At 39.7% G+C, this 144,179-nt stretch overlaps 1 protein-coding gene across 2 annotated transcripts; it reads right to left on the bottom strand.

Annotated features, from left to right (window-relative positions):
• Positions 1-26,502: 26,502 nt before the first annotated feature.
• On the bottom strand, positions 26,503-111,860 carry LOC139724803 (uncharacterized). Of its 2 annotated transcripts, none has more exons than XM_071635924.1 (3): positions 111,358-111,860; positions 44,810-45,755; positions 26,503-26,823 (listed from the first exon to the last, which is right to left on the bottom strand). In XM_071635924.1, the coding sequence occupies exons 2-3, from the start codon at positions 45,717-45,719 to the stop codon at positions 26,657-26,659; spliced, it is 1,077 nt and encodes a 358-aa protein (XP_071492025.1). In that variant the 5' UTR covers positions 45,720-45,755; positions 111,358-111,860; the 3' UTR covers positions 26,503-26,656. The 2 variants fall into 2 exon arrangements, with proteins under 2 accessions (XP_071492025.1, XP_071492024.1); XM_071635923.1 differs by lacking the exon at positions 111,358-111,860 and adding an exon at positions 67,452-67,750.
• Positions 111,861-144,179: the final 32,319 nt, after the last annotated feature.

Here is a 144,179-nt window from a genome sequence, read left to right on the forward strand (position 1 = left end):
TTGGATGAAGACAAATGCAGACATTCTATCAAAACGTAAATTAGATCTTGCATAAGAGGTCCACCATCGAGGAATGCGCTCCCAGCGAGAGTTAACCCAGAATAAATGTGAACCCCACAGCCCTGCAGGGTGCCATTCTAGCCGACGAAGGACTTGGGGGAGCTGTCGTAGGGTGCGTACGCATAATATGTGTTCCATGTGCTGCCTTGAAAGGTTACAGGAACCCCCGCTTTGCGGTGCATCATGGGAGTTCATGACAGCGAGAGGATTTGCCATACGGCTCGGCTCGGGCTGGTGGCCAGAAGCGCATGACAGCTGTCCTTGAGATAACCCCATAACGTGACTTGGACTTGTCGTAGGAAACCGCTCACACGTGTGCCTACCAGGCGGCAATAAGAGACTATGGAGAGGACTCATTAGAGACGAGGGGACATCGAAAAAATAGTTTCCCCTGTCTCTGCCAAGTCTGTAGACCACAAAGAGCTATAGATTTGCCACGTGCAATTATTCCCAAGACCAAAGTGGCTAATCATGACAGATAAAGGGTGCTACAAAGTACCATCATGGGATGCACAAAATTCCAGTATCATTTGGAATGACAATCCCCCCTGTTCTTCCCCCCTTCCCCACCCCCTCAGCCTCGAGGATGAAGTTTGTATCTGTGAATTGCAAATAGTGATAGCTTCCTCATCTATTGTTGCAACTCATAATGAACCACTTAAGGGGCAATACAAGTTACTTGGTGCCATATGTTTATGTCACAAGCCCTTATACGAGACTCTTTACTATACCATTTTCCTGGTCCATCGCAACCGATTCAATGGAATCCTCTTTGAATGAGCACATTGGAAACTTTTATTTGAGATGCGCTATCACAAGTGGGGTGGACAGATTCTGATAAGAATCATGTTACTAAAATCAATTATTGAGCAGAGAAGTTAAATATCTTTTATTTTACAGAGCTGCAAGACTCTCCTTAATGCCAGTTTTCTGCATCGTAATAAATAATTTGAATAAATAAACATCAAATACACACTAAATCCATAAGACACACCAATCTCCTATACCAATTTCTTCAACCACAAAAATATTTACGTAAAAAACGAATTACTCTAATCTTGGTACAGCAATCTTAGAATGTGTGAGTGTGGGGGAAAGACTGAAAAAACAGAAACTCATGCACGCCTTGATCACTTTACAGTAGGTATGCTGTCTTATTCAAGCTTCCATGAGTCATGGACACCAAAAACAAGCAAGGGGTGTGGTTTATAGCACAATGGTTCAATATCGTTTGCACCTTCTCTGAAATCCCTTATCCCTTTTCACCCAAACTTCTCTACTTCATTCCATCTGCCCCCCTCCCCACCACCATCTACCTCAATATGCCCTTATATTTCTGATGAAAACTAAAACGGTTTATTCAGGGAGGGGGGAGGGGAGAGGAAAAATGCTTCAGGATCAACCAAAACTGGCACTGTAGGATGCCCTGGCCCCCTAAATCGCGTGCTTGCACACTGAAACAGTATCCGTAGCGCTCCAGCCATAGAGAATGGTGCACGCGTTGGGTTACATGTTGTTTGAGCTCCCTCTCTGGCCCGATCTATTCTCTCATCGCCGAAACGTTTGGGCGACTTCTCTCTTCTGGGGAGGGGCCATAGAGTCAAGAGGATGGATGGATGGCTGGCGATGCGGTTGAGACGCTATGGTGATGATGGGAGGAAGGGTGGACACTTGGGCAGCAGAGGGTTAACACCGTGTACCATGCAAGTCTGCTCTTGTGTGTGTTCGTGTTTGTGTGTGCGTGTGTGTGTTAACACTGTGTACAACGTATGGCACAAGTCTGCTCTTGTATGTGTTGTGTGTGTGTGTGTGTTAACAGTCTCTGTAAGGTGCAAGTCTGCTTTTGTGTGTGTTTGTGTGAGTGTGTGTTAACAGTGTGTATGGTGCAAGTCTGCTTTTGTGTGTGTTTGTGTTTGTGCTTGTGCTTGTGTTTGTGTGTGTGTGTGTGACAACTGTGTATGGCACAACTCTGCTCTTGTACGTGTGTTTGTGTGCATGCACATGTGCGTTTTTTTGTTAACACATTCAAAGTGATAGTGTCAACTTTATTTATATCACATGGCATCAGAAAAAAGGATTACTGCTGAAAAAAAAAAGAGAAAAAGAAGGTGTGTGCATGTGCATGTGTGTTGGTGTTTAAATACAATCATTGCATTACCTGATACTGGTAGAGAAACAAGTGAAGTCAAATCATACATACAGTGTAATATTGCAAATATACTCTTCGATAATACATTGCCAGTATTGATATTTATACACGACAACTACTACTTCTACTACCATGTATGACTGCAATGCTTCTCACAGCTTCAGATTCATCCATCACAGAGAGTTATTAACAAAGCATGATAAAAATTTTCCAATACAGATGCCATAAGTAAAGACTTACAACAGGACTGCAAATAGCTTTGAAAAGGCATACATACATACATTTTTTTTTTGGCATTCTTTTTTTTTTAAAATCATTTCTGTTATTCAACTACCACATGCAATCACACAGACGGACAGCGAAGTCAAATAGAGAATAAATTATGAATCTTATTTGCTTGGGATTAACCGGCGAAGTTGTCACGCTACGCCGGCTCTCATGCCTGTCACATTCCTCTGCAAGTCGCCATTGATATGGGTGGACAGGCAAAGAAAGAGGTATGGAAGGCACAGTGAGGGGGGACACAAATACACCAGGGGGGAGGGCTGAATCCTGGAATGTCTGGTTTGATCAGCGCTGCTTTTTTCTTCCTTTTTTTTTTCTTTCCCCCTTTCTACCTCCTATTTTTTCCCAGTAAAAGTCATCCATTCAAACAGGATATGAGACTGATTGATTCTCACTAACGATTAGCAGCAATCCCATTCCAATTCTCATGATTGACCTTTTCTCGTTGCTGATCTTTTTATTGTTATCATGTCCTCTCTTGAAATCATGCATTCTTTATTTTGTTTTGCATTCTCCTCTTATTTTTTCCCGGGGGAATACCTGGACCAATGGGCTATGAGAGTCTATACCATTAGGATTCCTGTCCAGTTGTATACTGCGACAAAAATTGGCCTTATGAGTAGCTGAACATCTGGTTATTTCAATTATGCCTCTGTCCTTCATTTAAAAGTTATACAGAAGAGAATTATATTCTCTTCATGGGTAATTTGGGCCTGGATCTCCCTGTTACTCATTATATAAAGGGAATAAAGAAAAAAGACCCAATTATCACTATCAGTTCAGTGCTGCCATTCTAATTTCTGGAGATTTTTCCTTTAGCGAATATATTCAAGGTTGCATAAAAACAAACAAACAAAAAAACATCTATCTTAATAAAAACACACGGTAACAAACCAACGAGGCCAAAAACAAAGAAATACACACAAATATATTTTAATCTACGGCACTGAGCCTTGGCAACAAATATGTTGCATTCTACAACACCTCAAGAACTTGTACAATAAATGAAAGCAGCAGAGATCATCTTGGTTGAGCTGTGGTGAACGATTTGGTCTTCAGATTTTACTGTCAGCGTGCACGCTCTGCTACTTTTTCTTTTCACAAATAGCACTTGGATCGTGTTTAGTAAGGTGATGAAAGATGAGACGGCCTTTAAGCTCACCGCGATAACAGGGGTTAAATAGTTGTCTACCTCTGCCATGATTATGGCTCTCGTCAAAATTTCCATCTGCGCGCCAACGGGTTTTAGACGCAACAATCGTCCCTGCTTCATTATGGCAAAATGAGAGTGGGTAATTTCCCCGCTATTCATTATAAAGCACCAGCCAGTAGTCTTTAAAGGACTTACTCCATCACTATGAGTGATACTTGGTCATTGCATGCAGAGCACAAATGCATTCCCCATTGTTAATTCAGCCAAAAGTGAGTCTTTTCAATTTCAACTGTGACTTCACCCCCCCCCAAAAAAAAAAAACACCAAACAAACAAACAAACAAGCAAACATACCAGCAAAACGAAGAAAATAAAAGGGAATGCAATCACGAGGCTTCTTCTGTGCCTCGCAATTGCATTTTCTTCATGTTTTCTCCTTAAACTATGACCTTCTTGTAGATTAGGGGATTTGGTGAATTCACGATTAAGAGTGCATGCAAGCTGAACTGGTAAAGGTCAGTATTCTGATTTAATTGCATGACCACACTGTTGACCCATACCATAGAATACGACATACAGCTTTGAAATATATTGATATGGTATTATTTCTTAAATGTCAAAGCGCAGGTATAAAGATATTGTTGTATATGTCACAAATATGGGGTGTGCTTTTTGCAGAAAGGAGCTACGAGAGCACGATTCTGCAAGGGCAGATAATCGTGGGACTTATACACGATGCTGTATGAGACGAGAAATGCAAACCTACATGTAGCATATTGCACTGGCAACTCTGAATGTATATGTAGCACCAGCAGCACACATCCACATTATCTATAGGCACATGTTGTATACAAGGTTCACTGTCACGAGAGACAATGCCACAAAATTGATTGGTTGGGAGAGATGCTTTGATGAGCAATTACATGCACACAAACAATGCTTCATAATAGACTCCATAAACGTGTTATTTTAAAGGGTATGGTCATACACAAATTCTCTTACCCGATCTTGAAAAGCCTATCTTCAAACCAATATAAAGTATATGAAATAAAAACAAAAAATTAAAAATGCTTTGCTCTGTTGTTATGGTGAATTTTTCCGCCCTATAAATGCAATGCAGTTTGGCTTGCTCTAACTAGTTTTGCTGGCACCAAGCGCGCTGAGATGCCAATCTACGACAATTTGTCAGAACGCAGGTTTCCTGGTTCTTTGCACCTCCCTTTAAACGCTACCCAAACTAATGACAAGTTGGCGTGCGGTATCTAGGCAAAAGCAAGTCTCCCCACCTACTCTGGCTCCATCTGCCATAAATTTCTTTTTTATTTCTTCTGATCGCCACAAATCTTGTCTCACTGCGACCCTCCCCTCCCCCTCCCCCCCCCCCCCCCTCCCCCCGAAATGAAGAAAGAATGAATGGTGCAGTCTCAAATATGGCATTTGCCATTCACGTCCATTCTTCTAGCCTGTATTAATTATTCAGCAGGGGTGGCCATTAATCACCATAGATGGAGGGAGAGATAGTTGACTTTTAATATGCTTACCCTATGATTCATTGTGTTGCCACTGCCCTTGTGTTGCACCACTATTCATCACTATTTCTTGTTCCTTTCTACTGTTATCTGAAGTTCTTAAAGCAATAGTGGGGGGGGGGGGGTGAGGAGACGATGTGAGTGTGGAGCGCTTTATAGATGGCCAAGCGAGGAAGGACTGGACTGCTTGTATCGTTAAAAATACATGAACTACCTCAGTGAGATGAATTTAATCACTCTTTTATTGGAAAACAACAAAAAAGGACAATGTCCTCATTAGTCTGAAATGGTGGAAGAAAAAAACATAACTGTCTCCACGATGCATCATACAACAGCAACAGGCATACTTTCCTGAACAATTCCTAAAGTACTACATTTGACCTGTGACAAAAAGTAGGTGGAAGATGTTTACAGCTGCAGTGCTACAGTAGCTCTTAGTTGTGTATTTCTTTTTCTATTCCCTAATTTAATCAAACATTTTTTTTTTCTAAAAAAAAACAAAACAGCAAAAATACAATCCAAGAATGTGTTAGTAACAATCCCACACAGTATAATGTAAAGGGGTGAAAAAAAATTGTTTATTTGTTGATGTTTTTGAGTAGGTTTTCTTTTTTTCTTCTTTTTCCGCGACATAGTGTTCATAATGCACTGTTGACTGATGCTGTTCGGACTGGCGTCTAATAATTTTGTACGAATTCCGCAGAAAATGTGCGGCTGTTTTGGAGGAGCGTGTGACTTCTCTCTTGAAACGTCGGAGGCACAACCTGAAGCATTTGCATCACAGAAGAGCAATTTGAAGTCTGCGCAGGCAAAGAAAGGAAAAGGGGAAGACGGGAAGAGGGATATGCAAATGAGACAGATTTGCGTATAAATTTGTGAATCCGAGAAGCTGTCTAGCAGGCGCAGCGGCCGGGTAGGGAATATCGGGTTGTGTATGTAAGTCAATGACCTGGTAAAGCGGCAGGTTACGTGTCTAGGGTTTTCTCCGCGTGCCGCTCGGCGCTTGTTCGTCATCCCTGTCCCCCCGTCTCTTGCAGCGTTCTCCTCCATGACGACATCCCATCTAGGTAACCCATCACCACCGGGAGAACTGCCCCATATTTTTTTACCCTCTCTCTCAATCTTGCCCGATCAACGGCCATCTTTTCACCGAGTTCAACGACTTCTCGTTCACGAGCTGTGAGCAAAGCGCAATTGGTCGCCACTCCCTGTGTGACATACTATCCGCTTTGATATGATAGATACTACTCTTCTTTCAGTTCTCCCTCCCAACCCCCCCCCCCCCCCCCAAATGATTCTCATTTCACGTATCTCCCACCCCATCCCCAAGTGAACCATTGCAAAAGCCCGTCATTCTGACACCGGTGTGATATACACCAGATAAAATATGCAGAGAGCAATGCATGGCTAGAGCTCAAGGTGTTATCACACAATGCCAATTCACACTACCCCTGACACCTGTTTGTGGGGACACTAATTCCGGTCAGGGCTCGCGGCCGGACACCCAATGCAAGCTCCCCATTCCCTGCCGCTCCCATCCCCCCATTTTCTTTTTTTTTGCGACCATATCCGCATGCGCATCCGTCGATAAACTAGGTCTCTGGCGATGCCCTTATTTGATTTGGCATTCACGGAGGCACTCCTCAAATGGACTCTAGCCACGGGCATGTACTGGTCATTAATTACCACCGAGTGCCAGGGTGTCTCCGTGCAATTATAAAGACCGTTTCTGAAATCCTAGATTGCTTTATCGCACTCCTGTGTCCGACGGCTCCAATCTCCCCCCTCATCCCCAGCTCGCGACGAGAAAACAAGATCTTGTGGCAGAATTACGTTTTTCTATCATGGTTCTCCCCCCATGACATAAAACTCACATAAACTCTCATTTTGCCTCTTCTTTACTTCCTTTTTTTTTTTCATGAACATTTCTTTTCCCCCCTTGTTTTTTAGCTGATTCCATCTTACTTGATGGATGTCAAGAGATATCACAGCTCCTGGGGAAAATCTGCCAAAACAGCACAATTTCATTACCCCATCCCCTCTCCCCTCTCTCACATGCTTTCTCTCCATCTCGTGGCTAGCCAATATCTCTGGTTACATCCTAACACACTCCCGGGATGCACGTTATCGGGTTGCCATGCATGTCTCGGAAATTTTTCGCAGTCTCCCCTGAAATGTTTATGCACGATGAGGACCGTTTTTCAAATGGGCATGTTAATCCTAAACAGCACATTACCGACCCGGCTGAAAGAAGTCCCCAGTGCCAGCTTATCCGGTTTACACGGGCCAATTAGCGGAACATTACAAGAAATCATTCTAGCAAGCGATCACAAAGTTATAACCAACTTTTGATCTATCCTTCAAAACATGCAAATAAAGGTGATAGTCAACTTGTAACATGAACGAAGAAGGCGAGGAGGGTTAAGGGAAAAAGAGGAAGAAGAAAAAAAAGAAGAAGAAGAAGAAGAAGAAAAATCACTCACGGTCTTTTCTGGCAAGAGTGTGTGACTACTGCAAACGAAGCCTCGTGGTGGAGGTTATTCGCGATCATGAACCCAGAAGCTATTTCTGCGTTCCAACACTCAATTTCTAGATCCCATATTCATGACGTGATCAATTTTATCTGGAAGGGAATCGATCGCGAGTTTGGGCATCAGTATGGTGCATTAAGACAGAAACTGAGAGGGAGAAGGGGAGGGAAAGAGAGAGAGAGAGAGCGAAAGAGAGGGCGAAAGAAGAGTAACAAAAAAAGAGTGTAAAAGGGTGGAGAACAGAGAAAACTTAGAAAACAGAGGGATCGACAGACAGACAGACAGACAGACAGACAGAGACAGAGTAACAAATAAGAGGAGCAAAACACATCACGAGGACAGACAGCAAATGGGTATGAAGGGACAATGCATCGTGACAAACAACCTGACAAAAGATAGAGGGATGGTGGCTCTACGGGGGAAGTTAAAAGCAGAACTGAGGGAAAAGTGTGATAAGTGAGATGCGAAAAAGGCTAAGTACATAACCCCTAGTAATTACATATGGGGAAAGACAGCGTGCAAAGACAGATAAAGAGACAGATAGAGGGAGTGAGCGAATGAGTGAGTGGAGGAGGAGGGAGGGAGCGAAGGTTAGAAAAAAAAAAGAAAGGCTAAAAATAAGGTGGGCGCAGCCGGAAAGTGTGCGCACAAGAGCTTTTCACCTTGGGGTATTGAAATTGCAATGGGAAAGAAGAAGACTCTTGGATTTGGAAAAACAAGAGAAGCGAAGAAGGTGTTCAAACTGGCCGGTTCTATCTAACACATCTGCTCATTCAGCAGGGGTAAAAATAGCGCCAGCGGTTTCTCGGTCTCTCCTTAAACATGGAGTACTGTTTTAGATGCATGCATTCCCAATTGCTATACCAGCTAATGCCAGGTAAAATATCAGGTGCTGTGAATTGAACACACAGATACAGTTTGTAAGCACCATGTAGGCCTACATGGAAGGCACCCTACTCCACTAATATCAGGTGAATCCAAAAGGAGAGACAGAAAGATACATTTCAAAACAGCAACAGATTGACATATACGCATGGAAAGAGAAAGTCACGTAAGGAAGGGACGGACATACCAAGAGAGACAGAGACACACAGACCGATAAACAGACAGCACACATTTTGGATACAATTGCAGCAAATTCCGACTCTGCATGTCAGGAATGGTTGTCTTTCACACCTTTAGACGCCGCCGCATGCCGACTCTCACAAAAGGCAGGCAAGCAGGCCTCAGTTTGGGCGCTTTTGTGGGGGTAACCCACTTTTAGCCATGACTGCCGCAGTGGAGAATTGAAGTGCAGGGCGGCGGGAGTGCACCACCACCCCCACCCCTTTCAACCATCCACTGGGCTGATAAATCATTTTCATTCACACTTCCTGACAGATCCAAACAAGCCCCCAAACACATTTATTTACACTTAGTCTCATAACCAGACACAGCTTTCCCTCCAATCCACAAAGCACATGAACTTGAACGCTTGTATATTTCCTCTTCTTTTGCCCCTATCTGGTCATCTTTTCAGCAATCTTCCTCTCCTCTCCCCTCCTTCCTTCTACCATACCTTCATCCTGAAAGTGACTGTGAATGGCATGTAATAGCTTGTCACTATGTTCATATCTACTGGTGCTTACCCCCCCCCCCCCCATCCTCTTTATCTTCTGGTAATTTTCCAACAAAAATCTGAAAAGGTGAACCTTGAAAACACATGTATAAAACCTTGTGTATCCTTCAACACATTTTAGTGAAATGACTATAATCCTGGAAATACCAAGGTACAAATAACGTTTGTCACCACCTGTTCATCACAATGAGGAAATCTATGAAATGAGGTCAAAATTGGGGGACTTTCCCCTGTTGGCTATCATTCCAAACAAGGGAATGGCATTTACCTATTTTTTTTTTTTGTTTCTTCGTTGCGCTATTTTTTTTTCTGCTGACCCACAATTCTCAGATGTATATCTTCTTTCCTAGAATGAGCGCTTGCCAGCAGAACATGTTCTGGCTCAGCAAATATTGTTCCGTTATTGAGTGGGCTTCTTGTATTTTTTTTTCTCTCTCTCCCCCCCCCCCCCCCCGAATCACACAGAAAATAAAATAACACATGATCACATCGACAACATGCTGGTGACATTTCACCATGCCACGATATTGCATCTCCACAGCAGGCGTTCACTTCATTCGATATAGCATAGCCGGGATGGACTTCCCTGTCAACTGTGATTCCAGCTTGTTGTAGGAGACAGCGGGGATTGTTTCAGACTGTGTGCTGAATTGCATGTGCTCGAGGTCGGACAATTTCTGCTCACATCCCAAATGGTGTCAATTCCTGATCTACTTCTCATTCCGTTGACAACGAGTTTCAATGTTTACAGGACGGGGCATGCCATAAGAACCAGCCCAAAACAAAGAAGTAACACGAGTGTCATTTTTTTTCTCTCTCTTTTATGACCTCTGTGTGCGAGATGTAACATGATGAATATTCTGAATGGTGATGCTCTTTAATAGCATTGTTAATGGCATAATATGCATAATATGGGCAGAAGTAACCAACATATAACTGCCATGCACAGAAAGATATCATCAAACAAAACAAAACAAAACAAAGATGAATGTATGCCTGTACTCTAGACTGGCACAAAATGTAGAACATCAATCACCAGATGGATTTTTAACTGGCATTGTTCTTTCTACTTGGTCAGATTTATTGGGATTCCACATATTCAATTCAATTCAATTCAATTCAATCATAGTTTATTTCCAATCATCGAAAATAAAAAAACATAGTACAAAGTATACATTTGATGAAATATTGTTCAAACGTTTGCATAAGATTCATGTAATATATATACGAGACAAATTATAGAACAACATATAACATGTACAATATCTAGGAAAACACTGTATAAATACTTCGTGGGCGAGCGGAAAATAAATTCGATTATGGAAAATAGTGATCCACTAAAAAGCATATCTAAAAAGCATATCTTGTGGCATCATGCTCAAACAGTGAGTATATGGACTTTACAGCTATGGATAAACTCGGAAATACTGCTTCTTCAAAGTGTATACAGGCTGACTGGTTTTTGATAACATTCTCTATTCTTCTCTGTCTTTTTTTTTTTTTTGCTGTTTATTAATTAATCATGCATTGTACCAATACATAAACTTCCTTCAAAAGAGAGAAAAGAATTTCCAAGTAATCACTTTCACAGAAATAGGCAGCGAAATTTCATTCTATCACTTCTTATCAGATACTGCGTGCTCCTTTCCTTTTTACTGCAGATGCCATATCAATATCGATAATGGAGGCTATATAGTACCCCACAGAAATACTGCATTCTAGCAAGCGGATTTATACGTGACTTCCTGGAGAGGGTTGAATATTGCTATGCCCTGCGGAATTGTTGGTTGCTGCAACTCACCGTCAGAAACCAAGAGCGCTAATGTGCTTCCTTTCAACCGCACACGCCATTTAATGTGCTACTCATATTCCCAACCTCGGGGAACTCTCTCGATATTTTGCTAGAAGTTTGCCGAAAGATGGCATTCCATACCAAAATATCACTATGTTAAATATCAGTCCTCAGAAGGCTAGTATTTGTCAGTTATGAATTCACTAGATTCAACTCAATTCAATTTAATTCAACAAATTCTTTTTCAAAAAACAAAAAAAACAAAATAAGATTTAATTGATTGAGCACACTATACTCTACACTATACTTTGCACGCTCTACTCCATTAATGCCAATCTGTTTTTTGTTTTTGCTTTTTTGAACTGTACTGCATCTAATGTGACTTCACGTCATTGTCGCGTATGCTGTTAAATAATGTAGCTGTACACTTAACCAACAAGATTCCAGGGCTGGAAAATACTTGAATAACTTGTTTTTGTGTGTGAAGATTACTTAACCCATTGAGGACAGGCTGATTCTGCTACAACACGCATTTCCATATACACCAGGCCGAGGATACTCGGGATTCATCTCCAACGGGTTAAGGGTGTAGAGCACTTTACAAAATACATCTTTTCTTTTCTTTTCTTTTCTCTTTTTACGGTCTCAGAATCACAGAGATGGATTCTTGGCAATCATTATCGAAGCAAAATACTTAAGGATTGATACTCAAATGGGTGAGGTTAGAATAGACTCACCGTTTGTCTCTTTTTGAGAACATTAGTATGTCTGGCAGATCCAAAACTCTTAACCGCAGTCCTTGCATTTTATATGCAGTTTGCAAGCTACATTTTTGAGAGATGAGGTTTTGTTGCACCAACAGTGATATGCTGTTACAATACTATATAGCCGTACATATATACCCAAAAGATCCCAGTGCTACAAATACTTGAATAACTTGTTCTTTTGTGTGTGAAAATTACTCAAGTGTATAGAGAAGTCTGAAAAAAAAAATTTTTTTTTTTTTTCAACTGTCTCACAATCACAAAAATGGCTTCTCAGCTGTCTTTGTCAGGGAAAAATATATACGGATTTATACTGAATGGGCTAGGTTAGAATAGACTCACCATTCGTCTCTTTTCGAGAACATTAGTATGTTTGGCAGAGCCAAAGCTTTTAACCGCATAATCCCTGCATTTTATATGCAGTTCGCACGCAACGCTCTGTGCATTATGTGTCTGATTGTACAGAAGCAGAAGCGTAGGGAACATTTCAGATACATAGATACGGCTGACAGACAGACATGGGCATTATCGTGAAAGGCACTGTGCATCAGCCTCTGCAGCTCATTCACCACCTGTCCGTGGAAAATAGATCGATCGTGATTAACAACTAGAGCGTGATTGTCGCCGAGTGCACACAATTCGGTCTGCTCGTCGTCGTCGGGGGCCCCCCACGACACGTAGCTTGTCCTCAGCTTCCTGCAGCAGTTGATGATCTTTGCAGACCAGTCAGTCCCCCCGAAAACCACGGATGGAGAAAATCTGTTTTCCACTCCCCTTCCTGCAGACAGTATGCATCTAAAAATCTTGGGGTATTTTTTTTTTCTTTCTACATGTTAACATTACTCACTGTAACAACTCCACCCCCCACCCCTCTACGCGATAAGAGAGGGGAAAAGGAAAAGAAAATAATGAAACACAAAATGAAATACAAAATCAGAGTTCAAGGGCAGGTAAATGGGATAGAGCCTTAGATGCGTAGGATGATCGGCTACATAACTGGCGCTTGTGGCAACTTGACAATGTTGGCCTGGAAAACGTGCTTAGTCCCGTCCCTAGGCAGACACCGCTATAGCATCAGCAGTATGGTGTGTGAACCTCTAATATCTTCTTATCTTGTTCCGGGCCATTTGCTACCAGCCAGTCATCAAACGCTCATCAACATAACTATCTCATTTTTCTCATCGAATGGAGTAAATTTCTTTGAAGAAAACCATTTCGGAAGAAAGATGATATGTTGAGTACAAATTCATCAATAATCATTTAGTTTATGACTCCTTCTTTTCATATAGAATGGAAAACATGGTAAAAGCATTTCATCATAAATACTCTTTGAATATTATTAACACTGTTACACATATTTTTTTAAAAAATAATAAATATGACAGTACTTCTTCTCCTACTAGATATATGGCCACGTAATCATGAAGTATTAAGTTATTATGTAAGATATATTAGGACTTGTAATCAGTCAGTATCTAAATTGTGATTTATCATTACAAAAATCATACATGTTCTTTCAATAAAAAAAGGAAAAAATAATGTGGTCACACTGTCTGAAAGTGTTGTGTTCAACATACATGTATATTGCTTGGTTTGTTTCTGTCACAAATCCTAATACTTACAATACAAGTGAAGAATGATCACATTCACAAAAAATAAAATGAATAAATAAATAAAAGGAAAGAAATATATCAATGCCCTGACGTATAATCGAAGAATGTCCCTGAGACTACTGACTACTGTGTGCCTCATATTTTTGCAAATATGCTGTTTTGTAGAATTGGACTTGCAGGACAATCGTGCAAGTGATGGTTGATTCCATTGTTTAGAACTTGTAGTTTCTTGCTTATGAATGGAAACAATTCAGTCAGTTTAAAAAAAAAAAGGTATGTTGAGAATAGAGGCCAGCTTCTTGTAGAAATGCTTTGGTTGACCACAAACTTGTCAGAAATGCTATGAATATTGCATATAAGCGATAATGGAGTTGCCACCCTTTAATGTCCGACAGCTCTGACTGGGCAGTTTATTGGAGAACCCACCTCATCGCTAGGCAACAACCAGAGGGAACCAATGGGGGTTGGGGGTTGGTAGTGGTAAGGGGGGGGGGGAGGGTGTGTCAATAATGCACAGCAGAACACATGAACAAACCGAAATGTTGTGATGCACAGAAGGCATCGTAACAGGGTCTGCCACTGAGCATTACTTAACAGCAGCTGTGGAATACATCCACTCTTCCTTTGCCTCCTCTCTTTCTTTTTGTCCCTTCTCTCTCTCTCTCTCCTTCTGTCACCCTCCCTTCCTTCTTTTTTTCCCCCATCTTTATCTCTATCTTTTTCTCTAACTTGCTAAAGTTCTCCTTGGAACATCAGCAGGGAGTTTAAATCTGATCAGACGCACGGCAGTGCGGGGAGAAAAGGCAAAACTCGAGAGATGTGCGAGGGAAAAACAAAAACAGAATCAAAGGGTGAGCGAAGATAGAGTTAGATGGAGGGAGAAGAAAAACAACAACAGCAAAGACAAAGAGAGAGAGAAGGAGACATGTTAGTCATTGGGAATTGGACAGGGAAAGGGAAGGACATATGAGAGGGGTAGAACGGAAGAGGTCTCCACTGAATAAGAAAGGGATAGATAAGGAATGGAAGGAGGGGCAGAAAAAGGACATCGAGATGGGAAGATCGAAGAGCTGTATAGTCACTCAGCCTGACAATTGGCCTATATCGAAGTACATCATGTGAGCTTCACTAAAACTGCATGATTCACTCTTCCTACTTGGGCATCCCAACCCTTAGTCTTGTCTTCTTCTTTTTTTTTGCTTCTTCTTTTTCATCTGCTCCCCTAAAACCATCAGATATCCACTACCGCCCTCCCAATCACACCCCGCGCAAGGGGTGACGAGTTGCGAGGAAGGTGCAGAAGAAATGTGCGAGCCCACGTCTGAGCGCCCGAATGAAATCAAAGTCACATGACCCATGCATCCATCAAACCGTTCCCATGGGGGGCCCTATCAAATGGATTCACCGATAATTTGTGCAGTTTTTGCTCACATTTTTTTTCGCCGATCCATTCCCGACCATGCCGCGATTCACTGCTACGATAACAGGCAGCCGTCTCTTGTGGGAATCTTTCTTTTTTTGGCAACGGGGGATTATTGACTGCATCTTCTGCAACTCACCTACGGCTATCCTCCACCGGATGTCATATCAGAGACATTCTCTTTGGGCTTGTCGTCTGTTCCGTCTCTCTCTCTCTCAATCTAGAAATTATGTACTCTCCTTGCTCTTGTGTAATCTCTTGTTGAATAACCATACAAAAATGTTGTCAATTTTCAGGTTTTTGTACCGAAAAAACAACAGCAAACAAACCAGTGTTCCCTGATTCCCTATCGAGGCTTACTTGCTGAGAATCCCCTCAGACACTCCCATGCGTGGGATTTCGTAAAATCACTCGTTGTGGCTGTTGTGTTTGTCATGTAACTCTTCATCTGTCAGCATCTGATAGAGCTGCAGAAAAGCGAAGCATACATATTCATGAAATGCGAAAGCGAGTGATATTCCTAATGCTTTGCCTATCCTAGATGAATCCGTTTGGCAGGAATACGAAGATATGATTCATAGCTGCACATTTCAACAAACTTAGATGACTTGACCAAGATCCCTGGCAAGATGAACTGACATCTGAAGTTTTGAATTATCAGTGAATTTGTTTTGCGAGGGAACAGTGTAGCAAATGGTCTTGATGGATTTCTATGACCATTTATAATTCTGATGAATGCTGTAGTTCTTTTTTTTTTAATATTTCCTTCGATAAGGAAAAGATGTAACTATTTGCAAAAGGGTTACAACACGCACAGTTAACTTTGCCTAATCCAACAAGGAAGGGCACAGATTCACATTCTCTTTTGTTTATAAACATGATCAGTTCCATCCGCAGGTCTCCTGGGCTGCAGGTAAACAGGCTTAATCCACCTACACAAATGCCCAGCGTGATGATGCCCTCCAGGCTTCTGCTACGAGAACATGATTCTTGGGGCAGACCTGAGAAATATCATGTACTCGTCTAGGTGACTGCATGTGTTTCAGCATAGTGTGCATATTCTGTCGTGGCAGGATGGTCTGTGTTCAAGAGCCAACGGCTGACTATTAAAGTGATCCTGATGTGTCCTGCAGCGAGCTGAACAGGCCCGACGAAAGAGCCAGAAATCTGCGCGGGTTCAAAGGGTACCAGTGTCTCTCTACCATTGCTGTCAAGGTTTGCCTTTTTCTTTTCTTTTTTTTTTTTTTCCAGCTTGGCATGTGCAAGTCTGGAAACACTTATGGCATGGTCTGTTTGCTGTTTACACAATTAAAAAAGAAAGAAAGAAAAAATGTGGAACAAAAGGAAGATGCATAGAATACAAGCAGAGAAAGGGAGAGAGATATCTAGACACAGAGAGTGCGAGTGCATTGGCCAGATACTCCCCGTGAAACAAAAAGGGGCTGTCCAAGTAATGCTCCCCTCTCCATCTTTTGGTTCACTGCAGTAAATCCAGTGGAATCAACCAAACAATAGATTTTTCAATTTTTTTCCCCTTTTTTTCTACAGTTAAATGTGGACACATATAATGAGAAATCTCAAGTCTCTTTATGTTTGTTTGTGGTTTTTTGTGAATGATATTAGTCGCGACAACAAATGCACAATAGACAACCATAATGGCACTGCTTCACAACTTTTTTGTTGGTTTGTATGTACCCAATACTATCCAGTCATTGTTTTTGGTCAATCGTTCACAATGTTATGGCCCTGATGACACTATGAGATTACCATTGTTAAACATCACAGAATCTCTGGAACGATCCTTTCTGTGGGATTGCAACTGTACCTACTAGTATATTATATTAATGAAAGCAAATCTAGTGATGTCCATTATGTGAAAATAGTATTATGTAACATTTACAACTTCAGTGACTTTCTGTTTTTAAGTCCATTTTTTTAACTGAAGTTTTGACTACTGTAGTTGTTTTATTCTGTCCATTAAAGCACACATGAACATGAATTCAAACTCCACTTAATAAACATCAAAATGCCTTTACACTTTGTGAAAATAGTATTATGCAAAACTTTGAAGTTCCATAACTTTTGGCCCAAGTCAATCAAAGTTTTTACTATTGACTGTCCAATCACATACTATTCATAAAAATCTGCGTTAACATGGGAGTATATTTTCGCTTTAACAGCAAAACATCTCGCTCGCATTTCTCTCGAATCTGAAGGGGCGATTAGGACTGGGAGGTTTTTGTAACCGTAGAAGAAGGAATGTGTTGCGCTGTTTTGAGCACTGGATCCCATCTGGTCGATGATGGATCCACTGGTTTCCTGCCATGGATTTTAACTGCTGTAGTTGGTTAAAAACATTTAAAGCCATTTCTTTTCTTTTTTTTTACGTTATCTTGCTTTTCAGTGGTTTTTCCTAGCTTTCCAGTAATGGCAGCAGGTAACATGCCTGTGCAAATGTTTAGAAACAACTCTACTGTAACATTTCCCTATGATCTAGATGCCAGTTTGATTTTAGGTATATGTGCCAATGTTACGTGGCTATTGTAGGATCAGTGCAAGGCATATTAACCCGCTGAGAACGGTCTGATTTTGCTATAACATGCACTTCCCACAGAAACCTACCCCCAAGTATACTTGGGACTCGTCCTACGATCTTTCTCTCACTATTTCTAACTATCTTTGTCTGTCTGTCTGTCTGTCTGTCTTTCTGTTTTTCTCTCTGCGTATGTATCTGTCTCTGTCCTGTTCTCCCTTGCTCTCTCTCACTCCATCTCCCTTTTCTTCTCTTGTCTGAGAGATGTCTCTTCCCCTGTTGGTCTCGGCAGTGGAACGGGTCCCTTTAGAGGTGATGAAGGCAAGATATGTTACCAGGACTGCATTGAGCTGATAGCCTGTTTACCCAAATACTTTTCTCTCTCCCTCCTCTTGTTCTGTTCGGAGCACTGCCAGCCAGCACAGCCAGCCAGCCAGCCAGCCAGGGCCCGTAAGAGACTGATACCGGGCCAAAGGTTGGTGGTGAGCCATGACCCATCTCCGAGGAGCCTTCTTGGATTTCATCCCGGGGCCTGGCCTGGCAGAAAGATGATGATGAACTGACTGACTGACTTGACTAAAACAAGGGGGAGGGGAAGGAGCGCAGGGGAGGGGAAGATACTATGTATGTAGCCAGTGAATTGGTTAGCTGGCTGGTACACCTTGGCAGCTATTAGGTCTGGTAGGAAGTTTGGGCAAGAGGGAAAAAAAAAGGAACAGGGGGTAGGTATGGCTATTTTTTTTTTTTTTTTTTTTGGGGGGGGGGCATGCCAATGAGATATAGAAAGAAAGATATAGAGGAAGATTTCTGGTAGCATGTGAAGGAGGATGATAAAAGAGAAAGGTGGATAATGGGAAGGCCAACTACAGATAGCTGTAAACTAATGAGTACTCCATCATGCTGCATGGCTCAATCCATCATTCCAAACTTGCTTGCTTCATGGTCTTTGTATAGTGTCACCATACACATGAAAAGATAGAATCAACAGAGAGGCTGGAAGTGTATAATCTCAATCCAATGCCTCATCAAGAAGCATCCGATCATGGCGCATGTATACTTTATAAACCCAATAGGCCAATAAACTGACAACCAAGTGTAGTAAACACCCACACACAGACACTTTTTTGTGTGTGTGTAGTAAACACACACACACAGACACACACACACACACACACACACACACACACACATACAAGGATACCCTCACATGCATGCAGTGACGAAAACCTTTCGGCTGACATCGTAGATTCCGAGTAATAAGAGTTCATCTGGTCGATAACTTTCCTCCAAATCTGGACGTTTCCTTCATTAGGTATTCTGAGGAAGATGGATGACGGTTTCACTCTGGAATTGCAAATGAATAAAGTTTGCGTCACGTCTCAGGACATTGGCTCAACAAGTGGCCTTTTTGCTTTCCTCTGGTCCTCTACAGAAAGAACGGCTGCTGCCCAAAATATTTGGTTTGCTTCCTGGCAGAAAAGGAACACTTGTTCATTCACAGGTGCCTCTAAAAATCATTGGTGAGATTGACTTGGATGTTACTGTCGCTTTTCTCGTCACCAGTATTAGCCTTTGCATCGAGATGGCAATATTGTTTTCAAATGTATTTCTACAGAATATGAAGTGTTCTCATGGTGATCACAACTAGTTTAACTCAATGAGGATCATAATATAAAGAGCCATATAAGAATTATAACACATAGAAAGAACAATAGATTAGAATAGTAACCATGATAATGAAAATAATGTTCCCCCCACCCAACGAAGACAAAAAAAACCAACAACAAATAAATAATAGAGAAACTCTTTCAGTGCTTAGGATGAGTGTTTCATACTCTGTAATGTACACGGCCTTGCTGCAATAGTAAATTAGTAATACCATGGCAGACCCAGCAACAGCTGAACAGCTTCGACACTATGTAGTACACACTTCTGCACTGATGTACTTTATAACATCTTTTACGGAAGTGTTTCAGAAGTGCTCTTATTTGACTGAACCTATACATCATCATTGGTTCTGAAGAAAGTCCTTCTAATGCACTACCATAGTGATTGCATTGACTATACTCATATGATGAGTGTTCTAGCTTTGCAGGTGTGGGCATATAGCTGCTTTATAAAATCAGATCATTGTATTTTTTTTTTTCTGGGGGGGGGGGGAGGGGTGGGTGTGGATGGGATCTCTATTCATTCCTTTGCTGTTTCCTTCAACCCAGATAATGCATGGCAGGCCCGACAGCCACAGCAGATAATACATACGCACTCTCTTTGACCAATTACCCAAACTGTATCTCGTTTCAACGTTCGGAGGGCAGAATATTCCGCACCCTCAAATCCCTATTACGTATACGCACATCGTTTGCTGAGCAGAATATGTAATCTACTATGATATCATGAAGTGGGTCAGGGAGTGACATCTCCCGCAGCACTATATTATATCGGGAGAGGGATGGGGCACGCTCAGCCCCAGATATCGGATTCATTCATTACCCCTCATCGCCCTTCATTTCCGTGTCAAACATCTGCTGGTACACTCATGTTTGTAGAACAGAATTAGTGTCTTTAAAACGAAAGAGAACAACGCACATGAAAAACAAACAAACAATCAAACCTATGAATGAAGGAGAATTATCAAAACTAAATCACCTAATTCTGTCTGTATCACATGACCTTCAAGGGCCATTACAGCTCTGAAGCTATGATGTACACCTAAGTGAATTTTTCTCATACCGAGGCTCTGTATCATTGGTACACCCCCCTCCCATTCCTTCATCTTATTCTTTTGTTCACTTTTGTTTTAGTTTGTTTCATATCATAGGGGGCATAAACGGCATTGCAATCCATATGTTTCAATCATTTTCTGTCGGTACTGAGTTGCAAATCACCATATGTGCTAGCTTCACAGATATTCAAAAAGACTGGAACAGATTTCGTAAAAAAGAAAGAGAGAAGAAAAGAAGTGATAAAAGAAGAGCACCGATTTCTTTTTTTTTTCAAAGGTTCTGCCAAATTCACATGACCTTATAGCAATCAACAACCAAAAGCTGCTCGATCCCTCAAGCATCTCCTCATAAAGATCGCATTATATGTGATGCTCTCTTCCGAATACGCTTCAGAATGGAGTGTTCCTGGCATACTTCCATGTGCAGATGTCAAGACCTAAAATAACTTCCTGAACTATGTTGTTTAAGTTGCACCAGGAGTGACATAGGTTATCATTTCAACTCAGGCAAATCAATATCATTAATATCACATTTCAAAGAGCATTGCCAAAGAGATAAGACTAGAACTTGACCTTATCGCCGGAGTCAAGAGAATTAAAGATAAGACCAATCAACCGACAGCCTGGAAGGGGGGGGGGGGGGGGGGGGGGGTAAGAGAGAGAGACACACACCAAAGATTTAGCTTATATAACAAAAAATACCCACAAGTCACGGTTTACACAGCTACATCTGTAAACTGCTGAAGACTTATGAAGGTACAATTAAATGTAATGCATGATCACAGAACAAAAGATCATAAAGAATAAAAAGAATACAATGCATATCAAGATATCATTCTTTCTTTTTTTCTCAAGTTCACATTGTTTTTGTCCTGGTGAAGGATGTATATTTCAAACTACTCATTTCCAATCAAACCGCCATAATTATAAATTGTATTTTGTGCAAATCCCAATGTTACTGGCCAATGAGGACAGACGGGGATCCTTGTAAAATATAGAATTATACTCATACAGGAATCGGCAACATTCAGAGTGTGAGAACCTTGGTTATGTTCAACTCTCTCCTTATCTGTCGTGACCCTGTTACAACCTCCACTGCACGCAACTATTGCTGGGGTCAGCATCACCAACGACAAATCAATTTCCCATTACATTTACTCCTCCATGGCCCCCTCCCATCATGGTAAAAGACAGATGGCGCCACCACGGATGATGATTTGTGTGTCAGGATGCAAGTGATGAGCCAGGTATGTGCACAAGGTGCAGAAGTGATTTGTTTTCAAGCACTTCTTAAAGTTGGTTAGGGACGAAATGAATTGGAATTATCTCCCGATTGCATTTAGATATAATACTAGAAATTCACACCAGAAGAGGGGGTATCAAGTGAAGTGTAAAATGTGCCAAAGCTGGGAAATTATCCAGCATAAGTCGTACGGAGGTACCAAGTATAATCAGTTATATTATATGACGATGTAGCAAGCACGGCTGTAATCTATTCCTTTACCACATAAACCTTAATCCAATGAATCAGTGACGACAGAATGATTTGCCCTGCGTTGCCTATTCCATCGGAAGTTAACAGCGAAGAGAATCGTAGCATCCAAAGCAACGTTCGTTACTGCTCATATGAGGATGTTGAAAAAACTGCAGCGCTCGGTTAGCCCCTTTAAAAAGGCATCTCTCTCTCTCATCTTTCTCTGCATCATCATCAAATCTTAGTTGGTCCCTCAACTGCATCCTCCCTCTGTCCCTCTCGCGATGCTCTGGCCGGGGGCCATGTCGGAGGTAGCATTACGCGGGCCGCTTGCCTCTGTTTGACTGTATTGGGAGTCTGGTCCCGCGGCTTAGTTTCGGATAATGAGAAATGTATCGCCCCCGATTGCGCTTGCACCATAAGCACAGGAGGGAACAACAACAACAAAAGAGGAGGGAGAGAGAGGCCCTGGAAAAAGAAAACTTATACCAAAGTAATCATCTTCGCAAAATTAAGAGATTAATATGATGGCAACATTGCACATACACACACACACATACACACATACAGACAGATCTTCATCTATGGGTCATTAGAAAACCGTATCATGCAGCTTCACCCTAGTTGGCAGCATGAATTGACATACTGAGGTAACTCACATATTGGACACTTTTGTTCAGCATTTGAGAGTTGCCTATGTACCGTTTATCATCCTCACCATCATCATTATTACTCATCTATTGAAGATATTAAAAGACTGTAAGTCTCTTAGCCAGAAACAACAATCTCAGCCCCCCCCCCTCACTCTCACTGCATATGAAGAATAATATGCATGTTTTCAAGAGCTGAATATATTAATGCCATCAACATTCATCTGACACACAAACACAAGACACAAATGGCAACATTGCATGGAAATCTTGCATCTATCAAAAGCCGCTATTGATTTATGGAGCGTCAAAGAGTTAGGGAAACATTTTCTGTCTCCGGCGAAATGACTAATTTCATCTTGCTTGACCCGACTTTGCTATTGATAAAATAACATCTGAATTTAACACACACGGCCATGAAATGCATACATTCCAGGGAAAAACAAAACAAAACAAAGAGGAAAGAAAACTACAGAAAAAATAGGCTGAATATAACAAAAGCGGCTATCAAAGCAAAATCATCTATGTAAAAAAAGATGACGTAAAAAGCAAGAATAGTGGGTGAAGAAGAATATCAGCAAATGGGTCCACCATGTTGATCGTGCAGTGTGCCCTGGAATCATGCTCCTTTACTTGAGCTCGAGGTACAGCGTGTACATGTATGATAATGCAGGCAAGCACACATGCGTGAGGCAAATTGCTCTGCAAATAGAGCATCACACGCCCTCACTCTGCATCATCGGGATAGTCACATTCGAACTAGGGCATTACAGCACATCCATGAATCATCCATCCTCCTTCTTATTCTCTCTCTTAAAAGTCATTGAGATAGAGAGAGAGATTGGGGCAGATAGAGAGAGACAGATAGTGACAGAAACAGATAGAGATGGAAAGAGAAGAAGACACAGGTAGACAGAAATAGAAGGGAGAGAGAGAGAGAGAGGGAGAGAGGGACAGACAAGGAATGAATTGTGTGTATTCCTTTATTATCACTTCAGAAGGGAGTTGCAATGGTGCACAAGATGGAGCAGCACATTATTGGGGATGCCCCCCATCCCCCCCCCCCCCCCAAAAAAAAAGAAGAAAGGTGGGAGGGGAATGTTTAAGAAGATCAATATTAAAGGGCAAATCTAGCAATAAATATATCTTTACAGAATATAGTAAATCTATCACACATAAAACAGCAGCTCTACTTACACAGGACAACCTTTGTGAAATCACACATCCTGTAAAGAAACAGAAGACTGTTCAAATGCCCAACATCATTTCACAAAAATAAAGAGAAAACCAAAACAACTACAAAAACACTGACACACCAACACATGCACACCCACACATAGATGAACACAAGCTCCAGGACTTAATCAGTCTGGAACATTACATGATCCCATTCAGATGAGGTTTGGATGTTGCCCTGCAAGCCAAATGGTATTGCAATGGGATATACATTTTACAAATCATGTATACATCGCGGACTTTGTGGCTTGTAAAGATGCAAATGGACTGAGAAGAAAGTTCCCTAAATTAACCTCTAAAGGAAAGAAAGAAGAAAATCTATACGTGTATGAAAATAAGGAATAAAAAGAATCCGTTTCCTGTAATATCGACACATCTACCTATGTTGATCGCACAGATATACAACAGCGCACTATGCAAAACCTTCCTTAAACACACCACTGTGAATTACCATCCTCATCTCCACTTCGCATTATGCTTCCATCAATTTCTCTGTCTTCAGGTATAAGACTATAATCCCTCCGTTCTAGCTAGTCGGCTGAAGGAAGGGGGGAACGAAAAGTCTTGTTTGCAGACTATTCAGCCCTCATGCCACTTAAGTCTCTGGAATGAAATGCATGTTCTGGTTCATGAATCTTAACTGGTTTCTCACTCCACATTAGGCCCCGGGGGTGATGGGAGCGTGGAAGGAGGGCGAGGTGAGGATTATTAGAGAGGCTGAGACTCTGTATTGGAAGCTAATGTCGGGGGCCAATCCCCTCACTTTGAAATATTGCTAGTTTGTGGGGCTTCGTTTTCTTCACATTGGCTGCAGAGCGATTATATCTACACACGCAGCGATGCGCTTGCAAGTAACATGGGCATCATCACCCGCCCAGGACTCCAATAGGTTTGACAGTTGAAATTTGGAAACAAACCGCAACGTGTTTGGAAGGACAACACATTCTGTTTCGATCAAGGGAGTGCACTGCCAAAGCAGCGATGGATGATACAGCGTAGAAGCTGGAAAGAGGAAATCAGTTTCCAGTGCAGAAGACTGTAATTGAATTGGGGATGGGGGGAGGGGGGAGGTGGATTAGCAGTGGTAAGGAAGGGGGCAGAGGATGTTGGAGGAGAGGTTAGATAGCAGCTCAATCGAAGGGTTACATTTGACGGAATCGGTCGCGGAGACAAAATGACAGGATCATTTATGCCAAGCATTGTCACACTTGGTATATCACTCGTTTCATACTCATACCGACGTGATTCACCGACCAACGTGGTTGCACAATACATTTTCCAGCATGACAAAGTAAATTGGGGCAATGCACTGAAAGGAGCAGTCAATTTTGCCAGCCAGGTGCATGGTTGGCAAGACACTATGTCAAGTGTAATTGTGTCACATGCCTAGATGTGTCAAATATAAGTGCAGTATCAAAGAAGCTTGCATTCATCCGTCCCCTTGGGATTTTGCCAGATCAGGAGAGTCATTTAAGGATAACCCATTTTCTATTCATATCCAGACTCATTCTTTCATGTTAAGTGAAGGGGGAGGGGAAAGTGTAGGAGGGGAAAAGTGCAGTGCTTTTCTTTAAAAAAAGGAAAAAAGAAAAAATGATTAGAAATTGTTGATTTCAGGCTAATGCATAACATCAATATGTTCTAGTAAAGCTGATCAATGCCCCAAGGAAAATACTTTTTCCCTCTTTTTATTTCTCTGTCATTTATAACTCCCCCCCCCCCTCTCCCACATCCTCCCTTTGAGTCCATATGGAACCAAGGAACTAGAGGACTAAGGTACAGACATTTACTATAGTCTTGGGTTTCCCCCTTCCCATTTTTTTTCTACAGGAAAAGAATGAGTGAGCATTAGTCTTCATCTAAAAAATAAAGAAAGAAAAAGTCTGGAGCTGTACACTTAGCACATAGGGTGGGGCTAGCATAATATATGTGTTTGCCTTTTCCCCGGCAGTACATGAATCTAGGCCAGCCATTGTGCGCTGGCGATAAGCGCCACACAATGGTTCCCCCTTTCGAAGAAACACTGGAGAATGCATGCGTCTTGCATTCGCCTTCCGCCGTTGCGAGAACAATTTTTTGGGTGAGACTCATTGAGATGCGCTGCAAAGCGAACAACTTCCGAGGTTGGCACACAAGTTTAAAAGGCTATGATGGCAAGATGGAATTGGGATCTTAAAACAAAAAGACAAGAATATTGGTCATCTCTTTTCAGCTAGGTGTTCACACAAGCCCCGTGGAAGAAACAGCAAAACAACAGATGGGTAATCCATGGTCCATAGGAGCCCCGTCTAGCAGGGACCCGTCTCCGTCAATTTCGCAGCGCTCCCTTCTTCTGTCGATCCCTTTCTTCGCTGCCTCACTCTATCACTCTGCACCAATAAATTGGGTATCTATCAGAATATGGGTCACTCATTTTTCTTTTTTTTCCCTCCCAGCGTATTGTCTGGCTTTCCGTATAAACAGAATGATCAATGTTCCCCTTGGCGTGACGCACTCGCCCAAAGAGCACACATGAATAACAACTGCACACGCACAGTGACATGCACGCACTCCTGTACACACACACATACACACACACACACATACACACACACACATTTCTGCTGGCATGAATGCAGGACCCCATCATTGAGCATTCTGCTCCGGTTTCCAGATACATTTCCATTTCCCCCCCTTTTTTTTTCTCTCTCTCTCTCCTTGACAATTCAACATAATATTCGGCCTTGATATGGGAGCCCGCTAACCCAGCCCTCCTGCGACCATCACCTCCGCTTGAGCCTGGCAGCCCAGCAGGCTCTGTGTTCGGCTGACAAGTAAGTCGGCTGAAAATTACCAATTTGCGCCCAATTTAGGTCTGCAGCAGGGCAATGTACTTTTCTCACCCGGTCTGCGATGGACACACTTTCTATGAAACCAACAGATATGACATGCATGCGTGTATGTGTGTATTTGTGTGTGTGTATGTGTGGGTGTGTATGTGCGTTTATCCTGGTACTCATATATCCAGTTCACATGATCATATCAGTTGATGTTGTTTGTTAGTTCCATTCATTTCTTTTCTTTTACATCAGATCTCAGAGTGGAAGAGAAGGTAAAAAGAATGTGAAGGTCCAAACACCATCATTGGATCAACTCAAGTGAATATATTCTTTTAAAGGTTTGCTCACACTTACCATTTGGAAGTCAGGGGTCCCCTTCTTCATCGATCCCAGTGCAGCGTCCAGCGACGGTGACCTGTGGTTCAACAGCTTGCATGCCCTGTCATGGCCCGATGTGATTGCTTTACACACTTGTTCTGCAAGCATGAAATATAAAGCAACAGAGAAATAGAAAGACAGATAAACAAATATATAGCCTCATAAACTGGAATTGACATGACGTGCAGTTGATACTACATATTTTTATTTCTTTTTTTACTGTGAGTCTTACAGATGATTACGAGAGATGCGTGACATGTGTGTGTGTGTTTGTGTGTGTGTGTATGCATCTACATATGAAACATCCATAAAGAGTTTAAATGCAAAAGCAGATATATTAATTTTCATCAACTTTAGATATTTGAGATTAAATCTGCTTAAAAAAAAGAAGGAAAATGATTGAAATATATGTGATTTTTTTATATCTTCAAAAATATGTTTTTGTAATGCAATGAGAGAAATATCATGGAATAGATTTAAATTCTATTAAATTATCTGATGACGGCCTTACTTTTGAAAACTTAGTGATTATCTGTTTTTGCATTTTAACTCTTCATATATATGTCAATATACATGCATGTAAATAGATCTCAATAGACACAAAATACAGATGTGTGTGTAGGTGGGTGTGTATGTAAAGACAAGACATTACAAAGAAAGGTTTCATCACAAGAATGGGCCATATTCTCCTAGTATTTTCTTTCTTTTTTTAGCAGCTTTATTCACAAACATCTCACCATCTCATCTCACCTCACCAGCAAATAATGAATTCAAAACATAAAAGACAAGGAAATATTAGTGAACAAACAAGTAAACAAGAAATCTAGACAAACAATTTCATCCAACTCTTAAAAAGATGCCTATCAGGAACTATCTCCTTGTACATAGCGCAATGATGGCACAGTGGTGTTCAATAACCCCTAACTGTAAACTGCTTGAGCAGTTTATGCACAGTGTAGATTGAGACTGATTATGTAGATCTCGCTGCATCTCGAGTCAAAATTGATGGTGGTGTCCCGTTTGGCGATCAGCTAAATGTACAGCTGCGGGCTGCTGGGGATACAAAGTGTTTTGGGATGCGCGTCTAGCGGAGCTTAAAGGACAACCCCCTTCCTTGGGAGGCGTGCTGATAGCATAACAACATACTGTAATCTTCGTTTACATCTGTGCCTGGCGATGCCACTCGCTTAGATGTTTAAAACCGATGACACTACCCTTGAACTTTTACACAACAGGACACAGAAAGATTACAGATCAAATGTGCGGGCACAGAACTTCGAGACTTGGGGCTGTGAGTGTTGTAGCAGACAGCCCACCACTGTGGCCATGAGCAAGCTACAATGTACGAATGCTTGCTTTTGGTATTCTGATCTCACAGAAAAATAACCTACCCACAACCCCGCCCCCTTCATGTAAATCTACATGGTAACCAAAAACAAACAAACAAACAAAGAAGTAACATCAACTATTCAAAGAAAAAGTAAAACTAGAAATATCGCTATGGCAACTGGTATGCCTCCGCCATAGTGCATGATTCTCCCAATAGGTGTATAGTACAATGTCTTCACAATGTGTGATGACAGTTTCACATAACTGGCAAAATATTGAAATGACAGGTTTGTCAGAAATGTCTTCAATGTTCACTTTCCTTGAAGTACATTGTGTAGGTTTGCTATAATTGTCTATTACAGAGTGCAGGTACATGTATTTGGGGAATTGAGGATTCTTACTTGACTTTTGACCAACCCTTTTATAAGTTTATGCATTGAGCAATTTTCAAGGTATGAAGAAAAAATGTAATTACAGTACTCTCTAAAAAAAATTGAGTGAAAATATTCACTCTTAAAGGAGTGAATACAAAAAAGAGTGAATTTAGAGTGAAAATTGGAGTGAATTTCGAGTGAAAATGTTCATTTTCACTCCTTTTGGAGTGACCTCAGGGATCACTCGAAGATTTAGGAGTGATCCCTGAGGTCACTCCAAAACGAGTGAAAATGAACATTTTCACTCAAAATTCACTCCAATTTTTTGCCCCATCATATGTCATCCTTGGACCAAGTTTGGTGAAAGTTGCTTCATCCAGTTTTGAGTTATCACATAAACAGATAAATTTTTGGATTTGACCTTGATCTTTGACCTTTGACCTCTGTCCAATTTCGCTCAAAAACTACTCAAGTAATTGTCCCATCATACATCATCCTCGGACAAAGTTTGGTGAAATTTGCTAGATCCAGTTTTGAGTTATCGCATAAACAGATACAATTTCATAATTTGACCTTGACCTTTGACCTTTGGCCTTCAGCAGATGTCACCCAAAATCTTATCGAGTAATTGCCCCATCATACTTTATACTTGGACCAAGTTTGGTAAAATTCCAGTCAATATTACTCAAGTTATCGCGTAAACGAATGCGGACGGACATACAGACGCGGATGGACATACGGACGGACGGACGGACGGACGGAGGGACAACCCGAAAACATAATGCCTCCGGCACCACTTCGTGGCGGAGGCATAAAAAAAGGAAATAAAAGAAATAGAAATGGGAGAATGAGGAAAGTCCTAAGATAATAAAGACTAGATGTCAATAAGCTCTCAAGAGTGGCATCTTGAAAAGTAGCCTTCTTGCGTGGCCCCATGTTTCACACAATCATGTAGATAATTCCCCTCAACATTCTTTGAAACAAAGTATCTTTTATTCAGAATCACTAACACAAGTTTTACATACAAAATAAAACAAACATCTCCATGATGACCAATACAGATAATACCGGCATTTACTAAGCAGCTCTGATTCACAACAAAATATACACACTTAGGTATAGTCATTACCTTTTAAGGTATTGTTCATTATTGGGAGCAGAGCTTTAAAAATGTTCGAGGTATCACATTTGATGCATATGTGTGTGTGTAGGTCAGTTGTCTCACAAAACATCCCACCATACATTGTATATAAATTTTGCAGTAAAGCCTTAAATATATGGAGACATTGATCACTATTTTTCTCAATAAACCATAACTGCAAGACGCTTTTTATAGTCTAGAAACAATTTTATTATAACTCTTGTTCACATTTTGTATATTTAACAATACTTAACGTCGCTTATATTGATCAAAAATTTTTAAATTGGTTGTTTCTATACCTAACTCACATTTTAGAACTATTTTGATGCACTAAAGCTGGGTTTTTGTTTCATCGGCAAATGATAAAAAATAAGCCTGTTCTCAATAGAAAAGCAAAATCAAAGAAACAAAGAAACAGAATTATACACACAAAAAATCCTTCCCAACAAGTCTGTGAAGTAAACTACTATTAAAGTGACATGCACAAAAAACAACAACAACCGATGAGGCATGGAATAGGTATATTGATGGCAACAATTAGGGATGAAGAATGGAATGATAGGGACCCCTAGAAAGGGAAGCTAAAGAAATGCTGCAAAAGAAATAAGCCTTTCGTCTATCATCCTAAAAGCTGTCGGTGTGCCACTACTGAGAAAACTCAGCAGAGCATCGCCGAGTTGTCCCTTTCCTTCGCAGAGGCGTGAAAGGCGTGAGGAATTAGCCCGGGCTTGCAATAAACGATTCGGCTGAATAATTAGAGCATGCACTTGCTGCAAAGCCGCTTTGCCGGATTACCCACCGAAGCATTGTAATGCTTTGATATTTTGTGCCCTAATTACGATGAGCTCACAGCCATATTCTTGACGCAATCCCCGCGTGCGCGCACGCACACACACACAATTCCCTTTTCCTGCAACCAAAGATGTCTCTTTTCTTATTCCTTCCTCTTAATCCTTCTTTCTCTCACTCTCTCTATTTCTCTCTGCACTAGGAAGAGCACATTGTGAAGTAGGACAGATTCAAGAGAAGAGCAAATAGTCCAGCTGAATTTTTTTCTCCTTTTTTTAAAACTTTTTTTTTGTCATGATGGTGAGGGAGGGGGATCCTCAGAGAAGTGGCCCAAGCAGGGTGATAAAACAGTTTAACTCCCAATTGCTGAATTTTTTATTCCTTAATTACTGATTTGGGAATAAAGACAATAATTGCTCGATGACGAGATAATGCAATTACGGCCTGAGCCAAACCAGGTTAGCTTCGATCAGCTGGCACCTTTCACAGCCTAATTATCATCGACGATTGAGAGATTTAATCTAATGGAAGGGCGGGCTGTTTGAAATAGGAGGAAAGGGAAGAAAAGTAGAGCCTTCGTCATCAGGGCTTTTTTTAGGAGGACGCGGAATGGGAGTTGGCGGGAGAGGATTAAGGGCGAAGGCAATAAGTGGCCCGGCGGTGGCACGGTCTCATCATTGGGGCTTCGATGAGAGAGATGAGGACTAGAGCCAGTATCAAGATTCAAATCTCAAGGGCAGAGTTGATTAAGGCTTTGTCATTACCCAAGCCTTTCAATTAGTGTAATAGATCTGAGGAGCTGCAGTGCTTGCCACGTAAGAAGGGGGTGGATGGGGGTGGGGCGATCTTTCTCACTCTCTCTCTCGCTCACTCTATGCGCACGAGTCGATCGAAAGCTGATGCAGCTGCAAGTGGAAACCCACTTGGGCCTGCCCTGAATGTCGTTGAACGTGCGGCAGGAACGGACTCACTTTTCCCGAAAAGAAAGAAAGAGCAAAAAAAAAAAAAAAAAGACGAAGAAGACATCCTCAAGTCTTGGAGGAATGAGGATGGATAGATTCAAAGAGAGTCATACATGAAAAATTCATCATGACACGGAACGAAATGCTGTCCTTACTCTCATGCTTGGCTGCAATGCCACTGCGGTATTTCAAAGAGAACTGATAAGTACCGGAAAGATGTGGTGTAACCTGTATCACCTACAAGAATCCATTCCAAAGTGAGCAATGCAAATGAGGAATGAAGCACATATCACACAGCTGAAAAGGTCAATCGATGTCATCTCTAGATCACTGTGCAATGTGCACAGCACAATATCAGTGACTCGCTACAACAAAAGGATCCTGAAGTTGGGGGAGGACAACTTTCTGAAAATGACATGACCTTATTCCCTTACTCTTCCGCTTTAATTTCATATACAACACGATTCATAATAGTACTCGGTTGCAGAGATATAGATGATTTTATTAGCGATTATACGTTATTTCATATTATTTATGTCGAGTGGTTAATGAAATCAGCCTTTCAAGAAAACTGCCTCCAAAGTTTTCCTTCTGACGCTTTCAGGATCAAGGAGAGACAAGACAGTTTTCACCTCTTGACAATAGAAGGCATGCTCCTAGCAACCTCTGCGATGTTCATTCAAGCTTAGTGCCAGCGTTCTATGCACAACCAATCAGCAATCAGGATGCCACGCACTGACCAATAAGATCACTCCCTCGTTGTTAGGGGCGAAGTCTAGCTGCGGCGCTGAGTCCAAATCTTCAGACAAGTTCCTGTTCAGTTGAAAGTCGGAAAATCACGGCCCAGCAAAATGCTAATTTCTTGCCTTTCCTTCAATCATTCAGCTTCAACATTTCGGCACATGATGGACGATACATTAGACTACAAAATTATGCCCAAAACAGAATTTTGATTGTTTTGACAAATTTTGATGATCTGCCTTCAAACTTGATCTTCTTGGCTCTGCCGTCAGCAACTTTCGGATCCTTTTGTTGTGGCGGGCCACGTATATGCTATGACTTAGATCTCTTGACCCATTGAGGACGGACTAATTTTGCTACAACACACATTTCCCATAGACCCCTGCCCGAGTATACTCGGGACTCGTCCTCAACGGGTTAAACATTTAAAACAAGACTGATGTTATACGGAAAGGTGGATGGGCCAGACATCAGAGGCCATTCTTGTGTTCTTCTCCCATCTCTCCTCCTCTTCCTCCTCCTTCTTCTCCTTTTCCATTCTCTTATTGCCTAAGGGTCATAAGCCAGCCATGCATATAATACTGCAACATGGGAATACACCTGTAGATCCTTTGCAATTATAAGATCTTCCACGTTGCACATCGCCTCAAAACGGGGTCGCTCCACTTTGCAAATAGAGCAGGAAAAATGAAGGTTTTCAGAAATAATTACAGCAATTCGGCTGTATGGAAACATTTTCACTGTGCACGCACATGATTTTCTTTTTTTATTTCAAACAGGCATGCATACAGTGTAGATGCGCATGCACTTGTGGGCTGTCCGTATACAGTTCAATTCCAGTCCACATAATAAATGGAATGAACTAGGTTATACAACATGGCATAGAGAGTTGTGGAATTTCAGTCACTACATGTATGATATCATGCATCTGAGGTATTGATAGCAATCACACAAATATACATTAGACGAGGTGAAGATGTCATCTCCTTACAAAACTCCCACAGGTTTCTATGCAAAACAGTATCATAAGTAACACTGGTGCTGCGGTATTTTTGTATGTTGCTAAATTCGAGGCCCAACAATGATTTGCGAAATTCGCAAAGATTGAACCCTAGTGACAATAACAGCTTTTACAGTAGTACTATTTCAAGTCCCAAGTGCTATATTGCTTCGGGGTTGTGCCTGTCAGGTTATCCATTTGATTCAATGATGGCTGATTGTACTAATGACTCCTGCCTACTAGAATCTGTGTCACAATGTCATTGGGCATTGTGACTTGTCATTCCCAGGACTGTTAACATAAGGGTACATGTACCTACAGTATGTTGAGGTTCTGTAATGATAAGGTGTACAATGCCTTTCATGTTAGACTACATGATTGGAGTACACATTTGGGAAGGACTTAACTTTGCCACGTGACTTGGTGTCCCCACCCCCACCACCCACCCCCACCTAGCAAGACCCAAGAAAAAGTTCACCTTGTCACTGCTGTTACATAGCCACTACCCAGTATAAAAGCAGGAGGTGACAGGTTCATTTCCCAGCTTGGTTCCTTCTTTTTAACTCGTTGATTTTGCTACAACACGCATTTCCTCACTGATACTTGCCAGAGTACTGTATACTCGGGACTTGTCTTTAATGGGTTAATACTCTTCCTAACGAGCCATCTCACCGTAGAGACAGAGAGCTACAGCAAATCATTTTTCATAGGTATTGTAACTCTAAGTCTATATGAAGCCACAATTTTACAAATCATGCATATTTTTTCCTTTTTTTATCGGTCGTGTCAAATTATCTTAGTATTAGTGGAATTCTGTTCTTCATATACTTTTTGTGTGTGCATTTCATAACACACTGAAACTGTAATTATCAAATATAACTACTATGCAAAAATAGATCCCAAGACTTCCCAGTATCATCCTTGTCACTTTCAGTGTAAAATTCTGACGAATTGACTGATTCATTGTATGCCTTTTAAATGACAGTGACTCAATGCGCATACCGCTGGTGATATCATTTGTAGTCATACTGATGGAATGGAATAAATGAAGAGGCTTATTTTTGTTGTATGCATCCATCTGTCTGTCTGTCTGTCTGTCTGTTTGTGTCTGTGTATCTGTCTTTCAAACATACTTTCTTTCAAACATACTTTCTCTTTATTTACAGTATGTCCCAAGAATAAAAAAAAGAAAATACAATCAGATTTCCGCATTGATTACTTTCAAAATGATAAAACAATCTGAATGCTATTTCAGGGAATAAAACTATAACTTCCTACCTACATTTTGCAGAATAATTTCAGAATGAATTTTACAAAATTGCTAATTTTGTAAAATACTTTTGAACTTTTGACAAACTCACAAAAATGTCAATATCACTTGAATAACAATGTGAATTTTTCCTCAAGTTTTGGGACAAAAAATGTGTTTTGCAATGTCCCTTCAGAGCTTCAAGACATGTCTCTGTAAAATAATGGACACAAGCATTTCTGATTACGCTCCTTTTCCTAACCCAATTTCCTAACAAACATCTGCCCAGCTGTTTTCAAGTTCATGCTCTATCGGCAAAATTTCTCGTCTTCTTTCTCTTCCTCCTCCTTTCTTATTTTCCTTCTTTGTCCTATCCTCATCTCCTAAACTCCATCTGATGCTGATGTAACAATGTAGAGAATGGTGGAGTTACATACTGTGTAATATTACAGTGGGGGTTTCCAACTATTCTCCAGGAATATGAGATAATAGGATAATGAATAGTACTGCTTGAAATAGTACTATGCAATTTCTTCTTCTTCTTCTTCTTCTTTATTATCATTATCATCATTATTGTTAATATTATTATTATCATTATTATCATTATTATTCTTATCATTATTATCATTATTATTATTATCATTATTATCATTATCATTACCATCATCATTATCATCATCATCATTATTATCATTATTATTGTTATTATTATTATTATTATCATTAATATTAAATTATTATCATTATTATTATTATTATTATTATTATTATTATTATTATTATTATTATTATTATTATTATTATTATTATTATTATTATTATTATTATTGTTATTATCATCATCATTATTATTGTTATTATTATCATTGCTATGGTACCATACTGGAAAAAACACAGTGTCTCAGAGTGTGTTCATGTGTTCACAATGCATTTCACATTGTGTTTCACACTGTGGAACACTGTGTTCTTTCGAGCAGGGTATCATCATCATTACTCTTGCTATCATCATTAGCATTATTACTATCATCATCATTATTGCTCTCATTTATATTACGATTATTATCATCATCATCTCCATTATCACCATTTGCATTTCAAATTGAAAACTGGAGGGTAACTAACAAAAGTTATTATTGTTTATTGTCGCTACTCCAAATTACAAGTAAGTCCAGTTGACTAGATTTACAGATATTGTTCATGTGATACTTTACCTGGATGACTGAGAACATTCACAGACAAATTGCTTTAGTATTGTTCTTCTCTGCTTCTTTGTTATCATAATTAATTGATAATCTCATACAATAAACAGTATTGATAGGTGACTTTATCTTTGTATCACAGTTAGAGCAGAACTTGGCAGCCGGCTTTCTTACAAGCTTTATGTGGCCCTTTAAACACAATGTTGTATTATACACATAATTGGAGCTGGGCTCAGCTGGTCTCCACAAAGATACAGAAAGAAAGAGATAGAGAGAGAGAAAGAAAGAGAGACAGAGAGAGACAGACAGACACAGAAAGAGAGAGAGAGAAAGAGAGATGAGGATAGTCGGTGTTTCACACATTCTGTTTTCTTTTTCCACGACCCATTTTTTTTTTCCTCCACCAATAATATTCCACTTTTTCCCTGAACAAAAAAAGTCAGATGTATTAGATGACTAGCCTTTTTATACCCTCTCTCTCTGCGATTTGGGAGAAAAGTAGGACCTTCATTGTGGTCTGACGCTAACAATAGCTAATCTAGGTTATGTTCTGAAACATTTTCCTCCTAAAAAACACTGCAGCTCCCTGCAAACCTGTATGTTGTGTTTTATCATACGTGTACCTTCAGGGAGGGTTTTTCTTTTCTTTCTTGCTTTTTTTTTTCTCCCACATTTTCATGATGACCTAGCCACAACAGAGACTATTAAGAAATGCAGTATTCCTCATTTTTTTCCCCCTCTAATCAAATCTGATTCTGTTATTGAAATAGCACAGTGTTACACATTTTGAAAACCTAGCTGTGCTCCCCTTCTCCCCCCCCCCCCGACATAAAAAACAAGGAAAAGAAAAGAAAAGAAAACAAACAACAACAGCTGCCACGGCAACAGCTTACAAAAGCAAAAACACCGCCAATGTCAATGCAGCAGGGAAAAATGTTTCTTTGAATTCACGAGAACTGGGGCAGGTCAAATACATGATGAAAGAAACGGTTTGTTGCCAGCACATTGATACAATGTTGTATCTACACAATGTATTATCATAGCTGGAATAACTTTCTTTATCATTTTTTTTTATCTTTTGGAGTTCAACAGCACAGTCTTCACATAATAGTTCCTTTTTTACTTCACAGATATCTCACTCATTCTACAACTGTTAACCTGTCGAGGACGAGTCCCATGGAAATGCGTATTGTAGCAAAATTAGCCCGTCCTCAGCGGGTTAATGTTCACTGGTTGATTTGTTTCTTTTGCTTTGCCCCTTTTGCTTTTGCCCCCCCCCCCCCCCCCCCCCCCCCGTGTGTGTGTGTGTGTGTGTGTGTGTGTGTGTATGTGTGTTTCTCTCTCTCTCTTTCTCTCTCTCTCTCTCTATTGGAAAATAGATCTTATCATTTAAAACACTATGCAAACAAAAACAGGGACTCTCAATGTTTCAGCTACTGGTCCCATTTTGCTTTGAAAATAACGGCTGCATGACTAGACTATGGGCACATTTCATAACAAGCCATTTGATCAAAAGAGTGTGTTATGTATACCGTACTCCCCCCACCCCCATGCAATAATTTTCCCTTCATATGCAACAATGCTTATCTTCAATCAGGCCACCTTGTCCTACATTTCTCCATATTTTCAGATGCGGTTTAGTTTAGAGGTGCTGTGGCTGGGACAATTAGACTGAATAAGTCACGACCGCGTTGGCACCAAAGATCGTGCCTTTTCCCCTTTCTAGTACGTCTGACAGAGGTGCCAAGGTGCCACTTTAAAACTTTGATTCATCTTGATGGATGCATGTTAATAGGCCTAAGTTATCAGGATACATTCAAACGTACAGGAGAAGAAACCGTTACCCGGTATGGGAGGTGAAACCAGCAGCTTGTATCAGGGGTATATATATCTATACATTGGATATAATTCTCACCCGTGTCATTGCCTCCTAAAAAAGCTGACTTTTGTTTGGTATATCACGAAAAATAACAGTATGTGGAGAAGAAAGAAGACTCCCACCAACACCCCCCCCCCTGTTCAGACGCAAGCCAGTTAATACCAAAACTCGATAAAGAAACGACGTATAAAGAATCATCGTAGAGCCGACAGACCATTTAGACGCTAATTTCGACCATTCCGGAAAAACGTCGTACAGATGTGCAGTTTCTCACTGCGCATGTTGTTATGGTCATGAGTGACAGGTACAAGGTCACCTTTCGTTGCTCGCTCCCATTAAGCCCCGCCCAGTTATACTGTTCTATGGTCGCCATACCTTCAGACGCACAATGGACATGATGGAATGCTGATTCGTTATCGAGTTCTAATTCGAAACGATGCTCTGACCGTCGTTTCGCTATACGTCGTTTCGGTATACGTCATTTTGTTATACATTGTTTCGTTAGTCGGCGTTCAGACGTATAAATTCATCGTATAGCTATACCGTTCTAGTATAAATTTTTTGCGTCTGAACACCCTGTGAATAATGGATTATACCGTTTCTGGTGTGCTTGCCTAAACAAAATATATTATGTCCTCTTTCAACTCAACTGAAAATGGGATATTGTTTTGCAACACTAATGGTACCGTCTTCACAAACCATTAAACTCGGTTCAGGCTTTCAATGATACATTGTTTGAATTAAAACATAAATGGGCAATTCCACGGTAACTGACGTTACACGTAAGGATTTTCATGAAATTGTTTACCTTGTAGTTTTGTGAATGAAAGCACCTTGGGCTTGCAATTAGCATTGATGAATAAGTTCATGAGAATGAAGAAATAGGTGGAAAGTTTTTCTCTCAAACTGCATTTCTTATCACATAGCAAGTGAAAATGTGTCGGTAACTGACGTTACGGAAAAAGGACATGGGAAATTATGGTGTAGATGTAAATGGAAATATCTCATGTCCCTGACTTTTAGCCTTTATGTGTTTAATATGGCAATACACCTAGGTTCTTAGGAACAGGTGTGCAAAATAATGTGCACTTTAGTTGTCTCCTTTTACCACCATGCCAATTTCAGTGAAGGCATGACGGTAACTGACGTTACGTAACTGACGTTACGCTTACATTTGCCATAGGGTTTACACATGCAAAATCATGATTGGGAATAGCTATGTGATATTTCATAATTCTGACCATTCAGAATGATTTGGTTGATATGGAGTCATACCTTGGTTCATCAGTCATAAATACACAATGAAATGAAACAGTAGTCCATTTTCTTTGTGTTCTATGAAAACTTAAAGGTAAACATGTCAGTAACTGACGTTACGTAACTGACGTTACACATACTTTGCCATGGGGTTTACAGAGAACTAATTTATTTAACGGGTTATTATACTGCTGCAATGTACCAGTGACAATCCCAGGCAACTACAGCAACAAATTAAATCAAAATCTAAAGACACAAATGATATTGGGTGGGCCCTTAGGGGCACCCCCCCCCCCCCCCATGCCATAGCACAGTTGGGTAAAAATAATGTAAATGCACAAGAGGATATTTCTTGACATTTGTCTGAAGATTTAATTTTTATTCAACATTTATGATTACACAGAGCCATTAATAGATTAAGCAGTTCCAAGTATAAATATATTGACATGACTAAGGGCTTTTTTGTTTGTTTGTTTGTTTGTTTGTTTTTTAATGAACAGGAAAGTTTTTATCTACATAGAGTGCTCCACCCATAATACCTTGTAGTACTACACAAAACATGGATACTTTTGTGCTTGAAAAAAATATCAAAATATCTTCCAGGTCATGAGGAAAAAACATGTATCAACTCATAAATATGCATAAATATGTGTTAAATCAATTGTGATATATTTCTCCTTCTTTTCTTTATTTTACTCCTGATGATCTCCATCAATTGATTTAAATGAAAAGTGTCGCACTTTTAATATTTCTCTGTGAAGAAGAAAAATAAATGCTTTTTTGGTCAAAAGAGCATTATTGTTTTATTCCTAGCTTGAAGTAATTTAACTGTTTTTCTTTTCCTTTTCAATGATATATCACGGCTTGCAAATACATTCGAGATACCAAGAAATCGGACTTTGCAACGAAAGAATACTAAAATCAATATAAAAAACTCTTCCTGTTCATAATTATTATGTGTTGTATTACAAAATGTCCCTGCATGAATAGAATAAAGTAATCAACAAATACACACTGTATGAAATTTTTTTTTTCAAACCCTATAATCCTCTCTCACTTTGAGTAACATCAGTGTTAAGTTTCAAACAATAATGAGTACATGCCTTACGTACCAATGTTAACTACACCACACATTTAAGTGCAAGAGAAGAAATATCTGTTTGTGCATTTGCCTTGAGGTAGAAACTTGACTAAGCTTCCTGAAAAAAAAAAGAAAAATGCCAGCAAAAGCAGACATTGGTGAAGATTGTTAAACTGTTGGTATACAGCTGTGTAGAAGTTTTTTTTTTTTTTTAGAAAATGTGGTTAACATGCAATCATGTCACTGATTAGGCCTACAAACTTTGGTAGCTTTATCATCGCGTAGGACTGGGAATGTACTAATTTGAGTGCATATACTGCATGTGGCAAACTAAACTTCCAGATGATTTAACCTTAAACTTGTGCTGAATCAAAAATCGAAAGCTCAAGCCCCCCCCCCCCCCTAAAAAAAAAGAGATAATCATGGTAAATGAATGAATAAATGAATTTAGAAATAAAATTTTAAAAAAAATATCCATGGACATACCATAGTAATGACATCATTTCCTATGAAAGGGATTGCTGCTCTTTGTTGTACGTTGACTTCCCAGATGTATTGAAATGGCCAAAAGTAAAAAAAATTGCCTCAGTTATAATTACTGTCATGGTAACTGACGTTACATACTCGTGTATGACGTTTCGGTAACTGACGTTACACATTTTGTAGTGTTCATTTTGACTCTCCAGTATGCCAAGTATCCTTATTTCTGGTATTAAAATAAAGGCATATGGGCATACATTAGAAATCCCAAGTTACATCATACAGCTCACTTCCTTTGATGAATAAACTTAAAAATTCCTTGTTTTTGGTAACTGACGTTACATCCATCATTATCAAAGTAATTAATAGTTTTTATCAAATTCTTTAAAGTTACCAGCTTTTTTTTCTATTGTGTGGTAAAAGACTTCTCTGGTAACTGCATACATATGAAAGATTGTTGTTTAGAGTACTAATAAAGTGGATATACAGAGAGTAAGTTATGCGACAATACACTCTTTTCACCATTGAGTTATAGGCATATTTTGGCAGCCATTTTGAAAATCAAAATGGCCGCTTTTATTGAAAAACATAATGATTCTTAAAACTTCAACTCAAGTACTGTCTGAAAATGTATGGTGTTTGAAACAAATATCATTTTGAATTTTTGGCACCTGTGTCCTAGTTACCGTGGAATTGCCCAAATGATGATGCATAGAACACAGCAAAACTATGAACCTGCACAATGACAGAAAATGCTCTGACAATCTCTTTCTCAAACACAGACACACACATACACACAGACACAAACATATAGACATTTCATATACAAATACTAAAAATGAAGGAATAATTCCAAGGCTCTGATATCATATCTTATGACAACTGTTTTGATGTATTGTCCGGTACTCCTGCCCAACCGTTCCCAGCGCTTCCGACCATGGAAGTAAACAGGGTATACATGTGTAGGGTGCTGCAACATGAGAAAAATGTTTTTGAAAGCTCGCTACCTCTGCGAAGCTTGACGAGTAACAACCCCAGACAGGATCCTCCAGCTCCTATGTGGCATCCGAAGCTCAATGCAAGATTTATTGTCTGTCATCCGCACAAATGTCAGGTATACATCAAGCAAGACACACAGGGGGGGTCAGGTCAATCACATTGTAGCAATCCATGTATGACAATGCACCTTGCGTACAGGAATTCGCATGCTGACCGTGGTGTTACTGGCTCATAGCTTTCAGTGAGCATTCTCGGCATATATTTACACCAGATTAAGCATGCCAGTACTAAAGAAAATAATTCAAGTTCTGATGGAATGGATCACATTTTCATATTTGCATGCTTAATTACTTGAACGTACGATATTGATTAATTCTACACTGCAAAATTATTGCAGACCTTGATTTTGGTTCAAAGTCAAATGTACTGCACTGATATTGGAAAAAAAAATTCCAATTAAATATCAACGTATTGCCTTCTAATGGGTTTTGTTTGTTTGTTCACCCATTGAGGACGGACTGATTTTGCTACAACACGCATTTCCCATTAGACACCTGCCGGAGTATGCTCGGGACTCGTCCTCAACGCGTTAAGGTTTGAATGTTTATCTTTTCAAGTCAAATCTTCAAATATGATGCATTCCAAGAAATGATGTGAACATTCTGATATAATCATAGATGTGCAAAGAGCTGAGTTTTGAATTATTATTTTTCTCCTCGTGGTGATGAAATATTAGCTTGTGAATCATGGGAGTGCAACCCATGCACATTTGCCAAACTTGAGCAGGTAATGATGACAGCTTTCCATTTTAATTTTCCATGGTTATTTGTCTTGCATGAATATTTCATCTTTAACTTAATACTTTTAAGACAAAATGTGCTGAATAAAAATAGATAAACATGCATTCTGATTTGTTCAATTCCTATTTCACTCTTCTGGCACGTACTGATTAAATGAGCACACTGCGATATCATCACCAGGCATGCATATCAAAAGCAAAAACATACTAGACTAGGTTATCACATTACATTGATTGATTGAAAAGGGTGTGCTTGTCCAAAAAAATCTACAGTTCCTTCACTACAAGTTCTTGAAATACAAATTTCATCAGCAGACAAGAGTAGCCATGCTGATATATCCTCCAGGATTAGTGCTATCAATTAAGTCCTGTGTGGTGAGCTGCTGGGTCATACGTTTTAACAGCACATACAATTATTAAAATTATGTAGTGGGAAAGGTATCAATGCTCTCACCAGTTTACAAGGGCTATCAAATTTCATGAACACAATTTAATCTGGACATGAATCATTTCAACAACAAAAACAAAATTCCCCTGCGCTATGTAGACACACTTCCGTATGGATAAATGGATAAAGAGAAATTTGAGAGATGAACAGAAGGGGGGGGGGAGGGGGGGGGGGCAGAAAACATACACAACACAAAAACAGACAGACAGACAGACACACTTACACACACATTTACACACACACATACACACACACACACTATTCAAAGCACATATGGTGTAAGCGCCATTTCCCAATTGCAACATTTATACTTTAATACAATGTATATTGTTATTTCATTTTACCAACATATATACAATTTCTTTTACTGAGAGTCCGCATCTATTGGGGGCCCAATAATGATTTCATACTTTTTGATCATTTCTAGCTCAAATTGCTGCACACTCTCAGCTCCTTCTAGATATACCTATCAGCGCTGACAAGGTTAATGGCCCGATCAGTAGATTTTAAGAAAGCATCACTGTTCCACTCAACATTTCTCTCTCTAGGCAGTGGGACCAGCTAAAGGAATGGATGGCATTTTGGTTGAATACAATTTTATTTTGAATCATTTGTTCCTCAGGGATCTGCTTAACAAGATCAGATTTCTCGTCACTATTCAACCTGAAAGTTCCGATTCAAATGAATTGACACGTGCTTGCAAGCATCATTCATTCATCCATTCATAATCATTCTGAAATCTTTATCCACATCAGGCCTTAGAACTACCCATGCGTGGTGCCATTTTTATTCTGCATCTATTGATTAGAAAAATGTCTTTTCTCTTCTCCAACACATGTACTTCCTTTTACTGAAATCGCATGCAATAATTATGCATTGTATACCTCAAATAAATGTTGTAGTGATTGTAACTGAATGTTGGATAACTATGAGATACCCAGAATCTTGAACTACTATCCTAATATCATTATTACAAAAAACTATCCTAATACCATTATTACAAAAACAAACAAACAAAACTGATAATGATCAATATTAAGAGTTTGTTCCTTTCTTTTTCTTGTATGTAGTCTTTAGGCAACTGTTACATTGATAAGTCTTTCTTTTTTTTTCTTATGCATGTTTCCATTCGTTTTTCCTGAACAATTGCACTGGTAGCTGAGATTACTTTTGAGTCTACCTTGGATGATTTAATAGATTTTCTCATTAATGACTATTTATCTCGGCTCGACATGATCCCATAAACAATAAATAGATGTACCCTCGTCTGACCTTTTGTTCTACATTTGATATCATACCAAGTCATGACACAAGGATTTTGTGTGATATTTCATCAGAAACTGATAAAAGCCAATAACCATTAAAAAAAGAAACAAGAATGTTTTAGCTCCTCGCCCATTCTCTTGATTCCAGTCATAAATCTTGATACAAGTAGAAATGCTTGAATGTTCAACATTTGTCGGCTTTGATCCGTAGCTATGCCCTGTCCATGGAGGGGGGGGGGGGGGGGGGGGGGACACTTGCTCGGCAAATTAATGACGCTGACAAGGAAATGTCAATAGGGTGAGAGCAATCAACTGCCTAGCCTAGCGGTTCTGTTTCCCTGCAGAATAGAAACGGGTGCAGGTCGCGACCTGTCCCGGGCGTTGTTGCCTGTGTACACCTTTCTGTCAATCTATATCCGTATTCTACTTCTCAGCCCCTCTCTTCCAAAGCTTTGATTCAAGAGCAGTGGACAAAATCAAAGCAGGCAAAGAAAGAAATTGAGATCGGTGACTATCTCACATTCTAACGAGAACTGATCACGTGCACTGCTAAGATTATGTCTATTATTTATTATTATTTCTTTTCTTTTCATAATGACAACAAAAAAATGAATTCAGAGGGTACTTTCTCCTATGAACTCTCTATGCTGAGAACAATGAATTATGATGGAGGAGAAGCTTGGCCTCATGACCAGACTTTATGGAGAAGTGATGATGGGTAAACCCACGACAAACAAATGGACGGAGTTTCACGAAGCAACTCATTGTGTATCATAGATCTGCTATCAACCTGTCCTGTACTGTACTATTCTCAACTAGCTTTTTTAAAGGTTGACTACGGGGCAGAGATGAAACAATTTGTATGACATCCCGAATACAATGGTTCCAATGACATTGGGCAGGATTCTACTTATTCTGATGGTGTTTGTAAAAGTGACACACCTGTTTATACCTCGAGAAGGATGTGATCGTGATGGGCTGTGCAAGCTCTCAATTCAAGGCACCATCGATAAGGATGAATATATCATATCATCCGTTTCTTCAAAGAATATCATATTGGTATTGGTATGGATGGAGATGAGATGCACTTACCAAGTTCCACCCATTTGGGTGCATTGGGCCATCTAGTGACTGGGTTGGCTGCCTCGAGTTCAGGTTTATTCCTTTCCGCCTCCGCGTGTCTCTCCGTTCTTGCTTTGGCCTCGGCCCCGGCCATGTCCCTCACAGGCTGTGGCCGCTTCGCCCACATGGGCCGGTTGTCTTCAGACTTTATCCAAGAGGGCAGGGAAGCATGAGATCTGATGGGCAAGACTCCACCGGAAGACTTTGGCACCACCTTGGGGACCAGCGGCTCGAGGTGGTGCGAGTCACACTTGGGATTGCTGGCGTCTACGGATGGCGGCGGCGAGTACGCGGCGCCGTAGTTGGCACTGTGATTGTGATGGTGGTGGTGCGATTGTAGTTGAGGTTGTGCTAGTTGTTGGTGATGTTGGCGGTGGCAATGGCATGCCTCACAGTTTGTTAGTTGCGATGGAGAGCTACAGGGAGGTGAAGTCCGCGATGGTGAGATGTGAGTTGGCGATGCATGAGTCGGTGATGCGTGAGACGTGGACACACTACTCGGAGATGCGTGCGAAGGGGAGACGCATGGCGGCGAGACCCTGGGTGGTGACACTAGTGGAGGGGAGACTCTCAGTGGCGATGTGTGGAGGGGAGATGTGCAGGGTGGTGAGCTCTGCGCAGGCCGGTCCATGTTGTGGGACCCCACTAGCTGATCTGGGCTCTGCTGCGGGACATCCACCACACTGGTGCTGCTGCTGCTACTGCTGCAGCTACTGCTGCAGATCTGCTGAGCACTGTTCTCCGCATGCTCCGCCTCGCTGTGGCGATGCGAGCATCCATGCGCTGGCTCGTGTGCGTACACCTGAATCGGACGGGGCACTTGCACGCAGGGCCGCTTGATGTGCGTCGACAAGGCTTCCTTGCTCTGACGCTTGGACATGGTGATTATGCGCACTCCTCCTCCAACCGTGGCAAACTGTCAAGGGACAAGGGAGAAGGATATTGACAGGATTAGTCATCAAAAAAGGGACAGAACCTACACATCTTGAGAGAATACGCGATTGTAATCTTGTTTGAACATGCCAAGAGGTCAGATTGGGTGTGACATATCCCCAATAGAAACATGGGCAGATAACTCTCATCTGCCACGGAGAGGGAAACGCACTCGGTTTCGCAGATAAACTCCTGCCAATTCAAAGGACGGAGACAAGAGTGGGCCCCAAGCGCACTCTTCAAGGTGACAAAATTTAAACTTATTCAATGTCTGTCTCCCTCAGCCTAACAATGCATTTAAATGCTGCAATGCATTATCGTAACAAGCCACATTTCCTTTGCACAAGGTGAGATACGATTTGGAGTCAAAATGCTCAAAGACCTTTCTTGGGGGGAAGGGGGTCAGGAGGTGTTATTTTCCTAGATACAGAAGCATTTCAAGGAAGCAAGAAGCTAACGTACGAGAGGGGAAAGAAAGCTTGATGTTGGATCACAACTTTTATTGACTAAGTGAAACAAATACAAAACTTTTGTTAAGAAAATACAATATTACATCCCCAAATGTCATACATGATATCAAAGCATCGCTGATATTGAAGCATCATACACGATATCCAAGCCTCATTTGAAAGTACATGTATGAAGACCCTTCTGCACAAGGGCAGCAACACCGGTTGGTGTACGCTCGATTGTGTTTTTAATATTTGTTTTTTTTTTTACAGAAAGACAGTGAAGCCAAAACTGCCAAAACTTGGGTCAGAATGAGATATCAGCAAAATATCAGCATTTGTATTCCAACAAATTCTATGACACTGATGATCCCACTGGCTACAGAAATTCAGAAACGAATGAACAAACACACAAACAAGCAGATAGAATCAACAGATGGATATAGAATAAATATGAGAGGGTTGTAAAATCACACATTTCACTCAACACTTGGGTTGGAGAACTGATCCAACAGTAAAACTGATGACACTTTATCCGCCTACATTGTATGTGTACATTCCTCCCACCATCCTAGCTTCACATTGCTTGGTGTTATTGGAGTTCATATGTATATTGATATGATGTATGCAACTATAAATAATCCACAAATTACCTTATAGCAAAAGATGCAATAAGCCTTGCAAACTTAAACTTAAGTTATGCAAAATTTTCATGGGGTAATAGTCATCTTCTTATTCATTTCTCTCTTTTTTTTAACCTTTTCTCCTAGGGCACTTGTGAATAAAAACTATGGAAATACGAGGTGCTTTTTACATGTGTAAGAAAAGCAGGGGGAAAAAGAATGAGTAGCGATAGTGTTGTAAAATGTTGGATAAATGAAGACACTTGAAGAGTAGGCCTCATTGTATGGATCCTCCTTTCTAAGAAAACGCCACGACAGCGACAGCTAAATATTTGCGAAAATATGGTTTCACGTCAAGTACTTTTCCTGGCTGGTGTCAAGGTTGATATACAGTTTAGGCTTCACGTCTGTCATGCTGAAGAGAATAACGATGAGAATAATGATTGTCTGTTTGTGTTTTGCTCTTTCTTTGCCCTCCTCCCTTTCAGACACAAGCAAGCATCCCTTTCTTCCGACGACGATGACGTTTTGCTCCACCACTACAGATTCCATTCAAGCTCATCACAAAACACACTCGGCATTATAAATAGATGCGGGGCCCAGCCATTCAGACGTTTACCTCGGCATGCCATGCAAGGGGAAATGTTCCATTAAATTGTATCATGGAACCACTTTGTTGATACAACAGGCCACTATTCATCACTGACAACGGGCGACGTGGCCTACAGAAAGGGAGGTTTGTGTAAGCAATAAGTGTTGATGATCGTGGGGATTAACAGAGCATGGAGACGGGGTGAAAAGACTGAATGGCGTATTGGTAGCCACGCAAGCGTGAAATTCAGCCGAGTCCTACTTCTTGTTTTCGCTTCCCCCCCCCCCCCCCCCATCCCTTCCCGTCCCCTCTATTCCTCCTCCATCTCCATTCCATGAGGACCAATTTGGGAGATATGATGGCAACCCTACCTTTTGAAGTGAAGTATTATCATTCAACCATATTACCTCATAAAGATTTAAGTGCAGATGAATCTTTTACAAACAGTCTCGGTTTGTCAATAAAGGTTAAATCCACAGCAATGATAAGACACCACCAAACAAACAGCACACACATCACTGCTCAGCAAAGGTATGAAATGGTGAATTCTTTACATATTGGTGTGTTCTCTGAATGATTATGATATCTTTCAGAGGACAATAAATTTACCCAACAAGTGTCACATTGTAATTATGAATTGAGTTCCCACATGGATATAATTTTAGGCTACCTATGTATCCTCCCTACTTACAAAGCAAAACATTAAAGAAAACATACAACCACCTCCCTTCTGAACATTTCCATCTGTCTCTGTCTGTCTGTCTGTCTGTCTGACAGTGTCTATCTCCATCTCTTCTTCTATCTGTCCTTCTTTCTGATGGTAGCATTACAACATCATCAGTAATGCTCACTGCTCGAGTAATAATGTATGTTAATACCTGTTTGTTGTTACATGACGGGAGCAACTGTCAATGGCAAGTCTGCAATTTGTGGACCCACTAAAGGCAAAGGCACTTATTATTGTCTCTTCTGCAGGCAATCTCCCTGTCAATGCTTTTAGTACGCCATTAATGTTCTCTGGCATGTGCAACCAAGTATCAAAATAGAAGTTGTGCTTCACAGGTCTAGTTTAGATGTGAATATATTATGTTTCTTTTCTTTTTTGTACGCCAGTACATTTTTCTCTATTACATTTCCCCTCTCCCATTGTTCCTTGTACCTAAGCTCATTGGTTCTTTATACTGAAGCTTTCATTTTCTTATCTCAGCATCTACAATGTATTTGTGATGGTTTTTAAATCAAAGTTTTACGTGTAACATATGCACTGCATGGAATGTGTTTCATCATTGCTTATTTCAAAATGCTCTGGCTCAAATTAAAAAAAAAAAAAGAGAAAGAAAAATGAACAAAGAAACAAAGACTATAGGCAAAATTCAAGAGTGTCCGACAATCAAACCACAGAGTGCAAAACAGACTTCACTACTGCTTTGAAACCACAAGCTCAACTTACCCCCACCTTCTTTTACCGCCTCCCTATACCAATTTCATCCCACAATCCCCCATCCCTCATCCCCCAGTGCTCCCATCTCCCCCCCCCCCCCCACTACCACCACCACCAATATCCCGTCATCCTGCGTTTGAGCAAAGTATGCATCTCTTTTTTCTTCTTCTTCTTTTTTTGTAACTTGAGCTCATGGGCACGGTCAAAGGCAAGCTGGACAGGGGAGAAATGAAAACATTCTCCTTACCACTGCAGGTCACTTCAGGACACTGAGATGACAAAGGCTAAGGCAAAGGCAGGAGGAGCGAGAGTGGAGGGGAGAGAGTGGTTTTAAAGAGGGGGAAAGTGGACACAAGTCTCGTGGAATAAAGAGTGTATGAGCTTGGAGGGCAAAGAGACAAGGGACGGCCAAACAAAATAGGCACAGAGAGAGAGAAGGAGGGGGAGAGATATTATAGAAAGACAGAGGTTGAGGTACATACAACTACACTTTGTTAATATGGTGTATATGAGGCAAAGCATAGAGTTGGGATGATATACATACAAATTGTATAACTGTACAAACCCTCAGATCATTCTACATACTTAAAAGCACACTACATTCTTTCATTTACCAGTCGCTCATAGGATAGCTTGCTGTTTTCAACCAAAAAAAAAAAAGCTGTTTTTAACAAAAACAGACATGCTGTGCAAAAAAGCAAAAGAAACTCATCAATTAGACAGTCATAGGCTCTATGGTGTTGATAAAATAAACTACAATCACTACACATACACGTATAGACACACGTATAGACACACACACACAACATACACACACAATCAGACCAAAAAAAAAAAAAAAAATAACAAGGCTACACCTGAATAGTTTAAAGATTAAATCAGCATTGGAAGTCAAACATGTGGAAAACTACGCATGACAAACTATAATTGTCCAAGGTGCGGTCTAACTTTTTTGGATTTGTCATCTGTGAAATAGAGCTACTATGGGAATAATTTTTACTTTGCTCTCACGATATAAATGACCGACAAAGTTCGCTAGGCACTAAATGGGGCCTGCAACTAAGTACAGAAATGTACATACATGGGCAGAGTCGAATCAGCAAAACCACATTCATGATATGAATACACGATGGACAATATTCATTATTGAATTTATATTACTATCGAGGCTGTATCCAGTACAACATCACACGCTACAGTAACAATCTTTTATCAAATCAGCCCCATTCATATACATTTGGTTTTTGTTTAATATATACCGCTGGTTTGTCGTTGATATTGCACTGAGACATACTGCCTGTTGCATTTGCTTCGAAGATATGGGTCACGCAAACCACAGTGACTGACCACAATGGAATGCATCGACCATGTTCCCGACTGCCTGCACACATAGGACATCTGCTCCAGTATTCATTTGACCACTGAATGACCTATTGCAAATGATTTTTCTTCTTTTCTGGTTCATCTACCCCCCCCCCCTCTTGCTTCCATATCCCACTCCCTCCCTATACAAAATAGGACACAATGTAATGTCAGCCATCTATATCGCAGTGACAGTTATGAGCTTGGTGTGAATGCTATCGGAGGCATTTTAATAATTTGGTTCAATTGAGTCAGTTTGAGGCGAAGAAAAGTATTTTGGCAGGCCATTACGCGATAACCATCTACATGGAGGATCTGGGAAGAGAAGAGGGTGGAGGGGGGGGGGGGGAGGGATAGGGGTTGACAGAGTAGGAGAAACAATTCTATTATGAGTTATGTTAGTTTGCGTGCTGTTACACCTACAGAAAATACAGCTGTCCGATTTCTCCTTAAAATCACTGCACCATAATGTAAAACTAAAAACAACCCTGGTATGAAACTTTCACGAATTGGAGCCGATGGCCTGTTTCGCGGCATAACACGTTCGCGAATTGCCACTGGTATTCGATGTGCTGTGTAGTCAAAAAAATTTGCATGCATTTTACTTTCATCTTAGCTCCTCACGAAAATTTCTGGTTTTACAGCACCCAGGCAGTGGTCTAATCATGTGTGTCCTTTAAAATGCACTTATAATTTCAGAGAAAAAGAAAATTATTTGTGATATGATCCCATACAAAGATACATCTGGTCTTGAAGAAGTCATGTTCTAATTTCTGCTTAAAGAGGAAATCCAGCCCAAAAAATTAATAAATTTCAAAAAAGAAAGAGAAAAATATTCCCCACAGAACGATATAAAAATGACAAAAATCGGACAAGAAATAAAGAAAATAAGACATTTTGAAATTATATTTTTTCAGAAAACATTTCTTGATCAGTCCTTATGAATATTCAAATCAGCAAGTTGACAATGTCATGCTCTCACAATTTCTTATTCTTTTCATACACAGAAATGACAAAAATCTCATATCTCAGCTGTACAAATATAAAACTTGTCTCAAAACCATCCAGAATAAAAAAAAGAACAGATATTAACTCTGATATATCTTGTTATGGGAACATGCTTTTATTTGCATTAGCTAAAATAAGCATTTTTCCAAATTTCATATATAACATAAATGAAAAATTGTGAGGGTATGTCATCATCAACTTCCTCATTTAATTATTCATAAGGATTGGTCAAAAAATGTTTTCTGAAAAAAAATTTGAAATTTGAAAATGTCATACCTTTCTTGTTTCTAATCTGATTTTTGTCACTTTTGTATCATTCTGTACGGAATGTCTTAAAAACATTCCCTACAGAATGATACAAGAAATTTATTAGTAGGGTGAATTTCTTCTTTAATATTCGCTAAAGATATTACAAAAGTCACATTTCTATGATTTATGATAATTCATTATATCTATTATAATCTTCCCCTTAATAGTCATCATTACTCAATCATTTCCTAACTGAAAAATGAATGCACCTGCATGAGAAAAACACCCCTTCCTTTTTAGCACGCCTTCACTCTATTTGGCAGGCTCTCCATTTCAAATAACTGATGACTTCACACTACCAAATGACTTTCGCAGAAAACCCACACCCAAACAAATCCTTCAGTCGGTTAAAATTTCCAGATGCTGAAAACTAGACGTATGACCTAAAATAGTACCTGGTCAAATGTGTGAAATATTACATCAATGAGTTCAGCAGCAGCCACAGATTATGCACTGAGCAACTGCAACAACAATATGCCTCCAGCGACACTTAGTGGCAGAGGCATAGAAATAGAAAAAAAGAAAATACATTTCAATGTTGTATTAACCACAGCATTAAGTTAAAGGCTAGGCACCCTATTACACAAAAACAAAACAAAATGCAATGTACTACAATACTGCATTGTTTTTTTCTAATTTTTTCCTATCATTTCCTTCACATAAAGAAATAACATTCAAATAAGGTATAGACTGTGATTGTTTATGTAGACATTTTCATAAAGTCGAACCTGTCTGTAGTGGCCACCTAAGGAAGACAAAAAGAGTGGCTGTTGTACACAGATGATCACTACAGACAGGTTCTCCGACATTTCATGTATACCACAGACAAACCATTTATTTTATTTGGTATGCGAATAGGTACGCACATTTTTCATATGTTGCACGATGTCATTATTGATCGCATTATTGCACACTAGCATGAATGCAGCAAGCAAAATTTTCAGGAGTGCATTACTGCATCTGAATGGCTGGTGAATGTTTAGTGGTGGTGATCACTGTATGACCGGCACAACCGGCACGGTTAGCTATATCAGATAAACACACAGGTACAGTGTATCAGCTCAGTTCAACTGTGGCTCAGTATATCCGTGGCCACTGTTTATATAGTTGAAAAACTACTGCTGGATACGAAAGTGGTAGCTGTTGGCTGCGTTTCGAAGACACATGCCCGCCTTGCGCAGCGTTTTAAGCATGGCTTTTCTTTCAAGGGATTTTACAGTGGCCGCATACAGCAGGTGGCTGCTATAGACAGGTGGCTGCTAAGGTAGGTTTGATATATATATAAATATGTCTGTGTGTCTTTGTGTGTGTGTGTGTGTATGCACACTATCCATCTCAAATATCTACAGCAGTGTAATTGGCAGGACTGTTTTAAGAGTGTATACACTATCTCAAGTGAGTTAAAGCAGCTGTTTCACTAATACAAACTACAGTTGAACCTCTCGTATCCGGACAAGTCCGGACCGGGGCTCATCCGGATAAGGGATTTGGCCGGATACGGGAGACTCATACACATGTACTGATGTAGCCCATTGTAGTACCACATGTAGTAATGTGTATACTGCAACCTTTTCATTGCTACATTTTTCATTGCTACAAGCAAGATGGAATTTTATGAAATTCTCTTTATATTTTCGTTATATTGTTGTACGCATGTGACATCGTACACTGCAGTAGTCTCCTCATCCAGCGGTTACTGCACAAAAACTTCAAAAAATCATAACTTTTGAACGGATTGTCCGATTTTCCTCAAACTTTCACTGATGTGTTCTACTAATATTGCTACATTCTCTCAATCCTTATGTTTATGAAGGTGAACTTGTCCTTTAAAATGCATTTGCTTCTCTAATGTGTATAATAGAGAATTAAGTTTTGGGGTAAACCCTACTTTTTTGAATTTGGGCCAAGGAGCCAGTTTTGCAGGTCTTTATGGCTCAGAGCTACTTAATCCCTGTGCCTTCTCTTACCTTGTTAAAGGTCAACACATTCTCGCTGCGAGTCTTTTTAACACCCCTCGGGGCTAACTTATCACACATATGATTGAGGGGGGAAAAATATCTGTATTAATAGCCGCATGACAAACACTTCCTGGAGTATAGCAAGCAAGCGACGCAAACAAAATAGCAGTTTCAATTCAAGTTGTCCCAGATAGTATCTATTCTCAGCCAACCTGCCCCGCGGGCGCGACTTTACAGATACGACAGCGTTTTTGCACCTCGCATTCCTGCAAAGTGTTAGTAGCTATGTATATGGTGAACCCCACTGCAACGCACAGCGTCCCAATACATCATTATCATCAGCTTCATTAGAGAGGCACAGATATGTTGCAGTCACAAAAGGAAAAGAGTGACAGAAAGGAAGGGAGAATTCAACTTTAAACAGGCATTCGAGATAATTTCTACTACTTCATATCATGTAGTACATAAATCGATGGTGCCATGGATAGAACTGTGGAATTCATTAAGGTCCTTGAGCAGATAAACAAATATCCTGAAAAACCTAAAACATAATACACTGAAAAAGAATGGTGACATACATGCAGGAGGCTCATACCCCTTTCAGTAACCCTCTTGGCTCGCACCAGGAGCGGACCAGGAGCGGACCAAGTCGAAAATTTTGAGTTTATGAATGGGTGGGGGCTGAAGTGGCCCGCGCCAGGTGTGGACTATTTTGGCGCTGCTGCAGCTAACACCAGGCACGGACCAGGCGCGGGCCTGGCGCTGATCGAAGAGTTTATGAAAAATAGCAGCACCAGGCGCGGGCCAAAATTCCTTTCACGGTCAAAGTCACAGCTTACGCTGTTCCATTCATAAGCGCGCAACACGCACATCAAATATTGCGCGAAAATGCACTTCCGCTCTGTCCATGAAGTTTCAGTTACCATGGCAGTTATCCCTTAAATACTTGACTGAGTTTATGAATGGGTCATCGTAAAAGTAGCGCAGCTCTGCTATAGTTACTGAACGCAATTTTTAATGCTTGGCGCGGGCTAATTTAGCTCAGACCAGGAGTGGGCCAAAAATGCATGAGTTACTGACAGCGGTATCAGTAGTCAAGTAATGTAGTGATGTAATGCCATTACAATACCACTCGCTTAACAAGTTCACCTGAGTGGAATCTATGCATGCTTTCTTCTTTTGCTCTACTTTCTTGATCATCCAATGCTGTCTGCTCACATGAAGCTGCTATGTCTGTTCATAGTGATTTGTTATGAATTTTGAAAATAACAGTTGTACTCATCAGCGCAATCGCTACGAATTCTGAAACTCCATATCCAGTATATTTATAGATGTTCAACTTCAAACATCTAAAAATCACCCAGAGGTCTCCTTTAAGAAACAAAAAACTTAATGAAAATGCAACATGACAAGACAAAACAAGGAGGAGAAATAAAGTCTCTGATGGCTCCATTTGGATGGAGACATAATCTTTAGAAGGAACTCGGAAGAAGATGGTGGAAAAGTGGGAGGAGAAGGTAGAATAGACAGAGGAGTTAGAAGAGGAAGGATGAATTTATCAAGAGGGGAAGAACAATAAAAATACACACATACACACATACACACACACACACACACAAAGGAAAACATTGATGGTAGAGGAGGTGATCAAAGCAGGGAAGGGAGAAAGGAGGCTAAGCTGTGGTCGAATTCTACCATTCAGAGCAGAGAAAAGAAGTTAACTCAATATTGAAAGTTTCTACAGGCAGGCTAAGGATTATTTGGCCCTCGTCAAACCTTGTGTGGCACTGTGTATACCACATCTCTCTTTCCTGGTGTATACCAGAAAGCATCTACCGTGGCAAACTAGGAAATGAATGTGCATCACATAAAAGCTGGGAGTTAGAGAGAGAGTATAATTGTAAAGGGAAAATGTCAAGAGAGGGAAAAGAAGGGGAGAGAGAGGGAGAGAGAGGGGAAGGAGAGAAAGAAATACAGAGGGGGGGGGGGGGAGAGTGGGACAGAAAGGAAAATAGGGGGATGTGCAAAGTGTGAATGAGAGACTGGCAAAAAAAAGGAGATGGAAAAAATAAATTGCTGCCACAAAGTACAAGTCCAAATATGGTGAGATTTGGTGGTGGGTTCAAGGTCGTGGGTAACTAACATTCTGGTTCATTTTTGCAGCAAGCTGCTAAATATTGATTCTACCATCAGACGGTCCGGGAGGGGTTCTTCTCGCACGCTTCGACACAAACAGCGAGTTAATTAAAGCCAAATATTGGACCCTCTCGCTCATATTTTTTCCTCGAGTTCAAGGCTGGCATGGTATTCCGCAGCTTCCCCCTCTCCATTTCTCTCCCTCTCTCTCTCTCTTACAACATGAATCCTCTTGTCCTGGCAGAAATTCCCAGAACTCCCCGCCAGCTCCCGGGGAGGAAAACAGCAGATTTGATGGTGGGAGCTGACAACGGCATATCTGTCGCACCTCGGCCCTGCCGCGCCGAACACTGGGCCCATCTCTCACGCACGAGATCGAGAACCATCGCATACCAGATCGCTGGCTCTAAGCACTAGATCAACAACTGGTAATGGAATATCTTTCATCGAAAGTAGTCCTGTAACTGTTTTCTCTGCCTCTGCGTCTCCTTAGCACCCTTTAACTTTATTCCCCCACCCCCCCCCCCCCCTCTCCCCTCAACCCCAACACTACACCTTCCTGCCGACAGCGCTTCAATTTTCCCGGTCTTCCCTCACCCTAGTCTCTTCATTTCAAGAGCTATTATATTCGCAGCCCAATCTGTCAAGCTCCAAAGTCTGTACAAATCAAGGGCGGTGCTCTGTCGCAAGGTTATTGCCGGAGGCCCTTCTTTTTTTTTTCGCTCTCTCTCTCTTCTACTTCTTCTTTCTTTCTTCATCTGGCCCTTGATTACACAAGGATATATCTAATGCATGCGTCTTGTTGATTCTAGCCTCTGACAATTCATAGCTCCTATCATGCCCTTTGCATCCCAAACACCAGCGTGTCTTGATTTTCATCAAACGTAAAGAGAGAGGGAGTTGAGCAAGCAGAATATAGCACAGGGGAAGAGGGTGGAAAAAAGGGAGAGGGGTAGGAAAGAGAAAGACCTTAGGAAGGGAAAGGAGGTACTTTTCTGAGACAAAAAGAAAGATGACGCCCCTGAACTTCTTCCTCTCGTTACGCTTCCTATCCTCTTCCCCCCCCCCCCTCCCACACACATCTCCCTTCGTCTCATATCTTCCAGCTCGTCAATAGATTCACAGCTGTGCGCAACTTATCACACAAAGTAATCTTGCTGAATGTTGGACTTAGTGTCGTGCTATAGCGACACAAGTGCACGTAACCTATCCGGATTATTTGTTCAGTGCACTTTTATTTTGATTGGCCACCCCTAATAAAATGGGTAAAACCGGTGTCTAAGAATCATTTGTGGTGGTGAGGTGTCATTTCTGTTCATGGGTTGAGAGACAGGATGGGGGAGAGAGGATTAGCAAGAAAGAAAGACTAGGAATGTACATTGAAAGATTTGAAGGGGGTGATGCACAGACGCTGTATTTGTTCGAGAACAATTTTGAGATGAGTCTGTTCATATTTTCGTTCAGTTTGCCTCATCAATCGACCTGTGATAAATCAATGTCAATCATTACTACATAGAAGCCATCGGTAAAGGTAAACACGAAGAGTCACGCGATGCTTCCCATGCCTAACTACCTCAATATGCGTGTATCATTGCAGATACGGCGTTTTCTTAATGTTGCCTTTAAAACATTTGGCATATGAACCATCCCTGTAATGATCAAGACAAGTAGTTCCACGATTCATCAGCACTGTGTTTCAAGAAATGGCGACAAACCTAGATGCCTTTTGATGAACATGCACATGTAGACCGGAAGCACTGGAGTGATACTACGGTGAAAAGGGTAATCAGATATTCCATGTGATAATATCATGCTAGCCATTACGACAGTGAGCATTATGACTGGACTTGCCCTTCCAGTGACCTCTGATGGGGGGTACACTTTGCAGCATGCTTGAAGAGGAAACGGAAATAATTGATATAGCAAAAGACCATCAGGGTGCTGCCATGAGGACATACCGCGGCTGCGCTGAGGACACATCATTGTTAAGCCATGGCACATCTTTATTATGAACAAGCAGTCGTTGTTCGCCGCGGCCTTGTGACGATGTGCCGCCGGTATTGTGGGAGAATATGCGCACGGCCAGAAGGATGATCCCTGAGCAGCAGGGCCTTGCACAAGGTGGATGAAATATATAAGACTCACTGACAAACTATGATGCCCCAGCCATTCCAGTGATAATATCTCGATGGTAAATTTAGGCACGCAGTGCATGGGGCCGCGAGTGCCAAACCAAGCGAGTCACACTTTCAATCGTCCTCATATCCTCTTGTTAGTTCCATACATGTGGCATGACACAAATATGCCAGTGCACAATGAGAATCAATGCCATACATGTATGTATATCCAACATCCCCATCCTTTCCCTGAATGGATTAGTCATTGTGGCAAAGCAACCTATACAATTATTTCCTCTTCTGAAATCCAATCACTGCGATCAAGAGTTGTTCTTTAGAAGTTTGACTTGTTTCGTAGCCCAAGCACACTTTGGGGTTTTTGAAGAGAAAAACAAAATGCGACAAACAGAATAGGAAAGTCTCTTTTTCTTGCATTTAATTTCCAAATGGAAATGTCAATTAAAACATATTTAAATATACTTGTGCTACTCCACTACCAAAGTGCAAGATTTGTATTCTTTTAAAGTCACATTTCAGATTTTGTCTTATTTCCATTTATAATTGTCAGTTCCACTGCATATGACCCATTTTCTTGGTGACAGTTTTATCACACACAGTCTTTAACAAGCATAATTTTGATAAATTGCTGTTGATTTACTGACCTACCAGAATGAGACTGTACAGAGATAAGCCCCGTAGCCGACCAATTCACCGCAAAATACAGCCATTTTTCTCACAAACTGTAAATTCACTGCCACAACTAAAATATATATATGTTGCAGCTTTAAGTTTTAGACACAGCCGATGCCATTTTACAACACATCACGTGGAAAAGTGGGGGAAAAAAATAATACAGCCCATTGTGGATGAAAAACTGCGGCACATATGGCAAACAGTTCATCGGATCCCACTACCGACACATTCTGGATGCGCTACTTATTAAAGAGAAATTACACACTGCATGGCTGAAGTTACTAGAATACATGGAAGGCGGGTGCAATTATTTTCATTCTGTTGTAGGCCTATATGTATAAAAAGATAAATATATACTTTATACACAGACACACACACACACACATACACACACACACACAAAAAAAAACACACATTTGTGAAGAGGCATGCTACCCACCAAAATCACATTATTGTGTGCTCTTAGGCAAACACATCTATAGTCAAGATACTGAATCAGTTAACTCAACACATACAAACAAGGAAAAGCATCTACTGGAACAAAATACATAATTAGGGAATGATTGTTTTTTCTTTGGGGGGGGGGATTACAATTTGCTTGCATCATACCATTCCATTCAGGTCGCAAAAGGAAGAAGTCCAGCCAGCAAACTATATATCACTTTTTTTTCCATTTTCCTCAAGTTAAGCCTGTTGCTTGACCCACATTTTGTGGTGACCTCTCTTTGTTAACGGTGTATAGCAGCCAACACCGGTGCTAGGGAGGAAGTACAAGTACGTTACCGACAGGCTCTAGTCCTAACTAGCTCCGAGTTCTCTCTGCATGCATGCCAACTTCCCTCACGGCCATTTCAAGTTCCTTTCCAGATGGGACTGGTTATTAAAGGCCCATCGCAGCAGCTAGTCCCAATCACGGGTTTGCCAGTTTGACGTGAGAAGGGATCGTGAAATTATCACGCAGGCAAGCTCCAACTGTTTCCCTTCAACGTCATTCAACAAGATATTACGCTGTCATTCATGCACGGAACAAGGTTCTGCCAAAGTTTAACTACTACGGACTGTAAAATGTAATAACTATTCAAAAATTTGACAGCATGCATGATAGACCTATGCATGAAACTGTAAACTGAACAATACTCATTAAAACAGAATAATGTATTATTAGCAACACAAAAACCTTTTAAACATACATTTATTCCTTAAACCCAGAAGATTTACATAAAGAAATTGCTGGTTGATCACATTTCAGATTTCCAAGATCCCTGGTTGCACCTTTAGCGTTTGCCTTCTGAGGCGGTTAGAGACTGTGACAGACACAGTTGTTGACATCATCCATTACAGAGCAAATACGAACTTGACGCTGAACGCTGTTAACCCGAGAACAATCATACGCTCGGCTAAATATGCTACCCAAGCATGCGCAAATGTCACAGCACACCAAAGTCAACTAGGGAGATATCGAATGTACATACACAACACACACACACACACACACACACACACATACCTTACCCATACACATCTAAACCCACATGAACTTGTATCCCACACAACCGCCAGGTGTAAATGGAGGAACAATATTATACACGGCATAAGGAGATAAAAACACACAAACGCTATTTTAGCAATTTCCTCTCGGAAAGGATAGGCAGATGGTACCATGTAGCTATACAATTACATTTATACCTAAATTTGTGTCTTCGTGTCTAACAGAAGGCAGGGTGAAGCCGTGAAAGATTATAAAGGTTGATAATCGCTGAAGAATTGCATGAACTGTATCTACTCAGGAGATGAAGAATACACACACTCACACACATACTTTATATACAGACAAACAAACTACGAATACAAAAACAAGTAAACAAGCAAATTGCATTTATAACGACATCATCAATCCCTGCAAATATCACGCACTAATCAACTCAAATGGAAATATCATGTGACATGGTGTGAAATCCCTCCATACAGCAACTCTCCCCTTGATTTGACTCAACCTCGAAACACGACACAAACAAATCTACTCTGCAGGAATTTTTTCTGCCTTGCAATTCGATAAAGCAATGTGGGGTAAATGGCATTGATATGTAACACCATACCTAATCATCGGCTGTATAACACATTTTTTTTTTTTCATGAATACTAGCCTAATTTAAAGAAAGGTAGGAAATGAAAGAAAGAATGATATCAAATATTATGATACTATATGGCATAATATCATACTTTTGTACCCTAATCTCATTAAGTACCATACTTACAATGAACATGATATCCCCATCACACACACATAAACATACATACAGACATACAATTGCCTTGAAAAACAGTATATTCCACCAATCAAAAGAAAGAGAGAAAGAAAGAGAAAGAAAGAAAGAAAGAAAGAAAGAAAGGAAGAAAGAGAAATACGAAATTCCACTGGTGAGTTCTCGCCTGACTCACTTATGAGTCAACTTACAAGGAGAATTGCCTCGGGAGAAGTTAGGTCCTCATTTCCAATGTCGCCTAATTTGCACATAATCTCATTGGTAAACGAATACCAACATCAACACAGAACACTGCAAGGTGTGAATATCGAGCTCATGCTCATTTGCTTGGAAGGAGAAAAGTGTTTCTTCTATCTTTGTCAAAAATGTCTTCTTCTATCTTCGTCAAAAAAAAAAAATCTTCTTTTTTTCCTCTGTACCTTAAGAAGGGGGGGGGGGGGGGAATCTAGTCTCCGACGGTGGGAAAACCACCAAAATACAAACTGTCTCCCGACACTTTATGGATTGGAAAATATGGGCCAACAAGCACTAGAGGTACTCATTCTGGTTAGCAGCTGATTAACTGTTTCCCCTAATGGAAAGCAGATACAGCCATAAATGTCACTTCTCACACCAACGATAACGGTGTCAGACGCTCACATCTAAATAGAGCTCAGCATTTTTTTTTTTTTCAGCCACGTGTGATTAATAGGGAGCATGGCCTCTGCACAGATCCAATCTAGGAAGGGAGCAGAAGAATGTAAATGAACAGATAGGGAAATAAATGAATAAATGAATAAGAAAATAGATAAATGGATATATATATATATATATAAATATTTGGGAAATAATGGTTTACATACCCTAGTTTTGCTTCATTTAGTTTTGCTTGAGAGTAGTGCGAAGAGCTCGCCAGAATGCCGAATGTTTTGAAAAGCAACAACATACGGACGGCTTGCCCAAATTATGGACCGATGAAAACAAAAGAAATCAAAGGAAGGAAAAACACAATGGAAAATAACAAATAATCAAAAGGAGATATGTTTGTCAGTGAGTTGATTGCCAGGAGTTATTTCTTGTGCAGTCTTTACCCTTTAGACTTGTGAGGTAGTGATGCATTCTCTACTTATCTTTACGGACAATATTTTACAGGTCCTCACTGCACAATCCAAAATCATCAGCGGCATGAAACTTTTGCGAACTGGAGCCGACAGCCTTTTTCGAAGCATGAAACTGTCGCGCATTTGCAGACCATGAGAAACTACATCTACCTCAAGATCTAAATACGATATAAATATCTAGTACTCAGTATTTGGGGCTTTCATTGAATGAAGCATCATGACAGTATGTGAGAGTATTTACTTTGATGTTTATTGAACACAGGTGCATTAAATCTAAAAGTGTAGCTGAATTATATTTGATCATGTGCTCGGTCTACAATATTACAGCAGCGGTACAAGTCAACTTCATGCTTGAATGGTGTGCAGCATTGTACCAGTTGGCATTCAATGCCTTGTGAACAATGAAGACAAAAAAAAAAATGTGTACATTTTACTTTCACGAATCTTGACTCCTAGCAAAAGTAAAATGCACAAGAAAATTTCTGGTTTTACAATACTCACATTTAATGCATTATATACCTTGCAAGAATATATAGGCTATTCCTGATTATCAAAATCATTCTGACTAGCTTCTCCCAATTGAAATGCATTTGCAATCATTTATAGGTGGAAAACATATTTTGGTAAATCGGTCTATGTGAATACATTTTTTATTAAAAAACTGGCTTATTTGTCCAAAGAATTTTTCTTTTCTTTTCAAAGAATCACTCAATGTGAGCGTGCATAGGAATCAAATCCTTTATCCTGCTATCAAAAAAGAAAGCTGTGGTTGAAGAATTGCAACAACAACTTGAATGATCTCTTAATGTCTGCAAGAATGACTTAACTCCATATTTTATACTGTGAAGAAAGAAAAAACTCAGCAAAATAGTAAAGGGTCAAAGTACACCGTAGGTATCCATCAAATTCATTTTTTTCTTCCGTTTCTGTTTTCTCCTGAGTGCAACTATTGATACAACCTCTTTCTCACATCTTCCTGTGTGCATGTGTGCTTGATTGCAGCACTGCAAGTAAGCAAGTAATGACTGAAGATATCTCTCCTTTGCTTTGGCAGTATCGAGCAAACAGGAAAGTAAAGAAAAAAGTGCAAGCACTACTGGACATGTTTGTCTTTTTTTCTCCCCGCAACGACATCAGTGAGCATCCAGTTGTGAGGGAGTCTTGTTGCGTGTTGCTTCCAGGAATCGACAGATAAACTTTCATCGTAATTTTCGAGTGATAGAGCATCGCACATGATTGGTGGCGATTAAACAGATTGCATGAAACGTCCGATATGGGAGCTACAAAGGAATCTAATCCCGAAACAGCGGCGACAAATTGGCAAATTCTTCCTAGATGTATCTTCTGTAAACGTTTCTCCTTTTTCACTTTGGGATAGACACTTCTCACCCGCTTTGTATCACAAGAGCTCTGCAAATTAATCATCTCAAATTAAAGCCTCTATACGTATTATTCTCTTTCTCGGCCGCTATTTCTTTTTCTTCTGTTTTTTTGCATGCCTTTTCCTTTTGTCTTTCCCCTTTTCTCACTCAGTCCCTGTGCCTCTCCCACTATGTGCAATCGCAACTGCAAAATGTAATCAATTTAATGTGGGGCAGTACAGGCAATGGTCACAAAGCATGAAGCGAAGCTTGACTAATCGTAATACACGCTTTCGGTACTGTATTTCTCTTCCTTTCTCGTTCTCTTTCCCTCTCTTACGGAGCCTCAAAGAACCGCAGCGCGAAACCACTAAGTGGGAGGCAGAACATTCGCATCATGACGCGAAGAAGTGAAACCTGTGGGGGGGGGGGGGTGGTGGTGAGGGGATGGTAGGTCCCTTCCCCCCCCCCCCCCCCACCAAAGTTGTGCATAGTAACATGATGGGAAAACGTCATGTGTCGGATGACCGGGTTTTTGCGCATGTATGGGTGTGTGTGTGTGTGTGTGTGTGTGTGTGTGTGCGTGTGTGTGGGCACCTTTGTGTGTGTGTGTGTGTGTGAACAGGTCCCGAGCCAGTATTTGCAAGTTTGTATTCCGAATCATATCACCGTTCTGATCCACATCATTTTCTCTCCTTTATCCTTCTCTCTCGTTCCCTCTCTCACACGATTATTTATTTCAATCTCTGTTTGTCTGTTTCTCCATTTGCAATCTTTTTTTTTTTCTTTTCTTTTTTTTTGGCTTATTTGTTTGTTTGTTTGGTTGGTTTCCTAGTGAAACATCCAGTCTCCCACTTGGGTGTCAGGATTGATATATGGTCAAGATTATGCATGGCAAGATTATCGGTGACTGTAGGCAAAGATGCCGCCAACCGAAGTCAGCAATCTCGCGTCACTTCAAGTCTGCATATGTATGTATTTATATACATATAGACGGAGAAGAACGGAGACGTCTTCTTACAGTTGTTTGTTTGCATTCGTTGGCAAATGTTGTGCAGGGAACACCCCCTCTCATGAGAGATGTTAGTCATTTGAGGACTAAGTAATGCTGAGCGATGGTCGTGGCATTCATGTCGATTTACAGGATTTGTGTCGGCCCAGGAATAAGCTCCACATGTATATATACATATCGTCATATTTTTTTGTTTGTTTCATTGTTTGTTTATTTGTTTATTTTTCCTTCTAGGAACAACATGGGTACAAATGTTTACATCTATCCCCCTGAAGCAGTGGCTAAGTATAGTTGTTTTTAAAATTGGTCAATGCTTTGACAGTAAGAAGAGTATGTGACTTGCGTCCATATTGCCTTGATAAAGTCAAAGCCATCTACATGGGGATAAAACTGCCAAATCCGATGATCTCGCTAGAAAAACAAGGAACTTTGATGCAGTTCAGAAATCTGGTTTCTTCAATGTCAAACTACCTTCCTAGCTGTGTAAAACTCTGAGAATTTCTGACTGTTGTGTTTCTAATGATAATGCATTGTGTTTGTATGTCTGATCTCTAGAATTCAATACTTCACTGCATTCCAGAAAGATTTTTCTAGAACTATAACCTTTTTGTTTTCCAAAGCCGATTTCTTACCATCTTAGTAACAAGTTTGGAGGATTTTGGTGTTTGTTTGTTTTTTTTCAAACCTAAATGAAATGATGTAAATAATGTACTGTAAGAAAGCCTGGAACCTGGATAATGGACAACATTGGAGTCAGAATAGTGATGTGAAGTGACATTAATAATCAAGCTCTCAAAATTACTGGTCACAGATCATCTTTGTGGAGGTTGACAATTTTCAACATTGGTGAGGTCAACCATATCTGCAGGTCTGCACTATAAGTCTTTTTAAACACAGACAAGTTGTACATGGCCTGACATAACATTGCAGAACATACATTTTTCTGATTGCGGTATTTCTGAATTCTCCAGAATCTATATGTTTAAGCTTCCTGATGGTGTATAACTTATCACACCTTATTTCAAAAACGTCAATCACAGAAACAGCAAAGGAGCCAATCTACCAGATTAATGCACAGAATCAGCCCTAATGCATGCAGTAGTTGGGCATTTTATTACAATCCAGGCCAATCTACTGCACTGCTTCATACACAAACAAGAGGTTAGGCCTAAATCTTGAAGGTTACATATTCCAAAACATTCTGAAACTCTGAATTTTTAGATATAAATTCAACACGATTTCAATGTCTTGATTTTCGACACAATTTGGACAAAATTCAACACAAACAATTTCTTGATTTTTTTTCAGCCAAATCATATCTGTTTTGCAATTTCATGTGCCTCAACATCTGCAACTTCAAGGTCTTGTCTACCTTTGGGAGCAGTGATTTAAAAAAAATGTTCAAGATATCACATATGATGCATGTGTACATGTGTAAGTTAGTTGTATCACAAAACATCCTACCACATAAAATTTTGGATATAAAGCCTAGAATATAATGAGATATCACTGTTTTTCTCAATAAACCATAAATGTAGACAGTTTAGGCCAGAAACATTTTTATTATAACCATTGTTCACATTTTGTATATTTTATCATACTGCTTAACATTGATTATAGGCCCTACTGATTCAAACTTTTACATTGGTTGTTTCTATCTCTAACTCACATTTCAGAACTATTTTGGAGCACGAATGCTGGGTTTTTGTTTCATATGCAAATGGTAAAATTATGCCTTTAATCTGTGTATTGTTGCGATGGGGTGTGCATGATCATATGGATTCTGTACTAGCCACTGGCCCCATTGACTATTTTGAGTGAAGATCCCTGCCGCTGTTTTGTTGATGCTGCATGTATGGTGTCTTTCTTTCCCACAAGTATAATGTGACGTACTCGTGTGAGTGTCACATCGGCTCCCTGTGTGTGTACAGAGAGAGGGTAATGGGAGACACGATTACGTTATTTGTAGGCATTCCAACGACCTCTTCGACAGGTGCATTTGCAATGGCATTCTTTATAGTCACTTGCAATATAGACATTGCTGCGTATTGCAGTCTTGTCTTATACGTTAAATTGCTCACAAAATGACTCGATTGACAGATACTCTACTATCAAATCATGCATAAAATCATAGACTACATAATCAAGTACATACAGCAGAAGCAGATGACTGAAGTCATCAAATTGCTCACAAAATGACTCGAGTGACAGATACTCTACTGTTAAATGGGTAAATGATACACATAATCGTAGACTACAAAAATAATGCCTGCCGTTCTCTTGCAGTGATTGTCCCATGCTTACAGTCTCACAATATATATTGCACTGTGAGGAATTGTATCCGTAAGCACACATACGTGAAGTGCATTCACATTTATGTCGCACCAGCTCATTAGACCCATGTAAGACAGAACCTTGCTGTGACACCGTGGGTAAAAAAAAAAAATGCACAGCAGGCATGCGTATGACGTGAAAAGTCTTACTATTTTTGGCAGGCAGAAACACTTAAAACTTTCCTGTCTAGAATTACCCACTGGGTAATGCAGACATGCACTGCCAACCTACATGCATCATGAAAGGAAAAATGAAAAAAAAAAGAATAGAGGCAAAGAAGAAAAAAAAATGTACTTGTGAAAGCAGATGAGATGCCTGAAGGAGACAAACGCGCTCCCCACACTGATTAATTTCTTGGGCTGTTCTGCTTAACAGAAATTGACTATGCCACCTGAATTTTGAATCCCTTTATCAATACTCTCGATCTTCACATATTCAAAATATTTTGAGAGCGTATTTCCCTGCCTTCAGTAATTATTTCCAAACCCATGTTTCCCATGCATTATACATACGGTAAACATATGCAACATAATGTACTATCTCCCTATATGATCAACTACTTATAAATATTTGAATTTATCTCTTAAAATTACTATCTAACTTTCTATATCTCTACAGATGTTTGTGTCTTTATATATCTATCTGCATATACATGTACCTACATATAATCACACAATACACAGTATGGAAGGAGAATGAATATATGGTATCTGCCAGAAAGACAGCATCGTTGCTAACAAAATGCAACAGAAGACACTGAGTGAACCAGATATTTCTACAAATCCTATTTCCAGCAAACACATTTCATGACATATTGAAAGAAAGAAAAAAGATAACAACATGTATGTAATGGACAAATGCCAGTAGAACGGGTATCTGTCAAATAAAAAAAAAAATGAAAGGAAAAACAGACAACTTACACTTGGCACAACTGGGATGGACGTCGACCAGTATAAAGACGCAAGGTGTAGGGACATCCGACGCTGAAAATATATATAATCACCGTACACTGCACTTCAGCCCCAATGGGTAAATTGAAAGTAACCACCACAGATGTCAGAAACACAATTAATCGGCGCTACTTTTACTTGCTGCTCCTTGACAAACAGACTGGCACTGGCGCTAGCTACCACTGGCTGTCACTTTTGCGTCTCACAACTAACGGCAATCCACTGCAAAGTAGTCTCCTGTCCATTGTACAGGACAACAAGCAACTATGCCCACATCTGATACGACACAAGCCGCGGTTGCAGCCGACACGGAGGGACGGCGAGAGAGAGAGACGGGCAGAGATGGGGCAGAGAGAGAGAGGGAGAGAAGGGGAGAGAGAGGGCGAGAGAGGGAGAGACAAGCAAAGAGGCAGGAAGGGAGAAGAGGAGGGGAGAGAGTGGGGGAGAGAGAGACTCTGCCTAGGTAATACAATTCCACTCCGCATTCAACCGACGAGCTCTGCGAGCCTGTCAGCTACCCACATAGCCGGAGCAGAAACACAAAACAAAGCCAGCCCCAGCGCAGTCCATTTGACTAATGGGGAAACAAGGTGAACCACTTTTAATGCTCCCCACCCCCCCTCTTTCTTCACTCCGCTGTAGTGCAAGGTCACATGCTGTTGGGTAGCAGCGTAAGAGGAGTCCGCAGACTGGTCGGCCGAGAGAACGAGACGGCGAAAAGGGAGAGTGAAAAGAGGAGGGAAGAGACAGCCGCACCAGATGATGGCGTTGTGCTTGGCAAACACGGAGGGATGGTACAAAGTAGCATGGGGAAAAAAAAAAAAAAAAACGGAACAAGCAGTTATTTGGCCGGGTTACTAGTACCCTTCTTGCCTGGCTCTCGGTGCTAGTCGCTGTGCAGTGATGTCAGCGTGTTTGCGGATCACCTATGAGTAACTCGCTGACAATGGGGCGTGCGATGAGATGCGCGGGTTATAAGCTTCTAGAGAGTGAAACATGGTGGGGATGAAATCTGCTGTGTGGGTACCAGAAATATCTAGAGATGTCCAGTCACTATTCCAAAATGAAGTCCATTCAACATTTCACCACAATGGACCACACTGTCTGTCATTGCCTTTAGAGGAAGGGTCTGTATGCTAATCAATGGGCAATTTGACAATTCTTGGGTTCAAAAAAAAAGAAGAAAATGGAATGACAGTAACTTACAGGATATATACTATGCATATACACTTTTACCAGAATATATGTCTGTTGCCCTTTAGATATTTTTCACTCTACTGCAGATTGAATAGATTTGAAAAAAAAAATACAAACAGTAACTGAATTGATAAGAGTAGTTGTGGAAGAGTGGTTGAAATAATAGTAAAAGAAGTGCAATATTCAGGCACTAGTATTGGTTGCAGTACCAGTAGTAGTATAGCAAGTAAGTAGTAGAAGTACTTGTAGTAGTGGAAGTAGAAGTGTGATAGTTGCAGTAGTAGTAGTAACAATCGTCAACAGTGGTGAAATTTGTAATGGTAACAGCAGTGATGTCCATAGCAGCAGGCAACCACGTAAGTAATGATAATTTAAGCTGCAATAGTAAGAAGTGTATTTGTTAAAGTGGTATAATGTCATCAGGACAGAAAATACAACTTTTCTTTTTTTCAAACTACAGAACAGCAATATATTACTGATATCTTTGAACACTATATTTTCCCTCTAAACACATCTTACTAATGATATAGAAAGTGGCGCATTAGTCATAACAATGACAGCAGACAGGCAAACAAACAAAAATATGCCTTTTGAACTGGTTATCTATCATATTCAGAGTCATCATGGGTTTTCCTTTGTCTTTACTCTGTATTAGTGTCTCTTATAGGCTACAAAAGCTCTTCAAAGCAACAAAGACATACGATTGTCATGCATACCAAAGTCTATCTTTGTAGATATACATGTACACTGTAGGTTGAGGGTTGTACTTTATACACTTTTGCTTCATCTCAGGCTCTTCCTGGATAGACTAAACATCAAGGAAGATGTTCACCTTGCATAATCATCATAATGTTCGTCCATGACATGGTGTGTGTTGGCATACTTTATTGCTTTGTTCATTTATGTATTTTGTTTGGCAGATTGGTTTGGTAGGTCATGAACAGACACTGCTCCTTCTGGTGCAACTTTGAAGGCACGTACATTGCACAAGTGGGTTTTCTCCGAGTTTACGAGTACAACGTAGTTGTAGTTGCTTTGATAGCAACTTCGGACGAAAGTCAGAAATGTGAACTAAACACAAGCCTTTTTGCCATCAATGTGAATGCCTCCATACTTTTGCATTTATTTATTTATTTATTAATTATTATTATTATTATTATTATTATCATTTTTTTTTGGGGGGGGGGGGTCTTCCACTGTCAATTCATCTGTTCAATTCATTAATTTATCAATCCACCAAGGACTCTGTATAGGCAAAGAAAATGCCCATCCACGCGAGTCAGAGAAATGTACCAACTTTCTGGATAACAAACCCTTATCTACATGTATTGAGATGCTGATCGTGCTATTTACACTGTAGTAAGACTTTTATGTCCACACTGGCAAAAAATCAAGAGATTTGAATCGTGTGATGCAAATCTCCAGATTCATATCTCGCTAATTCGCGTCAGCATGAATCCTACTACAGAGTGACTGGATTTGTTCAAGATCTAGTGTTCTTCTGACAGAACAGAATCAAACTTCTCTCCCCTCCCCCCCCTTTTTTTTTAACTCTCCTGAGACAAGGCTGGCCAAGAGGTCAGGATGGTCCATGGGTATTTCATTCATCATTTCAGTAGACCAACCCTCACCCTTACTACTCGATTACCTGCTCTCATCCTTCTTCTCAGCCCTGGCCTCTCCCAGACCCACACCCTCCCCCGTGGCTTTCTCAAATCTCTTGCAGTGACCTGGCAATGTGGGACTCATTACAGGGGGCTTCAATGTTGAAAAGATAACGGCAAAAAAAAACAAAGAAAAAGAAACAAAACAGAACAACCAAACGTCACCTTGCCCTTTGCTTCCCTTCGCTCTCCTCCCCTCTTCTCTCCCTCTCTCTCTCTCCTTTCTCTCTTTCTTCCATCTGACATGCATCTTACGAACAAATTCGCCCACAATAGTCCCAGGTATATGATTATCTGTCAGCAATAATTTCGAATACAATCACAGGGTACAATATGGGAGAAGTTGGGAAAGGAGGCAGGGGAGGGAAAAACTGGCAAGAATATCACCATCCTTCTTTTCTTCAACATCCAGTCCTATTGTCTTTGTTGTCATTCTCTACTGTTGGAAACTCCTACACTCATGTTTCTTTCTTTGAAAAGACAAAACAAACTAGCAATTTAAAGCACTCGGAGAGCACAGACCTCCGCCAAGCCAGCAAACTCATTTCCATCCTTACACGCATGCAATTTCCCAAAATAGAAGCCTTTTGTTTACGTCATTGCACGGTGCCTTGCCCGAGCAGAGCACGCGATTTAGTGTGCGTATGTAAGCCTCCAGTATGCACAGCTTGAACCTAAAGTTCATCAACCTTATGTGCCAAAAGATGAAAAATCCTTCAAAAATCCATGAAAATTCGCGGATCACTACCAAAATTGAATGAGATGTTGCTTTTGTCAAATTCGACTTTTTATGCAAGTTTCATTTTAATCCGTAAACAACTTTTTGAGTTATTTTGCAAGCAGTCAAACCAACGCTGATGATCAATTAACTTTCTCCTTCCTTAGCGGAGATAATAAACAAACGAACAAACAAACAAACAAAAATCTTTGTACCTTCTACACCATCTAAACCACACAGTGCCAATATTCTGAACAAACTATGACTGGTCAATTGGACTTAATCCGTTGACGACTAGTCCCAACCCCCAAGTGTACTCAAGCAGGTGTATATATTGGAAAAAAATCAGATCCACTCTAAAACTTCATCAATTACCTACTAAAGAAAGAGAGAGAAAATCCCTGCAGAACAGTGCAAAATTGATTAAAATCAGATGAGAAATAAGGAAGTTATGACATTCTAAAATTTCACAATCTTTTTGGAAAACACTTCTTGACCAGTTGTTATGAATATTCAAATCAGCAAGTTGATGATGTCATGCTCTCACAATTTCTTATTCATTTCATATACAGAAATGACAAATAAATCTCATATTTCAGCTGTATAGATATAAAACTTATACCTTAAAACCACCCAAAATAAAAAAAGAACAAATGTTACCTCTGACGTATTTTGGTAAGGGAATATGTTTTTACCTGTATTAGCTATTAGACAATAAAAAATTTTCCAAATTTAATTTATAACATACCACATGTCCATGAAAAATTGTGAGGGCATGACATCATCAACTCGCTCACTTGAATATTCATATGGACTGGTCAAGAAGTATTTTTAAAAAATGTGAAATTTCAAAATGTCATATATCATAATCATTTCTTATCTGATTTTTGTCATTTTTGGAACTATTTTTTTTTCCTCTTTCGTTTGGAGTTTATTACAAGGGTTTCCCTAGTATCATGTCAAATACACTCAAAGGTCCTGCTACACATCCAGCTGCCAGATTTCATCTCTGACTTAAATAATGACTTTACTATATCTGTCCCAAACCATTTACCAGTGACTTTGCTCCATCATACAACTGTACTGTAAGTTTTCACGTTAGATTAAAATTTCTTGACTGATTTGTCCCTATCATGAACACTTGTCAGGTTTTGACTTTGACATTTAGACTTTAAATGGATATGTCACTCTGGTAAATTAAAAAAATTATAGCTTATCACGACATGGGGAGGGGGGGGGGAGACATGCATTTTGAGTACAGGTACACTATGTACATTGTATGTTTCATACTCAAATACTCAACAGACACAGATAAGAATTGTAGTGAGGAGGATGGGAGGGGCACACCTAAAACTAGCAACTATGTAAATGAGTATCTTTGTAGCCTTCCTATCTTATCCCTCCCCCTCAAACATCGTACAGCATTGCTCTGTGTGTGTGTGTGTGTGTGTGTGTGTGTGTGTGTGTGTGTGTGTGTGTGCACGTGCGTGGGTGTGTGTGTGTGTGTGTGTGTGTGTGTGTGTGTGTGTGTGCACGTGCGTGGGTGTGTGTGTGTGTGTGTGTGTGTGTGTGTGCTAGGTGGGAGATAGATTGAGAGATGGTTGAAGGGAAGAACGTTTATGCTCCAAAAAGGCCTGCGACTGGTGATTTAATCCTGGACGGAAACATGGCGGGGAGCGTTTTTCTCTCCGCACGCCCTCGTGGGGACATGCCTCTGCATGCCATTCCATTCCTCAAAGTATTCTGTTTCCAACGCACGGCAAACTGGCTGAGTGAGTCCTGAGCTCTCGCTGCTGCTGACTACGACTGACCAGCAGTGGGAGGTGGATGGATACCTCCTTTCTTGTCAGGACTCCTGGTGACCTGGATAATGCTAGCCTTTGTGCAAGACTTTACGCTGTTGCTGACCCCACACCACCATCCTCAATTGTGATGAGGAGGATGGGAGGGCTTGTGAGTTCAAGTTCTTGCTGGAAGAGACTGTGTTTTAAGCTTATATTGTAAGCAAATGGTTTGATTGTATTTATTTTTGTAATAGCTATTTTAATATGTATATTTTTTTCCTGATTCCACTGTTCTGTCATTTTCTACACTTGGTTATTACTGATCTAGGTTGGGCGTATTGCTCTTTCAAACTTTATTTTATTTTATTTTTAAATTCATGAAATGTGATTTCATATTTATAAAATTTAATTGTACAAGACCTTGCTGTAAAACAACATTCACCTGATGATCTTGTTATCCTGTCAAAATATGTTGAAATAAATAAATAAATAGATAAATAAATACATACATATTCAAATAAATAAATAAATAAATGAAGTTTGTTTGCTTGTTTGTTTATACGTGCTATTATCACAATGGGTCTTGAGAGGGCTAATTCTTTTGTATTTTATTTGTTTTGTTCAAATTACCATCCTAATGAGTCTGGAGAAGGGCTTTTTCTTTGATTTGTTTGTATTATCATCACAATGCTTATCACAAAGGTTATTCCTTGTGTTTGTTTTTGTGTGTGTAAGAATTTCAAACATTCTTAAACTTTGAAGTTAAGACAGAAGGTACTGAGGATATCAAAATTGAATTTCTCGCTTTTTTTCGGGGGGTGGGGAGGGGGCGGTGGGGAATAAATGTCATTTTTTTTTTTTCGACATCTGCTTCTTTATCATGATAAGATGCCATCAGGTCACATACTACATTGCTGGTGGTGGGAAATGAATATAGGCAGCAGTGAAAAGCACATGACCTCTCTCCTCATTGTGTGCATCTCGCACCATGGAGGGGCCATCTGAAGATGGTCTCTGGCATTAAAAGGCTACATACAAAACTATCAGACTTTTTTTTCAAGATGATAAAAACCAGAACGTTTGTTTACAATATATACAACATCTGCATTCTAGTTGTGCAGTAGAGCAAACTTTGATAATACCATAGTTCGATATTATTTGTGCTTTTTTCTATCATGGATTACCAACAGGCTGTTTTGATGCAGTTATTCAGCATAACAATGAATGAAATCATTCATAGTAATTCATACAAAGCTGAAACAGCCAGATGCATCAAGTCAATTTACTATCAAAGGATGCAAACTTTACACAACCCCTTCATGCAGCCCCAATTTATTGTTGGGGACTTTGTTTGACCCATTTCTCTTGTACTTGTTTTCCCTATTTAACACAAAATGTAACAAAGGTACCACGGCCAAATATGCAAGTATTTCTACCATAAAGGTTGCAGGGTAATGCGCACATTGTCTGGTAAGATTGGCAGTGGCACCAACACCCTTTACAAATTTGATGGTGCCCATGCCCTTTCTGTCCCTGAAATGATATCACACACAATGTGATGTCTGGGTCGATTCCATTAGTGGGGGGATGCGATCACTGGCGTTCAGGCTTATACACATTTGGGTTAATACTGTATGCCCACTGTGTAATTAGTTTCAAACTTGTGTCTACGTAAATTATATTGTCTTCTGATGGTTGGCTGGTTTGGGTTTCAAAACTCAATGACAAAAAAAAGGTAATAAGTCATTAAGTCCCATGTTATGAAAGGGTGGCCTTGATGTGATGACCCCAATGCTATGAAGCATGCATTACAATTTGTAAGATTACATTACAAATACAGACTGACGGAGAGACACGATGACAGCATTATACCCTCAGCCCCGAGAAGCGTCCAAAATGAAAAGATAATACTAATATGCACTGTACATAACCCCACAAATTTTAGCTACACAGAAACCTTTGTGCTATTCTCGTATACTACATATATTTCATATTATAATACATTGATGTATATCATATACACGATGTTTCATTTCATTTTTCTTGGGCTAAGATGAGGGGAAGAGGAGAGAATTGATAATGTGGGATGGGGCTTTAGCATCATCTTGGAGGGCACATGGTTTAATCTACTCACTGAAGGCTAACATCAAGGCCATGCGTTATGAATATTTCATTCTATTTTGTCAGTATATCCCAAGTGAGTTACACGGTTAATGACAATGAATCCACACCTAACGGAAAGCCCTGCGGCAAAGGATGCGCAGACAAGTTTCCCACCTTTTGCCAACACAGGTTTAGTCTCGGGTATACAAGACCAGATGTTGTTTAATACGGTAGAATCGGAATAGGAAAATAACATGAATAATGATGATTTTAACAGTTGTAGTAGTAGTCCTAGTAGCACTACCACCACTGTCACTGCCAGTGATGACAATAATGACTATGAATCAAAAAATATTTCTCATCTCAATGGAGAAATATAAGAACATCATTGCCACAGTCCCTTGTCTTATTAACTCTCCTAGGATGATCAATATCAAAATCCCATTGACATGAATGCACCAACAAAGTTTGTCAAATGGCCATGACAAATCTGCAGGATTTTTGGCAAAAACAAACAAACAAACAAACAAACAAACAAACAGGCTGGTGTTTCTGGCAGCTTTTTTTTTTTGGGGGGGGGGGGCAGTCTGAGAAAAAAAAAAAGGTGTTTCTTTCTTCCTTTCTGGTGTTTTTTTTTTTCCTAAATATATTACTGCAGGTGCATGCTGTCAGTGGAAGTGTGTATATTGTAAATGTAAAGTGTTCTCGTGTATGATAGGAAAGGACTGGTACATGAATGGTGACACTAGAGTATATAGCCAACAGAATTCTGCAGCCTGCAGCAGCCTTGAAATGAGACTATCCTATGCCTGTGACCTACATGTACATTATCCCTAGCAGCACTTGTGGAAGAGGAGGGAGGGTGGAAGGACACTGTAATTACGCAAGAAAGAAAGACCTTGATTGTACTTCCTAATGAGACACATGCACAAAAAGGCAGCTTTGAAATAAGAATGAGAGAAAAAAAAAATACACGGCATTACCGGTTGGGGAAAGCAATGAACAGAGAGCTTGGTGGATAGGTTCAACAGAAAGAATGAGAGGAAGACGATTTGTGATTGTCGTATATTGAAAGTGTTCAATCTTTTTCGTAATTTTTTCACCACTCTCTTTGCTACCCAACTCTGGAATACAATTTCCAAACTACCGCCTGGGGCTGGAGGGTGGAAGCAAATTCATCTTTATATGCAATGTGTAAAGTTATATGAGCATGTTCATGAATTATTACAAAAAAAAATGTTATAGAATATAAACCTGTTGGAAACTGGCTACAGGAACTCATGAAGAATACCATATATGCCAGTAACTCAGCGGTTTGGCAAATTTGTGGAAGAACAAATATCAAATACATTGCATTCAAAGCAGATGGTGGATTGTTAAATGTTCAACTGCTGATGTGGCCCAACTAACCACTTCTTCGCTTTAAATATATTTTTCTTACAACAATCATGGAGAATGGAGAAAGGGAGAAAATGTGGTCCATATGATTAGCAGGTTGTGCTTTACAATTTTCTTTTAAAGATACAAACGTCCCCATCATACACACTCAACCAACTAATATTAGTTCCTCTCCCTTATGAATGTATCATCTGCCTGATATCTTCCCTACTCCTCTTCAAGCAAATAAACATACCACAAGAATGGCAAACCCAAGCAAATTCTTTGTGTACATTATACTGTAAGAGTGGAGAAACATTGCAACAACAAGTCCTCAGCCCCCCCCCCCCCCCCAATTTCCATGTGAGGCTTTTTGGCGCTTAACACACAATTGTATGGACTAATTTTATAAAATAAGTCAGTTCACACAAACTTTTAATGAGCCATAAACACATACAGCATTTTGCACCACATACAATTGTACATTTGTACATCATTGTCGGATTGTCAGATGATGTCTGTATATATCCCATTTCCCCCACAGAAGACTTACATCATTTCTATATTTGTGTGGATTAGTTATCAGTACACTCAAGACTATTGCACAGCAGTACAGAATGCTTTAACATCTAAAGAAGATAAGGGTCCATTACTGCTAAGGGGGGGGGGGGGGGGGATGAGTTTAAATGAGCACAGCTGTCAAACGAAATTTTCTCCACACATATATGGAAATTGCAGTTTTTAGAGGGTCTTTGCAGGTGCCACATTATCAGAATGCAAACCAGCACTGCCATATTTTGGCATGCGCACAATTGCATATGTGGCATTTCATGTAACACCCTGTCCAATCTCATCACCTTCAAAAATAATGATCGCTTGACCGAAATTTGAACTTGTTGTTTACCGAAATGTAATCAATACCTGAACTAATATGTTTCCCAAGTAATTTTCCTCTGAACACTTCTCAACCCACACAGAATGTACGTACAGAGGTAGCGTGGGCAGGACAGACAGACTTGTCAACCAAAATACACACACACACATACACACAGGTTCACTCATTCTTTTCTGTCTCCATCATCCTCCCGCCCCCAAACAATACTACAAACATACACACATACAAACATACATGCATTGTACAAACACGCGCACACAGACACATACACTTTACACAGCACCTTGGCACAATTGTGACTCAAACTATGTTTGGAATGCAAACAAATTCCTGGCAAATTACCCAGCATCTCGACATGATACAAGTTTCTGCCTGACTTTATTGTGATGATCTCAAAACCGTGTGCTACACGTTCCAGATGCCCCCATCCCTTTTGAACGCATGACTTGTCTGTAAATGGATGAACTGATGGCAATAAGCACACAGCGAGAGGGAGAGAAAACTGAATTTGAAAAAGACATGGGGAAAGTAATAAGGGGAAGACATGCACAGCCAAGAACCATAATAAGTAACCAACCGAACGGAATGCCCGCCCTTTCCCAATGAATCAAAGTATTGTGAGAGCCACATTACTGCGCCCATAAGCTCTACCCAGCAGCTCTCCGCAAAAGTGAAAGTGCAGAGCATAAAAGATGTTGGTGGAGTATGTGTGTCACCAAGCACTCATTTCCTCTTTTCTTATTTTTTTTTTTCATTTGAAGTACACACTCACAAATTTTGCTTCCCTTATCTTGCATTATTTCCGCTACAAGACACCGGCGATGCCATGTTTCAACTACGACGTCAATGATCACCCTCCAACTCCCCTTCCTCTCCCCTCTTCTTCTGCATCTTCTTATGTGCCCTCCTTTGGAAATGTATCTTTTAGGTGACAAACTGTACATGTAGATGTACATATGTGTAGCATGCTCCTCCCCCTCCCCCTCCTCCCCCCCCCCATCCCCCATCCCCCCTCTCATATCATCAACTATGCTATTTCACAACATCCATGCATCGCTACAAACTAGGCTGCACATACATGCAGTCTTTTATACATCATGTGCTCACCATGGCTTTGGTCTAAAGCAATCTGACTGAGGGGCGGGCATTGAGTGCTCAATAACACCCATGATGCAGTGGACTGCCCTGGCTTCCCGCTCGTTATTGGATCGCAATTTCTGCGGAGGCGCATCAGATGTCAGACTTGTGTGTTGTGGGTATTGACCCTCCCTTGTTCAATTGTATGTACAGCCCGCCAACTGACAGCGCAACATATTAGCAGCACTGTAGCGAAGGAGCCAATTTTCGGTGCCATCGCCGTATCGTCAATTTTACGCGGAAAATGCGACGTGACAACTGCATCAAAACGGTGCGAGGAAAGGGTTGCTATCCGACTACTTTTTCCCACTCACAGGAATTGCGCAAGGTGGGCAGAAAAATGAGCGAGATCTGTGGACACAAACTCACAAATTTGGCGTTCTGTGCAGCCCCCTCCCTAGTCCCCGTGCTACAACTGCCATGGATAGTTCGAAACAAATGTCAGAATAGATCAAGTAATATCTCCTGATCTCTTTTGTGTACAGATTACAATGGCTCTCCAAAAAGACTGTGGAATCGTTTCATCCGATGCAGGTTGCTTAATTCTGAATGCTGTGAAATAGCTAGGCAGTACTCAGCTGAGTGAAAGAGGCATGAAGAGTGTTGAGAGAATTCATGTAATGCATAAATAGCACAGTTAACATTAAGGGGGGAGGGGGGAGAAAAAAGGAAACATGTGACATCAGCTTCACATTTACTTCATGCCCATCACAATCCGAGACTCTCAAATCTATCGATCAGTTTCAGGGAAGGTTTAGTCTGTCCTAGTGATCCCACACAAGCCAAAGAAGGTCACACAAAAAAGAAGTGCACACACAAAAAAAGAAGTGCACATACTTGGTTTTTTTTACCCATCACAAGTATAGGCAAGAAAGATTGTTGACTTGCCCGACGATAACATTAGTTAACAAGAGCGCAAGAATTCCCACACGGTGACATCGAGACGGAAAAATCATTCCCCTGTCACCGATTGCAAAAGCACTTTATATAGGCCGCCTGTGTTCCCCAAAAAACTCAATCGAAAATTTGTCAGCAGTGAATGCTCTTATCACGCTGATCAATGAAGCACTGTCGATGTGACGATCCAGCTGGAAAGACGTGTCGAGACCTCAGTATCAGAAATAAAAGTGCATCTACATGCAGACACACAAAAGTGGATGACACATGCACAGAGACGCTGAATAAACATGCACAGACATATTATAAGTAGATCTTCCCCAGACACTGAAATACTGATTTTCCTTCCAATAGAACCATCACCGTATTTGTCTCTATCTCTCCCAATCTGAATACTCCCCACATCCAAGAATTATACAATTATCTACATTTCTGTATCTTCCTTGATAACAGAAATATATATAACAGTAACACATTGGTACAGCTTATTACTCATTCAGGATGTACATGAATTCTAGGTATATAAAAATCTTTTATATTCCCCCGCATATACATCTCTCCTTTTTGTGCTGTTGTTGTTTTCTTACAGGTCTTCTCTCCCTTTACGCGCAACAAGCTATTTTCAGCTCATACCAAACAACCACTACCCACATACTTGACTCATTTTTACACTCCATCAACAAGCACTTATTTGCTGGAAAAAAAAAAAAGATGGAAAAAAAAAGGTGTTCCCCATCCCCCCTCATCCCCCCCCCCACCCATCACCACCAAAAACACTCTGTGCCAAGAAAGGTCGAACACACCTTCCTGCCTTGATGAGCTTGTGGTTTCTCGCATTAACCAATCTGGAGCAATCGAGTTTGCCCAATACAAGCCGTCATTATCTCAATATATGTATTCTGAGGAACGCTGTGTTGACTCACTCATGTCTTGGATGGAAATCCCCTTGCAATGGCTGGCTGCAGCAGATCACCCGCGCTGTACTCTGTGGACTCCCAGGACTCGAGTCAGAAGCATTCTTAACCCCTTGAGGACAGACTGATTGTGCTACAACACGCATTTGCCATAGACACCTGCCCAAGTATACTCGTGACTCGTCCTCAATGGGTTAAATGCAATTCTTCATCAAACATCGCGGGGATGGTTTCCCTGCACGCTGTGCATCATCACAACCAAAGGTATAACGATTATAAGAGGCAGTCTCACCACTGAGAACCAAATTACAGGCAAATTTTAAATGACAGCAATAACAAGAAGTTATCCACACAGTGAGCTCTTTCTGAAAGCAGTTAAGCTATATAATTTGAAATCAATAAATATCTGGGCAAACTGCCATTCATAGTAAATACAATCTTAAAGAGAACTGTGCTTTAAAACCCAACTAACAATACCAGTATTTTATATGCTACAGAGAATGTTCATTTGTCTGTCATGCCATATTGTTTGATTTTTAAAACTCTTGGGTTCTTTAAAAAAACTAGAAATGTCGCTATGGCGACTGATGCCTCCGCCATAATCCATGTTTCTCCAAATAGGCGTATAGTACAATGTCTTCACAATGTGAGAAATATTGAACGACTGGTTTGTCAGAAATGTCTTGAACTGGGTTTGCTATAATTTTCTAAGAGTGCAGGTAGACATATTTGGGGAACTGAGAACTTTTACTTGAATTCTGACAGAACTTTTTATAAGTTTACGCATTGAGTAATTTCCAAGGTATGAAGAAAGAGTGTAATGACGGTACAAAATAGATCTTTTTTTTTGGGGGGGGGGGGGCATTGAAACTTGGCCTTTGACCCTTAACCTTTGACCTTTGACCTTCTGGCTGGAAATTTCCCAGAGAATCTCCATTAGGTAATGCATGTATTAAGTTTTGAAACTAATAATGCAAGCATTGCATATACTAGTATTATATGAGGGAAATAGTAAAATTTTGAGGAGTTGACCTTGACCTTTGACCCCTATTGACCCATGACCCCTAAATTCCCTAGATAATCCCTGCCAGTCAGTACATGCATATGTACCAAGTTCCACGAAGATACATTGAACCATTTGCGAGAAAAGTGATATTGCAACATTTTCACCTAACCTTTGACCTTTTGACCTTTGACCCAATGACATGAAACTCTCTCAGGAGAATCTTTACGCAGTAGTACATGTCCAAACCAAGTTTCAAGAAAATACCCTAGGGCATTGCATAGATATGGGGGAAATTGCAACATTTGTAGCATTTAGCCTTGACCTTTTGACCTTTGACCTCTTGCCAATATCACTAAAATCTACTCAACTAATTGTCCCATCATACATCATCCTTGGACCAAGTTTGGTGAAAGCTGCTTCATCCAGTTTTGAGTGTTCACGCAAACAGATAAATTTAAAGGACAAGTTCACCTTTATAAACATAAGGATTGAGAGAATGTAGCAATGTTAGTAGAACACATCATTGAAAGTTTGAGGAAAATCAGACAATCCGTTCAAAAGTTATGAATTTTAAAAATTTTTGTGCAGCAACCGCTGGATGAGAAGACTACTGCAGTGTATGAATAACTTGCGTACAACAATATAAGGAAAATATAAAGAGAATTTCACAAAATTCCATCTTTTGAAAAAAGTACACATTCCCCTGACTCATTACCGACAAATGTTATGGGCAATATTATTCCCCCTGCCTTTAGAAAGAGGCAAGTCAAGGGCTCTTTTATTATGCGAAAAAAGTGAAAATATGTTGAATTTTCTTTTACATTTTCTTTATACTGTTGTACGCATATGACTCACAAGCTGTAGTAGTCTCCTCATCCAGCGGTTCCAACACAAAAATTTTAAAAATTCATAACTTTTGCATCGATTGTCCAATTTTCCTCAAACTTTCACTGATGTGTTCTACTAATATTGTTGCATTCTCTCAATCCTTATGTTTATGAAGGTGAACTTGTCCTTTAAGGATTTGACCTTGATCTTTGACCTTTGACCTCAGTCCGATTTCACTGAAAAAATAATCAAGTAATTGTCCTATCACACATCATCCTCCAACAAAGTTTGGTGAAATTTGCTCCATCTAGTCTTGAGTTATCGCGTAAACAGATACAATTTCATGATTTGACCTTGACCTTTGACCTTTGACCTTTAGCCGATTTCACCCAAAATCTAATCAAATAATTGCCCCATCATACTTCATACTTGGACCAAGTTTGGTAAAATTCCAGTACGTATTACTTAAGTTATCGCGTAAACGAAAGCGGACGGACGGACGGACGGACGTACGGACGGATGGGCAACCCGAAAACATAATGCCTCCGGCACCACTTCGAGGCGGAGGCATAAAAATCTAAAGAAAGCAGTGCTTGTAAAGAAATCATTACTTCAGGTGGACTTTTATTACGCATTGTGTTCAATCAAATTCTGACAAACAAAAGCAGTTTTGGAATTTCAAAATTTGGAACGTTCTTACAGAACTGTAATCAAACCAGTCAAATCCTCAAGTTAGTTTGCAATTATTGAATATCAAAAATAGCAATCAGCCTAAAGAGAACAAATCATTATCCTTCACGTTAAACCACTTAAAAGTCTACATTATACAGTACGTTCTTTGGGTAAGGCAAAAGTGTTTCTAATACTTATTTAAACAACACTTATTTCATGTCAACAACAAAGCAGCTTAAAGTCAAGTCTATTTGAAGAGACAATGAAATTACCTTCTGTCTGGATTTCATGATTAAAGGACAAGTTCACCTTCATAAACATAAGGATTGAGAGAATGCAACAATGTTAGTAGAACACATCAGTGAAAGTTTGAGGAAAATTGGACAATCGATGCAAAAGTTATGAATTTTTAAAATTTTTGTGTTGGAACCGCTGGATGAGGAGACTACTACAGCTTGTGAGTCATATGCGTACAACAGTATAAAGAAAATATAAAGAAAATTCAACATATTTTCACTTTGTTCACATAATAAAAGAGCACTTGACTTGGCTCTTTCTACAGGCAGGGGGAATAATATTACCCATAACATTTGTCGGTAACGAGTCGGGGGAATGTGAACTTTTTTCATAAGATGAAATTTTGTGAAATTCTCTTTATATTTTCCTTATATTATTGTACGCATGTGACATCTAAGTTATTCACACACTGCAGTAGTCTTCTCATCCAGCGGTTACTGCACAAAAACTTCAAAAATTCATAACTTTTGAACGGATTGTCCGATTTTCCTCAAACTTTCAATGATGTGTTCTACTAATATTGCTACATTCTCTCAATCCTTATGTTTATGAAGGTGAACTTGTCCTTTAAGGTACTTAAGGTACTTATTCAGTTGTTGAGGTACGTGTTCATCATCAGTTTTACTCTTAACCCGTTGAAGACAAACTGGTTTTGCTAGAACACGCATTTCCCATAGACACCTGCCCGAGTACACTCAGGATTTGTCTTCAACAGTTTGAATATTCCATCACTGAGTAATCAAGACATCTTCTGCTGCAGTCTACGCTTCGATGGGAGAATATCAGATGGGTCTTAATCTATAGTAGTTCCCTAGACATAGATAAAAACCATGAGAACTTGCTTTAATACCATTTATTTCATTGGTATCAGGAGATGAAAAACAAGCACTCAAATCTCCCAACTCTATGTAGCATTTATCCTGCAAAACATGATAAAATCATTCGAGATACTCAAGCACTGGTATTCCAGTACCACATTGATCTAATATCTTTCGTAATCTCATTGCCGTCAGTTGCAGACACAAGCTGCATGCTCAGTATGCATGGCCTATTACGACTGTAGATTTGCAAACATATACTCTTAATTGATTAAGTAATCTACTTGAGAAGAAACGTACATATGATATAATGCACCTTCAGCTTCAGCACTAAGTGCCACTTCTAGGAAGCTTACCAACAATGTTTTCAGGGACCCCTACAATGTACTTCCATTTTACTTGGAGCACATATGGCAAACACATTTAAGTGTCTGCTGAAAGAAAAGCACACAAAAGACAACAAAATGCTTTCGTCTCCCCCCCCCCAATTATTTCACTTTCTTATTTTACAGTGCCTTTCTGTATATCGTAGAACAGAGTAGAAAGCACATTGCACACATATTCAAGAACATGATATGCTGTATCGAATATTACTGCTGCTTAAAATCTAGCAAATCTCACTGCCTTAACCCATTGAGGGTGGCATATTTTGCTTTAACACGCATTCCCATCAGACACTTGCCTGAGCATACTCAGGAATAGTTTTCAACAGGTTAAGACAGAGCTACACTGCACAAATAGTTGGAATGAAAACAAGAAAATCTCTCAGGTATGCATTTACAATGAAAGGCAAAATAGCATCTAGCCTATTAAAGCATTATATAATCGCATCCAGCACGATTAGGCATCAAATCATTAAATGCAGCTGTTTACAATGTCACTGCAAAAACTTTTCTCTAGAAATATTATGTATATCTACAAGTTACTAATAGTTAGTTGCAGATATTTCAATCGGCTATGTGATCTCTCTGATTCTCATTCAGTACAGTCAAAAATTAGGGCAAGATGAGTGAAAATGGGGCGAAAAGGTATTTTGATGTATGGAAGGGGGGATATTTTGACGAGCACATCTTTCATGAAATCTTGTGAAAATTCAGTTGATGTCCTTTTTTCTCCCACCACAAAGCTAAAAGGTGATGCGTGGCACAGTAGAGTGTTTATCTACCTGAGATATAAAACAAGTGTCACTTATCTGTAGCAGTCCCCCCAAAACAAACAAACAAACACACAAACAGCATTCAATCTTGGTTCATAATCTAGTCAAGAATATCAATGTCTTCAGTCCAAGATGTCACAAAATCTCCCTTCTTACTGTTGTACCCACCCCCTCCCCCCCCCCCCCCCACACTGTCATGATCCAAATTAGAAGTGACTAATGACTTCAGGAATTAACTCTTCTTTCATACCACTTTGTATTAACTCTTTAGCAACTGAAGATTCTGTACATAATGGCTTATGGCTCTCTAAAACATACAGCAATATTACTCTTTATTTTGACAACTTTCTAGATTATGTAAAATAGCTAACTGCTGTTTATTTTTGTTTATTATTAAGTTATGTTTATTTGAAAGCCTATTCAGACTTTACCGAGACAATTGTGGGTCACAGAAGTAATTCTGACATACTTTTGGTGACCCTTGACCTCTTTCAAATTACATAATAATATATTCTATATGAAAACAATAACAATGGTAAAGTATAAAACTACACAAAGAAAGATGGACAGTTTCGGGCCTTTATTGAATAATAAGAAGGGAGGTTTCGGGCAGTTCAGTTAAGAATGGGTTTTAGCTAACAAAGTGTAGCTTTGCAATTGACGAACGGAGCATAATATACCATGGATATAAAATATGATAGTGAGGGATAAATAACAATTTGCATCCATGAACACTATGGCTTCATTGCCACAGGCGGATTACTACGGATCAGCCAAAGTTACATTGTATGTTCATGACTATCAACATGAATTAAGTCTTTTAAAAGTCAAGCTTAGCAAAGAAATATTATTATCAATTACAAACTGACACCAGGATAAGATTTGTGGCAGGCAGCTATAATGAGTGCATTGGCAAATCTCAACCACTCTTTCATTTTCTACATTCCTCTATTCTTTCCCATATATTTCCCATATAAAACTGCTCCTTGCCTGTTCTTTGCAACCAAAATCCTTGTCTGTTCTTTGCAACCATACTCAGTGTCAAAAACTTTAATACATCTTGGAAATTCCAACCATGATTATCTTTTTTTTTTTCTTGAAGGGCCCACGGGATGCCCGCAGTTAGATGATACTTATATATTGACGTTCTTATATTGGCAAAATTTATCCCTTCCCCTCGGAAAATGTCAAATCTAGCTGAGATTGCAACTGGTCTGCTGTTAATATGACCAGTCACTCCAAACCAATTATCTTGAAAAGGGGAATTCTCCTTTCAGCAGGGAAGATGAAAAAGAAGAAGAAGAAGAAGAAGAAGAAGAAGAAAAAAAAAAGTCAAATCAATGCAGGATCTTTCTTCGTTCTATTGAAGTTCTGGCTTTCGGAGAATAATAGAATGGACACAAGGGTGAAACAGATAGAGATGGGAGAGGAGGGGGTGGCGGGTTCTTCTGTACAAGCTGGATAGCAGTATGGGTTCATCACCGGGTCATGCGTGGGATGCCGCTGTGGGGAAATTGCATCCATCATTCTTGAGAGAGACTCTGCCCCCCCCCCCCCCCACCTCCCTTCCCCCACATTGCATGCATGCAAGCGAACATCTATCAATATCGAAAACTGCCACCAAATAAATGACCTTGGCCTTGTTCATGTCTCTGCCTGCATGGCAATCAGCAGCTGGAAAGTGTACGCGGGGGAGCAATGTTTCGGGGGGCCTGGTGGCTTGACAAGACGAGTACACACATGCGGGCAATACATCCATCCATCCGTAGGTATTCCCGCAATGAATGCATCGATGCAGAGATGCATTAATTTTGCCACGAACATCACATGGGCCTAATGCTGGCAAAGAAAAAAAAAAAAGGAGGGGAGGACTTCGTATATGTTAATGGGGATGATGGTACAGTGGTTTCGTCTTTGTCCATAAAAAATACTCTTCTTCATTCCCATTTCATCTTGGTCCAAGGAGTGCTTTGTCATAGCCATGTAAGGTCACACGCTGTTGCTAAAACTCTCTCACCCTGATGGTGCTTTGGTTTCAAACGGAGCTCTTTAAACATATACTACAACAAGGGAAAACAAAAATTTGAAAGAAATAAGAGGAGAAAGTGATATGTGGAAAAGGGTAGCACTTGAAGATTGAGTCCGCTGGAATGGCTTTGTCCATTTGAATATATGAATATGACTGACAAAGAAAAGAGAATATATGAATTATATGCTTGTTGACCAAGAGCACAGCGCTTTTAAGGTAAAAGGCTTGGGTTTATTCAGAGGTGGGATTGCAAGGAGCACAAAAAACAGAAAAATTGAAATATACTAAATGAATAGAGTTATGCAGGGAGAGGTTCTTCTATATAATTTTATTTATCCAAACTGTAAACTTGCACTAAGTGCTGTTTGCAGAAATATCCTGAAAGCTTTTCATATATGATGGATTTACATACGAGCAAATATGTACCAAACGTTTTCAAGATTAAAAGAGAGCAGATACACATCAAAGAAGCCTTTAAAAGGTACACATCATGGTGCACTCTACTCAACTCCAAAGATCAAACACTATCTTTGTACTTGAAATATTCAAATCAACTGAAATTCTATTTCAGCAATAAACAACAACTTATATTTCAAAGTACAACAAGACTCTCTATTTCTTTTTTTCTTTTTTTATATTTCAATTACAACATCCAAGAAAGTTGTACATGTCCCCTCTTTACAATAAATCGCCTGCCATCTTAATTTCACATGTTCATAGTTTGACAAATGATGGTAAAAAAAAAAGAAGTTAGACAAATGCACTGCACAATATATTATGTTGATAAATGGTGAAAATGTTCAGTTACTGTAATTTACTGAAATAGGAACCTGTTTCATCATTTCATGAAAATCTTAAAGCTTAATATCAGTAACATTGGTAGTACTGATAAATACAACACTATCAAGATGATGTTAGACATGATCAGTTGTAGTTTCTCCACTAAAAATAGTGCTATTGAGAGTTGATTGAGAGTTGTGTATCATTCAAACACCAAAATGCTCATGCACACACCCACACACACACGCACACACAGACACAGAAAAAATAATCATGCACATAATTATAAAACTATAGACAGCCTTGAAAACACAAATAATATTACAAAAAGCTTGCAGTAAAAGAAAAGATAACTATAAATCACCAATAACAAAAGAAGCAAGTATTTCTTATATTCCACGTACTACCTCAACAGGCAATGCACATATACAGTATACGGCATTATATCTGAATGTCAAAAGAACTTGGGTCCCAGATTGTGGTGTACGTGCATCCGCATGTACACGACTTGATGCAATAATTACTCTCACCACAGTGCTCTTGCTCGTGCATAAATCTATTACGTTGCAGAAGGGTCTCGGGCGATCATGCCCCCACCCCCAGCGCCATGCGGTGCTTGTACGCATTCATTCGTAGCATCTTTCTCTCTATATATATATTCAGTGCACCGCCTTGTGCGCTCCAGTACCCTTGCGCACTTTCCACCCTCCGTCTCAAGGGGGGCGCGGTGAACCACAAATAAAATGGACAGCCAAAATGAAGGAAGAGTGCAGGGAAGACAGGCTCACGTAAGGAAGACAGGGAGGCGGGGGGGGGGGGGGGGTGGTGGGGAGGGGAATAAAAGAGAAAAGGAATACAAGGGATGCGGTCAATGCCAAACACAGCCTTCGGGTATGTGCATGTCTCCCTATTTCCTTGTGACGTACTGAGTATTGGGCGTATTCCTCATTTGAACCATGCTGACATGTACGGGAAGCGTTAGATTTCCTTGAAAGAGGGGCAACTTTCCTCAGCAGGATTGTTGTGCCATTCTATGAGACATCGATGGAACATCCTCGCAAATTGATTTGCAGGACTTGTAAAGATGAAGCAGTACATGTAATTCAGATAGTATGTTTATACAGTTGGTTTAGTATAATTTATATATTTTTTAAAGAATCATTTCAGTTTATTTCAGTTTATCATTGTAAGGTATTCAATGTTGTCAAGAACTGAGGATAGTCGGTCCAGTTGATGCTGAGGACTTCTTTTGTATTTAACTTGCACGTTTACAGAATCACAGTCATATATGAGAGTAGTATTTGCTAGAAAACAAAAACAAACAAACACAATCTTTACAAATACATACAAATGAACTCATTACAATTGTACATATAGTACTTTAAAGTAACTGTAGAGTAGAAGGGACTTGCCCCTGAACTAATCTACAATATTGTACATCAGTCTTATTCTAAGCAGTCATGGTTATTAGTCTACATACCAGTCTCTTTGTCTCTAGTCTAATTGGCCCCCTTTGTTATCACTTCTCAGAGTTTCATATGAATTAAATAATAGTAATAATAATAATAATAATAATAATAATAATAATAATAATAATAATAATGATAATAATAATACTAATAATAATAATGATAATAACAATAATAAAAAAAAAATAATAATAATAACAAGAATAATAATAATAATAATAATAATAATAATAATAATAATAATGATAATAATAACAATTGCATTCAGCAGTCAAACACGACTGGCAGTGTCAATCATCTGTTTCCCACAGAATCCCGAATAGAATATCAAATTTCCAGAAGAGAGAGAGAAAAAAAAACAACAACAACAAACAAACAAAGACAGAATAAGATATATATTGATATGATAATGTTCAATAGGACACTCTAAGATTTGGACTGCCCAGTCGTGGAGTGTAATAAGTATCGCCTGATGCTCGGCCCTTTCTGTACGAGCCTGCATTGGAAGGGGTCATCATGGACAACACATCACTTGGAAAGTACAGTGAGATCACTCTCAGGATGACCTGCCATGCTAGAGAGTGTTTCATCATACATCAATGTGCACTGCACAAATACAATTGCATTGTACTGTTCAATGGGGGACGGGAAGGCACTTCCCCCAAATCACAATCATAAGTCAGGAGGATACATCACTGCTATCTAACTCTGTTTATTTTGTAACAATAATAACAATAATAATGATGATCATTATGATATTATTCTTATAATTAAAAGTATCAATGACGATGATAATAAATGAAATAACAATAATCTAATAATGATGATGGCTATTCTATAATTTTAGTGAGTTTCTTAATGCATTTAACTGCTTATAAACACAAGAAGGATGTCCATCACAGATAGTCTTATGAGCACATCAAAGTATTAAAAAGAAAAATAGCTTGTGTTTGATACCTAGTTCAGTATACTATATTATCAGCAAAGAATAAAACATACACTGGGTGCATTGACTTGACTGAAATTCTGCCACTTAATAGGAGCTGGTTCCCAGTACACGTTTATCACTATATAATCAGGAGAAAACAAGAAAGCAATATGATGCACTGCCATGTGCAAATTGTGGAAACTACTACCTGCACACTGAAAAAGAAATCAGTCGTGCAAAATGTGAGAGCAACGTTTCCTTTTATCGCAGAGCAGTCACCGCGCGCGGCATTGATCCTAGATGTTTCAGGAGACCACAACAGCCATTTGCCTCCAGTCACGTATTTAACGAGGCACATTAATAGGTCCTTCTGCGCAAGATACCGGCAATTTGAGCAGCCAACGAGAGAGAGAGAGAGAGAGGGGGGTATAAAAGAAAACAAAAATAATGGGTGTCGTTGCCACATCACTGCAACAGCTGTTGTGCACATAGCAATCTTGTAACTCCCTCTTCATAGGGTACACATGCACACACATACAGCTCGCTCGAGTTAGAATTGGCTCGCGATTGAATGAGTGTCTTTTGAATGAAAGCAGCCGTATTGAACAAAGCAAGTACATGTACGTTCAATGAAACGTGTACAAGGGAAATGGCAAGATAAAATGAAGGTTTTGATCACTTGAAAAAATGCTAGACTCTAGATATTCCATCTTGGGAAGTGTGTGGGAGAAACGTCTTTAAGATGAAACTTATGGGTGCAGTCATGAATAGATTGTTGCTTTTAATGGAGAAAGGAAAGAAGACTTTTGTGATTTTTTTTTATTAAAAAAGAAATCAAACAGGTTGTATCACAAAATTTTGATTATGGCAATTACTTGAGAAAACTGCTGTCTTATACTTTTGTTTTGTGATATTACAAGAGTTGACAACTCAGAAATTTCTGTTGTCTCACGGCCATCATTCAAGACATTATTTCTTCTCCCATTAAACTTGTCATTATCAAAAGGTAATGTTTCAAGTACAGAAATACTTACAATTTTTTTTAATGATTAGTTTCATTATATACTTACAGAGGTAGTTAGCTATCTATTTCTTTCTTTTTTTCATTTCTTGTTTTGTCCTAGGCAAGTTTTGTGAAATTTGCAGTTGCTAATTTCACCAACAGGATCTTGTACATGTTGGCATATATCCAAAAGATATTTGTAAGTAACAACTTCTCACTAGTTCACGGAATATCCCACGTGTGGAGTAATGTCTGCTCTTAACAGTTTAGAATATATCGCATTTTGTCTGGCACAGTTAATAAACACCCAAACACACATGGTCATGCACACACGCACGCACACGCACACACGCAACAATCACATGATGTGAATATTCAGCCAGTATACTGTAAAACATGATATATTCGTGGCATGAAATTTTCGCGAATTGGAGCTGACAGCCTTTTTCAAGGCATGAAATTTTCGCGAATTGCCACTGGCGTTCAATGCATGTAGTGGAGACAAAAACTTTTGCGTGCATTTTAATTTCGTGAATTTTGGCGCTCGCGAAATTCGCGAAATTAAAATGCACGCGAAAATTTCTCGTTTTACAGTAGTATCCTCCGCATCAAGGTTCATGTCTTCAAATACTGAACATAATTGCATCGTGTTAGCATATTTTCAAGAGTTACATTGTATGTCTACTTGCAGCATCTTCTCATTTACCTCCTGTATTTGTAGGTGATCAGTTCACTTTGTCTTCCTACATTATTTAAAGTCAGAGCTAAAATATAAGCTCTTCACAAACAAGAAAATGATATGCTACTATGCCATTAAAGTACCAAAAAAAATTTACAACAGTGTAGCAGAATATAGTGCAGTGTTCAAATGTATAAAAGCTGATACATTCTTTTCCCTACGTTTAATTTTCCTGGAGTATCTCTTTCTCTCTCTATCTAGAATTCTGAAAAGTTGCTGATTTTTGTTCGTCAAAGAAAAAACAAAATACAAAAGTGTCACATAACAATTTTTCTTGAAAATCACCAGGCACACTCCCACAGTAACTTTTAGTGCTACTATATATAGTATGCTTTTGGGACATTTCCTATACCTTTCTTTCTACTGTTTCACTTTAAAGGTTTTGAGGGTGATATTTCATGTGGTAATGGACTACCCTATCAAGTGAACATCCAACCCTAGATTAAAATGTAAGTGAGAGTTTAAAGTTCACTCCATACAGCTGAAGCATATCCAGTGGTACTCGTAGGATGCTTTTCCTTCACATTTACAATGAGTACTGCCTATTTCTCTTATTTCTTTTTTGCCCTGATATGCAAGTGAAAAAAAGAACTTCAAGGTAAAGTTACCCTTACTATTTGCAAACATCTGCATGACTCATTAATTCCGTTGTTTGCTATTGTTTAAGAAACTTTATAATACATCAGCAGACCCATTTCTTCCCCCTTTATGGTAGTTGCTTTGATTACATTCTACATTGGAGTATTACTAGAAAAACAGCTCCTCCGATCGCCTTTCAAAAGTCAATCAGTATCTGGCAAAAGCTTCAAAGCATGCAATTAATATCTCTTTTCTTAGAAATGAAACTTTAGAGTTAGACATTTACAATTTTGCCTTTCAATCAACTTCACAATGCCTTACAGCTGTCAAAGAATTACTAAGAAACTGCGTGAGACAATTTTTTTTTTTTTTTTTTTTATGGTTGTTCTCTAGCTTGTTTATCAGAAGGCAATATCATTTCAATTTTGCCTGGAGGGTTCTCTGTCATCAAACCAATGGTGGCAACATTCCAGGATTTGTGAAACTTAAGATTATTTGCAACAGTTGTAGATGTAAACTTTAATATACTCTCAAATGTGTAATTGTCAAGAGTACTGAATAACTAAAAAATGGACAAATGAATGAATATTAAAGATAAATAAACAAAAGCACATGATTGAAACTGCAGACAGAGGCTCATGAAAGGAAACATCCGATCTAAAATGGATGACTTAATCAAGCATCATATTAATATTTGTATTATTCAAGGCCCCATGGAAGACCACTGCTTATTGGTGAATGGGCTACCCTGACAAAGAAAAGAAATAGAAATATATAAATCACTGGATCAACATTTCACAGTGTCACAAATGGACAACAATTATGAGGAAAATATAAACAAAATTTCATTATATTTTTACTTTCCTGCATGGTAAACGAGCACTTGACTTACCTCGATAAAGCATGAGGATTGATATTGCCCTCAACATAAAATTATGTCAGCTATAAGTCAAGGGAATGTGTATTTTTCCTTTAAAAAAAAATGGGCAAAATTTACTTTATATTTTCATCATATTGTTGTACGTACATGTATGTGTCATCACAAACTGTAGTAGCTTTCTAATCCAGCGATCACCAAAACTTCAATAATTAAAAACTTTCAAACTTGTCCAATTTTTCGCAAACTTTACTGATGTGTTCTACTAATACTGCTGCACTCACTCAATCCACATGAACATTTAGGTTTCATTTTCCCTTTATATGGGGTGAAGTCATCCTCATAACGTAACCAATTTCCCACTGGAATCAGACTTGTCAAAGACATTAGGAATGACCTTGTATCTATCTTATAACAAGATTTGTGACTGGTCAAATCGGTCTTACGTGAAATTCATTGCTTTTGTAATATTGCACAGTCATGCAATATATACAGACTGCATACTGTACATTTGATTCTTGCATGGGAATAAGCTGAACAATAGTAAACAGGTACAAGAAGAGCTGCGATTTAGTAAAATCTCAAGTTGAATGATGCTACAGTTGGGGATTTCCTGATTCCTATTGGTAAGTTATTCTGCAGTTTGGGGGCTGCACAATACATATGTCAGTGACTAGAAAGGTTCACAAGCAGTCACAGGGATCATGTGGATATGGACTTGGCACCCAAGTTCTTTGTATTTTATCTGGACTGGAATATTCTTATGTTATTATGAGACATACATACAGTTGTATACAACAAAAAAAAAACAATCATGAAATTATGGGTTATAATATACATATTTACTAAATATCACAGAAAAAATAGGTAATTTCAAAATGAGGTACAAGTGCAATGGCATTATGATATACCTTGGAAAATGTGTTGAAAGTAATATGGAATTATGACAAAAATAATCTACTGACACTGTGAAATGCATCCATTGGCTGAAAGGAAAAGGAATAAGATGCTGGGATATCTTATGTGTGTCTGAATGTGTGTGTGCATGTGTGTGTCTGTTAATATAATACATTACAAAGTTCTCCCATGCACCCACAGCTCCAGACACACGTCACTAAAAAACTTTCTAGCGACTGCCGCTCGCGAAACAAAGTTTCTAGCAAACAAGTGTCTGGTCGATGAAGCTTCGAGATTTAGAGCAGACATGTGATGAAGGGACCTGTATTGCGGACTCTTGCTTGAAAGTTCAAATATCCAATTCTGTCTCAGAGGGACCATCCCAAACCCCACCAATTACCCCCATCCCCCCTTAGCTTCCCCAACACCCAATCGCATCTCCTCCGAACCGCTTTCTCTCCATCTCTCTCTCTCTGCCCTCTTCCTTGGGGGTTCCCTGGGTGTGTTGATTCAGCTTGAGAGGCTACGGAGGAGCAGCCGGAGCACTCCCTCGCATGGTGGAAAAGGGAGAAGAAATAACGCCGACTGTCATTTGCTCATCTCAGTCTGGATACACTTGGGAGTCTGACATAATTACTTGCAAATGCACCTATGCTAACATCAGATGCGAACACATCACACTACCTTTTTTCTCACTCTCCTCTTCTTCTATGTCTTCCCCCACTCCCCCCCCCCCCCCCCCCCCCCGACCAAAGTAGAGAAAGCCTGAGAAGGGAACAAAGGACAAATGTAGCAAAGAAGACATGTTACAATGTAGGTCCTCTCTACATTTCAAATACATCTAGAACATCTAGATGGGACTCTAAAATTAACCCGTGTTAATACTTTTATGTTTCTGCTTTCATATCTAATCACATGTAACCAACCACTGCCACAGAAGAGCAACACAAGGGTTGTATGTGGCTACACCGTTCTACAAGAACGAGAAGATTATGTTCCATCTCATCCTTCGGTAATACTTGGGAGAAAGCACAAACGCGATGAATATTTTTGAAAGCAAAAGAATAAAAAGAGAAAGAAATATTAAGAAAAGAAATCACACATAGAAGCATAATATTCGATGGTACAGTACCTTATGAAATGTAACTCAGTACACTTGTAAAAGGACATACACGATGGAGCCAAATATGGCAATAGCATGCCGGCACAATCAAGAGCAATATCAACACTACGATATTCAATTACGCCCACACAAACGCACCACAAGCAGTCACATAAACAAACAGGGATGACCAGTAACTCCCACATCTTTTATCAGACATACACAACCTGGCAATGCAATTTGTATCTTTATATGATTCACTTTAGAAAAAAATAAATAAATAACCATGTGTATGTGAATGTACACGTCTTACATACAATGTAAATGAAGTGAAATGAAATCTGCAAAATGCCCATATCTTATTTATGTCTGAAGAGGCATCACTTTTTTTATGCGTATGAAAGACACAAACGTGACTACTGTCCTCTCAGTACACGGAAAGAACATGCATATGTGACCCGCGACAACAGTTTCAGGCAAAAGTCGCAATAGCAAATTTCCTCCTAGGCGGGGTTCAAAGATCTCTACCATTATTTTTGTCGATTTGGGTTTTTTGCAGAAATCGAATCTTTGATATGTGTTCTACATCTACACTAAATTTCGTAGCATAAGACTACGTTTTTCCTATCGAAAATGGAATTTTAAGCACCCTATGTTGGATCGCACTCGTCAGTTTCGAGCTTCTTTCGAACGCCGCGCCAATATCCCCAGCGTTGCTACGGCGCAAGGTCTCGCATGCGATTGGCTGGTGCGTCGCGCACATTTACATAATTCGGCTTTCGGAGACACCAGTTGCAGTGTTTGCGGAATGCTTTGTCCACGCGTGCATGTGATTACATGCTCCATTGTTCTTGCTGTAGTGGTTTATATGCTGTAGTGCGTGCTCTTCGTTTGGCTTTCTATCCAAACTATTCTACCGCAATGTTCGACAACGGAAGTGAAACAAATATCATGTACACGTGTACGTAGCACGACATAATCGTGTGAAAAGAAAAAAAAACAAAGTCTACTTGTACATGTAGTAAAAATCATGACAGCAGACTGACTCAAGGGAAGGTAGATGAGAGGAAAGGAGAGGTCACATGAAACCAGTTATATTCAAATACTACACATCAAGATCGCACGAAACTAACGAGCCATGTTTGTTTGTTTGTTTTAATATAATTAACACCACCAAACAAGGCAACATATGCACGGCTTGTAAAAGCAAAACAAACAGGAAGCGTGACCTTTGCCAGCACTGTCATTTATCTGCCTTCAAAAGGGTCGGCAATGATAAAGTCAAATCAACAACAATGAAAACGCGATTTGTAAATGTGTGGATTCGCCACCCGCTCCTGTTACATGCACATGGTCATGGCGTGTGGATGCCATTGCGTAATGCGTGCACCATACACATGTACACCATACGTGCAATTATCGTATCCGCCATCTTGAAAGACGTAATGGTAAAACAAACCCGAGCGAACCGCATTGTTTTTCGGCTCCATACGCTGAGCTGCTAGGAAGGGTGCCCGGGAAATTTGACTCTCTCAGTGAGCCAATCAGAAGGCGATGTGGTTGCTAGAGGCGGAGCTTAACAGCGATTGGCCCATCGTACGGATGGGTGATTCTCACCTCGCATCGCCGCTCGGACATTGTCTTTGAGAAAGAGGTGAATCTTCAAAGCCCGTTTTCTTGCAATTTTGTCAGGCTAACAAGTTAAAAAGTACATTTTATTTCGTTTTCCATGCCCACTTATGGTGCCAAAAAATGCAAGTGTTTTATATCAATGCAAAGCTTAGGAAATGGGCAATGTGATTCAGTGAAAAAATGAATTTTCAAAATGCCCGACTTTTGCCTGAAACCGTTGTCGCCGGTCACATATATGTAGACTGTAACTATACAAGAAACAGGCACACTTGCCCGGCAAAATGCTCAAGCTGCTGCCTTCATTCATACAATATTGTGAGGAGCTTCAATGAATCAAATTCACTGTAAGTTACATTTCCTTGAAATGTCTGCTCAAACGGTAACCGTATCACAGCAGCCGCTCCAATTGTCAATGTTTCCAAATCTACCTTGTAAACAGATTGCTTCATGCATTCTTCTGCTTCTATCAACAAGATGTCATTTAATGCATTGCTTGAACAAAAAAATAAAAAACAGCAAATATCAAAAAAACTGATTTGATTTGTTACTACTTTTATGTGCCGTAGATATATAGTCAATCTTGCATCTACTTCAAACCAGGGAGGTGAGAGGAACTCCTACACTCTGCTCCAAATGGTTATTGTCAGCATGGCTTTGGTCAAAATTGGGAGAGCCAAGCACATGATATCCTGAGATTTCCTTTAAACTCAGATTCTCTCACTCCTAATCCTGGTATTCTCGCACATGACCAATCACGCGCTTGATATGGGAATTAAAAGAAAGGATATTGAATTTCAATCCATTAGCCTTATATGAAACAAAGTTGATATAAAAATCCAGCAGCAGATACACATAATAACAAAAAGGATGGCGGATTTGCTACATTCTGTCATCCTTGTTCTTCAGTCCACTTCTTGTGATCTACCTATGATCATTATTCATAGGAAAGATTTCAAGGCGGCAGATCAAATCAGTGGAACCTTCACAGGAATTGTTAATAGCGCATAGGAAAAGCTCTAAAAGAATGAAAAACAACGATTGGGGTTTACAGCGGGGAGGAATTTTTCATTGGAGTACACACCTATACAAGAGGAAGGACGAACAACGATGGACAGGATGGAGGATGGAAGTCCTAGGATGAAGAATGTATTGTATGCGATGGTAGGTAGGTCACTTGGCAAAGTTAGCTGCCGTCACGAATAAAACCCGTCACTTGGAAATGTGATAGAGAAGACAATTGGGTGTTTGTGTCCCTGAACGGCCATGGAGCCTTTCTTTTACTTTTCCCTTTTTTTCCACCTTTCTCTTTTCTTTTTTTTTCTCGCACCCTTAACGAAGAAGCCATTCATATTTGATGCTGTTGACATTGATGTGTAATCTTGTTAGCGTCATGGGTGTAGTGAGTGTGCAAGAGGAGGGTTTGATAATGGGATGGGGAAGAAAGCGTGGAAATATCTCGGCTCAATGGCATGCTTTTGTCCCTTTTGCTTGGGTGAAATTGCGCTCATCTTCCCTGTCCCCAGAGCCGAACTCGGCAGGGGGGGGGGGGGAGCTTAAGAGTGCGCCTTGGCGGAGAAACAAAAATGAAGTAAATAACAAACACAACATCTGCGTTTCAATCACGCAAGGATTTTTAGAGGAGAGCAATCAGCAAAAACAGATCCACGCAGGCGTGTGATTTTGAAGCCGCCGTGCCCAATTTTCTCACGGAGTTCATTTTGTTTGTCAACTACTAGCGGGTAAATGCGATCCTCCGATCTGCTTGAGGGATGAAATTCACTTGTTGCCAATATTGTGCATTGGGGTACACAAGAATCAGGAATGCAGATGAGGGGAATTATACACAAATATTCTAAATGTGCCTTCAACAGGACCTTATACAGTATACAGTGGTATGACCGAGTTGGCTTTGATGCGATGATAAACTTACAAAAACAGAATGGTAGGCATTTCACTGAAAACTGATGTACATTAAGAAAGCCATCATACGAAAATCTTGATGATTTTTCAGTTGTTTATACATGTATGGAACAGCAATGTGGTGGCAACCACTATGCAAACTATACGATGAAGTAATAATGACATCATCTCAAATCTAAAAGTATTTGGAATTGATTGGTACATCATAAATGTAATATGTTTCTGCTGATTACTTAACGACTGCTTGTACAACATGCTCTCCTTTGGAAAAACAAAAACAAACCAGCAGGGCATATTGTTAGGTTATCACAATGTTATGATATCAATGTAACAGATATTAAAAAAATAAAAGAGCAAAAGGAATATTAAAAACCCTATAGAACTCAGAAATAGAGAGAAGATGTAGGTTAATGTCAGAGAGGTTCCACTAGTTCACTGTTGGAGACCTATAGATTGTGGTTTCATACCAATTTTAGCACTGCCTAAATCATCTGGTTTGGAAGCTCTACTGTCTTATCTTCAAATGTTTAGCTTTGAACCAATGACAGCAAAGCTTCCAAGCAGTACACACAGGAATCTCTGCAACAAATGTAAAGCTGTATGAAGCAGCTTACAAGGTAATGAGAAAAGAGATTAATTTCCCCAAACTCCCTCTACCTAAACCCTGTCAAACACTCCCCCCCCCAAAAAAAAAAAAACAAAAAAACAAAAAAACAAAAAAAAACCTGGTGAAGACAGGCTGATTTTGCCACAACATGCATTTCCCATAGACACCTGCCCGCGTATACTCGGGACTTGTCCCCAACGGGTTAACAAGGAATGTTTTATATAATGGAACAAAACAACAACTTTTCCATCATTACAACCCTACACCTACATACAAGGCACATTCTGATTCAGCTGTCCACTTTGCCATATCAATTTTCCACCAATAGCATAAAGATATATATATTCCAGATGTAGACAATAATATTGGTTGGGGATTCTCACCAAAAAGAAAAGGAAAATATATGGATGCATATTTTGTTCATACATACATATATATTTTTCTGCCACAGTGACATGAAGTTGTTTGATTCATTCTACCCTTCAATGTTACTACCGATATTCTAAATTAGATGATGTCTCTGGCACTATCTCATCAAAGGCCTTGACTCTTGTCTGCCAGAATGACATGCCAGTGCTTAAAGAGATCGTATAGTTTTGGTTGAGACCTAACTCCAGGCTTCTAATATTTGTTGGTGAGATAATGAGAACCCTCTCACATGAAATATGAAAGAGCATGCAATTCCATGAGGGATTCAACATTCATTTGATGAAAACTGGTTTTGAAATGGCTGAGATATCCAAAACAGAGCAACTCTAATAAAAGGTGAAACCCACCTTTTACTAGGATCACTTTGTTTTACTTTACGTAGTACTTTTGATGTCTCAGCTATTCCAAAACCGATTTCCATCGAATAAACTTTGAATATGATTTACCTAGAGAGTCTACTGTATGTGAGATGATAGTTACAGTTCACTATTGCAAGATTCGGCAATCCAGTTTGTGGAAATGTGCAAATCATATTTCATACAAAATCATTTGATTTTTGTATAAGCATGTGAAAAATGATACAAAAGTATGTAAGGCATTGACAGTTGGATTTTTTTTTTTTGACTGGTCTCTCATCATCGGACAAATCTATCATTCAATTATTTCAAGTAGGTTCATGATGCACTATTGATAATTGTGTCTGTGTAAACAAAGAAAAGCTAAATATGTTATTGTCAACTTTCATCATCTCTTTAATACAGGAAATAGATTTTTTTTGCCAACTGGTTGCTGTTTCTTTCTTTTTTTCTGTCTGAGACCTACATCCTTCTGCCTCAAATGGATGTACTTGCAATCACAGGATACTCCATCAAGTAGTACAGTCACCATAAAGGCCATAACTCCTTTCCCTATACCCCCCCCCCCATGTGTCTAATTCAGCTAAAACTATGGCTACTTTTCTCCTTCCTTTTCTAGTTATAGATAATAATCTTGAAAAAAATTATATTGTGTACACACCCCTATTTGCATCTCACATTTCAAGGTCACATGAGCATACATGAAGTTGCACACAAGAATTTTCAGAATTTATAGTGTCAACAGGGATGACAATACAGAATGGAAAAATGCAAAAGAGTATCGGGAAGAAGGGGGGGGGGGGAATCATACAATGAGCAAGGAAAAAATGCTCAGCAGAGGGAGCAAAATTCTTAAATACAAATATTTTTTTTGAAAAAAAAAAACATAAAAATGTGGAGAGACCTTTGAACGGCAGCCAGGCAGCCAGCAGAAGGGCCGCATGAAACACAGGGCTCTGGAGGGGATTACCGAACTTGACGGCAAATGAAGTGTAACATGGGAGGCTAAATTAAACAATGATTCACTAGCAGGGCTCACACACGAGTGGGTATGACTGACCTCTGTAACCTAGAAAATCGTTTCACAAGTTTCCTCCCTCCCTCCGTTTCTCCCCCACTCCCCAACCCCCCCCCCCCCTCCCCACCCCCCTTCCCCACTCCCATTACTTGTTTTTCTTGTGCTGGTGCCCTACATAAATGTACGTGCCTACACATACCCATGTGCCGATCGAGCTCGTACAACGGGTGTAGCACGTAGGCTACATGCATCCCCTCCGGCATTAACCTGACAACAGTAACTGCTAATGCATGCTTACGAGGTGGGAGGGCAATGCGCGATAATGACAAATTTATTACAGTGTTGCACAGGGCACTATGAGGTTGCGTTGCCCGCCAAATGAAAACAAGGTGAGAGGCTCTTTAGACAGCAAATCAACAAGTTCTTTTGCATCAAGATGATCTAGAGTTTATATTCACAGGGGGCTTGATATCCATCTGTAATAGCTGTCTACATTTTCCTTTCCCTTTTTTATATTTTTGTCTTTATGGAAAATAGGAAGCAGTGGGCCTCCATATCACCAGCATGGAACAGAGATTACTGTTCACTATTGGCACAGCATGAGATCTAGAGGGAGTATGTACAGGATATCTTCTGAATTAAAATGGGCTCACACACATGGTTCACACTGCTCCCCTAGCTGCCCCATGGTTCAACTCGGTACAGTTTTGTTTGAGAGGCTTTGTTTAACTCCCTCCTTGGAGGGCCAATCGGGGGGGTAGTCACGATACTGCCAACAAGGAATGTTTCATGGGATAGAAATCTTCACAAATTTCCTGCATGCATGAACTACTGCAAAAATAACCCACATAAATATATATTTGGAGAAGTAAGATTTTTGACACCCAAAACGCAAAAGAAAAAAGAGCTGCCTAATTTACATACAAACAACAGTTTAACTGAAATTAGCCTTGTGCAAAAAGCAAAAAACAAATAAATGAACAACTAAACAACACAAACAAAGCAAAAAAAGGTGTGTGCAAGTTTCCACTTTTTTAAAGAAATATCTTTGTTGAGCCAAATGGGCAGTAGCATACCCTAGGACGAGCACATTTCTATGATTGTGTACATGGCATACCTGGCTAATTTTGTCTTTGAAGTTACAAGTACAACAGTGTGACAAAAACAATAAATATTAAGACATTCTATACATTACATATTTTTGTTTTCAAATCCTGCCGAGCAAATAGCGACGAAAGCCTAAAATATCTTGTGATCACCATCTCTGGCCATGGTATGAATGGAACCAGCCTCGGAAGGGTTAAGATCTTGTGCCTCCGCCCCCCCCCCCCACCCCGGCTGTGGCGACTGTCATGATGAATGCTATGGCAGCCAGGTGGCTCTCAGAGCTGCCTGCCATTCATCAGAGAAGAACCAGCGCCCGGACCCCAAAAAGGTGTGCACGGACCGGACAGATGAATCCTCTCCACCCCCCCCCCCCAAGCCAGCAGTCCCCCAGCAGACTTCGAAGGATGATATAACCATGTATGCAGATATCCGCACATCTGGAGAATGATGAGCAGTGGATAGCCCCTCCGTGTAGCGCATACCTTCAAAGTATATAGCACTAGGACGTACATGTACTCGGTGAAGATGACACGTTCGCCAGGTGGAAATGCCAAGCAAGAAATTTGGAAGGGTGTGGCATCTTTGAGATTCCCCTTGTCCAATTCAACGAGGAGTTTTTCAAAGGTGGCACGGGATACATCAATGTACATACATGTAGCTGGAAGTACATTGTGGTTCAACATTTAGTTCAAAATGTCTCATCAAAATCATTAATAAAACTATGTTTTCTTTCATCTGTCCCTACCTTCCATCCTTACCTCCCCACCAACACACACAAAGAAAAAACAAACAAACAAGAAAGTAATATGGCTTCACGTGAACAAAACATAAGATGAAGGACTTTTGATACAATTTATACATTGACTAGTAATAGGAGAAGGAATATACACTGAATATACATCTGAAGGGTATGGAAGCTAGAATTCTAAGATAGCATTTCAATCAGTCTAATTAAAGTGTTCCTGACAAAATAACTAAGAAAGACAAAAAGCAAGAAAGGAAGAAAACATTAAAGAAATTTATGTCCATGGGAGAACATAAAAAAAAAACCAGTCAACTACAATGTAGATCACATAATGCTGTTTATCTTAATAACTGGCTTATATTTGACTATCAACCCACAGCACATACAATGTATATATGCTCTTCTATTTTTTTGTATTTTCTGCTCAAGCTTTCCACATCGATCTCCCTAGCTAGTATCAGAATCGAACATCGGCTCGTTCATTCAGAGCACAAAGGGGCCCGGCATCGAAATTGTTTCACGAAACACTTCCTCTGTAACTTTCCCAGATGGTAACACAGCTGGTAGTTGAAGACAACATACGCAAATTAGATAGCTACAGTGTAAATATACATAGAGACACACAAAAAACTTTATTGTTTTTACAATTTTTAAAGGTATATGTCACACACTTTGAGATGCAGGTTTTAGTAGAAATATTGCCACCATTCTGCTAATAGTGTCTTCAGGGGGGCATTTCATGAAGCGTTTTTGTCAGATATTTCGTCTGACAAAATGTTAAAAGCTACTAAAATCCTTGCATCTGATTGGCTGAGAGCAAATTTGTCCGACAAGTTGTCGGACTAAAACGCTTCATGAAATGCCCCCCTGGCCTGTGTGTGTGTGTGTGTGTGTATGTGTGTGTGTGTGTATGTGTGTGTGTGTGTATGTGTGTGTGTACACTGTATTTAAAAAAAATGACAGTAATGCGATATAAAACAACTTCTTGGCATTACCTGCATGATGTACAAACTGCTTCCACATCACTGTACATGTCGTATTAATCAACCAATACGACTCAATGGCAAGTCATGACGTACTGTACATGTGTATGGTAAACTCTTCACATACCCATATACAATCTGTAAGTCTATAAACTCTGAACTGCAGCACTAAGGACCCTGTGCAAAATGTTCAGTCAGATACGATCATAAATTCTGACATGCTCCTAAAATTTGTGCCAAGGTTTCGGCTGTAGACGGTCTGAACTTCCCCAGGAAATTACCTTCCCAGCTTAACAAATCACATATGACCTATTTTCATCGCTGCTGCTACTGCCTATAGCCAATACAGCATTCAAACTTGCCTTCCTCTTTAATGGGATCTTTTCTTCAGTTTCTTTTCCTTCTGAAATCATCTCTCTCTCTCGCTCCCCCCCCCCCCATATTCCATTGTAGTTCAATATATAATAGGTGCATATGTTTATATACGTGTACATATTTAACACTGATGCATCTATACATACATGCATAGTAATACTCTGTTACTGGTGCCAATCTACTGCACAGTACTGTAAAAGTGGAAATTTTCGCGGTGTTGAAATTTTCCGCGCATTTCGCGCAACCAAGAACTAGCGCGAAAATAAAGGCACGCAAATATTTTTGCATGCCAAATGTTCCAGTATTTGATGTCTTGATTCCGCGGAATGAAAAACATGTGAAACTCTTCTTACCCGGCTGAGCGCGAAAAATTAGCTGCGCGAAAAATATCCATTTTTACAGCATGTGATGTCATACATTTTACACAAGAAAAATATTAAGTGAATGCAGCAATATTAGTAAAACATATCAGTGTAAGACGGGACAAGATTTCATTGTGATGCAAAAGTCTATTAACTCTTGCGTGTAAATATGGCTATTGAAAATAGGTCTTGTATCAATCCAAAACTGCCAAGGTCATGGCACTGGATGCTCCACTGGTGATTGGCCTATTGCCCCTCTAAAATATGAAATTAAAAAGACTAAAAAATTCAATATTTGGCCTTGTTAATTTTTCATGTCCTTCCTAGAGCCAATTACTTATGCTGTACAAAACCAAAGTGGCCTTTAAGAGAACTGGCCTTGCACAGAAATAGTCTTTGAGCCTTGCGAAACACTGGTCACGGTTGTACTTAACTTTATACTTTGCTTTTAAAATAATAGACTTCACAATTGTAGTGCTGCCCTCACCTCCTCAATTACTTAGAATGGTATGCAATACTATAGTTTGTATACTATACAATAAACTGCAATATTTCCAAGCATCAAATAAACTGATATCTACATATTTCTATCTTGGGCATGTCAAAACATACTTTGCATTTAATATAGTGCAAATGCACAAAATATGTTCTCAAGTGCCCAAGTACGCTCGACATATGACATCGCGATCTAGATCACCAGCAAAGCACAGCCATGCTCCTAAATCAAACCACAAATTTTCCCCTTACTGATTCCCCCCACCCCCCCCCCCCCCCCCCCCCCTTTTACTTTCTTGTTTGCTTGAGTCACTTTCAGCTGCCTGGGTCTTTATACATGATGGAGAGAAGGAGGGGTGCCGGAGGCGGGTAAGGGGGGATTGCATATCAATGATAGAGCCGAAAGTCATCAGTAACAGTAAAATCAGAGGACAGAATTTCCTCATATGTGTACTTTCTCGGCACCATACACTTAAATTGAGGACGAGGGGGGAGAGAGAGAAGAGAAAGAGGATGCAAAAAAAAAAAAAAAAAATGCATCATTGAATGTAGCAGAGCAACCTTGGCATTTTATTTTTAGCTGCATTCTGATGGAGTCTAAATCACTGCCTCCCGTGGTTCATTTGGACCTTAATCAGACCAAGTTCAAATTTGTAACCGCTGACATGTCCAACTGTGGCGTAGGTTGGCCACTTAATCAGCCCTATTCTATTAGTGACTCTGGCAGGCATTTTATGGGAAGCACACCGCTGGGCTCCCTTTTTAAGTATATACACAGAAGCTGCACAGAAAACACAACATATATATCTCTAGAGGATGATTTCAAATGCCACAAGCAAACGACTTCACCTGAATTAAAAGATGACCGCTATATGACATCTCTACTCCTTTTAATAAATGCACTGACAAATTTGTACATCCCCTTGTTGCAGCAATTGCTTTAGTATATATTTGGCATCGTTCCATTCTCTGCAGGCATTTACATGTTCTGGTTTATCAAGCTTTCTCACACTATTGGGAAGGTATACAGTGCGTGCACACACTATCACACATAATTATCAACCATCCCATGAAAAGTTAAATGGTTTAGAATATTTCATGTGCAGATCTCGTACATGTATCTTGAGACAGCGGTACATTGTCTGATAACCTAGCTTGCATGCATTATGATAGGGACATGACAGTTTTCGTAATGTCCTGAAATCCTCTATGATAAATGTGAACTTGTGAGTGTATACACAGCAACAATGAAAAAAAAAAAATAGGGAGAAAGAGAGAAGAGAGACTTTCAATTATTTGAAGGGATGTAAAAAACATCATGCAGTTTTTTCATTCACGGCCAAGGACATCAAGTTCCATGAGTGTGCATGACAATTATCCATTGTCAAACCCCCTGGGCTTGATACCCTCATTCATAATTAACACATTCTAAATCAAATGGAGTGGGCGGAATAATAACCGGCCTTGCTCCTCATTCAAAATGCGTATGAAAAAAATGTATGGTATATAACTGCCGACAGGGATAAAAATCTTCCATTTCCATGAAGGATGATCATGATTTATATATGGGAGCATTGTTGCTGATTGTTGTTCCTTTTCTATGAAATTGTTTCCGGATGTATGGGGGAAGCGTACTTTTGTGGTTTACCTGTTTTATGATGTTCTATTTTTATTTGTTCTTTTTTTTTCTAATTTTGAAAGGGAAAGGTATATACCATTTCATATTTCAAAGATTGACTGGCACTGTACATCTCACTGTTAAACCATTGGATGTGAGAAATAATGTCTGGGGTAAATGTGACCCGCTACAAAAAAAAGGATCCTGAAGTCGCTGGCGGGTGAGCCGAGAAAAATCAAGTTTGAAGTCAGATCATCAAAATCCGTCAAAACATTTGGATTTGACATAATTTTGTAGTCGAATGTATCTTCTATCATCTACTGAAACTTTGAAGCTAAATGATCAACGGAAACCCAAGAAAATAGCGTTTTTCTAGGCCATGATTTTCCGACTTTCAATGGAATAGAAGTGTGTCCGAGGATTTGGATTTAGCGCCGCAGCTAGACTCCGCCCCTAGCAATGAGGGAGTGATCTCATTGGTCAGTGCGTGGCATCCTGGTCAGTGATTGGTCGTGCGTAGACCGCTGGCGCTAAGCTTGAATGAACATCGCGGAGATTGCTAGGAGCGTGCCTTCTATTGTCAAATGGTGAAAACTGTCTTGCTCCCCCTCGATCATGATAGCGTCGGAAGGAAAACTTTGAAGGCGGTTTTCTCGAAACGCTGATCTCCTGAACCACTCGACATGTGCTAATAAAATCATTTATATCTCCACAATCGAGTACTTTTATGAGTAATGTTATATATGACATTAAAGTGGAAAAGTAAGGGAATAATGTCATGTCATTTTCAGAAAATTGTCCTCCCTCGACTTTCGAATCCTTTTGTTGCAGCGGGTCACAAATAGTCAGCTGACTTTTTATTTTCCTCGACAAGACATAAATGATTATGTACTAACAAATTAAAAAGTAGCACAGGGAATCCCACACAAGTGAAATTACTTTATACAAGAACACAGTACATATCAGACAAGTTCATAATATTCATTTGAATTGATAACAACAAAAAAATGCTGCATACTTATGATGCACTACCAACATCTCTATTGTTAACCTGTAGAGGACGAGTCCCGTGGATACTCGGGCAGGGGTTTATGAGAAATGCGCATTTATATTTTAGGTTAAAGCTCTGAGAAGTTGATTGGTCTTGTAAATCCACTGTATGACGCAAAACTTTAATAAACAGAGTTGTCAAGAAAATTTCACAGTTGCGTATGACATAGAAAGAAGCTCAGTCAAGATTTTTTACCTTCCTTTATTTGTTTTATTTCAATACGGTTTAAGAAAACAACAACACAAGATCAGCCTCAGAGTTGTTTTTCAGTGAGTCTGTAGATAAATCTTACTATGTAGACAGATGATATAAAGACAAACTGAATAAAACTGATTTTAAAACGATATGTTTTTAACACAGCCTTATAGGAGTTTCATTTGAAAGTGTTTTGAAATTCATACCATGTTTTAACAAACCTTACCCTGACAATGTCAGGGCAACGTAAGGAGAACAAATGCTTTGCCTCTGGCAATAAAATGGAAGAAGAGAGCAAGGGGGGGGGGGGTTGCCGTCTTTAAAACAGATACACAACGAAAGCCTTCTCCGGGTAGGTTTCCATAACAATTACTGGTCTCGATTCCAGCTCAGCGCCACATGTCACAGAGTACCAAATGTCACAATGCACCAAAGCAACCTCGCCCATATACCTTTGCAGAAATGTAATACAAAGAATTCTGTCCAAATTGATAAAAACAACATTTCAAACAAAGTATTCAAAACATATGTTTACATTGTTTGTGTCAAAAAAGTGAAAATTGTTCAAATGTACATGTACTCTTCTATAGAATTATGCACATTTAGGTAGGCAACTGTGCTTAATAGTAAACAAAACATGGCTGCAATCACTGATCTCTACAGGCGGTACATAAAGATCAGTGGTATACGATCCATGCACATGATTAGCGCATGGTGTGACATTCTGTCTGGACTATTGCACTTATGCATGTTGAGTGTATCAGCAAAACATTACTGCGAAAGCGTTTTAGCAGCCGGGTTGTCGGGACATTGTCACAGTAAAGTCAGAATAATATCGGAGTAATTACCTTTAATAGCTGACTATTGAAGGTAGAAGTTGGAAAAATTTATGGTGACAACCGCCGAGCAACATTTTGCGTGGAGTGTCTTTAACAGTCGGTGTAAAAAAAAAAGATTGTCCAGACATTGTCAGAGTAACTCTGGTTGAAAGGGCCCTGTTAAAACGGGGCTTTAGAAAGGAGGCTGTTCAACTGCTTGGGGCAATGACAGAATATAAAGCACTCTCTCTGTAGTTCGTTTCTGCGTATGGACCTGGTGTACGCTGAAGAGGAAATGACGTGAAAACGCGTAGTCGTACTAGGAAAACCCGGTGTGTGACGCACAAAATGCATGCTTGGAGCGGATGGCTTACTTTTTTAGAGGTGAGTATGTAATCCCTAAATCACTCTTTCCATTTTGCTGCAAGAATAATCTCATAAAATCGAGTCAATAGATTGCACTGATAATGCATATTTCATGAAAAGTGTGACCGACTTTCACCATTTTTGTGGTGCATAATGGAAAGTTTAAACTGATGACAATTTCAGATGCACTTGCTATTTGACCTTTTTTGTTTGGAGATTTTTTTTTTTCCCTTCTTTTTTTCCCTCCACATCTTGTAAGTTGTATGTATATATGGGACTCACAGACAAGGGAGACATGCTCTGAGTAATCGCTGCAAAGGGCGCAGCGACCTTTCGTTCAGCAGCAGGCAGTACTCGGTAACCTTGATCTTCCACAATCTGAAACTAGGCCTGACGTCAACAAACATTAAATGCAATTTTGCGTGGACTTTACAGACTTTGGCTATTAAATGATCCGAGAAACTGATCTTAATTCAGAACGGTTTTTACATGGTATTACTGAAATAAAGTCGACCTCCGGTCCAGGAATACTGAAAATACTTCTATTTACTTGGTTGTAGCAAACAAAGATAGTTATGAGTACTACTTACAAATTGGCACCTAATTTGCTATCTTTATACAAGAAAATTTTGGTGGAACACTTTGTGAGCATTTTAAATCCCTGCTCTTCTATACACAAAGTGCAACACCAGCAAATACCTATATGATATCAGTTGGCAAAAGCAACATACACTTTTTCCTACTGAACCTCAACCATGAAGCAGATTTTGTGTAAGAAAAGATGTCCTATATTCATGAACACAGGAAACACTTAAATTTAACTTGTAGTAAGTTGCAGTAAAATGTTAGACACATGCACTTTCCATGATATCAAATGGAAGCTTGCATGGTATTTGCAACAAATGAAAAAAAAGTTTGCATAAGAAATGATAGACGTTTTTCTCATACTACGTCAGTCTAAGCTCCGTATTCGGTGATCTTAATAACAAAATTGGTTTAGGCCAGAATCTTTGCAGTTAAAATACAAGTTCTTGTGGAATTTGGGTCACTGTCGTTGTTGTTTTGTTTTGTTTTGTTTTGTTTTCCTGAAGCTGCATCGTTTTTATCTTGGGCTGACATCGCTTGAAGATCTGTAAACATGTTGAGGTTGTCAACACCATGGCAGATACTGTGTCATGATCCCTCTGGTGGTTTGATGTGGGAATATCATGAACTATTCCAAATCCCAACAGAGAAAGGGGGAAAACAGTATAAGTGAAATGGTTCCAAATAACCCCAGTGTTTTTAGAGAGAGAGAGAGAGAGATAGACCAGGTTAGGAAGGAGGGGGGGGGGGGGGGGATTGAATAGCAATGAAAATGAAAGGGGTTGAATAATGACTTTAATAGAACATTGTTTGTTATGTACTGGGGCTGAGGCTTTGGAAGGAGGGAATATCTCCTGAAGCGTCCAGCATTACACAGGAGTGTCTAATTGTCCATAGCAGAAAGAACATTTCTGGGGGAGAAGAATGAGATGGAGAGGGAATATAAAACACTTTTTACAGAGATATCTTCTGATGTGGACAATGGCATGTTTTAGGTGGGTTGCAATCATCAAAAAAGACCAACCCCAGCATAAGGAAAAAAAAAAAGAAAAGAAAAAGAAGCATCAAATCTGACACAAGAAAATGCACAAATAACTATTCAAAAGTGCCTTCTGTATGGGTTTTGTTTTGTTTTGTTTTGTTTTGTTTGTTTTTTATCGGAGAACATAAAAACATTTATCAATGCCAATATGAACACAAATGTGGCCTCAGTGAACCACAAAAGAGGGGGAGGAGAAACACAAGCAAACAAAAACACACAAACAAACAAACAATTACAGGATGGGCAACATCAACATAAAACTCTGGGCTGAGACGAGATCGTTTTCCTAGATTTGCCTCCACCCACCTTGTGGCGCGGTGCCTCGGAGGATGCAATGAGAGCTTGTTGACAGGTTTTGATCACGTTGCAGGTGATCCCCGATCTACAGTACCTAGGAGCTCCTCCAACGCAGGTTCTCCCGCGATTCTTCTCTCTCCTCGTTCTTTTCCCGCTTCTCTGTTGAATGCTCGCCGCTACTCTTCGGATATCTGATGAGAAACAAAAGCAAATGATAGCAACGTGAGCATCATCGGTCACAGGAGAATGAACCTTCCCTCTCCCACTCTGAGGGGGGATGACTTTTTACCACTACCAGTAACATAGAATCCGAGCTCAAGTACATCTCTCTGATTAAAAGAATTTGCACCCCCTTGGTTTGATCAGATTGTTGCATTTGTTTTTTTCTGTTCTGAGGCTCACTTTATCGATCAGGAATCAACAACTCCTTCGCTTCCAGGTCAAAATCCTCTCCTCCCACCATTTCCAATGTTGACAGAATGTTAGCAGCAAAGGTCAATGGCACTAGGCACCAAGGAGACAGCGGATGACAAATTCCATATGAAACTTCATTTTGATCTGCCGATGAGAAGGGAAGGATGTCTTGAATCTTATTTCGTTCCCCCTCTTTTCTTTTCTTTTGTTGTTGTTGTTGTGAGCACTCAAAGCATATCACTTAATATGTGACCGGGAACGTCTGTTATTGAGGTTGTGATTGGGTGGTGGGTGGGTTGGATTCACAAGTTGTCATCATTGTTATCATCCACACATTTGACGTCGTAATGTGGAGAGGTGAGGAGGATCGGGCAAACAATGTGACATTTATGACTAGCAGAAACAACTTCTACGATCCACCAGTGTCCAATAATATCATGCTGTGGTTTATATTCATTTTTTAAATCTTTTCATTCAAAGAAATCATATTATACACAAATTAGCAAATACAACATAGATACTCAAATCAGAAATGTGACAAAAGGTAGCGAGTATACGTATGTATTCAGCTATGAGAATATGATGATGGAGCCTGTGTCCACACCCTTTTACCGAAAGTCGCATCTGCAATAGATCATTTCAGTAAAGTATTACAATTCATGGCTGATTCTTTTCCTACAGCCTGATAATGAACCACTATTAAAATAGCTAAGAATTCACCTGCTCCCTCCAATCTGAGAATGAGTCCTGAGTATACTTGGGCAGGTGTCTATGGGAAATGCATGTTGTAGCAAAATCAGTCCGTCTTCAACGGGTTAAGTTCTGTACAGTAGGTTGGAATTCACTCTGTTATTGCTAGGCAGGGCAAACTTCTAGCAAACTTTGTGGTCATTAAAGGTAACATTTGTGAACAAAGCATGCATGGAATTTGAAAACATATATATATTGAAACAGTCTAATGTTTCTGTTCATGCAATACAACCTGCAAAGAGAAATATGAATATGGTTCACTTTATATGGGAGCATTGTTGCTGATTGTTGTTCCTTTTCTATGAAATTGTTTCCGGATGTATGGGGGAAGCGTACTTTTGTGGTTTACCTGTTTTATGATGTTCTATTTTTATTTGTTCTTTTTTTTTCTAATTTTGAAAGGGAAAGGTATATACCATTTCATATTTCAAAGATTGACTGGCACTGTACATCTCACTGTTAAAACCATTGGATGTGAGAAATAATGTCTGGGGTAAATGTGACCCGCTACAAAAAAAAGGATCCTAAAGTCGCTGGCGGGTGAGCCGAGAAAAATCAAGTTTGAAGTCAGATCATCAAAATCCGTCAAAACATTTGGATTTGACATAATTTTGTAGTCGAATGTATCTCTATCATCTACTGAAACTTTGAAGCTAAATGATCAACGGAAACCAAGAAAATAGCGTTTTTCTAGGCCATGATTTTCCGACTTTCAACGGAATAGAAGTGTGTCCGAGGATTTGGATTTAGCGCCGCAGCTAGACTCCGCCCCTAGCAACGAGGGAGTGATCTCATTGGTCAGTGCGTGGCATCCTGGTCAGTGATTGGTCGTGCGTAGACCGCTGGCGCTAAGCTTGAATGAACATCGCAGAGATTGCTAGGAGCCTACCTTCTATTGTCAAATGGTGAAAACTGTCTTGCTCCCCTCGATCATGATAGCGTCGGAAGGAAAACTTTGAAGGCGGTTTTCTCGAAACGCTGATCTCCTGAACCACTCGACATGTGCTAATAAAATCATTTATATCTCCACAATCGAGTACTTTTATGAGCAATGTTATATATGACATTAAAGTGGAAAAGTAAGGAATAATGTCATGTCATTTTCAGAAAATTGTCCTCCCTCGACTTTCGAATCCTTTTGTTGCAGCGGGTCACAAATAGTCAGCTGACTTTTTATTTTCCTCGACAAGACATAAATGATTATGTACTAACAAATTAAAAAGTAGCACAGGAATCCCACACAAGTGAAATTACTTTATACAAGAACACAGTACATATCAGACAAGTTCATAATATTCATTTGAATTGATAACAACAAAAAAATGCTGCATACTTATGATGCACTACCAACATCTCTATTATTAACCCGTAGAGGACGAGTCCCGTGGATACTCGGGCAGGGGTTTACGAGAAATGCGCATTTATATTTTAGGTTAAAGCTCTGAGAAGTTGATTGGTCTTGTAAATCCACTGTATGACGCAAAACTTTAATAAACAGAGTTGTCAAGAAAATTTCACAGTTGCGTATGACATAGAAAGAAGCTCAGTCAAGATTTTTTACCTTCCTTTATTTGTTTTATTTCAATACGGTTTAAGAAAACAACAACACAAGATCAGCCTCAGAGTTGTTTTTCAGTGAGTCTGTAGATAAATCTTACTATGTAGACAGATGATATAAAGACAAACTGAATAAAACTGATTTTAAAACGATATGTTTTTAACACAGCCTTATAGGAGTTTCATTTGAAAGTGTTTTGAAATTCATACCATGTTTTAACAAACCTTACCCTGATAATGTCAGGGCAACGTAAGGAGAACAAATGCTTTGCCTCTGGCAATAAAATGGAAGAAGAGAGCAAGGGGGGGGGGGGTTGCCGTCTTTAAAACAGATACACAACGAAAGCCTTCTCCGGGTAGGTTTCCATAACAATTACTGGTCTCGATTCCAGCTCAGCGCCACATGTCACAGAGTACCAAATGTCACAATGCACCAAAGCAACCTCGCCCATATACCTTTGCAGAAATGTAATACAAAGAATTCTGTCCAAATTGATAAAAACAACATTTCAAACAAAGTATTCAAAACATATGTTTACATTGTTTGTGTCAAAAAAGTGAAAATTGTTCAAATGTACATGTACTCTTCTATAGAATTATGCACATTTAGGTAGGCAACTGTGCTTAATAGTAAACAAAACATGGCTGCAATCACTGATCTCTACAGGCGGTACATAGAGATCAGTGGTATACGATCCATGCACATGATTAGCGCATGGTGTGACATTTTGTCTGGACTATTGCACTTATGCATGTTGAGTGTATCAGCAAAACATTACTGCGAAAGCGTTTTAGCAGCCGGGATGTCGGGACATTGTCACAGTAAAGTCAGAATAATATCGGAGTAATTACCTTTAATAGCTGACTATTGAAGGTAGAAGTTGGAAAAATTTATGGTGACAACCGCCAAGCAACATTTTGCGTGGAGTGTCTTTAACAGTCGGTGTAAAAAAAAAAGATTGTCCAGACATTGTCAGAGTAACTCTGGTTGAAAGGGCCCTGTTAAAACGGGGCTTTAGAAAGGAGGCTGTTCAACTGCTTGGGGCAATGACAGAATATAAAGCACTCTCTCTGTAGTTCGTTTCTGCGTATGGACCTGGTGTACGCTGAAGAGGAAATGACGTGAAAACGCGTAGTCGTACTAGGAAAACCCGGTGTGTGACGCACAAAATGCATGCTTGGAGCGGATGGCTTACTTTTTTAGAGGTGAGTATGTAATCCCTAAATCACTCTTTCCATTTTGCTGCAAGAATAATCTCATAAAATCGAGTCAATAGATTGCACTGATAATGCATATTTCATGAAAAGTGTGACCGACTTTCACCATTTTTGTGGTGCATAATGGAAAGTTTAAACTGATGACAATTTCAGATGCACTTGCTATTTGACCTTTTTTGTTTGGAGATTTTTTTTTTCCCTTCTTTTTTTCCCTCCACATCTTGTAAGTTGTATGTATATATGGGACTCACAGACAAGGGAGACATGCTCTGAGTAATCGCTGCAAAGGGCGCAGCGACCTTTCGTTCAGCAGCAGGCAGTACTCGGTAACCTTGATCTTCCACAATCTGAAACTAGGCCTGACGTCAACAAACATTAAATGCAATTTTGCGTGGACTTTACAGACTTTGGCTATTAAATGATCCGAGAAACTGATCTTAATTCAGAACGGTTTTTACATGGTATTACTGAAATAAAGTCGACCTCCGGTCCAGGAATACTGAAAATACTTCTATTTACTTGGTTGTAGCAAACAAAGATAGTTATGAGTACTACTTACAAATTGGCACCTAATTTGCTATCTTTATACAAGAAAATTTTGGTGGAACACTTTGTGAGCATTTTAAATCCCTGCTCTTCTATACACAAAGTGCAACACCAGCAAATACCTATATGATATCAGTTGGCAAAAGCAACATACACTTTTTCCTACTGAACCTCAACCATGAAGCAGATTTTGTGTAAGAAAAGATGTCCTATATTCATGAACACAGGAAACACTTAAATTTAACTTGTAGTAAGTTGCAGTAAAATGTTAGACACATGCACTTTCCATGATATCAAATGGAAGCTTGCATGGTATTTGCAACAAATGAAAAAAAAGTTTGCATAAGAAATGATAGACGTTTTTCTCATACTACGTCAGTCTAAGCTCCGTATTCGGTGATCTTAATAACAAAATTGGTTTAGGCCAGAATCTTTGCAGTTAAAATACAAGTTCTTGTGGAATTTGGGTCACTGTCGTTGTTGTTTTGTTTTGTTTTGTTTTGTTTTCCTGAAGCTGCATCGTTTTTATCTTGGGCTGACATCGCTTGAAGATCTGTAAACATGTTGAGGTTGTCAACACCATGGCAGATACTGTGTCATGATCCCTCTGGTGGTTTGATGTGGGAATATCATGAACTATTCCAAATCCCAACAGAGAAAGGGGGAAAACAGTATAAGTGAAATGGTTCCAAATAACCCCAGTGTTTTTAGAGAGAGAGAGAGAGAGATAGACCAGGTTAGGAAGGAGGGGGGGGGGGGGGGGGGGATTGAATAGCAATGAAAATGAAAGGGGTTGAATAATGACTTTAATAGAACATTGTTTGTTATGTACTGGGGCTGAGGCTTTGGAAGGAGGGAATATCTCCTGAAGCGTCCAGCATTACACAGGAGTGTCTAATTGTCCATAGCAGAAAGAACATTTCTGGGGGAGAAGAATGAGATGGAGAGGGAATATAAAACACTTTTTACAGAGATATCTTCTGATGTGGACAATGGCATGTTTTAGGTGGGTTGCAATCATCAAAAAAGACCAACCCCAGCATAAGGAAAAAAAAAAAGAAAAGAAAAAGAAGCATCAAATCTGACACAAGAAAATGCACAAATAACTATTCAAAAGTGCCTTCTGTATGGGTTTTGTTTTGTTTTGTTTTGTTTTGTTTGTTTTTTATCGGAGAACATAAAAACATTTATCAATGCCAATATGAACACAAATGTGGCCTCAGTGAACCACAAAAGAGGGGGAGGAGAAACACAAGCAAACAAAAACACACAAACAAACAAACAATTACAGGATGGGCAACATCAACATAAAACTCTGGGCTGAGACGAGATCGTTTTCCTAGATTTGCCTCCACCCACCTTGTGGCGCGGTGCCTCGGAGGATGCAATGAGAGCTTGTTGACAGGTTTTGATCACGTTGCAGGTGATCCCCGATCTACAGTACCTAGGAGCTCCTCCAACGCAGGTTCTCCCGCGATTCTTCTCTCTCCTCGTTCTTTTCCCGCTTCTCTGTTGAATGCTCGCCGCTACTCTTCGGATATCTGATGAGAAACAAAAGCAAATGATAGCAACGTGAGCATCATCGGTCACAGGAGAATGAACCTTCCCTCTCCCACTCTGAGGGGGGATGACTTTTTACCACTACCAGTAACATAGAATCCGAGCTCAAGTACATCTCTCTGATTAAAAGAATTTGCACCCCCTTGGTTTGATCAGATTGTTGCATTTGTTTTTTTCTGTTCTGAGGCTCACTTTATCGATCAGGAATCAACAACTCCTTCGCTTCCAGGTCAAAATCCTCTCCTCCCACCATTTCCAATGTTGACAGAATGTTAGCAGCAAAGGTCAATGGCACTAGGCACCAAGGAGACAGCGGATGACAAATTCCATATGAAACTTCATTTTGATCTGCCGATGAGAAGGGAAGGATGTCTTGAATCTTATTTCGTTCCCCCTCTTTTCTTTTCTTTTGTTGTTGTTGTTGTGAGCACTCAAAGCATATCACTTAATATGTGACCGGGAACGTCTGTTATTGAGGTTGTGATTGGGTGGTGGGTGGGTTGGATTCACAAGTTGTCATCATTGTTATCATCCACACATTTGACGTCGTAATGTGGAGAGGTGAGGAGGATCGGGCAAACAATGTGACATTTATGACTAGCAGAAACAACTTCTACGATCCACCAGTGTCCAATAATATCATGCTGTGGTTTATATTCATTTTTTAAATCTTTTCATTCAAAGAAATCATATTATACACAAATTAGCAAATACAACATAGATACTCAAATCAGAAATGTGACAAAAGGTAGCGAGTATACGTATGTATTCAGCTATGAGAATATGATGATGGAGCCTGTGTCCACACCCTTTTACCGAAAGTCGCATCTGCAATAGATCATTTCAGTAAAGTATTACAATTCATGGCTGATTCTTTTCCTACAGCCTGATAATGAACCACTATTAAAATAGCTAAGAATTCACCTGCTCCCTCCAATCTGAGAATGAGTCCTGAGTATACTTGGGCAGGTGTCTATGGGAAATGCATGTTGTAGCAAAATCAGTCCGTCTTCAACGGGTTAAGTTCTGTACAGTAGGTTGGAATTCACTCTGTTATTGCTAGGCAGGGCAAACTTCTAGCAAACTTTGTGGTCATTAAAGGTAACATTTGTGAACAAAGCATGCATGGAATTTGAAAACATATATATATTGAAACAGTCTAATGTTTCTGTTCATGCAATACAACCTGCAAAGAGAAATATGAATATGGTTCACTTGAGTTCAACAGTGTGCATTCATTGTCTCTTGCAGTACACAAGTCACAGTTCATTCAACCACATTCAAACAATTTCATGAAAACACTACTGACATTCTGTCATAACAAATCAGAAATGCAGATGAGGAAATTCAATCTCATTTTCTTTGGCATCATCAAGAATTGCTTGAATCTCAATGACCAACATGCTTCCGCTGCATGTAATATGGGAATATTTGAGCTTTACAACCGATTCCGCAAGGTTCAAAGCACAGTCAGCGTGATATCAAGTCATTTCTAATCTAGCCTGGTTGATAAACTTCTGGCTATGGCATGATAAGGTATAGCCTGCGTCCTTTGCATGCGCTGTCTTCTGTTAACAAATAATTAAAGCCAGACTGGCTCCAAAATTCAGGCCAGTACTTCATCTACATGCGAATACGTTGATATGTGGCTCCAATATTTGAAACAGGTTCACAGTATTACACTCTCGATATTTTTACTGATATAAGAAAGATGCTACACAAAGACAAGACTACTAGTAACTTTCTGTGAGATGCAAAGGATTGAATGTGCTGTTTAGAGGTGGTACTTGTACATCTCATTGGCCTGCAGCCGAGGTGGTGACACGGCAGCAACCCACTGGCGACCATGCAGAGATTTTCTGCGCCTGAGGAGACATCTCTGAGAAGTCACCGCGACCTCCGAAGACATCAGGGCAATGTCCCTGCGACTTTTGGGCGAATATCAAAGGCTCCATCTTGTTCACCCAGGAGTCCCCTTCTTGATTCTATGAGCGCAAGGTATTTTTAAATGGTCATTCAAGTCACATGAGTTGCCATGACCGATCAGTTGCAGCAGATATCTCCTCCAGTGAGGTAGGTCCACTCGTTCGTATCTTTAGTAAATTCAGGTGAAGGATAATTTCTGGAAGGTTTACATTTGTGGCTGGGACTCAGTCAAGATTTTAGTCAAGATAGTCGCTTGAAGCTCTGATGTCTAGAAGAGAAGATCTGCGTAGAGCGTTCTTCTGCACCTGCAGATTGCGGGTTAGGCGAGCTTGTATGTTGGCAGCACGTATAGTGCTACAGTGTATGTTCCTTTTGCAAATGGGATGTGTCAAATGCATGCCATATCATTCAATCCACAAGCTTTTGGTAAAATTATGGTTACCATGGCAACGCATTGTCCGACAAACACAAAAAACATATCTTGCACATCTATACCTCAATATCATCATTTACCCTAAGTTTCATTTAAATTGCTTCAAAACTGTAGGAGGAGTTCGCGACGCAAGATTTTGCAACAGACCTACCGACCAATCGACCAACATCGCGGTGATTCCTCTATACCCCCTTCATACTATGTGTGCGGAGGTATAATAAATGCACCCTACAGTGTTAACCTGAGGTCACTAAACCCAAGATGAGGCGACCCCACTTTAGCAGGATGATGTTGCTGTTATAGATGGCTTTCATGAAGGTGTCCTTTACAAGAAAACAAACTCTAGCAAACCAAAATAACTGTGGGATGAAATCTATTCAAAATATTTAAACTGAACGTTCTGGAACAGAGAATGAGTCTTCTTTCGGAATGATCCCTATCGACAACTTTCCGGGCATTCACATGTACCGAGTTTGCTTAATATGAAACAATTTTGAAATCAAGCAACTCAAGTCAAGTTTGTAATTACGCAAATTTGCGTGTGAATGGAAACTGGAATTGCGGAGAGTGATTTGAAACTAAATCACAATTAAGTGTGAAATCACGGTCCAGAGGTGTTTTTCAATCACGTTTCACCAGAATTAAGCAACGAAACTAGCGTGTGAACGTGATTGGCCTCCAATCAAGTTTTGGGGGACAGAGCTTAAGTGACCCCTCAAACGCTTCCCTAGAAAACCTGCACTACTACACAGGCTACTCATACAAGAGTGATTGACAGGTACTTGGAAAGAAGCCACGCCTCCCCTCCTTACTTTGAAACTCAAAACCGCGGAATCCATGAAGCTTCTTCCTGCATGTGAACAGACGGAGATTTGAAAGTCAATTGCAAACAAGTGTGTAATCAAGTCTGTAACTAAGCAACTCAGTACATGTGAAAAGGTCCTTTGATATTTGTATACTAAAACAATTAGTAACCCAAAAAGTCTTGAAAGGAATTGGAATGTGTAACTAATGGAGAGAAATGTAAACTCCAAAAAAATTGGTCTAGTTTGACGAGTTTGAGGAATCATCAGGGAATTGTCTGTATTCTGGTTTCATATGAAGCATTTTTGTTGTTGTTGTTGTTGTTGTTGAAGGTTTCAAGGAAAATATTGAGTGTGAATATGGTCGTAATCCGATATCTAATGCCATAGTAAATTAAGATGTAGTGGACAGACAGTGACCTACGCAATCTTACAATACTTCCTTTGTGAGGAAGCCCTACAAGTGCTATGGCACATAAATATTCCATCCAACGGAAGTTAATCATGGTCAACATTTTTATGAACAGCAAGTTGCTCAACAAAGTGGAAATGATAACTGTTTGTGAGAGGAACTAGACTGCCAATACATGAACTGAGAATCAGCATTACTGGCCACACTGTTTGTGTATATCACATTATACAATGTAGTTCCTGCATTATCTGTTATGGCAATAGTTAAACAGAAATGCAGGAACAAATGTGATACCCACCAAAATGGGCAGAAATGACAATGGGGAAGAAACAAAGCACAAAGGCAAAACTGAAAGATGTATGAAATGAGCAATCATGCAAAAGTATTGACCTACAAGTACATAGGACATCGATTTGGTTGATGTTGTATGACAGTACATAATATGGAGAAGTGGATCAATTTAAGGTTAAAGTTTTATTAAATCTGCAAATTTCTGTTTTCCAATTTTAGTGGTGATAGGGATCATGAACAATATATATGCCCCTTCACAGAGCAGGCATTGATCCAAAGTAGCATCCATGCCCTGAAATGTAAATGTTTGGCACTCTATTTTATAGCCTATTCAAAACACTGCCAATATGGACTCAAAAACATCAAAATGATGGTGCAGCTGAGAGTACTGATGTCACAAAAATTTTGTGACATCAGTACTCTTAATGACAACTACTCTTACTCTTACTCTTTGTGACATCTGTACTCTTAATCAGTACAGTTAATGTGTGAAGAAGCTTACTGTTTGGTTCAAACATGACAACACAGCACTGCATTCATTTAAAATTTTGGCTTGGTTTTACCATGGACCTACAACATAGGTCCATGGTTTTACTATTGAGTTTTCTTGGTGTTTTTGTTTGTTTTCCAATGTGCCATATTGTCAATATATTGTAGTTCTTTTTTGCTCCCCCCCCCCCAAAAAAAAAAAAAAAAATATTATCCATGAAGAAAACAACAAACAAATACCATAAGCATTAGTTTGATTAACCTTGAATCTGGTGGAACAAGTTTCACTTTGTCTCGGAGGATAAGTTAGAAAATGACAACTATACACTTGCCACAGTTGAATGTTTCAAACGAAAGTTTAAAAGCACACACAGTGTCATTTCTCTTAATGCAGAGAGCTAATAGGTACCAGCAATAGATGGAAGATACGCCTAATTGTCAGAAGTGCTGAGACACATGGCACCATCATGTGGTTCACGCATTATGAAACCGGCATAATGGAACTGGGTGCCTGTTTCATATTGGAGGTTGGCAATCAGGCCTCACGCTCCTAATTCAACTCGCGCATTGCCTACCGGGAAGGCAGTACAAAGATGAGGTAATGTTATTTTTTACCAAAAAAATCATTAAAAATCAGTCAAGTGGAAAATTGCCACTTTTGGTAGTGTTTGACATTGCTTGAGGACAGGAGCTTCTGCAGGTTATGAAGAAGTTGAATGAATCAGGGTTTTTGTATTTTTAATGATTTTTTATTGATGTATGAGGTAATTTGCTATTTTTATCATTTTTGAGAGTGACTGGATGACTAGTCTCATATGGAGGCTCTTAACTTTTTTTAGAGCTGGACAACATCCCAAAATATGTTGTTTGCTTGAAAGCAGAGAAAATCTCCCTTCATCTACTTCAATTTAAAAAAATTCTACGATTCGATTGATTTTTGATGATTCATGGAATATGCTGCATTTAACACAGGTTTATATGGGAGCCCGGAAAAGGAGCGTGAGGCCTATACTGTGAGACTGGTAGGCAGTGGGCATGAGAGTCGTCTGCTAGAATGCGATGTTCTCGCCAGCAAACGGCGTGCAGAGTGTACGGGAAGGTTACCGGGGTTACTGCCATGGTACCTGCTAGCTTACATTCGGAAATATTCTTTAAGGGGTAAGTCAGACCACTAGTAGACAAGTGTAGTCCTCTTTCTAAGGTAGCCCTTGCCCTCAACTCTTACCATAGAACTAAAGTTGAATCCATTGCCGACCCAAAGTTAGATTTCAGCCCCAAATCAGATTCTAACCCCAAATTTAACCCTAACATTAGCTTTTAAAACCCTTACCCTAACCCTAACCCAAACCCAAACCCTAACCCAACTCTAACCATAGCCCTAAAGTTGAATCCATTGCCGACCCAAAGTTAGATTTCAGCCCCAAATCAGATTCTAACCCCAAATTTAACCCTAGCTGTTAAAACCCTTACCCTAAAACCCTATTAACCCTAACCCTGTACTAACCCTAACCCTAACCTAACCCTAACCCTAACTAACCCTAACCCTAACTAACCCTAACTAGCCCTAACTAGCCCTAACCCAAACCCTAACCCTAACCTAACCCTAACCCTAACCCTAATCCAAACCATAGCCCTAAATGCTGACCCAAAGTAAGATTTCAGCCCAAAATCAGATTCTAACCCCAAATTTGACCCTAGCTGCCTAGTAATATGAACAAGGCTCAAATTTAACCCAGTCTAAGCTAGTGTAGAACTCTAGTCTAAAGTTAGACCGAGTAACTTACGCCCTAGCCTTCACCCTGCCTAGCTTCCCCTCGTCCTAACTGTGGGCCTATATCCTTAAGTTTACTTGTACACCTCAAAACTAGCACCCAGTGACAGTGTAACTGTATTGTTTTCACTTTTACTGTGAAAATGGAGAGTTATGTGTGTAAAAACTGTGATGGACGTGCTTGGTCCCATGCAGACAGTGGTTTTTTGTGTTGGAAGTTTCCTTGCTATACGAATTCATGTTCACGCACCAGCCATGTGCCATTTATTCACCACTCATGGTCTACACATTCACTCCATTGCATTTCATTCTAACAACGAACTCAGCATCATTCTCTCAGAAAAATGTAGCAGGAATATCAGTTTTCAAAGTGTCATAGTCATTTACTGACATTTAATGAATAATATATCTGTGTTGCAGGTTGTCATACACAATATTCTGGTCCTGGATCTGAGGGAGCCAGCAGGTTTGTTCATGAACGTTTTTATACAACAGTGTTTGTTTCTTTCTTTCTTTCTTTCTTTCTTTCTTTCTTTCTTTCTTTCTTTCTTTCTTTCTTTGTTGTTGTTTTTTGAGGGGGGGGGGGGGGTGTTTTATGGCGACAAGCAAGAAGATTTGGATATGAATGCGGAAGGGTGGAGCAAACATTATTCCAAACAGTTAGAAATTAAGATGGACAAGAGTGCGGGTGATGATCCAGTGGTATGCTGGCTTTTTACAGGCCGAGTCAATAAGGCTGTGACCATGTACAGTGTAAATGTGTTGGAATAATAATACTGGAGAACAGTGAATAAAGAACACTTGCATTCTGACTCCAGATCAAAGCAGTCAAGCATCTCACTAACCCCACAAAACATAAAATGTATAAACCTGTACTCATGCTCTCTGTTGTTGCCCTTATGTAGGGCCATTCTGTAGGCATGTCCTGGAACCCCCCCCCCCCACATTTCCCATCCTATCTTATTCTATCCTTCATATTCTAACCTCTGTGAACTCTAATCCCTACCTTATATCGAGTTTTACAGTGATATATATTTTAAAAGTACATCATAGTATATTTATGGCCTGGTGGTGGGCTCAAATGCTCCATGGAACAGTGAAATTGAACTTCCCTTTCTTGCTCATTGAACTTAAATATTTACCTTGATATAATATGAATAATTATTTTGATATTTTGGGAGGTTTTCAGGGTATCCAGCATTTAAACCTTCAAATTGGACTGAATGAATGTCATTGAATTATTGTCTATTTGGGCCCTACATCCAATTTCACCGAACCCAAGGTATAATGCCAGCAAGGGTGCATTGATTGGATTTCAGTACATGGTGCATTGTAGTTTGATGGGGTCCACTCTGCTGAAAACAAGCATGAAATGTAGAAAGTTTTATATCGTTGTAGTCGGAATTAATATCTCTACAAGATGAAAGCGTTCAAAAAGTGTTTGGAAGCACTTGACTGCTCTATAGGCCTCACGCTCCTAATTCAACTCGCGCATTGCCTACCGGGAAGGCAGTACAAAGATGAGGTAATGTTATTTTTTACCAAAAAAATCATTAAAAATCAGTCAAGTGGAAAATTGCCACTTTTGGTAGTGTTTGACATTGCTTGAGGACAGGAGCTTCTGCAGGTTATGAAGAAGTTGAATGAATCAGGGTTTTTGTATTTTTAATGATTTTTTATTGATGTATGAGGTAATTTGCTATTTTTATCATTTTTGAGAGTGACTGGATGACTAGTCTCATATGGAGGCTCTTAACTTTTTTTAGAGCTGGACAACATCCCAAAATATGTTGTTTGCTTGAAAGCAGAGAAAATCTCCCTTCATCTACTTCAATTTAAAAAAATTCTACGATTCGATTGATTTTTGATGATTCATGGAATATGCTGCATTTAACACAGGTTTATATGGGAGCCCGGAAAAGGAGCGTGAGGCCTATACTGTGAGACTGGTAGGCAGTGGGCATGAGAGTCGTCTGCTAGAATGCGATGTTCTCGCCAGCAAACGGCGTGCAGAGTGTACGGGAAGGTTACCGGGGTTACTGCCATGGTACCTGCTAGCTTACATTCGGAAATATTCTTTAAGGGGTAAGTCAGACCACTAGTAGACAAGTGTAGTCCTCTTTCTAAGGTAGCCCTTGCCCTCAACTCTTACCATAGAACTAAAGTTGAATCCATTGCCGACCCAAAGTTAGATTTCAGCCCCAAATCAGATTCTAACCCCAAATTTAACCCTAACATTAGCTTTTAAAACCCTTACCCTAACCCTAACCCAAACCCAAACCCTAACCCAACTCTAACCATAGCCCTAAAGTTGAATCCATTGCCGACCCAAAGTTAGATTTCAGCCCCAAATCAGATTCTAACCCCAAATTTAACCCTAGCTGTTAAAACCCTTACCCTAAAACCCTATTAACCCTAACCCTGTACTAACCCTAACCCTAACCTAACCCTAACCCTAACTAACCCTAACCCTAACTAACCCTAACTAGCCCTAACTAGCCCTAACCCAAACCCTAACCCTAACCTAACCCTAACCCTAACCCTAATCCAAACCATAGCCCTAAATGCTGACCCAAAGTAAGATTTCAGCCCAAAATCAGATTCTAACCCCAAATTTGACCCTAGCTGCCTAGTAATATGAACAAGGCTCAAATTTAACCCAGTCTAAGCTAGTGTAGAACTCTAGTCTAAAGTTAGACCGAGTAACTTACGCCCTAGCCTTCACCCTGCCTAGCTTCCCCTCGTCCTAACTGTGGGCCTATATCCTTAAGTTTACTTGTACACCTCAAAACTAGCACCCAGTGACAGTGTAACTGTATTGTTTTCACTTTTACTGTGAAAATGGAGAGTTATGTGTGTAAAAACTGTGATGGACGTGCTTGGTCCCATGCAGACAGTGGTTTTTTGTGTTGGAAGTTTCCTTGCTGTACGAATTCATGTTCACGCACCAGCCATGTGCCATTTATTCACCACTCATGGTCTACACATTCACTCCATTGCATTTCATTCTAACAACGAACTCAGCATCATTCTCTCAGAAAAATGTAGCAGGAATATCAGTTTTCAAAGTGTCATAGTCATTTACTGACATTTAATGAATAATATATCTGTGTTGCAGGTTGTCATACACAATATTCTGGTCCTGGATCTGAGGGAGCCAGCAGGTTTGTTCATGAACGTTTTTATACAACAGTGTTTGTTTCTTTCTTTCTTTCTTTCTTTCTTTCTTTCTTTCTTTCTTTCTTTCTTTCTTTCTTTGTTGTTGTTTTTTGAGGGGGGGGGGGTGTTTTATGGCGACAAGCAAGAAGATTTGGATATGAATGCGGAAGGGTGGAGCAAACATTATTCCAAACAGTTAGAAATTAAGATGGACAAGAGTGCGGGTGATGATCCAGTGGTATGCTGGCTTTTTACAGGCCGAGTCAATAAGGCTGTGACCATGTACAGTGTAAATGTGTTGGAATAATAATACTGGAGAACAGTGAATAAAGAACACTTGCATTCTGACTCCAGATCAAAGCAGTCAAGCATCTCACTAACCCCACAAAACATAAAATGTATAAACCTGTACTCATGCTCTCTGTTGTTGCCCTTATGTAGGGCCATTCTGTAGGCATGTCCTGGAACCCCCCCCCCCCCCACATTTCCCATCCTATCTTATTCTATCCTTCATATTCTAACCTCTGTGAACTCTAATCCCTACCTTATATCGAGTTTTACAGTGATATATATTTTAAAAGTACATCATAGTATATTTATGGCCTGGTGGTGGGCTCAAATGCTCCATGGAACAGTGAAATTGAACTTCCCTTTCTTGCTCATTGAACTTAAATATTTACCTTGATATAATATGAATAATTATTTTGATATTTTGGGAGGTTTTCAGGGTATCCAGCATTTAAACCTTCAAATTGGACTGAATGAATGTCATTGAATTATTGTCTATTTGGGCCCTACATCCAATTTCACCGAACCCAAGGTATAATGCCAGCAAGGGTGCATTGATTGGATTTCAGTACATGGTGCATTGTAGTTTGATGGGGTCCACTCTGCTGAAAACAAGCATGAAATGTAGAAAGTTTTATATCGTTGTAGTCGGAATTAATATCTCTACAAGATGAAAGCGTTCAAAAAGTGTTTGGAAGCACTTGACTGCTCTATAGGCCTCACGCTCCTAATTCAACTCGCGCATTGCCTACCGGGAAGGCAGTACAAAGATGAGGTAATGTTATTTTTTACCAAAAAAATCATTAAAAATCAGTCAAGTGGAAAATTGCCACTTTTGGTAGTGTTTGACATTGCTTGAGGACAGGAGCTTCTGCAGGTTATGAAGAAGTTGAATGAATCAGGGTTTTTGTATTTTTAATGATTTTTTATTGATGTATGAGGTAATTTGCTATTTTTATCATTTTTGAGAGTGACTGGATGACTAGTCTCATATGGAGGCTCTTAACTTTTTTTAGAGCTGGACAACATCCCAAAATATGTTGTTTGCTTGAAAGCAGAGAAAATCTCCCTTCATCTACTTCAATTTAAAAAAATTCTACGATTCGATTGATTTTTGATGATTCATGGAATATGCTGCATTTAACACAGGTTTATATGGGAGCCCGGAAAAGGAGCGTGAGGCCTATACTGTGAGACTGGTAGGCAGTGGGCATGAGAGTCGTCTGCTAGAATGCGATGTTCTCGCCAGCAAACGGCGTGCAGAGTGTACGGGAAGGTTACCGGGGTTACTGCCATGGTACCTGCTAGCTTACATTCGGAAATATTCTTTAAGGGGTAAGTCAGACCACTAGTAGACAAGTGTAGTCCTCTTTCTAAGGTAGCCCTTGCCCTCAACTCTTACCATAGAACTAAAGTTGAATCCATTGCCGACCCAAAGTTAGATTTCAGCCCCAAATCAGATTCTAACCCCAAATTTAACCCTAACATTAGCTTTTAAAACCCTTACCCTAACCCTAACCCAAACCCAAACCCTAACCCAACTCTAACCATAGCCCTAAAGTTGAATCCATTGCCGACCCAAAGTTAGATTTCAGCCCCAAATCAGATTCTAACCCCAAATTTAACCCTAGCTGTTAAAACCCTTACCCTAAAACCCTATTAACCCTAACCCTGTACTAACCCTAACCCTAACCTAACCCTAACCCTAACTAACCCTAACCCTAACTAACCCTAACTAGCCCTAACTAGCCCTAACCCAAACCCTAACCCTAACCTAACCCTAACCCTAATCCAAACCATAGCCCTAAATGCTGACCCAAAGTAAGATTTCAGCCCAAAATCAGATTCTAACCCCAAATTTGACCCTAGCTGCCTAGTAATATGAACAAGGCTCAAATTTAACCCAGTCTAAGCTAGTGTAGAACTCTAGTCTAAAGTTAGACCGAGTAACTTACGCCCTAGCCTTCACCCTGCCTAGCTTCCCCTCGTCCTAACTGTGGGCCTATATCCTTAAGTTTACTTGTACACCTCAAAACTAGCACCCAGTGACAGTGTAACTGTATTGTTTTCACTTTTACTGTGAAAATGGAGAGTTATGTGTGTAAAAACTGTGATGGACGTGCTTGGTCCCATGCAGACAGTGGTTTTTTGTGTTGGAAGTTTCCTTGCTGTACGAATTCATGTTCACGCACCAGCCATGTGCCATTTATTCACCACTCATGGTCTACACATTCACTCCATTGCATTTCATTCTAACAACGAACTCAGCATCATTCTCTCAGAAAAATGTAGCAGGAATATCAGTTTTCAAAGTGTCATAGTCATTTACTGACATTTAATGAATAATATATCTGTGTTGCAGGTTGTCATACACAATATTCTGGTCCTGGATCTGAGGGAGCCAGCAGGTTTGTTCATGAACGTTTTTATACAACAGTGTTTGTTTCTTTCTTTCTTTCTTTCTTTCTTTCTTTCTTTCTTTCTTTCTTTCTTTCTTTCTTTGTTGTTGTTTTTTGAGGGGGGGGGGGGGTGTTTTATGGCGACAAGCAAGAAGATTTGGATATGAATGCGGAAGGGTGGAGCAAACATTATTCCAAACAGTTAGAAATTAAGATGGACAAGAGTGCGGGTGATGATCCAGTGGTATGCTGGCTTTTTACAGGCCGAGTCAATAAGGCTGTGACCATGTACAGTGTAAATGTGTTGGAATAATAATACTGGAGAACAGTGAATAAAGAACACTTGCATTCTGACTCCAGATCAAAGCAGTCAAGCATCTCACTAACCCCACAAAACATAAAATGTATAAACCTGTACTCATGCTCTCTGTTGTTGCCCTTATGTAGGGCCATTCTGTAGGCATGTCCTGGAACCCCCCCCCCCCCCCCCACATTTCCCATCCTATCTTATTCTATCCTTCATATTCTAACCTCTGTGAACTCTAATCCCTACCTTATATCGAGTTTTACAGTGATATATATTTTAAAAGTACATCATAGTATATTTATGGCCTGGTGGTGGGCTCAAATGCTCCATGGAACAGTGAAATTGAACTTCCCTTTCTTGCTCATTGAACTTAAATATTTACCTTGATATAATATGAATAATTATTTTGATATTTTGGGAGGTTTTCAGGGTATCCAGCATTTAAACCTTCAAATTGGACTGAATGAATGTCATTGAATTATTGTCTATTTGGGCCCTACATCCAATTTCACCGAACCCAAGGTATAATGCCAGCAAGGGTGCATTGATTGGATTTCAGTACATGGTGCATTGTAGTTTGATGGGGTCCACTCTGCTGAAAACAAGCATGAAATGTAGAAAGTTTTATATCGTTGTAGTCGGAATTAATATCTCTACAAGATGAAAGCGTTCAAAAAGTGTTTGGAAGCACTTGACTGCTCTATAGGCCTCACGCTCCTAATTCAACTCGCGCATTGCCTACCGGGAAGGCAGTACAAAGATGAGGTAATGTTATTTTTTACCAAAAAAATCATTAAAAATCAGTCAAGTGGAAAATTGCCACTTTTGGTAGTGTTTGACATTGCTTGAGGACAGGAGCTTCTGCAGGTTATGAAGAAGTTGAATGAATCAGGGTTTTTGTATTTTTAATGATTTTTTATTGATGTATGAGGTAATTTGCTATTTTTATCATTTTTGAGAGTGACTGGATGACTAGTCTCATATGGAGGCTCTTAACTTTTTTTAGAGCTGGACAACATCCCAAAATATGTTGTTTGCTTGAAAGCAGAGAAAATCTCCCTTCATCTACTTCAATTTAAAAAAATTCTACGATTCGATTGATTTTTGATGATTCATGGAATATGCTGCATTTAACACAGGTTTATATGGGAGCCCGGAAAAGGAGCGTGAGGCCATCACTGCACAGTGCATCACGTAGGTCCTATGGGTGCAGTGACTGCTAGCCTTTTGCCAAGGCCCTTTTGCTGTATGGTGGTGAGCGAATTGGGGCGAGCGAAGCGAGCCCAGCCGAGCAGGATAGCACGAGGGCCTTTGAGATCTGATTCGCATCCTTATGTTAGCCCTTTGAATGAACGATTTTGGCTACTCAAATTGGGTAACAACAATCGACCAATCTGCGTGTCTGTCTGCCCGAGCCTATTTGCATAGGGTGAATGTATGCCACTGAGGTCAGTGATTCATGTGAACAGGCCAGACTATGCCAAGACAGAGGATGTGGGCAGCAGCGTGTAATTCCATTTGTCAACTGCACCCCATTAATATGATTATTCAGTAGGGTTTAAACTGTGGTCATGAATAATAATGTATGAAGCAAATCTCAAAAGGCCCTCACGGGGTCGCGCTTGGCTGGGCTCGCTTCGCCCGCCCGGTTATAGAAATCACACAGCAAGAGGGCCTTGTCAAAAGGCTAAGTGACTGCTGGCACTACTGCAGCAGGTGGGAAACAACCAATCAATGTGTCGAAGGAAAGTTTTTGCCACAGTTGCCACATCTGCTGCAATTCGTTCAGTACTCTTCATAAAATGGGCCCTTCATCTACATTTCATTTCAAAATCATTTGTGCACTATTGCTCCTGTTTTTATTGAACCCCTGTTTTCATTCGCTGAACACTGAATTCCAGTTTCTCCCCCCTCCCCCACCCTTAAATGGGTCTTGTTGCCTATGATGCACATGTATACATATCACACATGTCACAATATGACTTGTCTAATGAGATGTATTGCAAGGTTGAACAGGAGGTATTTGGCTACTTTTTATGCAACAATTCTTTCACATCAATCTCATGGCTTGCCTTTGTCATATCATACAGCTGTATTTAAAGGGTAGCAAATTCAACACATTTATCTTGCAGGTAACAATCAGGACAGGGGCATATACTTCCAGCTCTGGCACTTTTGCACGCAATGGGAACCAGACATGGGGAGAGATTAATGGCCACAGAGAAAATTTGTATTAAGTCAAGTTTAACTGCATGGGCTAGATTGTTTGGGCAATCTATCAGAATGTGTGCAATCATGACATTTGTTACACACAGCATAGGGAGGAATATATTATAACTATGCGCTCGTACCGCCTCACAAAGTGACTCTCATTGTATGCGAAATCTGCAACCCGAGAGGGGCGGACACAAAAGCCTCGAAAATGAAAATGTGTCAGGCATGCATTCAGTACATACAAATCAGAACACGACAATACGGGGCTAAAAGAGTTGGTCATGGTTGGGTGTGTGTGTGTGTGTGTGTGTGTGTGTGTGTGTGTGTTGGGTGAGGGTGGGGGTGGGGAGGGCTGTTTCGATGAGGAGCAATCTTTGTATCAAGATCTGGGACAAGGTCATGGGCCGATTCGCTCAAATTGCGTTCTGTTGTTATTGTGCTAATATGCTGCTTGCAGAGAAAACTCTGCCCCCGCTGCTCCAAAATGTAATGGCCACACATTCTTTGCCGATTATTACAGAGCTGACGGGGAAAAACATGTAGCCAGACGCTCGCTCTCTTTTGGGGGAACAAGCTGGAAATTGAGGCATTGAATGGCCAACTTCTCAAATGCCAGCCCATTTACTGCGAGTTGGAGCAAATATTCATCAACATGATTTCTCTTTTTCCCCTCTGCTGTCACATATTTTTTGTTGTTGTTGTTGTCATTGTTAATGAATTGAAGATGCTAAACTGAGACAGGGAAGGGAATTTATAGTACTGGCAACCACTATGAACAGATCACAAGATATAGGTACATTCTATTCATATCTGAGACCAACTTCCGATGCAATATACAGTAGCATCATTCTTTCGAAAGTTACTAGAGCTGAAAGTGAAGGGTACTTTAAAGGGTTTCTCGTGCTCCGAATCTATAACATCTGGGAAAGCCTACGTCAGACTGAAAAGGAAGAGTTCCAGGGGAAAAAAAAAATGCACAGAAGACAATTTCCCACTCATGGTCATGATTCCAAACTTTGGAATCATATAGAAGAATTGCCCTTAAGAAAATATGAAAAAAAAAGTGACTGGGTAGACATATTTCAACTGTTTTGAGTCCTTGTGTAGAATTGGGACATACATGTACAACTTTTTGATGGTTTTGTGATGCAAGGTCACATATTAACTGAAAGTGTGATGTTTGATCAACACATATCTCATTCTGATGTATGATACAAGTGTATATATAATGTCTATAAGAACAATGAACTTGGCTCTACTGTATGTCAAGTCCTCTGTGTACAAAGCAGTTCCAGTATGCCAAGTGTCTATAGAGACTTTGATAGTTGATAACTGTGAAGTCCAATGTCAACAGATCCTTGCCATATATCACCAAACTTTATTTACTTGCAAGAGGAGATTCAAGAGCCTCATTACCCCATTGATACATTTACTGCACTTGCTCTTCTCTATACGCTCCAATACATGTGTGTACGTTCAAAATGAATCAATATGATATACATATCGGGTCCCTGTAGTCCTTGTATACATTGTATGTGGCAGAAAGATACTATCGGTACATTTTAAGCTCTGTTGTAAAGCATGCCACATCATCTTCAGTTGTAAGTAAAGATGAATTTGATGAACTGTCATTGTGCTTGAAGCGCTCATTGCCTTCGAATGGTTTTGTACCACTTGAACTTGAGACGCCCTTTATACTGCAAAGTATGTCATTCACACATCATGCACAGTAACAGTAACAGAAACAGACTCAAAATAACACACACATTTATGATCACAATGAATCGAAACTTGGTATCACAGTGTTATGTGAAAGTGTGCTGCATGACCTGGGCGATCTTCCTATAAAAGGATGATTTCTATCTTATTGGTTTTATATCCATCTAATTGATTTGAAAGCCATCTGTTTATGTTCAGTATGAAAATGAAAATAAACTAGGATATACACAACTCATGATACATGATACATTGTAAAGTGATAGACAAGTCTCCTGGTACAAAGGAAATGAAAGGTCAACTGTGAAGTTCACAAGGGTTTGATTTGCTTGGACTATCAAAAAAAAAAGTTTCTGATAACTGTATTTTGCATTTGGAAGGCCCATTCTCATCAGGAAATGTCCAAATATTTAAAAAAAATAAATAGATAAATGATAGTTGATCTTTCCATTCATACTGCAACCAGTGAATTCAGAAATAGGCTGTCTTTGCTACCAAAAATATGCCCAAATGCACATAACATGTGCAACTAGACTGGTTTGCCTGCCTACCATGTGTGACTATGGCCAGAATATACAGCTCGGGTGGCTATATTATGTACAGTGTACCTGTACAATATGTGTGTGGCCATGTGGAGGAATGCAAGCTTCGAGTGAAACTGATACCCCTTTCAGGTAATCGTGGATGCGGATGATAGGAGCACTAAGTCGTAAAATTTTGATTACATGAACGGGAGAGGAGTAAAAAAGTGCGCATTATTTTGATGCTGCTATTATCCGCATTATTGCAGCATGAGGAGTTGATCGAGAATACATGAATGCGTTTTACGACTTTATGCGCACTAACATTCCACAGTTCGGTCAAAGGTCACTCGATTTCCCGCACAACTGCTGATTGCTGAGCTTGAGCGAGAGCTGTGCATACACGTGAGTATATATCACCGGAAACATTACGTCATTATAGATGCTTGCGCAGTAACCATGACAAATACTCCTGTCTTTCGCACCGTTATATGAACGGGCGCTCGTAAAAGTAGTGCGCACCTCATGGGATATATGAACGCGATTTTGATTACTTCATCCGCATTATTTGGATGCGGATAACTGAACCGCGATTACCTGAAAGGGGTATCACATGACAAGATGTAAGTAGGCCTATATTATATCACAGGGTGAGCAGATGAGAGGCTCGGTAGCCAGGGGCCAATGAAAATTGATGTTGGGCCACCAAAGTTTTAAAAAGGTTTATTTAAAAGATTATCTATGGTAGCTTTTACAACAATGATACTTATCATATGGTATATACATTGTACTTGTATTTTTTCTTTTCCTGAGTGAATGTGTGGCACTTAAATCAGGGAAAGTTTATTGACATTTTGACCTTTGACCTTGTCCAAATTCATGACTGGCATCTTTAGGTGATGTAGGCCTTGTACATGTACATGTTGTACCTGTGGTGTGGGTTTGGTGGTCATGGCTCAAAGCTGTAGAAAGTTTTTGAGAATACACCACAATACCATGCATACAGTTCTTATCAAGTAAATCATTGACCTTTGAAGTTGTCGGACTTGATCCACATTCGAACTTGACTGGCACCTTCAGCTTATGTAGGCCTACCTGCTATGTGAGTTTGCTGGTCATAGCTCAAATCTGTGAAAAGTTTTTAAGAGTACACCACAACACTCTGGTATAGTGCTTATCAGAAAAAGTTCATTGACATTACACCTTTGACCTTGTCGGACTTCACCCATATTCAAATTTGATCAGTGTCTTTGGGATATGTACCTGTGGTGCAAGTTTGGTGGTCATAGCCCAAATCTGTGGAATGTTACAGAAAGTACAGTGTATACCACAATATCATGCATACTTGTAGTGCTTATTAGGTAAGGTTCACTGGCCATTTGACCTTTGAAATCGTGGGACTTCACCCATATTCGAACTTGACTAGCATCTTCAGGTTACTTTGTATATACCTGTGATGTGAATTTGGTGGTCATAGCTCAAATCTGTGGAAAGTTATTGAGAGTATACCACAAAGCTGTGAGTACAGTGCTTACCAGGGCAAGTTCTTTGACCTTTTGACCACGTCGGACTGCACTCATATTCAAACTTGATCACTATAGGTTATATGTATCTGTGATGTAAGTTTGAAGGTTATAGTTCAAAGCTGTGGAAAGTTTTAACGGAGAGAGTACACCAAATTGTGGACGCTGCCGCCACTGCCGACCGCGACAACGACAATGGAAAAGTGACGCCTATGCCTCACTTCTGCTATGTAGGTGGGACAGATTATTATGACATGGTGTACATCATGCATAATAACCCGTTGAGGACAGGCTGATTTTGCTACAACACACATTTCCCATAGACACCTGCCCGAGTATATCCGGGAACTCGTCTTCAACAGGTTTTAAGAGACCACACTCTAGTTTGTGAGTTTACTGGTGATAATTTAGCCGAGTCTTTGCATGGCTTCTGACATCAAAATGTTGCAATTTTTCTGCTGCCAAATGATTTTTCTCTAAAATTGTGAACGGTCCTCCTCCAGTGAAGTCTGACTGCATTGCTGCTCATTTCTTTTTCTTTTTTTTCCACTAAAACAGCTGTCGAACACTTTAATAAAGGGACCAACTGCACTGTGCAAGCAGAAGCTACAAACAAACTGAAGACATTGGCAAAGATCTGTGTTTGCTGTTCATTAATGCATGCAATGAAACAATGTGCCCCGAAGAATAGAGTCTCTAGCTTTATTCACGCACTGCTGCAAAGTATGATTTTATATGTAGCACATTACATTCATATGCGTAAAAGGCACAAGTTTTGTTCCACAATGAACATGTGTATGTAATGCAGACGAGGAATAGGTTGAGTGCAATTTGAAAAAAGGGTAATAACAAGTATCGGTACAATGTATTTGTGTTTTATAATTGGAGACATCCATATGATAATCAATCTGCTGGCATACTGACTATCAAGTTCTAGTTTACCTTATCAATCAAACGTCATTAAAAAATCTCAGAAGGGCTCAAAATTCATCGTCTACCATTTGGAATTTGCTTGAAATAATACTGAAAGGATCGACCAAGAAACTTGCCTGGCTGGCAGACGTGATATATACCAGGATAATGACTTGCTTTTGAGTATTTGAGATCAAAAGTGTAAAACAATTGTGATTGTAGTGCACTAATTCTATTCCTGAAGCGCCCTCCCCGCTGAGCAGTTGGTAGAACGTTACTAGTACATGATAATTATGTACTATATGATGATCGGATCGTGCCCTAACAGTACATAAATTGCATGCAGCTAACAGGCTGCTGAACGCGATGAACTCTCACGCAGTGGATACTGGAGTGGCCCAATTGTAATATAGGGCCATGTTAAAATATAAAACATCATACAGCTAGTATCAACCACGATCAGGCATGCTTCAAGGTTGCATTATTCTGGCATACCTTTAGGGGTAATATTTCACATTTTTTGTTGTTACACAAGTGAAATTATGTTAAAACCACGGCATTATTTCACACATTTTGTAAGTATACATCCCCATTTGAGAGTAAAATTCAATAGTTTCTGCGGGCGTATAAGAACTATAATATACTTTAAGAAGACAACATAGTTGATCTACACTGGGTCCACATTTTGAATTCTGAGACATTTGTAACACTTTGAAATGATAGTCATTTTCATGTAATAAAGCCTTCTGTCACAGTGAACCTAGCTTTCATGCCCTGACCCAGTTCACAATCCATTCAAATTAGGAGGGGAATTGGTTCCCCTCTATATAGAATAACATGCACCTGAATGCGAGTTGACACTTTTACACAAGCAAGTGGATTATGCTCAGTTTCATAAATGAAATCTTATAGATGAAGAAGGAACAAGACAAAGCAAAACAAAATAAACAGCATGGGGTGGGGTGAGGAGACAGGCTGAGCAAAATAAATAATTCATCCTAGCACCATTTCATTCTCACTATATGGGTCATCAATGCAGGCCATCAAGCTGTTATAATAATGGCATAATGGATTCTCGGGGAAATGGATTTGCTCAAAGGGATACAAAAGGAGAAATATGCAGTGAGTGGAATTCATCGACACAAAAAAGCAAATTTACTGGGACTCGGCTCCCCCAGCTAACTGGGTCAGTGGGACATGAATCTGATCAGATGGTATCAGCTTGCATAACCATGTTAATTTACGGGTATGAAAGCTCATAATTCAGATTTGCCAGATTTTCTTCATGTTTAGATTTGACTTGCCCACTTGAAGACAGTCACACGAAACTCTGAGGTCTGTCTTCCGTATATTTGTTCAAGTGGACCCATTTCCTCACATTACTCTCACCAAATGCCCTCACAGTGTAAACCTTCATATCCAGACAGAGTACTCATTACAGACTCCCTGGTCACACACAGTTCAGGAAAATGTCACTGCCTTAAAAAAAAATAATAATAAATAAATAAATAAAAAACAAAGGGAAGAAATTAAGAAATGGGGTCAAAATTCCGCAATTATTATGAATGTGGTATACTACCAAGGACTTACGTTTACAGTCATATCCAAATCACTGCTGGATTTGTGAACAGCGGTATAAGGCTATGATGATGGAGTAAGACGCAAGCTGACCATCAGCGAGACATACTTGTAGATCCTTCTGTGTATCATCATTGGGATGAATTCAACGAGATTCTAAACTTTCTATATTTCTCCCTATATAAACCTCTGTCTTGGGCAACAAGGCAACAACCTGTAGTCTATTTTTTCCCCTTGTTTTAAAAAAAAAAGAGAGAAAAAGATGACAAATAGATTGTGGCTTTTGTATCTACATTTGCACCAAGCTGATTCCAGTGTATTCAAGATGAGTCATGATAACTGAATAAATGTAGCAACACAATCTTTCTCTCCAAAGTAGTATCAGGGATATGGCCTCTTGTAATACTCAGCATAAAAGCAAGGGCTCCTACAGCAATCTCATTAATGATCCATCATGTTTTTAAAGGCAAACTTTAAAATAGTAATAGTTCATTCCATTCCTTGCTATATATTACACTGACACACTGACCTATAAAATGCGCATCCCGCTTTGCCCCTTTAGCTATAGACTTTCATCAAACGGCTGAAATTAATTCAATTATGTACATATTTCCACTAACCCAGCTAACATCCTAGGATTGCAATATTCTGTTCCATTTTCTTTTTTTAATGATTCTCCTTTATTCCCACACTTGCAAAACCCTGGATTGACACACAAATGCAAAACTTTGCCATCAAAATTCAAAGGTTTCTCGTTCGCTGTGTGGTTCAACCCATCTAGGGCAGAAGGAGAAAAAAAAAAATTATGTTGTTTGCATGTAAGTGTACGGAAATAAATAGTCTCTGCATTTTTGTGGAACAATATGTAGGTAATACAATGGGAAGTAAACTATTAAAGTTGCATTAGGCTAAAAGCCAAGACCAAAGTCATTTTTTTTTCTTTTAGCCACACAGTACAGTATGTGTAGATAGCCAATGGGCAAAGTGCCTACCATGAGGTCTCTATTTGATCATCCCCGTATTGAGTCACACTCTAAGAAATTGGACAATTTCCTTGAATAACTTCCAACAGAGAAGGATTTATGAAGCAGTGCTGTACGGAAGTGCTGCTAATCTAAATGATCCATTATGTGAATCCCGATGTCAAAATGTCAGTATGGCTAGGGACTCAAATGTATGCACAGAAGTGAGAAAGAACATCGTCTTCATCTTTGGAAAAACACTGGCCTAAAGACAGACCTCATGGAAGACTCAGCTGGTGTAGCTGAATATGGGCTATCCAGCCATCTTGTCAGGAGGAAAAATGAAAACAAAACAAGCATACACACAGACAATTTAGACAAAATTAAACAACAACCAAATCTCCATTGGGAGCTGTATTCATATGGGTGTGGACTCTTCCCCCATGCTAACACTAATGCAGTCCACACCTAGATCTACAAATTTTTAAAGGGCTGATCTTGACATGCCATCACCAAAGAACAGATTTAAACAAACAAAAACAGGCTACATGAGATTATGTCTATGTCTAGCACTCACACATGATATTCATTTGTATACTCACAGCATACCCTACAATAACTGTACTTGAAATAGGCTGCAGCTGAGGGCACTGTTTGATACAAATCAAGTAGCACATTGCAGTTTTCAATTTTTCTCATGACAATCGTACAGTGCTGTACATGCACAAAGTTCATGTTGGTCATTCCTTCTTGGTTCTCTTGCATTTTATGCCCAGCCACAGAGCCATGGGTACACAGGAGGCATCAGTAAATGGACAGGACATGTATGGGAAAAACAAAATACAAAAGAACACCCAAATGAACTCACATAGAACACATGAAGTGGACCTGGCGTGGATTTGGCGTCTCGATGATACACAACTTCCTTCTCTGACTATAGAGACACAAATTCAGCGACTAACATTTGAGAGGGCAATAGGGAGGCTTTCTGAAATTACAAAGGGATACGCTGCTGCGATCAGGTTCTTGCAGTACTGCCTACCTGTGCCAAGTTCATCCGTCCCTCCGACTGCACAGGAGATTAATTTCCAAGGCAATTCACTGGCAGGACGGGAGACACGCTTTAAGCTTTCAGGGACACGCACAATCAAGAACATTTCTGATCACAGTCCAAGGACAATTTACCCTAACACCATGCTAACAATGCCCACAGAGTTCCATCAAATTTTCATATAAAATTTGAAGTAGCTTGCGTTCAGAGCAACTTTAACTTCTGCACCAAGTCAGCACGAAGGTATCCTAATTGTTGCCATGGTAGTTAAAATCATTCGGAGTTTCAATACGACCACCTTTGACAGTTCACTTCACAAATGGACTACAGTAAATTGGGTTTATGCCTTCCTTCATGGATCCTTCTCTTCCCTTGACAAAGAATGCCCATCTTTGAAAGTGTTTTCTCTTTCCTGGTGGTTTTACTTAATTCTACTTCCCCACCCCATCCCCCCCTCCAAAAAAAAAAAAATGGATGCTGTGATGATACTGACAGTTAATAGGGGGTGCTCGAAATTTTAAGGAAATTGGCACATGAGCTGAGCACCCATTAGGAATGCTTTGAGAGTGCTTTCAAAAGATGTCATGACAAAGGAGTGTGAGAGAAGAATGATTTCCTCGTCTTGACAAAAACAGTGGAGACATAACAAATCAATACAGACAGAATAAATGAAAAAAGAAAAGGGACACTTCACGAACACAAAGAAGCATCACACATTAAATGGCACTTTGTTGCTCAGAAATGTTTGCTGGAGATTCTAAAGTGCAAAGAGATGATTTAAGAAACAAAGTGTTGCAACATTTTGAAATGAGGTCAATCATCAAATTTATGTTACTTCAAAATGGCTACTGGCAATGCTGTCCTTTTATCAAGGCAATAAAATGTATCTGTGTCAGCGGGAGTGAATGTAATGCAGCTTAAGTACTGCAAACAATGAAGCCTCCCCCAGCCTGAAAACACATAAACTCTTTTTCTGCATGTAGGAATCATGAAATACGAAGAGAAAAAGCAATGACAAAAAGATACCAACATATGACTCTCTCCAGTCTCCAGATGCCCTTTACTACTATTGCTTTACACTCCCCTGTACCCAATCTGGTTTGATGGATTGGATCGAACTGGCAGAAGACCTACAAAATGCCCTGGTCCCATGTTAATCCTATCAGAGTTCTCATCTGTTTTGATTTACATATAAAACAAAACAAAATGTGAATACAAACAAAACATGTTTCCCGACAAAATGGGGATAAAAGATTCTCCTGCATATTTGTGAACTCCTTTTTTTGAAGAGCCATACACCTCAAAGTTGATGTGCACTATTTGTAGCTTTGTTGTAGAGTTTGGCAGAATACAGGGACTGTATCATGGGGAGACTCTGCGTAGCGAAGGATTGACCGACTCCAAATACGTGTGGGAATCTCTGCCAACGCTTTGAAAATGCTCGCACAACAGGCTCTTGCGAACGACCCAATTCAGAGTGTAATGTCAAGCACAAGCTGACTTTTTTCGGCTGACCTCTGCGTCAAGTCGCCTCCGCATCCATATTAGTCGCTTACGGGCAATTTTAGTCTAGCAGGCCCCTATGCTAGTTGTGGTTTTCGATTGTACCGCAGAGGCAGCGAACGAAAATCGATTCAATCAAAGAACCACAATATCTGCCAACTGGCTCCATTTAAAGTGTTGTGCTGCAGCATAATTTCTATAAAACAACCATGCAAGAGCAACAAGAATTACACAATACTGTAAAAGAGTAGTGAATTTTTCACAAGTATTTTTGTTTTTTTTTGGTTGTTGTGCTGAGCCAGATAAGATGAATTTCGCCTGCTTTTAATTCTGCGGAATCAAGGCATCTTATAGTGGTACATACAGCAAGCAAAAAATATTTGTGTGCTTTTATTTTCTCTAGTTGAGTAAAATGTGCGAGAATTTCCACTTTTACAGTAGACCAAAACTTCTGCAATCAAATCACACTGAAATATAATTGATCATTCTTTTTTTTTTTTTTTTTTTTTTTTGGGGGGGGGGGGGGGAACTCTCACGATAAACTGACAAACCAATACAAATCTTTGGGACTTTAAAGTACACAATATCCAGCATGCTATCATTATGATTATTCCTCCACATTTGGCTATAGTCTTTGAAACTCCCACACTGCAAGCATGAATACAAATGTTCCTGCAATCAATCATCAGAGATGAGATTCTGTTTGTAGTTGTTGTGATTTTTTTTTAAATGTACCCAAGCTTGAGAATTGATCCTGTAATACGAGCTTCATGGACATCATTCCTTGTCAAGTGCTTGAAACTTCAGGAAAGATTATGTATCTCCCCCCAAAAAGGGCAAAATAAAACCTATACTGTATATATCTTTTACTGCAACATTACTACCCCCCCCATAAAAAAAAACCAACCAAACAAACAGACAAAAAGAAACAGAATTGAGTCATGTGCAGATACACAAGACTTCTAACAGTTTAGATTATTTTTTGTTCATGAATATGTTTTACTAAAGCGAAAGCGTCTTTATTTCCCATTTCTCCCTCTCTTCCTATCTCTCCCCCTCTCTCTCTCTCTCTTTCTCTCTCTGCCTGTCTGTCTATCTGTCGGTCTGTCTGCCTGTTTTTCTTTCTCTATCAATCCCCCTCCCCCCCCCCCCATCTCATGGTTTGTTTGATACCCCTGTGACACAAAAGCATACATTCCCACTAAAGTATTCATAGAAAATTCCATCATATTTCATGAAAAGATGGAGAATAAATGTAAACTGCATCATCTGTACTATAGAGTCCAGCGTCTTGACCTTTGACCATGAGTTATTTTGCCATATATGCTGAACAGTACATTTACACATGTGTCATATATTTGGTGGGACAAACAGATTATTGGACAGGAGGAGGACAGGCAGACAACCCACTAAAAGAAAGGTCCATATACAACCTACAAATAAAATTTATTTACTCATTAATCTATCTATCTATCTATTTATGAATTCATTTATTCACCTATATATCATCTATCTATTTAATTATTCATTATTTATATATTTATTTATTTATTTATTTATGTATCTATTTATTTATTTATTATTATTTCATTATTATTTTTTTTTTTTTCAACCCAGGGTTGCCCAATTAACTGTTAATACACTGTTATTCTTGGGGGACCCTGCAACAGAATAAGAAAATACAATAATTCAGAATACCACAAAGTAACAAATCAAGGACATTCTGCTTTATATAGAAATATAAAAAATTAAATAAATACACAGCTGTGTGTAAAGTGTACAATAAGTTTTGGTGATAATAATTCTCAAATTCATCACATTATTTCAAATAGGATGATACCCTTTACGCAATATATTAGTGATATCAAAATAACCCAATTCTACTCCAAGAGAGTTATTGTAAAATAGGATGATACCCTTTACGCAATATATTAGTGATATCAAAATAACCCAATTCTACTCCAAGAGAGTTATTGTACACATGTATATATGCTCTAACGAATTTAAGGTGCTACGGAAAGTTTTGCTATAATCTCTGAGCAATATCATAATTTCAATTGCATGATCAACTGTGAGATCAGAAGTGGCGTTCATGCAATATATTGAATATTCCAGGAATTTGGGAAATAAAGCAGTTGAAGTATTTTGATAAAGGCAATAAATCTTGTTCTGATTACAATTGCAAAGTCAATACAATTGTAGTTCCCTGGTGATGCCAACTTAACAATCTACACCTTTCCTGTCTCGTTCCATCCGAATGTTTGGTGCAAACTTTTGAGCAATCTCCGCTGTTGACAAGTCCCAGTGCTGATGGCAACAGGCATAAAAAGACATGGCTGCCACAGGAGTTTTCAGGCGAATACAGCGCTAAAAGCTTTGTAATGATTTTGCGATTAGACAGAGAGCTTTTTCAACCCACTTACACCTTGTGGGGAGTAACAACATTTGTAAGTGTATGAGGACTGAGGGGTGCACTCAAATCCGGCATTGATTTCCTGCGGAGGGGTCGGGAACAGGACAATCGCAAA

This window comes from Diadema antillarum, unplaced genomic scaffold (genome assembly GCF_040938485.1).
Source record: "Diadema antillarum isolate AM-2024a unplaced genomic scaffold, OU_Dant_1.0 scf00000231, whole genome shotgun sequence".
Lineage (NCBI taxonomy): Eukaryota > Metazoa > Echinodermata > Echinoidea > Diadematoida > Diadematidae > Diadema > Diadema antillarum.

What these genes read in the sequence shown, in the direction of transcription:
- LOC139724803 (XM_071635923.1), bottom strand. Translation starts at nt 67,508, where the DNA reads ATGTCCCTACACCTTGCGTCTTTATACTGGTCGACGTCCATCCCAGTT. An exon ending in CCATCCCAGTTGTGCCAAGT is followed by an intron (nt 45,756 to 67,451) that starts GTAAGTTGTCTG and finishes GTCCCTTGACAG; the next exon opens with TTTGCCACGGTTGGAGGAGG. An exon ending in ACCCAAATGGGTGGAACTTG is followed by an intron (nt 26,824 to 44,809) that starts GTAAGTGCATCT and finishes TCATGCTTGCAG; the next exon opens with AACAAGTGTGTAAAGCAATC.